We start from the raw sequence: 144,179 nt of genomic DNA, 5'->3' as shown, positions 1-144,179 counted from the left end.
GATGTTCCTGATTTGATCCCAGAATGTCCCACTTTTGCTTAGGATGCCCCTATTTTCATTGGAGAAATGTTGGAGGGTATGGAATTATCCGACCTCTGAGCCATCTGAAGGCAATCCTGTCTAGGGGAGGTTTTTTAAATAAATAAATAAATGTTTTATTATGTTTTTATATATGTTAGAAGCTGCCCAGAATGGCTGGGGCACACCAATAAGAGGTATAAATACAGTGGTACCTCGGGTTAAGAACTTAATTTGTTCTGGAGGTCCGTTCTTAACCTGAGTTACCACTTTAGCTAATGGGGCTTCCTACTGCTGCCGCGCTGCCGGCGCATGATTTCTGTTCTCGTCCTGAAGCAAAGTTCTTAACCCGAGGTACTACTTCTGGATTAGTGGAGTCTGTAACCTGAAGCGTCTGTAACCCAAGGTACCACTGTAGTAAAATTATCATTATGGGACATCCCTATTTTCATCAGAGAAATGTTGGAGGGTATGGATTCCTACTCCACTGGCACCATTGAAACTTCCAGTCTGGTTAGCTTCCGTATGTGGAATGGGGAAAAAACACCCCCTTCACCCTCATCTCAGGTAGGAAAATGCCTTGGGCCATCTCTGACTGGACTGATGGGCTTACAGCTATCCCAGCCTTTTTCTGACTGAAACATGTATTCTTGAAAATGTGATCACATCTATCCAGATCCAAAAGTCTTCCCTGTCCTCTATCAATAGTTGAATGCCCAGTGCTTTTTAAAATTAGGAACTGGACCTTTAAATTCTCTGGCTCTGTCCTTTGAGGTTTTAATAGCTTGAGGAGAGACAAATTGGAATATGTATAGCAGGAAAACTGCAAAACAGTTCTCAAAAATAGAGACTGCAGATAAGGTTTTTAATCCTGGAACAAACATGGTGTACTTTATATTAGATGACTCAATAAAACCAAACAAAACATAGCAGTAACCACAGAGCTTCATGACCATGTCCAAGTTGACAAAACAGAATAGAGATGTAAATAAATCATCAGTAGGCTCCCGAGACTGTTCAACATCCTAACAAGCTTCTTGAAAACATTTTTTCAAACATTATTGGGGAAAATGTGGCCTTCAAACTTCTGCATTTTCCAGCAAAGCTTGCCCATTTATGCTGTTGCCAAAGTTGCAAACGACACCTCTCTCACAAATCTAAAAATGCAAACGTACCGGTAATGCTTTGAAAGTATATTAACTATTTCACATACTGCATATAGAAAGAAGCACATCGCGCCTTTACTCCTGGTAAAATGCCAGCAACGGGTGATAAATGGAAAGGTCTAGTTTTGGGACCTGTATTCTCTATATATGTCAGTATATAAGGAAAGGTTTCTGTCAGTAGAGGTGTGTGTGGAGTGGGGGGTCATTGTTGGGTGAGACCACAGGAAGGGTGGTGTAGTGTGAATGAGCTGAAACTAAACATATTACCTAACCAAAATGATTCGGTTCTCTCAAAAACAAAACAAGAAAAGGGAAAAGAGAAAGAAGAGAGAAGAATCATAGAATCTTAGAGCTGGGAGGGGCCCAGGGGTCATCTAGTCCAGCCCCCTGCAATGCAGGAATCTCAGCTAAAGCATCCATGGCAGATGGCCATCCAACCTCTGCTTAAAACTCTCCAATGAAGGAGCATCCACAATCTCCTGAAGGAGACTGTTCCACTGTCAAACAGCTCTTACTGTCAGAAAGTTCCTCCTGACATTTCCTTGGAAACTCCTTTCTTGTAACTTGAAGCCATTGGTTTGAGTCCTACCTTCCAGTGCAGGAGAAAACAAGCATGTTCCCTCTTCCATGTGGCAACCCTTAAGATATTTGAAGATAGCTATCATATCTCCTCTTTTCCAAGCTCAACATACTCAGCTCCTTCAACCGTTCCTCATAAGGCTTAGTTTCCAGACCCTTGATCATCTTGGACGCCCTCCTCTGCACACGTTCCAGCTTGTCAACATCCTTCTTCAATTTTGGTGCCCAGAACTGGACACAGTATTCCAAGTGTGGTCTGACCAAGGTAGAATAGAGTGGTACTATTACTTGCCTTGATCTGGACACTAGACTTCTGTTGATGCAGCCTAGAATAGTGTGAGCTTTCTTTTTGCTTTTTGCTTTTTTTCTTGCTAAGAAAAGATTGCAACACAATAACGGACTATCCCGAAATCTGAATGTTGGCTGTTTACTTTGCATTTCCTCTTGTACAGTGGTACCTCGGGTTACAGACACTTCAGGTTACAGACGCTTCAGGTTACAGACTCCCCTAAGCCAGAAGTAGTACCTTGGGTTAAGAACTTTGCTTCAGCGGCGGTGCGGTGGCAGCAGGAGGCCCCACTAGCTAAAGTGGTGCTTCAGGTTAAGAACAGTTTCAGGTTAAGAATTGACCTCCGGAACGAATTAAGTTCTTAACCTGAGGTACCACTGTACTTAAAGTCAAGGTAGCTGTAACATTGGCCCATAAGGAAAAATCCTAAAATCCTCATCAGGGCATGAAACCTGCAAAAATGTTCCATGGAATGTTGGTTTGTAACTGGTGCCTTCGATGTGATTATTTATGACTAGACCGTTAGGATTTTAGTTGTAGGTTCTGACTGAGCAAAGCCTATCCAAACTACTGTTTAAAAGTATAGTGGTACCTTGGTTCTCGATCTTAATCCGTTCGGGGAGTCTGTTCATCGGACATTTGGCTTCCAAAAAATGTTCGCAAACCGGAACACTCACTTCTGGGTTTGCAGCGTTTGGGAGCCGATTTGTTTGGAAGCCAAGCCGTTTGAGTACTAAGGTACCACTGTACTCAAAGCAGATTATTAAACTATAACAAAGCAACCATTTGACTAAATAAGAAAACCTCTTAAACGAATATGAACAGCACTCCATGAAAATCCTCAAGAGCAATGACCCAATCTATTATAATAACTTTTATTTTCTTCTTTTTTCAGAACGGTCCATTTTCATGCATGCCGTTCCATAGCGCTGATGGGAAGCACATTATTTTGCTAGATGGGTATTCGTGGCCCCAGAGGGTGTTACTCAATTACAGGAATATCAGTGTGAAACTTAAATTAAAACTTAGGAATGTTCCTCTGTTATAAACAAAATATTCCCTTTGGCAATTAAAAGAATATTGTGATTTTAATTAAAAGGGCTTATGAGCTTATCAGAAAACTAACTGATTTTCAACCAGGCTAATTATTTTTGTACATTTGCTGTTTAGAGTTGCAAATTACTTGACAGTAAATTTAATTGCTTTTAAGGGATATGAATATTTAATTTGTGTACAGTGCTGGAAAAGCAGGATTTTCTTTTTCTTTTTCGGTCAGGAACAGTATAAAGAACTAAAGTAGTGGAGGAGCTTTATTGGAAGCTAGAGAAAGATAAATTGGTCTCCGTGTCCCAGAGAAGCAAGCTATGCAAAAGGGGCCTGGGTCAAAATTTACAATCAGAGTTGAATTAAGACCTAAATCAGTTTAAAGTTCACTTTAAAGCACAGATATATGAAGCATCTTGTTGACACCTGCTGCAATCCTCTATATGCTTACCTGGGAGTATGTCCCACTGAGCTGAAAGAGGCTTACTTCTGAGTAAACAGGCACAGAGTGGCACTGGCAACCTACTTAGTTTCTAATACTTGCACAAAGAAACTTAGCGAAATGTAAGCATGGTGGAATCTAGACACATATAGTGTGTGGAATCTAGACACATATAGGGTGGCGCTGTGGGTCGCGGGTGGCGCTGTGGGTCGTGGGTGGCGCTGTGGGTAAAACCTCAGCGCCTAGGACTTGCCGATCGTCAGGTCGGCGGTTCAAATCCCCGCGATGGGGTGCGCTCCCGTTGCTCGGTCCCAGCGCCTGCCAACCTAGCAGTTCGAAAGCACCCCCGGGTGCAAGTAGATAAATAGGGACCGCTTACTAGCGGGAAGGTAAACGGCGTTTCCGTGTGCTGCGCTGGCTCACCAGATGCAGCTTGTCACGCTGGCCACGTGACCCGGAAGTGTCTGCAGACGGCGCTGGCCCCCGGCCTCTAGAGTGAGATGAGCGCACAACCCTAGAGTCGGACACGACTGGCCCGTACGGGCAGGGGTACCTTTACCTTTAAGCATGGTGGAATCTAGACACATATTAAAAAATGCTGCTTAGCCAATCAGTGTTATACTGTAACAGAGCAGCTATATATATGCCTGTGTTCTTCTGAGAGAGTCTGGTGGCCTGTCTGTGGTGGTTAGAGAGTACGAGGGATTGTTTAATGGCAGTTTGCTGAGAGAGTGTACATGCTGTTAAGACTCTGTACTTGTATTTACTAATCTATGTCTTTATTACTGTTTACTACCATAAACACTAGTTGTAGCTTTCAAGACGTCTTTTCCTTCATTGTCCAGAAGGACAGCGTTCAGACTTCAATTGGCTTCCAACAACATTGCGTACTCTGCAAAGCTCACACTAGAGGAAGCGTGTGAGCACAAGATTTACAGTGGTACCTCGGGTTACAGACGCTTCAGGCTACAGACTCCGCTAACCCAGAAATAGTACCTCAGGTTAAGAACTTTACTTCAGGATGAGAACAGAAATTGCGTGGTGACAGTGCGGCAGCAGCAGCAGCGGGAGACCCCATTAGCTAAAGTGGTACCTCAGGTTAAGAACAGTTTCAGATTAAGAACGGACCTCCAGAACGAATTTAAGTTCTTAACCCGAGGTACCACTGTATTAGCAGACTTCGCTTGCAATAAATCTCTCAAACTTTTGCCCTCTAGCTTCTTCCTCGGGATTCATCCCAAGTGGCAAGGAGGTGGGCCCTTCCTGTCCGGTCCGTTGCTTAGTAACATGAAGGACTCTCCTGAAGCGGGGTGTGAGAGTTCCCTTCTAGAAGGACTGGGACTGCCCTGCTATTGGGTAGCAGGGGCAATCTCTGACTCCTCCCTGTCTGACTCTGCGCTGACAATGAGACTCTCAGCCTCCAGCCCTGTCCTGAAAGGACTTCCTTCTTCGGACCCCCCCCCCCTTGATCTTTCAAACCTCCTGTTTCAAGCACCTCCCAGCTCGTCCCTTCCCCAGACTGCTCCCCAGTGTCCCACCACCACGATCTGGGGTCTAAGTCATCTTCTGTGTCATCCCTGGGGGGCTCTAGGCCCACCACTCTTCCTCATCCAGCCCATCCCTCACAACCACTACATTATGTACCCCAGAGTGGCTGGGGCAACCCAGTCATCTATAATAATAATAATTATAATTTTAATACGCTCTATGTTGGGCTACCTTTGAAGGTGACCCGGAAACTGCAATTAATCCAGAATGCGGCAGCTAGACTGGTGACTGGGAGTGGCTGCCGAGACCACATAACACCGGTTCTGAGAGATCTGCATTGGACCCCAGTATGTTTCTGAGCACAATTCAAAGTGTTGGTGCTGACCTTTAAAGCCCTAAACGGCCTCGGTCCTGTATACCTGAAGGAGCGTCTCCACCCCCGTCGTTCAGCCCAGACACTGAGGTCCAGCGCCCAGGGCCTTCTGGTGGTTCCCTCACTGCGAGAGGTGAGGTTACAGGGAACCAGACAGAGGGCCTTCTCGGTAGTGGCGCCCACCCTGTGGAACACCCTCTCTTCAGATGTGAAGGAAATAAGCAGCTATCCTATCTTTAAAAGACATCTGAAGGCAGCCCTGTTCAGGGAAGTTTTTAATATTTAACGCTGTACTGTTTTTAACACTTGATTGGGAGCCGCCCAGAGTGGCTGGGGAAACTCAGCCAGATGGGCGGGGTATAAATAATAAATTATTATTATTATTATTATTATTATTATTATTATTATTATTATTATTATTATTATTATTATTACTGCAGCTCTTTGGCACATTCTGCATCCCTTGTGAGTGTGGCTTTAGCAGCTGTGTCACAATGAGCTCCTACACATCATAATTCACCACTGTTCCACTGCTAAGAGATCCCTTTGAAGAAAGAGGCCTTTAAATAACAGGACTGGCATTTGGCACCCTTCCAAGTAGAGGACAGACCTCCGTAAAGTGGGACACATGACTGTGTTGAACTCCCTGCTCCACTGAATTGGGAGGAGAAGCCTGCAGGCAGGGAATCTGTTGCCCCAAATGCACTATAAAGTAGTAAATATATCACAATTACAATCCTAATTAAAGAAATAATGTTTCTGGGTGTTGCACTTGATGGCATTCCTTCCTATGCATGCTTTTATTGTAATATTAAACGCGGTGCAGCTATTGCTATGCGGAAGACCTCTAATTTAGCCATTAGGAGAGCGGATGGGGGGTGGGAGCTAATTATATGGAGACTCTAATGTCTTTTCCCTGGTGCCAAACTTTAAAAGGGCTCACAGAATCTGGACGTTGTTTTGCTGTTCTCCAGACTAGGTTAATTAGAAAGCACATTAAACAAATGGGGAGCTTAATTAATTTCACTGAGTGTCGATGGCAAGACTGATTGTATCTGGGAATGATTTCGATAATCCCAACTGTGAAATAAAGCTGTTTCAACCCCAGGTTACTTTCAGTTGCAAACTGACCCGGCAGCAATGTGTGAATGCAGATATCCTTGTTTTGATTAGAATCGGCTAAGTAAATCGTGGGAAGTGAAAGATTTAAGAGCCTACTTCAGATGGAGGTGATAAGTGATTCTACAACCCAGACTTTAATAGAACCAAAGGAGATTAAAATACGATGTTACATTTAACCAGCCTGGAAGAGTAAACAGAGGTTCTGCATAGGGTCCTGTAACTTTTAGGCATAACTTGTCTGTGATATACTATCTAGCTTTATAAGGCTGTTAATGTTTTGCTTTTGTAGCACCCTGCTTGTGGTTAACGCTTAGCTGGAATGAAATATTCAACGCAGCAACAGAGAAATTAAAATAATAATTTATTTGTCAGACAAATAAATGTGAGGCACAGTGGTATATGATTACCAAGCTCTGGCCTGGCCTCCTGCCATTATGGCCAGCACTTATATTTCCTTAATCCAGCCCCCTTTGCTTCTCCTCTGGCTGCATCTGTCCAACCAGCCTGGTTGGAATTCCTATTGGCTGATTGGTATGACCAATCACAAAAATACACTCATTTCCTATTGCCTTTTATGGGAGACAAAGAGCTATATTTCCTTCCATTTATAATTGACAAACAAGTATTAATATATCTTTACATGTGTCTCAACAAGGAATCTTAATTACCAGCTCACCTCTTTGCCCTCCTTGCCCTATTGCCTTCTAAAACAAATGGTTAATCTTAAATTTTTATCTTGAACAGATGTCAGAGACCTTGGGTTCATATTCTCATGCATCATCAATGAAATATCTCCTTTTGGAGGTCTTTAAACAAATGTCTGACAACCATATATATCAGAACTGCTCGGATGGCGTCTCATTTCTGGCAGGGAGCTAGGCTCATCTGCCCCCCTGGTCTCCTACAGCAATATGACTCTATGAAATAAGAATTTAACATTTCTTTCTTTCTAGATCCTTTGCATAATTACATTTAAACCAATATATTTCATACATTATCATAGGTAACCTTTTAAAAGAATAAAGCTTCTCAAAGTAAAAAGGAAGGAACTCAGTAAAAAACAGCTTTTAAAAGGAACCTCTTCAGTTCACCCCCCCCTTTCACCCTCCTTTCCAGCCTCAAAATAAAATAGGAAGAAGCTTCTTCTTCCCCAGCCAAGCCAGTTGCCTTTCCCAACATTTATTGCTCTTTTTAACTCTCTCAGTTTAAGAAAGAAACAGTTTTAAAAGACTTCCCAAAAATGCTTTAAAAAGACTTCCCAAAAAGCCTCTCTTTCTGCCAGCTAGATGCTTCTCCATTTGGTCTTGGCCTTTTAACCTTAGAAAGAAGATCTGGCTCAAGTTTAAGGCACATGGTTTTATTTTCCGTAACCTTGCTCTTTAACCTGTAATTCCAGCTTTTATGACTTTGAGAATTGTTTTCTGCTATAAATCAAAGGGGGGCCCCTTGTCTTAGGAGAATGGCCAAGGTTTTCTCTATAAACAGTTGGCCTTCTTGCCTGGCATGAAACATTTGAAAATCTAAGCCCATTTAATTTAGGAACCTGATCAAATATAAGCCAATATATGCCTTGATTAAAAATGCAGTCTATATTCAGATGCCACATTCCCCCCTTTCAAGCTCAAGGACCTGGCTACAAAGCGTCCTTGATAGCTTGATCTTCCTAAGTTAAAGCTCTGTATAGGGCCATGATATGAGGTAGAGTTTCATTCGAAATCATCTTGCTAATTGTACGTCTAAAACATGAGATGATACATGGCATCATACATAAAACCATTATTACTACCGTCAAGAAAAACAAGCAAGACAATAGTATCCCTTTGAGTCCTGTGACATTAAGTAACCAATTGGTGAGCCATCCCATATCCCATCCTTCCCATGTTTATACTGGGACATGTGCTATATTCTCCATCTTTGTAGCCAACACACGGATTGCCTCACCATTATCAGAAATGTTAAAGCAACAGGCATTCCCTGTCAAGTTCAAGACTCCACATAGGCCTCCCTGCTTGGCAAGTCATCCAACTGTCGTGCAATAAATCTCAAACTCTGGGCCGTTGCATTGGTTACAAGTTCCACTACTGCTTGTAATTGAATTATTCTGTTTAGATTATAAATAGGATCCCATGCCCCTTGTATGAGCTCACCAGGATTCCAGGAGGCAGGATCATAATAGGCTATAATGCGCTCTGGTGGCCAATCATTAGTACCGCTCCAACTTTGGGTACTTCCTCCTGCTATACGAGAAATATCAGCATTCCTTCGTGTTCGCTTAGCTGAACTAGTGGGCAAATCCACATTGGTGGTAATACCCATCCCAGGAAACAAGTCCCACTCCATTTGGAAGGGAGTTTCTTGTATGCCCATTCTCCACATATCCACCACAACCATCGGGTCTGAGGTTTTTTTTTGGTATGTGGAGTGTATAAGGCGAAATATCAAAAGGGGTATAGAGTTCACAGTGCAGTATGTTAGATTGCCTTTCTCTGTCACAGTTATGTTCCATACCACTTTCCATACATGAATAAAAGGAGGTGCACAGGGCAAGGTATTCCGAGTTCGATAGGTAGTACCGTGTGCCCAGGTATGACTATTCTTAATATAATCCCAAGTATAGTGACAATGAGAAGAGCCTATCATGGTAGAATCAGCTGCATCTGATGATTTATGTACACAGAATTCCCCTTGTACAGGTATAGTTGAGTTCCATCCGGGGAAATTCTGTACTTCTGTTTGGTGTGGCATTTCGCTTACCATACCAATGGCATTTAATGGTATCAGTAATAAGGGCATACCTCCCTCTGAATCATCTGGCCCAAGAGAGCAAACAAGGCAATTGGTCCTATTTGCCACATTGCCTACCATTTCAGCTAAACCTACCCACATATTGTGGTCATAGCTGAATCCATATTTAGCAAATCTGGTCAGATTCAAGGACCCTTCCCCTTACCAAGGGATCAGGATTAATAATAAAATCATGTTGATGTCTAGCATATGCATTCCTTCCACAAAAGATTACCTTATTGTGATAGCATAAAACTATTAGTCCCAATATAATTCCCCCAGTGACAGAAATGGGGAACCACCAAGACCAAAACATATATCCCAAGGATCCCCAATGTGTAATATCTCTGATAATTGTTCCACAAGGGGGCAGTCAATCAATTGTATAAGAGAATCTTCCCTTTCACAATCGCTGGTTCAGATGCTCCTCAAGCTTCAGGCGTGCGCAGGTCAGCCAGCTTCCAAGTTGTGGCTGCAGCAGGCCGGTCGTCTAATGTTGCCCGTGACCTAGCCCGTTCCCCGTAGGGCTAGGTACAGGGGTTTTTGGAGAGAGTCAGTTTTAAAGGATTAGAGGGGTCACCTTTGCACGTCCAACTGCCTTCAGACTTCTTCAAACGAGAGTGATGAATCCAGGGGGTCACCTCAGCTACCTTCACCGCTGTTGGAGTAGAAAGCAAGACGGTGTAAGGTCTACGCCACTTAGGTGCAAGTGGATCACGTTTTCCACTCTTTCACCCATATGCTATGCCAGCCTGGAGCTGATGAATCGGCTTGGCAATGCTGCACGGCGTGTGCTTGAGGGCCCACCTGTTAAGAAAAAAACAACAACAAACAAACAAACACGGGAGAGAGACAAAAACACGGGAGAGAGATTGCACTTATCCCTGTGTCACATGGTCTCCTATTTGTTTGAGGTCAGTTGGAATATCCTGAACAAAGGAGGGCGGCCTCCCATACAGGAGCTCAAAAGGTGACAACTTAAGTCTTTTTGTGGGTGCGCACCGAACACGAAACAGTGTTATGGGTAACACATCTACCCTCCTGAGACTTTAGACATATTAGTGGGCTTCTGGCATGCCCTGCAAATACCTTGCACAAGCGTCTGGCGGTAGGTGGTAAGTCTGGCCAGGTGAATCGCATTGTTTGGATCCCAATTAGGATCTTCCAAGGGATAGTTGTCCTGGAGATGACGGTCAATATTATAAATATTTCCCACTCTGGCCTGCTCACGCAAATATATCTGTACCTTTTTAATTACGTCTCTCCTTTCCTCAGTGGTGAAGAGAGTATTCAGGAGCTGGCGACAATCTGTCCAAGTAGGACTATGAGTATTTTACTATTGAAGTCACCAAGTCCATCATAGCCTGAGGTTTTTCTGCGAAAGATGGGGCGTTTTCCAATTCATCAGACTGTAGTTGTGAATGGAATACATTGCAGGGTCGAAGTTCGAGGTGGCCGTGGTCCAGGTTGCCCATTAACCAGCACAGGCTCCTCAAGTGCATCAAATACTCTTCTAAGAGGGGCTACTACGTGACCTTTTTCTTCACTTTGCTCTAGGGGCCTCAAATCATAGGGGATGGTATCTGTCCCAAGGCGTTCTTTTGGCAGCTCTATACGCCTAGCTGTATTGCTTGCTGACCGATTAAGGTCTCCCTGTAACTTCTGTAATAATAGATGTACAGGGGTTTAGGGTAGGCAATCAGTTGTTCCACTAAAGGAGACTGTAGATGGAGTTCTACTGGGACTCACAGGTGGAATAACCACTTCTGCTTGGGCTTCATTATAGGACTCCAATGCCTCCTGAAGATATTTATCATAATCTATCAAGGAATCAAGTTCTATGACTCCACCCCCATTATTCATTCCACTTTCTTGCCTTGGGGTTACAACTGGTGGAGGGTTTGAATTTGTTTGGCAAGATTCCTTTCCTAGCTTTGGCTTTTACAGCCAATAATTTGCATCGTTGGACTTTGCATTCCCTTATCCATGGAGGATTTTTATTTAATGTGCTCAGCCAGGAATCTATATATGAAAATTGTTCTGGGCACCCTCCAGTTTCTTTGGTGATGTTAGACCAAAGTTTGCTTACTAAATTTATATCAAAGGTTCCTTGAAATGGCCATTCAGTATTTTGTTTTGGCCATTCTAGTTCACATAACGTTCTCAAGCGCCCTGGCGTCATTTTGACTCCATATGCCCCTGAGAAGGCTTTCTTAAAATTATTTAACATACATTCAAGAGGTGTATTTCCCCCTTTGAACCCCCAATTCCCATTGTATGGCCCTGTGAAGTATCCACTCAGTCACTCACACACACACCTTACTGGGAAACGAAGTAGCACTCACTCCACACTTAGGTCAGCTACACATTGTACTTTCTCACACATGCAATGCGCAAGATACTTCAACCACACTCTACCTCCCAATCTTCCCTTTTCCCTACACCAGATCACCATCTGATGTACCCAGCCACCTAGCGTACTCAGTTCCCCTTTACTGAGACGCAGAAGTTTGATCAGGACTTCTCTTCCTCCCAATTAATTGGAGGGCCAAAACCCTTTAGTGCACTTACCCTTAGCTGGTTCCGTTTCCCCCCGGTCCGTCGCCGTCGGTGGGCAGGGTATCAGACAGACGAGACTGCTGCGTTCCCCTGGAAAAAATTTTTCCATTGCGCGCTGAGTAGGCAGTGAGTGATCCTCTGTCTTGTACCCTGCTCAGTAGGTGAAGGGGCTGCGTTCCAGCAGACCACTTATCCGAGTCGCAGGCACCATAAAATGTAGCACCCTGCTTGTGGTTAACGCTTAGCTGGAATGAAATATTCAACGCAGCAACAGAGAAATTAAAATAATAATTTATTTGTCAGACAAATAAATGTGAGGCACAGTGGTATATGATTACCAAGCTCTGGCCTGGCCTCCTGCCATTATGGCCAGCACTTATATTTCCTTAATCCAGCCCCCTTTGCTTCTCCTCTGGCTGCATCTGTCCAACCAGCCTGGTTGGAATTCCTATTGGCTGATTGGTATGACCAATCACAAAAATACACTCATTTCCTATTGCCTTTTATGGGAGACAAAGAGCTATATTTCCTTCCATTTATAATTGACAAACAAGTATTAATATATCTTTACATGTGTCTCAACAAGGAATCTTAATTACCAGCTCACCTCTTTGCCCTCCTTGCCCTATTGCCTTCTAAAACAAATGGTTAATCTTAAATTTTTATCTTGAACAGATGTCAGAGACCTTGGGTTCATATTCTCATGCATCATCAATGAAATATCTCCTTTTGGAGGTCTTTAAACAAATGTCTGACAACCATATATATCAGAACTGCTCGGATGGCGTCTCATTTCTGGCAGGGAGCTAGGCTCATCTGCCCCCCTGGTCTCCTACAGCAATATGACTCTATGAAATAAGAATTTAACATTTCTTTCTTTCTAGATCCTTTGCATAATTACATTTAAACCAATATATTTCATACATTATCATAGGTAACCTTTTAAAAGAATAAAGCTTCTCAAAGTAAAAAGGAAGGAACTCAGTAAAAAACAGCTTTTAAAAGGAACCTCTTCAGTTCACCCCCCCCCTTTCACCCTCCTTTCCAGCCTCAAAATAAAATAGGAAGAAGCTTCTTCTTCCCCAGCCAAGCCAGTTGCCTTTCCCAACATTTATTGCTCTTTTTAACTCTCTCAGTTTAAGAAAGAAACAGTTTTAAAAGACTTCCCAAAAATGCTTTAAAAAGACTTCCCAAAAAGCCTCTCTTTCTGCCAGCTAGATGCTTCTCCATTTGGTCTTGGCCTTTTAACCTTAGAAAGAAGATCTGGCTCAAGTTTAAGGCACATGGTTTTATTTTCCGTAACCTTGCTCTTTAACCTGTAATTCCAGCTTTTATGACTTTGAGAATTGTTTTCTGCTATAAATCAAAGGGGGGCCCCTTGTCTTAGGAGAATGGCCAAGGTTTTCTCTATAAACAGTTGGCCTTCTTGCCTGGCATGAAACATTTGAAAATCTAAGCCCATTTAATTTAGGAACCTGATCAAATATAAGCCAATATATGCCTTGATTAAAAATGCAGTCTATATTCAGATGCCACACTTTTAGTAAAGGTAAAGGTAAAGGGACCCCTGACCATTAGGTCCAGTCGTGACCGACTCTGGGGTTGCGGCGCTCATCTCGCTTTATTGGCAGAGGGAGCCGGCGTACAGCTTCCGGGTCATGTGGCCAGCATGACTAAGCCGCTTCTGGCGAACCAGAACAGCGCACGGAAATGCCGTTTACCTTCTAGCTGGAGCGGTACCTATTTATCTACTTGCACTTTGATGTGCTTTCGAACTGCTAGGTTGGCAGGAGCAGGGACCGAACAACGGGAGCTCACCCCGTCGCAGGGATTCGAACCGCCAACCTTCTGATCAGCAAGTCCTAGGCTCTGTGGTACTTCTTGCTATATTGGCAAATCTTTTTGCTTTAGGCTTTAACTGAGTGATTTTGAGATTCTGTTATGATCTAGTAATTATAAGTTGGCCTGCTGTATGATTGATCTTGCTCAAAACATAGGAAACTTCCATATACTGACTCAGAACAATGGTCCAGCTAGTTCCAATATTGTCTACATTCACTGGCAGTGACTGTCCAGGGCAGGGAGCAGCAAACTTATTGTGCCTTGGGCCGGTGTCTCCAGCGCCGATTTTGCAGCGGGCCAGAGGGCGGGAGAGCGCGTGCCCATATGCGTGTGCACACGCTATTTCCGGCACACTTCAGGGTTGGAGGAGCACCGGAAATAGCTTGTGCGCATATGCACAGGCCTCCGCTGACCTGGATGTGCACCGGAAATAACGCTTGCGCATGCACACAAGCTATTTCCGGTGCTCCTCCGACCCGGAAGTGGGCAGCTGTGCAGTGCAGTGCCGGTAAGAGCGGACAGCAGTAGCGGGTGGCAGGGGTTGCCGCAGACTGGATAAATGTGTCCCTCGGGCCTTATCCGGCCCACAGACCTTAGTTTGGGGACCCCTAGTCCAGGGTTTCAGGTAGGTAGATTTCTCCAGCCCTACATAGAGATGGTGGGGATTGAACGTTAAGACCTTCTGCGTGCAAGATATGTGATTTATCACTGAGCTATGGCCCTTCGCTTATGGGTCTGATTGATTTTATGCTTAACTAGGCTTTGTTGAATCATTTAATGAGAATTTTTCATAAATATCGAAATGCTGTACTCTTTATTATGAAGTTTTATATTATTTGTATTGATATATTATAGAGGTGGGGAACCTGTAGCCCTTCAGAGATGGCTAGAATACAGTTTTCAGCATCCCTGACCATTGACAAGGCTGGCTGTGGATGAGGCAGTTAGTCCAACAACATTGGAAGTGTAGGTCACAGGTCTGCCATTCTTGTTGTATGCTGTAATCCTATAAACACTGACCTGAGAGTCCCTCCCATTGATTTCAGTGGGCCTTACTTTGGAGTTGACTCACACAGGATTGAGGTGAATTTAGTTTTGATTTTCCTACTCTTATATTTCTGTTTGTTGGGTATAAACCACTTTGAGTATACTATATGCAAGGTATAATATACACGAGTGAAATATACATATATAAATAAAATCAGCATTGACGTGAAATAAATTATGTTTTACGGGAGGGAGAAGTATGTTTTGGAAAGTCAAGACCTTGAGTCAAAGTCTTCCAAAATCTCTTAACGCTGTTACCACCATTTCAGATAATAATGGGGTTTGGGCAATGCATATGATTGAGAATAAACAAAAATGGAATTTTAAAGAGGCAGGGGGAACGTTGTTTCATACGTGCTAGACATGTAAAAGAGGATTGGGAAATGATCTATAATGAATTGAAAAAAATGTTTAAAGGTTCTTTCCTAAAATCCCCAGGGTCCTTTCTGTTGGGGATAATTCAGACTGAAATCCCCAGGTGTCAGAAAAGGTTATTTACGCAGCCCGTGTTTTGTTAGCCCCAAAATAGAAAATGAGCAAGGTCCTAACAAAGAAGAATGGCAACTTAAGTTGACATAATGTGCACAACTTGCAGACTTCACATATAGAATAAGAGAACAAGAAGAACACATGCTTAAAGAAGATTGGAAAACATTTGTTGAATATATGGAAAATAATTGTGTGCAGCTGAAAATGTTAGCAGCATTAAGATAAATTCAACAGTGCAAATGTTTTGATGGATGCAACAATGGAAAACCGATTGGTATAGTTTTTGTAAAATATGTGGGGATTTAAGATATGTAAAATGAACCACAGAAAGAGAAGGGAAGTCATTGATATCTTAAGAATGTAAAATGTGTATTTGAATTGTGAAACAGAAAATTTAATAAAAAATATTAAAATTATTAAAAAGAAGCCATGCTATTATTTTGCTTTTCTTCTCCCCCCCTTCTCTCTCTCTCTCTCTCTCTCCCCCCCCTAGGAGTTCAATTGTCACTCCCTGTGCGGATCAACCTGGAAGCCAATTAAAAATTGGTGAAATAAATTTTCCTCTGGGTGTTGTATACAGGGGGCAAATCAGCAGATAGTGTGTGATGTCCTCTACCTGATTGCATCCATATATACATTTACGATCCATATTGGGATTTCCCCTCTAATTATGCTGAGGGTATCTGTTGGAATCTTAGTTCTACAAAGGTCCTGCATAGTTGTGGGAAGGTCAGAGTCTCAAGGCAATGGGGCCTTGAGTGACAGGTCTTAATTTGGGGGTACCAAGTAGAGCAATGGGCAGCAGTGATGGATGCTCTGTCTTGGTTGGCATCTTGATCAAAAAATTCAATTTCTCAGGTCATGTGGGCCAAGGGCTAAGTAGTTCTCCATTTGGAGATTATAAACCCCAAACTTATCTTGGCAGTTTTGTGCCCAGCCCCCTTGTCCTTAGTTGCTCTAACCAGCAGGGCTTAGTTAAGAGTATGATCCCTGAAGGCTTTTAGCCTGTGCCAGTATCTCAGATAGGTTAGATCAATTCTGGCTGCTGGAGAGGGAAGGCCCAACTCAGCTTTGAGGTGGGCTGCTGGTGTCCCACAGGGAAGCCCCCAAATCTGCCTCATAAATTTAGTTTGTAGGACTTCTATTTCAAATTTAACACCAATTCCCCAAACATTAGTAAAGGTAAAGGTACCCCTGCCCGTACGGGCCAGTCTTGACAGACTCTAGGGTTGTGCGCTCATCTCTATAGGCCGGGAGCCAGCGCTGTCCACAGACACTTCCGGGTCACGTGGCCAGCGTGACAAGCTGCATCTGGCGAGCCAGCACAGCACACGGAAACGCCGTTTACCTTCCCGCTGGTAAGCGGTCCCTATTTATCTACTTGCGCCCGGGGGTGATTTCGAACTGCTAGGTTGGCAGGCGCTGGGACCAAACGACGGGAGCGCACCCTGCCGCAGGGATTCGAACCACCGACCATGCGATCGGCAAGTCCTAGGCGCTGAGGTTTTACCCACAGCGCCAGCCGCGTCCCCAAACATTACTCAAGTGATATTCCAGACTAGCTAGGGATGGTGGGAGTTCATCAACATCTGAAGGGCCATAGGTTCCCCAGTGTGAGCCAGTGTGGTGTAGTGGTTAAGAGCGGTGGACTCGTAATCTGGGGAACCGGGTTTGTGTCTCCGCTCCTCCACATGCAGCTGCTGGGTGACCTTGGGTCAGTCACACTTCTTTGAAGTCTCTCAGCCCCACTCACCTCACAGAGTGTTTGTTTTGGGGAGGAAGGGAAAGGAGAATGTTAGCTGCTTTGAGACTCCTTCGGATAGTGATAAAGCGGGATATCAAATCCAAACTCCTCCTCCTCCTCCTCCTCCTCCTCCTCCTCCTCCTCCTCCTCCTCCTCCTCCTCCTCCTCCTCCTCCTCCTCCTCTTCTTCTGCAGCATTACAGTTATAATCAATATCCGGTCCCTCTATTTTCAGACCTTTGCAGTCCCACCCTGCTAAAACCTAATATACTGCATCATCTCAGCTGTATACCACACATCTTCAAGTAAGATATAATGTAATTATTCTATCATCCCTGAAGCAACTGAACAACCAAAGCCTAACTAGGATTTCACTCAATATTGTCTCATAAATGTTTCCCGGTTGTGTCAAATCAAAGCATTTGCACTTCAAACATCGTCCTCTTATGTACAGTGAAGGGTCCTCAGCTGAATTGCTGATATCATCCTTAAGTGAAAACACACTTTGCTAGGAATTTCTGTGGTTTGATCAAGCAGCCAAAACATTCAACAGCCTCCCTTGAAATATCACAGACAATGCAGATCATTTTCTTCTTCAAACTAGACAAATTTATACCGGAGCTGAGGGGCAGGGAGAGAAGTAAAATACTTGTAGATCAGGGAGCTCCCATAATCCCTGAGCATAATAGCCATGCTGGCTAGGACTGATGGGATTTGGAGTCCGACAATAATTGGGCGGGGGGAGCACAGTTTCTCCATCACTTTTGTAGATGGCTGATTGGAGAAGACAACATATGGAGGCTGCTGTTCAGTGGGATTTGCTTCCAAGTTTTGCACTGAAAATAAAGCAACCGTGAAGCAGAAACAAAAACAAAATGACTGCTCTAAGGAGCCAAGAAAGGTGTTTCCAGGGATGGAATTTTGACTGTTGAACCACTGCGGTTTCACATAATTCATGTGTTTTCGTGTATTTATCTCTGTACATATCTATATAATAAACACATATACACACACACCTGCTTACAAAATCAAATTTCTCCTATAATTAGGAGTTGCAGATGCTGTGGTTCTGGTCATGTGTACCACAAGGATAAGGCCATCCCTCCATTTCTCACAAGAATGGCATATATAAAAATACACATACATCTTTGGTTTTGCATTCTCGGCTTTTCACAAAATCCGTGTCAGATGGAAACAGACAACTTGATTGATATCAGCTCTGTAGGAGCTGGGTTTGGGTGTTTCCCCCTCCATCTAACCATACCTGAAATGCGGTCCTAGGCTGTGGCTTTAGTCATCTGCTTTGTGAGGGCAAATGAATTGTGACAATCCCCCACAAATGGTGCCTTGCATCCGGCAGATGTCCCAGAAGCGAGCCTCTGGTATTCCACCACAAAAAACAGTTGCGTAAAATACCGGTACTATTTTCGCTCCCTGTCCTTCTCTCTCTCACTTGTCAATGGAACCACTTTTGACTTAGCTTTTTTTTTTTTTTTTACGGAAGCTTTCCAAATGATTTGTGACTTTCGTCCGCTAAATCTTCTCTATTTGTGGTACAGCAAAAAGTCTTTGTCGAAAAATATAATGATAAAAAGAGGATGTATTTTTCCTATGATTCGTTGTTAAGATTTGGATGCTATTGTTAATTCCAAATGCATTTGAGCATGTAAAGTCCTCTGCAGTCCTTCACTTGCTTGTAATCGCTCTCGAGGCCTAATGACTGGACTGAAGATAAAACACACAACTTGGCATGGGCAAATTATAGTTTCTCTTAGTTTCTCATTTTACCAGTCAGTTTAGTTCTATACACTCACACATCGGTTAGAGAATAATAATAATAATAATTATTATTATTATTATTATATTATTATTATTATTATTATTATTATTATTATTTTAAAAAGTCTGCTTGAAAATTCATCAGCATTTTGAGGTGAATTCTTCCTAATACAGTTGTACCTTGGATCCCAAACGCCCTGGAACTTGGGCGTTTTGGCTCCCGAACGCCGCAAACCCAGAAGTGATTGTTCTGGTTTGCCAACTTTTTTTGGAACCTGAACATCTGATGGGGCTTCCTGCAGCCAATCAGAAGCCGTGATTTTCAAAAGTTTTGGAAGTGGAATGGGTTCCGTTCCACTTCCAAGGTATGACCGTATACACATGTTTGTATGCAATTTGACGTAATATACATTTTTTTGGCAAAGCATTTTTCCATAATATAACACATTTTTGTATATTACTTCCCCTGATAGATGCATGTTTGCACACCTTACTTGGCTGCAGAACTGTACTGAAAAAAATTCAGAGAAGGGTGAACTTTGTCAGATGTCTGTGTTCCAATTCACATATTGTTTAGGAAAATGTAGGTTCCTTTTTAATGGAGAGCTGAACTGAGTTTCTCTCCCATCTTGCACTTGGCTCTCAAAGCAGGGTTGACCTTGTAAGCTGCCTGGGTGGGAAACCACCTGGGGGAATCATTCAAAAGCATCTTGGAGACTTTGGGAAGAATGGTAGGTTAATAAGCAAAAATATCCTACATTGTACTTGCATATTGTTTTCCTCCACTGGGTCAACTGGCTAATAGTAATTGCTGAAAACACGGCTAATTCATCATTCATGCCTTAGCTCAGCCTTTGGCATCTAATAACATAAGACAAACACTTCTGAATTGAATCAAAGGCCCAGTCAGGGCAGAATTTTGTATTCACAGTGGTCAGTCAGATTCCTCTGGAAAGGTCACAAGCATGGCATGACCACAGCAGCCCTTACCTGATTGTCTTCTCCTGTAGCTGGTATTGAGAGACTTCACACGTCTGAAGCTGGAGGCAGCAGATAGTAACCGTGACTAGCGCCTGGACAGACACAGTCTAAATTCTATCTTGTTTTCCCCAGTAGGTTTCCTCATTCCTGATATTAGGTAAAAGGTAAAGTTAAAGGACCCCTGGACGGTTAAGTCCAGTCAAAGGTGACTATGGAGTTGTGGTGCTCATCTCGCTTTCAGGCTGAGGGAGCCGGTGTTTATCCACAGACAGCTTTCTGGGTCATGTAGCCAGCATGACTAAACTGCTTCTGGCACATTGGGATACCATGACGGAAACCAGAGCGTACGGAAACGCCGCTTACCTTCCCACTGCAGCAGTACCTATTTATCTACTTGCTCTGGCGTGCTTTCAAACTGCTAGGTTGGCAGGAGCTAGGACAGAGCAACGGGAGCTCACCTCCTCACGGGGATCCGAACTGCTGACCTTCTGATCAGCAAGCCCAAGAGGCTCAGTGGTGTGTAGACCACACAATCACTGATAGGTCCACCCACCATTGTGAGGCTCAAAGCAATGAAAATGATGCCTCCTCAGCTGTTGCCATTGGCTGTGGGTTTCTTGTGATGTCACAAAAGCAACTGTTTATCTACTTGCTCTGGCGTGCTTTTGAACTGCTAGGTTGGCAGGAGCTAGGACAGAGCAACAGGAGCTCACCCTGTCGCTGGGATTTGAACCCCCGGCCTTCTGATCGGCAAGCCCAAGAGGCTCAGTGGTTTAGACCACAGCGCCACCCGTCTCCCACCTTTATCTTCCTGATATTAAGTTTGGCTTGCCAGCAACTGCATTTGAGTGGGACTTCATTTGAGGTTTTTCAGGGAGGTTGTAGCCTTTGCCTGCCCCTCCTCAGTAAGGGTATCCTGTTAAAGGGATCCAGGGTGTGAATCCTGCCTGAAGCCTGGGCGTAGGCTAGGGCCATGTCACAGCCCCTACAGGGACCCCTCCGGATGTTGCTATTTGATGTAACTCATAGGACACCCCCTATCAGGGGTTTATCCTTAAGTTGACTCCTTGCAGACAGGCAGGAGTCAAGGTATAGCCTGGCTTCACCCCAGTGCCTAAGCCATACTGCTCTCATCTGTAACCAATCAAGTTGTGGTCTTTTTGAACCCATAAACCAAAATACTTCATGTGCTTTATTGTTCTCCAGGGAACTTTGTGGCTCAGTTGCCTTGGCACACAACTGCATTTGAGTGGAATTCCTAGGTTTTTCACAGAATCATAGAAAAGGACCAGAATGGACCATTTCTGCAGCCCATTGCAGTGCCATTCAGTTAAGTCTGGCCCACGGTGTGCCGCACAACCCAAGAGAAGGCGCATGGCAGAAAGGGGGTTTGCAGAACATGTTGCTCCGCTTGCTGCAAGGGAGTTGAACGCCATTGTACAGATATGGTGATGTGGAATGTTATCGCTGCCTGGCAAACCTCATCAGTTGAAGTACCTAATGTAATAATAATAAAAAAATGTAAAGGTGAAGGAGGTTACTGAGTTGGTCCCACTGTGCTGGTCCCGAGGGGTTACCGTGCGATGTGGTCCGAGTCCAGTCCGAGGTCGAGGGTGTGGTATGGAGGCTGTGCATCAAGGCTGAAGCGGGATCCAAGGCAAGGAGTCGGGTGAGGTCAGGAACTCTGGCAGAAGAGCAGGACAGGGTGCAGGCAGGAACAGGCTACCAACATAGTTGCTCCGCAACCTGGGCCTGGGGCTGACTGGCTTTTATCTGCCCCGAGGCATAGGGTGGTCCACAGGTGACTTGCCTCTCCTGGCCTGGAGGTGAGCACTCATCCTGCAAGAACTTAGTTCCCTCCACCTCTCTGCCCTGAGCCGCTGCTCAGGAAAGGCTGGAGGGTTACTGGACCCAGAGGCAACCTCCTCTTCCCCTGATAGGGCTGAGAGTGGAGCACCTGCAGGCAATGGGTCCTCCATCCCCTCAGGAGCCAGAGCAGACTCAGCTGGTGCCTGCACCTGAGGATCTGGCACAGGTGAGGACCCTTCAGGCTCAAGCCCCAGCCCCGGCTCTGCTGGTTCTGGAGGCGGGGAATCCTGTGGAGGCTGGGATTCCTCAGGTTCAGCCTCTGAATCAGATTCCCAGGCCATCACACCCACCCTCCATATTCTCCTGATCCGGCCCCACTGGATTCCCCCCCCCCCCGCAACTGAAATCTGCAGTGAAAGGACACAGATTTCCCAACATTTCACACGTCCAAGCTGCTGTGACGAGGGAACTGAAAGCAGTACGAGAAGATGCCTTCTCCAGAAGATTGGATGGTTAAGTCCAATCAAAGGCGACTATGGGGTTGCAGCGCTCATCTCGCTTTCAGGCCAAGGGAGCTGGTGTTTGTCTGCAGACAGCTTTCCAGGTCATGTGGCAGCAGGACTAAACCGCTTCTGGCGCAACAGGACACCGTGACGGAAACCAGAGTGCACAGAAACGCCGTTTACCTTCCCACTGCAGTGGTACCTGTTTATCTACTTGCGCTGCTGTGCTTTCGAACTGCTAGGTTGGCAGGAGCTGGGCCAGAGCAATGGGAGCTCACCCCATCGCGGGGATTCAAACCGCCAATTTTCTGATCGGCAAGCCCAAGAGGCTCAGTGGTTTAGATCACAGCGCTACCCGTGTGTAATGTAGCAAGCTAAACAAATGACACCTGTTGGCTTTACACGCTAGCTTCCATTCTAAAAGCCCTCCCCATGCCCACTTCCAAGATATTGTTTCAGTGTTGTTGGATATAAATGGAACACGGTGAGATTGTCAGCATGAGAGCAGCATGAGCAAGTCTATTGCTAGCCTGTTGTGTTTCTGTGTGATGCTCCCTTAATAAAAGAGTTTGCTGGAGGGCTTTACAATTTGTTCTTTGAAGACTAAAGTGCTGTACAATACACAGATGGTGTGTTGTTCTGCTGGGGGAACATGCTGGCTTTTGCTTAAAGTTTCTGATTCATAGGAACCTAGAAAGCTGCTTTATACTGAGTCAGACTGTTGTGTTATCTACCCCGAATGCCTGTTGCTTTCTAGCATTTAAGGTGGGGATCTCGCCAGCCCTACATGGGGTTGTCAAGGATAGAATGTGGGACCTTTTCTATGGAACGTGAATGTTCTACCAATGAGCTAGAGCTCTTCCCCAAAGAATTATATTTTAATTAAATTTTTTAAATATAATTTTTATTATTTTTTTTGTTTTAAAATTTAAAATACTCATTTTACATCCTTCAGATATTTACGACTTCCCTTCTCTTTCCATGGTTCATTTTACATATAATAAATCCCTGCATATTTTATAAAAACTATACCATTCAGTATTCCATTATTGCATCCATCAGAGCTTGTTGACACTGTTGAATTTATCTTAATGCTGCCAGCCTTTTCAGCTGTACACAATGATTTCCCATATATTCAATAAACGTTTTCCAATCTTCTTTAAACGTATGTTCTTCTTGTTCTCTTATTCTATATGTGAAGCCTGCAAATCGTGCATATTCTGTCAACTTAAGTTGCCCTTCTTCTTTGGTTGGGACCTCACTCATTTTTCATTTTGGGGCTAACAAAACACGGGCCACAGTGGTTGCATACATAAATAACCTTTTCAGACTCCTGGGAATTTCAGTCTGAATTATCCTGAACAGAAAGGACTCTGGGTTTTTTTGGGGATAGTGCCTTTAAACAAAGAACAAAGTACCCCAAAGAATTCTAAAGGATGAGCACACCTGAGCCTCATTTCTAGGGCACCTGTAGTAAAGGTAAAGGGACCCCTGACTATTAGGTCCGGTCGTGATTGACTCTGGGGTTGCGGCACTCATCTCGCTTTATTGGCCGAGGGAGCCGGCGTACAGCTTCCGGGTCATGTGGCCAGCATGACTAAGCCGCTTCTGGCGAACCAGAGCAGCGCATGGAAACGCCGTTTACCTTCCTGCCGGAGTGGTACCTATTTATCTACTGGCAATTTGATGTGCTTTCGAACTGCTAGGTTGGCAGGAGCAGGGACTGAGCAACAGGAGCTCACCCCGTCGTGGGGATTCGAACTGCCAACCTTCTGATCGGCAAGTCCTAGGCTCTGTGGTTTAACCCACAGCGCCACCCATGTCGCAGGGCACCTCTACCTGTTCTTAATCCTACTTCCAAGGCAGCATGGAAATTTTATATAAGGGAATTGCAGATCACGTTTGGAGACCTATTAGAGATGGGCAGTGCGCTACTGAAGTCTCATCTAATAGTATGTTTGAAGGGTAATAAGGGCAGTCTTGCTTGGGGTTGGCAGTTCATATCTTACAGAATTACAGCTAACATGGGTTCCTTATTTATTAATTTATTGATTTGCTACCATAATTTCCACTGCATCCTTGGAATCAGACAACAGGAACAAGATAGGGACATAGGACCATTAGTCTGCATGGCTCCATGTTGACGATGGTTGACTCCCTATTGCTCTCCAGGTGTTTAGGCTGGACTGTTTCCAGATTGCACCATAAATGTTCTCCATCTTGTTTCCAATGTCTATCTGGGAGCTGATGTGAGCAATTTGATATGCAAAAAGTGGTCACAACAGGCCACTAATGGTTCTATCACTCCATTGCCTTGGCCAGATCGTTGAAGGTCTTTGAATACCTGGAAGAGCTCCACTGAACAACACTAAGCAGATGTAATAATATTAGAGAGGTCAGATACCTCTGCTGTTCTCCCCACCACAGAATAGGCCCTAAAGCCGTCTCAATGTGCTCGACCACATTCACCCTGAGTCACCATTGTTGGACTAGTCTATCTTCCCAGAAAGGTCTGTCTCTGCGATGGATCGTAGGTTATGCAACTCTCTCCGTATGAAGTTCAAAATGTCCCCCTCCCTGAAATCATCTTCCCTTTTATTGTTCAAAGAGATGGCGGAACTCCACATAGGCTTGAAGTCCTAAGTGGGAATTCAGCACTATTGAGATTAGTTCTCAGCTGCGGAAAAAACGTGTTCCCCTCTTTATTTTTGACTCTCTTGGGCGAAGGAATTTAACCTTAATTATTTACTATTTTTGTTTAACCTTCAATAAAGAAGGGCTTTTTCGCTGGCTAGGTTCAATTCTAACCCTTCTAACCTCCTTTGGGGTAGGTTTGTGGGTATGGCAGAAGGAGATAGGATCTGCCCATGCGATGCCCACCTGGTGGAAACTCTAGCTCACATGGTCCTTAAATGTAAAATGTATGATGATCTCCGCCAACAATTTCTAGACCATCTATGTATTCCAACATGGAAACCAGAGACGGAGGTTATGCACTTCTTATTACAGGGGAGAGACCAGGAGCTCACCAAGACAGTAGCTAAGTTCCTCTATTTGATTTTTTGTCGTCGAAGTACGCTACAGGATCCTGCCCTTGCTGGAGACCCATAGAGATGAAATAGGTTGCTTGCCTCTTCCCTTTGGCAAATGACTGTACTGTTGAAATGGCAACGAGATCGCACTGGACTGAATGTGAGGCCAATAAAGGTTTGATAATGATGATGATGATTGAGATTAGTATGGTCCACCCCCAGCAAATGTTCTTAATGTTAGTGTGTAAACACTGACTTCAGTTTCACAGTAAATTGATGGTCCAGAATGTGGCAGCTAGTTTGGTGACTGGGAGCGGCCGCCAAGACCATATAACACTGGTCCTGAAAGATCTATGTTGACTCCCAGTACATTTCTGAGCATAATTCAAAGTGTTGGTGCTGACCTTTAGAGCCCTAAACGGCCTCGGCCCAGTAGATCTGAAGGAGCATCTCCACCCTTATTGTTTAGCCCGGACACTGAGGTCCAGCACCAAGGGCCTTCTAGCAGTTCCTTCCCTGCGAGAAGCAAAGCTACAGGGAACCAGGCAGAGGGCCTTCTCAGTAGTAGTGCCCTCCCTGTGGAACACCCTCCCATCAGATGTCAAAGAGATAAACAACTACCTGACATTCAGAAGACATCTGAAGGCAGTCCTGTTCAGGGAAGTTTTTAATGTGTGACATCTTAGTGTATTTTTGGTCTTTGTTGGAAGCCGCCCAGAGTGGCTGGGGAAACCCTGCCAGATGGGCGGGGTACAAATAATAAATTGTTGTTGTTGTTGTTATTGCAGGAATCTCAACTAGATTGTGCATGGCAGATGGCCCAGGGTTCACCAAAGCTGGATCTGGGCATGCAAGAAATGCAAAACAATTATTGCATTTGAACTGAAATTGTTGGCGTGTGCACAGCTGCTCTTTCTTCCACTCGTCCCTCCCTCCCTCCACCTTTCATTGTTCTTCAGCCACTTTGCAGGCTGCAAATGTACCAGCTTTTGTCGCCGCTGAGCTTGCAGAGGATTGTCTGCATCAGACTGTGTTTAAACGTCACTGCACCAGGGCCGGATTTAGGTTTGATGAGGCCCTAAGCTACTGAAGGTAATGGGGCCCTTTATATGTCCAGCTGTCCTTTGTCAACAACAAATGGTTGCTGTTTCTTTGTGTTGAATATATGCTATATGGTAATTTATGGACCCAATAGGTATCTAAAGCCATTTGCCCATGTTGCCCTGCAACCGGTCCATGCAGAATGTAGGCACCCTATATATAGAAATGAGCAAACCAGTGATATTTTAGGGAGCAGGCTAGCAGGCAGGGTACATTACTTACATCACAGGAGCCTTCACAATACAAAACACTGTTGCTGTATGTAGTTTTTATTTTATTTGTGTTTTTTTTATCTTATATTTTGGAACTGTACATCCAGTTTTTTCCCCTTTACATTTTTGGGGGCCCCCTAAGCTATAGCTAGGGTCACAGGTGGCACTGTGGGTTAAACCACAGAGCCTAGGACTTGCTGATCAGAAGGTCGGCGGTTCGAATCCCTGTGACGGGGTGAGCTCCCGTGGCTCGGTCCCTGCTCCTGCCAACCTAGCAGTTCAAAAGCATGTCAAAGTGCAAGTAGATAAATAGGTACCGCTCCAGCGGGAAGGTAAATGGCGTTTCCGTGCGCTGCTCTGATTCGCCAGAAGCGGCTTAGTCATGCTGGCCACATGGCCCGGAAGCTGTACGCCGGCTCCCTTGGCCAATAAAGCGAGATGAGCGCCGCAACCCCAGAGTCGTCCGCGACTGGACCTAATGGTCAGGGGTTCCTTTACCTTTTACCTTTAAGCTATAGCTTGTTTAGCTTATACGTAAATCCGGCACTGTGCTGCACAACAGCAGCAAGGAAGAGAGAAAGAAAAGAGGAACAGATGGGGCAATAAAAAAGAAGACGAGAGATCTGCCTTGCACTTTATGGCTGAGCTCCTTGAGTAGGGAACGCAGAGCAGGCATTCTTAGAGCTGCTCGCTTCAGTACATGATGTGCTGCCTGCACAATACTTCAAGCAAAGCGCATGTAAATTAGAAAATAATAGGATATTGTCCAAAATAGCCATCACGCTAGATGAGACAATCAAGAGAGCGTTTTCTGAGAACTCTGCTTTCCACGTCAAATCCATGTGTTGTTTACGCACTCAGTGCCAAGCAAGCATAATATTTCATAGCTGCTAGTGGCCATGGACTCTGCTTCTAGCAATAGCTGCCTTTTCCTAGTCTCTCCCCCTCCATACTCACAGCAGGAACAAGAGCAAAAATGACTCACAAACCGGCATTTAAATGGTTGGAATTAATCCAGGGTCTGAGAACACACCGCTATGCGTGTGCCTTGATGTTCTTACGTTGCTGAGCTGAGAGCTTGCGGGCAAAATTATCCCTACAAGATAAAAAAAAGGCTTTGTTTTTTGTGTGCATATAGAACATCGCTTCATTTGCAGCCAATGCATCTGTGTTTGTCTTGATCCAGCCGGGAAGCCTCATATGCATGGAAGCAGCTTTGCAGAGGTCTTCCAACTGCATAAGGAAATTGCATGCACAAATAGCTGCTACTGGCAAGATCATACAGGCCAAGCCAGCGGCAGGGATTATGAGTGCACAGCCCTTTTATGGGAAACTGGAAATCCACCAATCAGCTTTCTTGGAAATAGCTGTTTGGCACAATTCTTTTCAAGAATGATGATGATGATGGTAATAATAATAATAACACTAATAATAATAATAATGTGGCTTTTTCTGATGTGCTCATATACTGTAGAACTGGCCTTTAGATTAAACTGTTTTTTTTATGAAATAATTTTTATTTGATTTTACAGATATAAACTTATCAATTACATATCATAGAAAGAGATTTCTCTGAATCTCAGGACTTCCTCCCATCCCCTCCATAGGTCCTATTGTCAGCGTTTTCAACTGCATATAATTCCATTATCCACATTTTTAATCCATCTGAATTTTCCATAGTCTTTGTTACAGGTGTGATTAAAATCCTGCTAATGTTTTCATCTGCTTACAGTGGTCTCCTAAATACCGTATTTTTCGTCCCATAGGATGCTCCGTCCCATAGGACGCACCTAGTTTTTTGGGGGGGAAATAATGGATTCCCTCCCTTTATTCCCCCCCCCCCAAAGCAGGTCGGGGAAACTGAACCAGGTTGAGGAACAGCAGGATGGCGGCGCTGCGCCTCCCTGCTGTCCCCCGAGCTTGTGGGGCTGGCCGATGTCTGCCCGGTGCGAGGGGCGCTCTGCTTCAGGGCGCCCCGCCCGCCGGGCAGCAGGCTGCTATCCGCAGCATGGGGAGCCCTGCGGGGAACTCCTGCAGGGCTGCCTAGGCTGCGGAGGTGTTCCCGAAGTGCCGGGCGCTCTGCTTTCAGGGCGCCCGGCGCTCCGGGAAGCAGGCTGCTATCCACAGCCTAGACATCCCTGCGGGACCTCCCGCAGGGCTGCCTAGGCTGCGGATGTGTTCCTGAAGCCTGGAGAGCGAGAGGGGTCGCTGCTCCAAGCTTCAGCGAAAGCCTGCATTCGCCCCATAGGACGCACCCAGATTTCCCCTTCATTTTTGGAGGGGAAAAATTGCGTCCTATAGGGCGAAAAATACGGTAAATAACAATTCCCCCCCATTCTTTTTAAAAGTTCTTGTCCTGATCCAAGAGCTTAAAATGGTTTTTATGCAGGTGGTAGGGCAGCCCAGTTACACATCACTCTGAAAGAAGATGTGCACTACTGAATAATAGGACAAACAAAATTTGCAAACATTTTGCTTCTGCTAACTTCCATTATAGATGTGCGCATAGAAATAATTGCTGGAAGACAGGCTGCCTTGGATTGCCTGCTTACAAACAAACATACCTCATGCACCCAGTGGCATGCAGTCATTGGACTAAGGGGATGTGGGTGGCGCTGTGGTCTAAACCACTGAGCCTCTTGGGCTTGCCGATCAGAAGGTTGGCTGTTCGAATCCCTACAACGGGGTGAGCTCCTGTTGCTCTGTCCCAGCTCCTGCCTACCTAGCATTTCGAAAGTACGCCAGTGCAAGTAGATAAATAGGTACCACTGTGGCAGGAAGGTAAACATTGTTTTTGTGCACTCTGGTTTCCGTCATAGTGTTCTGTTGTGACAGAAGCAGTTTAGTCCTGCTGGCCACATGACCTGGAGGAAGGAGGAAGGAGTCAGGAGGGCTCCATCAACCTGTCTGCGCCCTGGCACCTCTTCGCAAATCCCGGGAAGTTTCTGCCCGGCTTAGGGAGGCAGGCGCGATTCACACATGCGCGACGTCACACTCATGACATCAACCCCCACCCCTCGCAAGCTAGGGCCTCTGGCTCTAACTGTTCCCCTATGAAAAATTTCACTGCACGCGACTGCATCCCCCTTGTCAGAGTACATGCCAGCCTAATTGGTAGTATAAGGTAAAGGTAAAGGTAAAGGTACCCCTGCCCGTATGGACTAGTCTTGACAGACTCTAGGGTTGTGCGCCCATCTCACTTAAGAGGCCGAGGGCCAGCGCTGTCCGGAGACACTTCCGGGTCACGTGGCCAGCGTGACAAAGCTGCATCTGGCGAGCCAGCGCGGCACACGGAAACGCCGTTTACCTTCCCGCCAGTAAAAGGTCCCTATTTATCTACTTGCACCTGGGGGTGCTTTCGAACTGCTATGTTGGCAGGCGCTGGGACCGAGCAACGGGAGCGCACCCCGCCGCGGGGATTCGAACCGCCGACCTTTCCATCGGCAAGGACACATTCTACTCATGTAAAAACACACTGATTCCCGGACCATCTGTGGGCTGGATTGAGAAGGCGATTGGGCCGGATCTGGCCCCCGGGCCTTAGTTTGCCTCTCAACCTTTGGGTCCCCAGATGTTGTTGAACTACAGCTCCCAACACCCCTAGCTAGCAAGGCCAGAGCTCAGGGATGATGGGAGTTGTAGTCCAACAACATCTGGGGACCCACAGGTTGAGAACCGCTGCAACAGTTAAGGAAGTGTCAGAAAAACAGAATAAACTGCCATTAAAGCCCCATTATGCCTAGTGGGGTTTACTCCATTGGTGAGTGTGTAAGCCTGTGCATACTTACTTGGGAATTAGCCTCACTGATTTCAAAGAGTTTTTTTGGGGTTTTTTTACAAGTAAGCATGCATTAAACTGGTGTGTGTGTACATTTATTGATACAATAGTACTTTGGTTCTCAAATGCCCTGGTACGCCTTTATTCCTAAACACTGAAAACCTTTTTTTGAATTTTTTTCAGAAGCCGAACATCTGATGCAGTTGTCAGTTATTGTTTCCAGGGTGCCTGCACCAATCAGAAGCCGTGCCTTGGTTTTGGAACATTTCAGAGTCAAACGGACTTCCGGAATGGATTACGTTCCAGAACCAAGGTGCCACTGTATTTGTTTTTGCTAATTATTTTGCCTTTCTGTTTTTGAGGCTTACCAGTTAATTTTTGAGGCTTTTCCAGTTAATTTGTTTTTGTGAGTCAGTTCAGCTACTGATTGATTGATGTGTGACTGTAGAAATAGATTAAAAAAACCTATCCAAACAGTGACTATCATCAGTACAGGTGGGAAAAAATAATAATTTTAATTTTTATCATCGATAATACTGTCTTATTTATTTTATAGTACATTGGTTATTGCTTTCATTTTATGTATCAGTGGTCTCGTTAGATAGAAAAATTCATGTTAAAATGATGTTTTAGGGGTTGTTTTTAAAAGTCTGGAACGGATTAATCCATTTTCTATTACTTTCTATGGGAAAGCACACCTTGGTTTTGGAACAATGGACTTCCAGAATGGATTAAGTTTGAGAACCAAGGTATCACTATATTATTTATATTTATATTATTTATATTTACATTTATATATGGCTCTGGGAATCGGGGAAGCCCTTCAATACTGTTTCATAGACATTAAGTTACATATTCTTGTTTTGTGTATTTGAGCCTTCATTGCTTTTATAAAGCATTCATGGTTTGCTGAAAGTTTGTAGACCACTAACCAAAGGGAGCGATGGTGGTTCTTTTTTTAAAAAAAGCTAAAGTTGGAATTAAAAGCAGAGTAGAAACAATATACATTCAAAGGCTGCCATCTGTTGGTCAAATATATTTCTTACAGGTTACTTGGCACGGTGGAGACATTTTGCATAGGGGGGGTTCCACTTTTGCTTTTATTGTTCCATTTTTGTTAGATGAAGGGATGAGATGATGGGAGGGCAATGAGAAATAAATAAATAAATAAATAAAGGTAAAGGTAAAGGTAAAGGTAAAGGTAAAGGTAAAGGTAAAGGTAAAGGTACCCCTGCCCATACGGGCCAGTCTTGACAGACTCTGGGGTTGTGCGGCCATCTCACTCTATAGGCCGGGAGCCAGCGCTGTCCGGAGACACTTCCGGGTCACGTGGCCAGCGTGACAAGCTGCATCTGGCGAGCCAGAGCCGCACACGGAAACGCCGTTTACCTTCCCGCTGGTAAGTGGTCCCTATTTATCTACTTGCACTTTGAGGTGCTTTCGAACTGCTAGGTTGGCAGACGCTGGGACCGAACAACAGGAGCGCACCCCGCTGCGGGGATTCGAACCGCCGACCTTTCGATCGGCAAGCCCTAGGCGCTGAGGCTTTTACCCACAGCGCCACCCGCGTCCCCAAATAAATAACTAGGTGGATGCTAATAAAGAAGACTTTCTTCTTAACGGGAGGAAAGGGGGCGGTGGGGGAAAGATCTAGGCATTCCTTAGATTGTCAGGGCAATGCGTGTGTGTGAGAGGTGAAAAGTTTCATCAAACTCTTCATTACACAACTTCTTTGCTGTTGCTACAATCCTCACTTACCAGTGTTTTCACACCATACAGCTCCCTGTTTGTGATCTTTTCGAAACCCGGAGTTAAGAGGAAGTGTGTGGATTCTGGCAATGCAGTAATTAGGTACTTGGCAGTTCTTAATGTGTATTAATAATATTATATTATTAATGATAAGCCGGTAAGAAACTGAAATACAGAAACACACCAAAAGATTAAACAAAACACGTGGAAAAATCCAGCAGAGAAGGTGCCCCATCCATGGCAGCATTAAATGCTGGTTATTAACAGGCATAGATTTGAATTTGGGACTACTAATAATAGTAATAATAATTTATTATTTATACCCCGCCCATCTGGCTGGGCTTCCCCAGCCACTCTGAGCGGCTTCCAACAAAATATTAAAATACAGTAATGCATCAAACATTAAAAGCTTCCCTAAACAAGGCTGCCTTCAGATGTCCAAAAGGTTATTCTTGAGAATTTAGCATCACTACTTCAGATGTCTTCTAAAAGTCTGGTAGTTGTTTTTCTCTTTGACATCTAGTGGGAGGGTGTTCCACAGGGCAGGCACCACTATCGAGAAGGCCCTCTGCCTGGCTCCCTGGAACCTCACTTCTTGCAGTGAGGGAACCACCAGAAGACCCTCAGCGTTGGACCTCAGCGTCCGGGCAGAATGATGGGGGTGGAGACGCTCCTTCAGGTATACTGGACCGAGGCCATTTAGGGCTTTAAAGGTCAGCACCAACACTTTGAATTGTGCTCAGAAATGTACTGGGAGCCAATGTAGGTCTTTCAAGACTGGTGTTATGTGGTCTCGGCGGCCGCTCCGTCACCAGTCTAGCTGCCACATTCTGTATTAGTTGTAGTTTCTGGGTCACCTTCAAAGGTAGCCCCACACAGAGCGCATTGCAGTAGTCCAAGCGAGAGATAACCAGAGCATGCACCACTCTGGTGAGGCAGTCCGTGTGCAGGTAGGGTCTCAGCCTGCGTACCAGATGGAGCTGGTAAACAGCTGCCCTGGACACAGAATTGACCTGCGCCTCCATGGACAGCTGCGAGTCCAAAATGACTCCCAGGCTGCGCACCTGGTCCTTCAGGTGCACAGTTACCCCATTCAGGACCAGGGAGTCCTGCACATCTGCCCACCTCCTGTCCCCCCAAAACAGTACTTCTGTCTTGTCATGATTCAACCTCAATCTGTTAGCCGCCATCTATCCTCCAACTGCCTCCAGACACTCACACAGGACCTTCACTGCCTTCACTGGTTCTGATTTGAAAGAATCAGACTAGAAAATGTGCTTGCTATTTCTTCTACTGAATTTTAGGGTTTAAGGGGAACCTTTTTCTGGAGAGGCAGACAGACAGTCAGAGAACAAGTCAATATGGAATAATGGTCAAATTAAGGGTTGGTTTGGTTCCCACAAGATGCTCACGATAGCAATTTCATGCCAGTCCTGGAGTTTTGAGGCAGTCCAAGCTCCTGCATATAGAGCAGGAAGGGGCTGCAAACTATTTCTCACCTTCTTCACATGCTCTTCTAGATTGGGAAAGTTTTGGAGGTGTTTAATAAGAACTGGATTTTGTTTTTGTTTTTTGCTGGTATAATTATGTACCCTTGGAGGCTCAAGATAATGGGCATTGCTATTGACCTTATTCTAATTTTGTATGACGTGTACCATCTTACTGTTGTTTTAATGAAAGTGCAATCTAGAAATACAGTGGTACCTCGGGTTACAAACACCTCGGTTTACAAAGACTTTGGGTTACAGACTCCGCTAACCCGGAAGTAGTACCTCGGGTTAAGAACTGTACCTCAGGATGAGAACAGAAATCGCGCGGCAGCGGGAGGCCCCGTTAACTAAAGTGGTACCTTAGGTTAAGAACGGACCTCCAGAACGAATTAAGTTCATAACCAGAGGTGCCACTGTATTCCAATAAATAAACAAACAATGCCAGGGCACAGATCTCATGTGCTTTCCCGTTAGGATCCTTTTTATTCTCTTCCTTTCACCTGATCTAATCTATTTTAAGTTGCAGTATTTACAAAGCCCCCCCCCCCCCCTTATCATGCTCACTTTCAGAGTAAACTGTTGTGAAGACACTGCCATTTCATCATCTGCTCACTAGATGGCACTGGCCTTTGGATGGAGTCAGGAGTTTACTCCTGCTGTTTTGCTTTTCTTTAAGACTCTGTACACATTGCTGGTTTAAAATGCAGCGCAGTTGTTCCCCTCCTCCCCCCCCCCCGCGTTTCAAGGTGTATTTGCACCTTTCTGTCCACATCAGTATGCTTTTATGTCTTTCCACCTCGCTAGCAGTCTGTCCACATCAATGGGCAGAGAGCAGGCAGGGATGAAAAATGTCTGGTTAGTTTCCTGCTACAGTCAGTGCTGGATTTGGGAAACCACATCAAACCACAACATTTCCAGAAAACTACAGGATAGCTCTGCATCCCAGGTAACACTGTGTGTACACAGATTCAAAAACCACCAGTGGGAGAGAGGGCAATTTTTTTGTCTAGCTTTCTGAGAGGTGTGTCTCCTAGCCTTCTATAAAATTTCTCAAACGCTATGAGTAACTTAAAAGGACTAATGGCATGCAAAATGTAAGGACATTGCACACCTTATAGGAACAATACAACCACATCTCTAGATGGATTCACCGCCAGTTTGAAACTGCCGTCAGCACCCCGCTAAATGGACCAATGGTGTCACTTAGGCTTGTACTGTGCCTATAAGGCACAGGTCTGAGCTGTTTTGCCCTTGTCCTTCCGCTTTCCCTGGAAAACCTGCTCTTTAGTGCTAAATCGGAACAAATGGCAATCCACGGGAAATCTGAAAGCAGCGGGGCAAATGGAAGTGTGAATGAGCCCTTCGTTTCAGGCATCTATCAAGGTTCCCAGTCCTATCTTCAGCTACTGAGTTTACAGCAAGCATTGCCTGTACCCTCTCAAGCACATCTTTGCAGCTACAAAAGCTTAGAAACATTAAAACATAAACTGAAATGTGTAAGCAGCTGAATTTTGCACCTAATACGACAGCTTGAGTGTATCAGCATTCCCACAGAACAATAGATATAAATCAGGCATAGGCAAACTCGGCCCTCCAGATGTTTTGGGACTACAATTCCCACCATCCCTGATCACTGGTCCTGTTAGCTAGGGATGATGGGAGTTGTAGTCCCAAAACATCTGGAGGGCCAAGTTTGCCTGTTCCTAATATAGATGTCCCTGGGCAAATGAAAGTGACATTTCCTGATGACTGGACTTCCAGTTACCTTGCCCGCACTCCCCAATCTACATCACTCACAGATTTCTATGAGCCACAGGCTGGGCTTGTATGAACCACAAAATTCATACAAGGAAGGGCTATCACCACAGTCCTAATGCAACTCCCACCACCATCCGTGGAATTTCTCGTGCTATAAACTGGCCCTGAACAAAGGGACTGAGAAACCAGACCAAGGAAAACAAACAGCCAGAAAAAATGGAATAAACAGATGTTTGTTTTTCAAAATCACAATGTAGACCATATGAAATAATACAAGAGAAGCGTTTTCTGTACATAAATAGGCAATGAAAATAGAAGTTCATTTTTTAAAAAACTGTTTCAAAAAAGTCATTTTGCATTCATAGGACCTAGTGCTAAGATTTCTGAATCTGATTGTTTGGCATTAGTTTACATTCTGCAGCATTGCTTGATTACAAAGAGATATTCCATTTTTTAAATGCCATGATCCTTTCTATTTGTTGCATTTGAGGTGCTGAAAAGACTCAACTGTTGTACCGTTGCTCATAGGGGAGTTCCTGCAGTCCCATGATCATTTGGGTTGCTGGTCTTCAGGGACACAATTAAGGCAACAAAACCACTTCAGAAAGCTCAGTGGAAGGCTGTGGAATGGATCCAGGACTGTTTAGGAGCAGTGCTTATGCTCAAAACAGTAAATCTAGGGGCCCTTCAGGGTGGTAGGGGATGGAAATTCAGGGGTGCGCCTTCCGCCAGCCAGCTTCTTGTAGCAATAATGCAGGCTATGAGGGCTTCTTTAAAGTGCGACAAACTATGCATGGGGACCAGTGAAAGGATTCCTGCATAGTGGGTGCTAAATCTGAAGGCTCTTGCTGCATTCCTTGGTTCAGTCACATCTAAGCTTCTCCATGCAAGCAAATCCTGAGATGTGCAGTGCTCACCTGGAGATTCTGAGGGGCAGCAGAAGTCTTTCAAAAGGTGATGCCCATCAACTCCTGTGTCTTCCCATGGAAGTACTTTTCAGCAGCCTACAAGATGGGACAGTCACACTGGATTGGTGGCTACAGCCTGCAGATACCAGTTAAGATTAGTTGCACTGTTGGTGGCTAGTTCGTGTATTTTATTTACAGTGGTACCTCAGGTTACATACGCTTCAGGTTACATACGCTTCAGGTTACAGACTCCGCTAACCCAGAAATAGTACCTCGGGTTAAGAACTTTGCTTCAGGATGAGAACAGAAATCGTGCAGTAGCGGCGCAGGAGGCCCCATTAGCTAAAGTGGTGCTTCAGGTTAAGAACAGTTTCAGGTTAAGAACAGACCTCCAGAACGAATTAAGTTTTTAACCCGAGGTTCCACTGTATTTCGTTACTGTGAAAATTATAGTTCATTTTTAAAAATGTATACTCAGAAGTCAATCAACAAGAATCACTGCTCAAGTATTTCCTTAGGTATTGCAGCCTTAAGTTATATAGATCAAGAAAGAGGGCGTGATTAGGCTGCTGTTGTGGAACATAGCCTACAGAATAATTAGATTTCTGTGTTCAATAGGACTTAACAGTGAGGAAGAAGTACTAGCAGAGGCCAAAGCAAGGCTCTTGTTTAGCACATGAACAACACACTTCTTCTGCATTTTACATTGGCAAACACAGTTTTAAGGCTGAAATCGGCTACTTGAAGCAGGGTCAGGACTCAGTTCCGGTCCAAAATCAATCCCTGTGTTGACTATCCCAAGGAAAGGTTATGAAAGTGGCAGTATCAAATAAGGCACTGAATATCTCTTAATAGCATTACGGGTATTCTACTGAGAGCAGGAAAAGTGCGTGGGGACAGTCTGCTCGGTTCTCCAGCATTCTTACCAGTCCAACAGCATCAATAGGTTAAAAGCATAATTAATATCCAAAGAACAAACGCAACCCCACTTGGAAAACAATTCCTGCAGAAATGCTCTGAAAAGCTGCAAAGGCATTTGTACAGCAGAACTCTTTTCACCGGAGAGCATCTTCATTCTTCATATTTGCCTCCTGCATGGTGTCTCCATTTACAGCCATTCAGTACACAGTGCTCTTATTGTGCCATGTCATAGTAGAAATTGCGCAGCCTGAACTCCACCGCAGAAAATCCTGGCCGATCATCGACGCTGTAAAAGAAAGACATTTCGTTTTTATTATAGGCACACACATCCTTTGCTCTCTTTTTCATTTAAGTCCAGATGGGCAATTTCCAGCCATCATAAGCGGAGATGGGTTTTGACCACATGTGCAGGTAATGCCAGAAAATGTTGCTCCCCAGCAGTGTCAAGAAGGTCCTGAGAGACACTAGGTGGAAGTTTGTAAGGGCAATACAGACATTTAGCCCCTAGTTCCGACAGCAATAAACAGCAAGCTGCTTTATACCAGATGAAGCAAGGGAATAATGGCTATGAGAAGAAATGCAGGTAGTTGAAGTAAAACTGCAATTCCTGGCTGCAGTGTAAATACAGAGTCTATCCCCTCCACAAAGGGGGTGGGAGCTCTCAAGGAGAACCTGTGAGGCTGGGAAGAATAAGCTATTTCTTGACCCTTCCTTGAAGACCACAAGCAGAACTGGATCAGCAGCCAATAATGCTCCTTTGTCTTATACAACTTATCTCAGAGATCTAGATAGGCGTTTCGCAGAAAAGTACTTAAAGGGGCCCCTAGAACACCATCCCCTGGGATTAGTTTGTTCTGGGTTCCCATGTGACCGAGAACATGTGCTGAGTGATCATCATCTAAGTACTCTACTGCAATAATTTAGGGCACCCTCATCACTGAAGGAAGGGTCTTCTGTTTGTGAGATGTGCCGAGAACATCACTGTACTTTTGAGGTTTTTTTTTTTTTAAAAAAATACACCCCTATGTATATTTTTAATCAATTTTTTCATGTTGCACAGCTCTTGTAGCCCAGTGTTCTGCTCAACAAGCTTTTGTCAGTCCGTTTCTGGAAAATGCTGTACCAGAAACAATCTGTTGCTATGTAGCTGTGCACAGTGGTTATAAGAAAGTTATCTCGTCTAAAAGCTATATTGCAATTTGGCTTGCAGGGCATTACTTCTCATTTTCATTACTGTGTTAAGTAGGGCAACGATTATTGTTAATTCACATTTTATTCCTTTGGCTTGAAATGTTCCTTCAAGGGCAGTTTGCATCTTTTTATTTCATGGTTTAAAATGCAGAAAAAGCGAAGACAGAGTGGGGAGTGAAAAGCACAAGAAATCCAATGTTTTTATCAGAAGAAACACAAATATGATGATGCTCACTCATATGTCCAGCATAATTTCATCAACTCATAGACCTCAGGTGGGCAGTTTTCTGGACATTCCATTCGCTCTCCTCTTTCAATCATCTGAGCAACCTCCCCACCTTTCATACCCTGCAACAGAATGAGAAAGGATTTACTTATTTTTGTCAAACTCAATTATTTAGGGACAAGTGATGGTCTGCAACAACATGGAGGGTAGAGTGCTCCTCTTCCTGGTTCCAGCATCTTTATTCTGCTCGTGCCCACACAACACAGATCTGTTTCCTACCCGCCACAAGTCCATCAGCACTCTGTGCCCACTGAGCATCCTGAATCTGCATTTTGGGTTTTGAGTTGGGTAGGCATATTTGTGCTGAATCCCAGCTATACTAAATTCTGCGCTCAAGTCTAGAGCAGCTTTCTCTTCTATCCCTGGGGACATTTAAAAATAGATTGTTAGTGGGAACCAGGAAGAGACTGATCCAGACGAGATAGTTCTTTTTACATTCAGATATAGCTACATATATTTCTCTGTCCTCCTGTTCCAGCCACGCCATTCACCCTTCCCCTCACTTATCCCTTTATTTCTCCTCTCAATCTATCACTAGTCCATGTCACTGAGTTATTATAGGGCTGTTTGGGGTATTCCTCCCCCATTTGTTTCCACAATTTTTTAATACTTGAGCATGCATTTAGCCTGGAGAAGAGGAGGTTAAGGGGTGATATGATAGCCATGTTCAAATATATAAAAGGATGTCATATGGAGGAGGGAGAAAGGTTGTTTTCTGCTGCTCCAGAGAAGCGGACACGGAGCAATGGATCTAAACTACAAGAAAGAAGATTCCACCTAAACATTAGGAAGAACTTCCTGACAGTAAGAGCTGTTCGACAGTGGAATTTGCTGCCAAGGAGTGTGGTGGAGTCTCCTTCTTTGGAGGTCTTTAAGCAGAGGCTTGACAACCATATGTCAGGAGTGCTCTGATGGTGTTTCCTGCTTGGCAGGGGGTTGGACTCGATGGCCCTTGTGGTCTATTCCAACTCTATGATTCTATGACTCTGAGTCTCCTAGTAGTAACATCTTGCGTTCCAGTGGTATGGGGTTTTGGCTACATAAGCACAAGCACAGAAAGACCTGAATCTGTATTAAAATATGGATGTTTAATGAAGGAAAGCAACATATAAAATGTACCTTGTATGGCTTTTGCCCATAGGAAAAAGCCTCCCACATTAAAACACCAAAACTCCAAACATCGCTCTTGCTCGAAAATTTGAAGAAGTTCATGCATTCTGGAGCATACCACTTGACCGGCCATTTCCCATAATGTTCTGCCTACAGTGGTGCCACACATAAAAGAGAATATTAGACTAATAATTATTAGACTAATAATTATTATTTATTATTTATACCCCGCCCATCTGGCTGGGTTTCCCCAGCCACTCTGGGCGGCTTCCAACAGAACACTAAAATACAATATAACACAGCATACAGCAATAAGAGGAAGCAATTACGGTTTTGCAGAGTTTCTAAAGTCCACCCTCTTCTGACACCATCAGAGGGGGAAGGTTAGTCACTGGTGGATCTAGTTTTCCCAGTACTGCATCATGTTGTGAGCCAATTATGTCATCAGTGTGTGTGTGTGTGTGTATGTGTACACTGAGGTGTGGGCAACCTGCTAGAATCTACTGAGCACATATAACATAGCTGCACCTGCAGCCCCCAGGCCCCTGCCTTGCTCAGCTCCCAGCAGTGATGGCTTGCATGTTGTAAATAAAAGTAGTTTCGAGAGTGTGTGTAGCAAAGGAAAGATTCCTTGCAGAGGCATGCCTGCTGCCCTGATCATGTTTTGTGCTGAAGGACAGCTAACAAATTTTAAACTACAATGACGGTGCATGCACATCACAGGAAGCCACAGTGACATCATGAGAAGAAATCACAGTCGAGACAAGTTACAGGGTGAAATTGTACCTTGTAATAATCATTAGAACCAAGGGCTTTGGAAAGTCCAAAGTCACTGATTTTGGCATAATGTTGTGTGACCAGCAGTACGTTTCTCGCAGCTAAATCTCTGTGCACAAAGTTGTTTTCTTCCAAATATTTCATCCCCATGGAAACTTGATGAACCAGCTCAATGATATTCTTTTCTGCGACATCTCTGAAAAACCAGAACTAGTTTACTACTTTAGCAATTTGTAGTAAATTTTCATTCCTCATTCTTCCATTCCACTTATTTTGCTGGTAATTAACTAGTTGTTCCTGGATTTTGCTTGTGTGGAATCCAATGTTACACAAGTAGACCTGCTCTTCTTTTCCTGTCCCTTAAAGTCCGCCCCCCCCCCCCATGAGCTAAAAATCTGTTTCCAAGGGTTAGCAAACTATCCAGAAAATATTTTGACGGCATGTGTCCTTCTGCTTCCAGTCAGAATCAGACCCTTTGCTTTCATGTGAGGGAAATGTGGAGGGGAAACAAATATCTCATAACTAACTAAATACTTATGTTACCAATCCATTATGTGCTTACACTTTTCAAGAAGGAAGAGATCCCACCACAAAGGGATCCATACTGGAGAACAAACAGTAATGGCGCACTCAACTCTTTTAGAGCACATCTTCACCTTTTGACTGAATTTCACAAATGTGGTGGGAAAGTAGAACTTTTTTTACAAACCAGTAGTAAATATGCTCTTGGAGAAAATAAAGCTTTGGAAAACAACTCAGCTAGTGATTATACATCAGTTTTGCCTATTAACACACAATAATTCAATAAATAATACGGACGGCCAATTTACCTGTGTTTTATCAGATATTTATTCAAGGGGCCAAGTTCAGCCATTTCCATTACCAACATCCAGGACTCGGCCTCACATATGCCTATCATTCGGACAATATATGGGTTATCCAGCTGTTGCATAACATTTGCTTCTCTCAGCAGTTCATCTTTTAGGGAGGGGTCGTTGCTTTCGTTCTTGAGAATTTTCACAGCCACTGTCTTCTTTCCCCTGAAAAGAAACCACCAGGAAACCTACATTATATGCAGTGCTCAAAGTATTCTTGTCTGTTTGCCGTGTGCTCAATCTATCCAGTTTCTGCTTCCAAATGTGGCTGCGTGCAACACCTCAGAGGAGGAACAGGCAACATTGCATAATTCATGCACTATAAGTCCTTCTAAAGCAAAAGCTATGAAGCAAAATATACGGGCAGAAATATGAATGAAGGTTAATTGATTTCTTTCCCACTGATGGGAAAAAGGGAGCATTCTTGGGGGTGGATCGTTGGTGGGGTATAAGCAGTTAAAATTGATATATTCTGGTCAAAGGCACAAGTTCTTATTAAAGAAGAAAAGGAAAGCTTTGCTGTTTGGTGCTTATGTATCAAAACAGGTCAAAGACCCAAAGTTATGAAAACATACTGTATTGTATTCAAGAAGCGTATTTAAAAGGGAATAAACATGACATGCATAGGGCAATGAGCAATGCACACACAATGGAACACTGTTTGTTAGTCTGTTTCGACAAGTGAATCTTTTGAAAACACATCCCAATGGTGTTAGGGCTTCTATTGATTGAGGCAAAGGAAGTCTGGTCCAGGGCTTAAGAACAGCAGTATCATCAAAGGAATATGACAAATAAAATAACAGTCAAGAGGGAAGGATGGTAAGATGACAGCATTTCAAAACTTACTTTTTCATTTCATAGGTGCCTTTTTTCACAGTGCCAAAATTACCAGAACCGAGTTCGTGGTCTTCCAGGACCAGCAGACTTCGGTCCAGGGTGACATTTTTAGTTTTTATCTCTTCTGGGTCTGCATAAGGACTCTCGTAGACCTCTGTGTCCATGGGCAACCTCTGATCACCTGGGTGTTGAACAGCAGAACAGGTTTAGCTTTTTCTGGCACACAAATGTTTCTGTGCTCCCTGCCTGTCAAATGTTAGTACTCTGCCTGCTTTCTCATCCATTTCACCTCCTATGCGGTGCAATATGCTAGCAACAATCCCTACCACTATTTGGCAAGCCATTTCCGGACTTCCCTCATTGATATCCAGTTCTGCAGCAAAGACTTTTATGTCAAGTCCTCCTCCCAGGCTCAATTTAGCTGCACTTCCATTGCCGACGAACTCCTACCTTATCCCATCTTCAGTTCCCATTTGTCAGCTCTTCTCTCCACTCTCCTCCTGCTGTGCTGCTTAACAGGCCCCTGTTTGGCTTTCATCTGAATAATGGCTTTCCTAAAATTTCACACTGGCATCATGGGGTTTTGTACTTTTCTCAACAGAAGGGGTTCTGAGAGGAGCTGGGTTTCACTCAAAATGCTGTGTACCTTTTCAAGCAGCATACTCTCTCACACACCCTTGCTAAACATTGCTAAACTGGAATTTATTTACAGTTTAGAAGAGAAAAGAAATGCATTTCCACGGGTGCCAGCCCTCACAGTGCCGTACCAAACTGAAACAGGACATTTCTCTCTGAATTACAGGGGCAATTACATGAATTTCTAGTCGCCGTTATTTCTCTCCAGCAATATCAGCATCCGAAAGTAGTGTACTAAGAATCACCTTACAAATCTTACAATTTCAATTTGTAAACCGCTTGGAGATCCTTTTGATGAAGTCGTTTATGAATTTTCTAAGTCAGTAAGTAAGTATAGATAGCTGGAAAGATATAGATTGGTGACAAAATACCATATTTTTCTGTGTATAAGACTAGGTTTTTCCCCTGGGTTAAATCTGAGTCCCCCAAAATAGGGGGCATCTTATAGACGGAAAAATACGGTACTTGTTCTAAATAGGCAAAGGGTTTCCAGGATTTCTCCTTTCTTTCAAAAAAAGGTTTCTGCATTATGAATGGTCACAATTACTCAGGGTTCTATCACTCTCCATGTTTAGTGCCTCAAATATTCTACAGAAAAGTCTGTCCAGTGCAAAATAAGACAGAAACTTGGGGAACAACTATTATCAAAAGAGAACTGGTTTCAATTGCCTACCTTGCTTTACACGTGGTGGCCCATAAGGGTTATCTGGGAAAGCGGCCGATGGTAATGATGTCGTTGATGTTGTAAAAAGTAATCCAGAATCATCATTCCGGACAGGTAAAGGTGGCTGTGGCACACAAACAGATTTTTCCATTAGTACATTTTTGGGGTACTAAAGAGAGCATGATAAGAAAAACTAAGCAACGAAAGATGTAGGCAATGAAAGCATGAGTAAAGAAAGCGAGCAAAGCTTACCTAAATCTTCAGATTGTTTCTTGCATATCTGTGTCAGCAAGGTAAGAGACATGCTGCTAAAGCAGAAAAGGATTCTGGCAAGTATTTCGGAGCACTTCCTGATGAGGGAATTACCTAATGCAGGCATAGGCAAACTCGGCCCTCCAGATGTTTTGGGACTACAACTCCCATCACCCCTGACCACTGGTCCTCTTAGCTAGGGATGATGGGAGTTGTAGTCCCAAAACATTTGGAGGGCCGAGTTTGCCTATGACTGAACTAATGGCTTTGTGTTCAAATGAGAACTCAATAGCAAATAAAGTTGGTCTTTTCCAAAAAAACCTACATCTGCTTAATCTGGAGCTGCTCAGTCTTATTCTTCCAATCAGTACTATGCTTTTCATGGATTCCCTTTGATGGCATATGCAGCATATAAACAGGTCTCCCGCAAACTCTGAATTGGTAAGCTTGAGAGTGAGCCCAGGTTGACACATTTACGAACATTTGAAATGAAAGTGGCAGACATAGGTTCATCCCACAGACCATTTCCACCCTCTCCAGATGTTTGCTTTTGTGCTGAGAACTCACTCATCTATGTCTCTGGCCCTTTTCAGCATAAGTCAACAAAAGGGCAATACTAAATGACTGAAACGCACCTTACATTTTATTCTGTCTGCAACTAGTGCTGACAGTTGGAGGGCACTGGGGTCAAAGAGGTGAAATTCCCAGAGTTCTGGTGTCTGGAAAAGTTCTGCCACCTGTATCTGTGTTTACCTAGTTTTCTCCCGTTAAAGGTCAATGCATTCTTGAGCCAGGAATACCTGTGGGTAGATTGTGTACAGCAAGCACACTTTGCCAACCTGGTACCCTCCAGATGTTTTGGTCCACAACTGTCATCAGCCCAGCCAGCATGGGAAGTGTAGTCCAAAACATCTGGAAGTTACCAGGTTGCCAAAGGCTGGTGTATAGGGAAAAAATGCATTGTGGGACCCAGCGCCATGTCTATGTTTAAAAGCAACATGTACACCCTGGGCCTTTCTGCTGTTAAGGTTGTTGAGCTGATCTTTTAAATATTTACTCTGTAAATTTTGATGGGATTGCAGCGGAATGAGTCCAGGGCTTGTGTCACTCAGTGTAACTTGCAAAGAAACAGAGATCCTGAAAAGAATTTTGGTGTTGTCTATCAGCCTTACTCTTGTTTAGATTCCTGCATCTCTACCAATCAGTAACACTATTAAAGATGCCTGGGTGAAGAAAAAATGCAGTGTTTAAGATAAGACTGATTTAAAGGGAAGTCATGTCATCAGACACTGGGACGCGGGTGGCGCTGTGGGTAAAAGCCTCAGCGCCTAGGGCTTGCCGATCGAAAGGTCGGTGGTTCGAATCCCCACAGCGGGGTGCGCTCCCGTTGCTCGGTCCCAGCGCCTGCCAACCTAGCAGTTCGAAAGCACCCCCGGGTGCAAGTAGATAAATAGGGACCGCTTACTGGCGGGAAGGTAAACAGCGTTTCCGTGTGCGGCTCTGGCTCGCCAGATGCAGCTTTGTCACGCTGGCCACGTGACCCGGAAGTGTCTCCGGACAGCGCTGGCCCCCGGCCTCTTGAGTGAGATGGGCGCACAACCCCCGAGTCTGTCAAGACTGGCCCATATGGGCAGGGGTACCTTTACCTTTACATGTCATCAGACAAATCAACTCTATTCTCTCCGCAAAGCAAGCAATTGTATCCTAAACATTTGTACTCAGAAGTAAGTCTCTAGACACTATGGTACAAGTGCACATCTTCTGGAATAACTATAAAAAGTGGATGCATATATTATTTCTTGTGTATCCTGTTAATATAAGTGGGAAATTATTTCTGAGTCACTGGAGCAATATATTTAAAGGGGATAAGTAGTGAGCAAAACATAGATATGAGGTTCCCTACTGACACATATGTTTCATACTTTGCACCTGCTAGGGAAGATGCAAACTCTTGACTTTCAACAAAACAGAGAAACACCAAGACAGGAACTATGGAATACCTGTGCTTCCTGCCCTCTCAATATTTTTAAATTTTGTCCTAAGCCACTGGTCTTTTTGCCAGCTAAGTAGGGCTAAACCAGTTTAAATGTTTGGAGATTTACTTTTAAATACGAGGTTTGTTCATATCAGAATTCATTAGGACTAGCATGAAGGAGACAAGACGTGAAAATTCACACAGAGAACTGATCTGGCTCAGCGTTACGGGAAAGAAGCAGGCATGTGCCCATCTGCTCCACAAATTAGGAAGTATTTTTATTAATATTTTATTTGTAATGTAACATACAAACGGGCACCATTCATCCATTTGTCCTCAAATAAACCTTTTTGCAGGAGAAATAAGGATTAATTTCTGCTTGCAGCCACTCTGATTGGCTTTGGCTTTTTCCAGCAATCGTTGTGTCTAAAATGCATAGGTCTTGGAATTGGGTAGGGTGGGATGGGGGCAGGAGAGTACATATGCTCAGTGCTAGCTTTCATGTTATTAGCTGGTACAATAGTGGCACTAGCCCCCAAACCTGGGGTGGAGATAGAAGAAGAGAGGGGTGGAATATCTTCTCTAAAGAAGCAGGGGCAGTTGTTTCCCACATTTCCCATGTTTCAGAGAGAGATAACTCACACAAAAACGAAGATTTAAAACGAAACTATAAATATTGTTTCACTGAAACATAAACACAGTTTTCAAAGATGCGAACACACATGTGATACTAGCTTATTTTCAACTCCATTCTACCAAACTGATCTCACTATTATTACAGTTATGAATATTATGGCACAGCATGTTGGCAACAAATAAAATGCAATCACTTCTTTTACATAGCTAAATTTGAGCCATGGGTTAATTATATTAGGCCAGAAGTAGAAGCTGAAGAAAGTTGCCAAATGTGCGCAGAGCGTTAGCAGCAAGGCATGGAGCCAAATCATTGAAAAGAGCTGTAAGTGAGCTTCATGAGGGTAAGTCCTTCCACACATTTGCAAATTTACAAAACACCATGTTTATGCACCTTTTTGCTTCCCGGCTTTGGGAAAGTGTATGACTTGATTCTGGTGAAAATTCCACCTGTTGACCAAGTCTAGAAACCGTAAAGGATATCAAAAGGATAAATAAGTGTATCAGAAAAAGTAAGAAATATTTCACACACATTTATTTTCTTTAGTCATCTACAATAGTGGTTTCCAAACTTTCTACTGAGAATAGGACTTGGTTGTGAACTTTTCCATTTTTAGCCAGGATTCACATACAAGGACCTTCACTTTTGCCCTGTACACATCCTTTATAATATGCACCGCCGCACTGTAAACCAAATATTTCTTTTTTTAAAAAAATGAAAAACACCTTCATTCTCTTCAGCCCAGTTCATCCATGTAAGCATGTCAGTGGTTGCTTCAAACCCAACTCAAAAGAGACTGCTCCACTTTGCAATCTGTTTGTACAATGTATTTGTCCTCCTGCATGCATCCAGGAGTTAGCACCGTATCGTGCTAAACTGCAACAAGTGAGGGTTTGTATTGTAAAAGATGCTAGAAGCACAGCTGTGTTTCAAGCAACCACCCATGGATTGGGTGTAAAGGAGAGAGAAGGGGTGTGGCAATTTGAATAAGTGAACAAACTTTTAAAATGCATCTCCATTCAGTCTGAAGTCAATGCCTTGCCTCCCTCAGCACTGAGACGAACGTTGACGAGAAAAGCTTTATCATACAAGACAGAGCAGGAATTTTCAAAAGGGCTCAGTGCTTGAGACCATGAGTTTTCATTTCTCGTGTTCTGGTTCCTGTCACTCACTCTCCAAATGGCTTTTATGGCCCTCTGTAATGTCCTTGCTTCTATACCATTTAACAAATGTTCCCGTTTTTTCTCTACCCAGTTCTCCTATCTTGCTTTCTCTCACTATCTACTCTAGTCCTTGTCAACACATTCAAATCCCTTGTGTAATTGAATTTTTGGAAGAACAATGATTGCAGAGCAAGCAAATACACGCAGAACATCTTAATTTAAATTATTGTGATTTTATAATTGTATTTTCCTCATATCCAAATTTGGACTGTTGTGGCAGAGAATACATCATACACTGTACAAAGTGAAACAACAGTAGAAGCCAATTGGTGACACTCCATGGATGCAAGATACGGCTCAGTCAACAACACAGGAAAGAAGATTTATCTTGGTGATTCTTCCCAATGCCCTCCCCTAACCTGCTCTGGAAGTTTGGAGTAATTCCCATACTTTCTACTGTGGAACAACACCAACTGGAGTCCACCCACTGCAGACTGGAATACATTATATTTTCACCCCAAAATACTTCTTATGAAGAATTAAAAGCCGGAGCAAAAAAATTAATCCACATAATGTCTAATGCTATTGCATGTAAAACACACAAATATATCTGAAAATTATAGCAAATGTTCATATATTAAGAAACTCAAAAAGTGAAAATTAACTATCCTTGAACTTTATTTCATTATTAAAAACCACCATAAATGCTTTTCATCAGTACAATTTTCTTACCTTGCTGAAATTAGGCCTATGATCCGGTGGGGTGAATACGCCTAAGATAATGAGGTACACTAATTACTATTGCTGCTTTTATCAAAATACATTGGGGGGGGGGAGAGGAGAAGAACACTCTCAAGGGAATAAATATGCAAACATCAGTGTAGCTGTGGCATAAGAAATGAAATTACTGAACTAACAAGAAATGAACACAGGAATCAGCCTTATACAGACTCAGAGAACAGCTGCACCCAGCTCAGGGTCATCTTGCATCAATTAGCTGTGGCTCCCCAGTGTTTCAGAGAAGGGTCTCTCCCTGGACTGAACTTGCCAGGGACTGAACAAGTAACCTTCTGCATGCTCTACCACTGGGCTATGGCCCTTCCCCAGAGAAGATGGCAAAATACGGGTCTTCCCTGGGGAAAGTGACGGGACATGGAGCTTTAAAGCACAGACCAGTACCAGCATGACGCAAAAGGAATTTTGGATGAGCCCCAAGTGACTCTGAGGTTGCAGCAACCTGATAAATATAGTTGTACTCGAAGAAAAGGCTAAGGAGTAAACCATACACAAATTCAGAGTGGAGTCCCTAAGGCAATTGGATGACACCTTGTATGCCTTCTTTTGGCAACTCCTGCAGCCAAGCTGGTATCAAACGTATTGCTCTGCTTTCCTTTGGACTATATCAGCAAGGCTGAGAGGGCGGTCTTGCCATCTGGGAAGCCCGGGACCTCCAGACACACTGCCCAGGCTTGTGCCACCAGGAGGTCCCTTCCGTGCTACAAACACAGCAGTTTGACTTCATTCATGGAGACCGATGGATGCCAGCAACTATCCATGCTCTGCTCTGCTGTTATTAAGCTCCAAGACTTGAAAGGGTGTCCCTGATGCAAGGCACAGCACTAAAAGGGAATTTGGAAGAGATTCCGAGAAAGCCCTGGCCCACTTGCTTAACACAGGGTGTTGCTGCTTTACACATTTGCACTGCTACAGGTAATCTAAGATTGGGCAACCTATGGCTGCAAATCTGTTTGAAACTCTGGAGAGCCACTGCGGACAACAATGAGCTAGACTGACCAATGGCCTGACCTCCTTGTCCCTTATACACAGATCAATCATTGTGCCAATAAAGGCTAAATGAATGAGTATACACGGATCAATCACTGCAATCATATGGAGAAGTCCTCCTGACAGTCCCACAGTTCTTACATTCTTTCAGCTTCCGCATTTACTAAGACTTTTTGTGTAGCGGCACCAGTAATTTGGGACTCTGTTCCTACTGGAATCATACAGATACCCACAATTCCAATAACCTATCAACCTGCTGAAACCATTTTTTGATTTACCAAGTGTTTTTAGAAAATTTCTTGGATTCAGTTATGTATTTTACGCTCTTATAATTTTATGGATGATTTCCATGTACACCACCATGGGGACTCAAATTCTACATTTTAAAAATAAACCCAGTCACTCACCATTTTTCAAGTTAGGATTTGGAACTGGATCTGTGATGATTCTTAGAAGTCCATCTGCTTTGTAGGAATAATGTTCCACTAGCTATCATGAGAAGAAAACAAATAAGAAAGAATAGACTAGAAGGAAGGAAAAATAACAAGCTACTGAACTGCTACAGTGGCTTAGGGCCAGACACTTAGCTAATCATTTCTAGTTAATATGTAAAATCCAGCCACCTGTCCTGGTGCCCTCTATGGGTTCTCTGGTCCTCAGGTTCAAACATTTCATTTTGTTTCCCCACTTCTGAAGCCAGTAATTTTATCCCCAGGCAGCTCCACTTTCTCATTAGCCATTAGTCATTAAGTTACCGTAGGCACCTGCTCCCCTTAGGTCAATTTTGTGGTGAGCAAAATACTGTAGCATAGGGGTGGCCAGGAGATTTTACCATGAGCCACAGAAGAATTTATGTGAATGGAGACCTTTGTGAAGAGATTCTAGCTGTGCCCCCTGGAAAAGAGTTCATTTTGCAGGAAGTACACAATCGGGTCACTGATTAGCACTCATTAGCTAAGGATCCCATGCCATACTTCAAACATGACAATGTCCACATGCAGGCAACGTTCACACGTTGCCTGCATGTAGACCATACCTGTTTTGATGATGGTGTGTGGCAGCAATTTTAGCCAAGCCCCCAGGTCTTTTTCCTGCAACAAATCTATCTTGTGTGCACTGCCTGCTGAAAAATTCAAATGCATGACCACTATTCACTTGCAGGGCTTTCCATGTTTGGGGCCCCTGTGCAACTGGGTATCCCGACTTCATGTAGTCCCTATATGAGTAGTGTCTTGTGCACTGAAATGGTTGTTGCAGAATAAGATCAGACGAGAAGGGTGATACTGAAGCCTGGCCCTGCTCTGCAAACACAGATATATCCTACATGTGAGGTACTGAGTATCTCCACTCAAGAAATGTCACATTTAACTTCCAAACACATATGTTACGTCTTGCTTACAGTGATGCAAAAGCAAGTGGTATGTACTTTGGATTCAAAATTCAGTCCTTATCATGCCTGTGCCACTTCAGAAATTCAAACCCCACCCTCTCCCTCTCTTTCATAAAGACAGCCCAATAACAGAGAACAATAGAGTAATATGCAGTATCTCATATGTGCTAGGACTCATTAGGTCTCAACCATGTCTTCAAATACCCTCAGCCCTATAACTTATGAAAGTTCCTCTGGACATGTGCAGAGCTCATTTCTCTCACTATTTCACAACACTTTATCCATCCTCTCCAACCACATTAGAATTAAAGAACCAGGTTTACAGAGCAAAAGATCTGACAATTTCCCCTGCTTTTTACCACAGTTGGTAGGACCACTATTATTTGCAAAGTGCAATACTGAACATTTCATTAATGAATACTACTATTATTCATAATAACTGGGAGCCAAGACCGAGGGTGGTTTCTTCAATTAAAAAGAAGTGGTAATGGAAAATGTTCAACTAACTTGTACATCCTCTTTTGGTGCTTGTATATTAACATGTAAGGAACAACTTGCACACCTCCCCAGCAGAAAGATGTGTATGCTCAAAAAAAGGTCCAAAGTTCACACATTCCCTTAGGGCAGTGATGGCCAAACTTGTTTTGGGACTACAACTCCCACCATCCCTAGCTAACAGGACCAGTGGTCAGGGATGATGGGAACTGTAGTCCCAAAACAGCTGGAGGGCCAAGTTTGGCCATCACTGCCATAGGGAAACAGGCACCATTTTGCCTTTCCCATGATACACTAGAATTATGAAAACTGAGTGTACAAATCACTCGTGCATTTGCTGTTGCTACTCCTTTGTAGAAAACTCACCTGAAAATAATGGCAGACCCTACACACTGACTCAAGCATCATGGATCCAAGCCCAATGTACACTGAACTAATACCAAGTACACGTAGAACATCCTGAAAATCTTGAATTCATACTTGTTAACAAAACTGCATTCAAAAAGCGCACATTTCTGCCAATTTGAGAGTCTTTTGTTATTTGTATTGACTCAAAACAGGGGGGGGGGGGGGAATAAAGGCAACAACAGATGTCTCATAATGCAATCCTAAATTTATATTCCATTATGGCACATAGTGTTTCAGAGAGGGCATAACAAAAATGGAATTTCACTGTCTTTCTATAACTCTGAAATTTTCATGAATAAATTAGATGATTTGGGATTTCCTGCAATTTGCTCAACAACAACTGTAGCCCAAATTAACCTAGTTTTTTCTAAGGAAGATCTAAACAGCTCATATTAACCAAAGTAAGCATTATCCTCCCATACTTTTGCCCACAATGGAAAACAGGAAAATATGTGATTTTGCATAACACATTTAATCTCTAGACCCACAGCAAAGCAAAACTCCTGTTGTCTATGCTGTCAATATGCAGACATAACAGACAGCTCAGCGAGTGACACTTGACAAACCTGGCAGAGTGTATCAAATTTCTTTCCATCTGGGATTGAGAGTTTCCCCCTCTTGTCCTTCTCTATACGATAATGTACCACCTTTCCTTCATTGAGCAGACAGAGAGCATAGGATCCCTGATTCTCCTTTTCCCTGATTCTGCAAAGAAAATAAATAAACAAAGGAACAATTTTCAAACTGCAGAGAGTCATTTTTACGTAAACAAATATGAGGCTAATTCTTCTCCACTGTTATCAGCTGTGTAAAGCTCTCATCATGTTTTCTACGGTTTTCAGTTACTTTTGTCACCCACAACTTGTCTAATAGCTGCTGGAGACAATAGTGGCGTACTATCCACCCACCCCCAGACCGCAAACTACGGTAGTAGCCAAAGTACAGCTGTTTTCCCAACTGAGATTTGACAGACTGAGCAGTATCCAGCCGCGTGAATTGACTGGTGCAGTTACCCAGTCCATTTAGTAAGGATTATTGGGCTCCTTAATTCTCATAATAATCCCTATTATTATAAAATAATAATTACTTCAGAATATTAAAGGTAAAGGTAAAGGTACCCCTGCCCGTACGGGCCAGTCTTGCCAGACTCTGGGGTTGTGCGCCCATCTCACTTAAGAGGCCGGGGGCCAGCGCTGTCCGGAGACACTTCCGGGTCACGTGGCCAGCGTGACAAAGCTGCATCTGGCGAGCCAGCGCGGCACACGGAAACGCCGTTTACCTTCCCGCCAGTAAGCGGTCCCTATTTATCTACTTGCACCTGGGGGTGCTTTCGAACTGCTAGGTTGGCAGGCGCTGGGACCGAGCAACGGGAGCGCACCCTGCCGCGGGGATTCGAACCGCCGACCTTTTGATCGGCAAGCCCTAGGCGCTGAGGCTTTTACCCACAGCGCCACCCGCGTCCCTAGTTCAGAATATTACTCTGTCATAAAACAAATACCTTCCTAGCTCCTTAATATTCCTTGAGAAGTTTTAAATGTTTGATGTTTTATCGTGTTTTTAATATTCGGTTGGGAGCCGCCCAGAGTGGCGGGGTATAAATAATAAATTATTATTATTATTATTATTATTATTATTATTATTATTATTATTATTAACAGGCACTAACATCTACAAGTTCTCACTTCCCTGCAAGTTACACAAAGGTCCCCCCAAGTGTGGCTTGATTTTATTTTTTTTACAGAAAACATCACACCCTTAAAATTTAGGATTTCCATTTTTGTCTACTACAGTAGTCCTTCATTTTAAAAACAACTGGCTTCCAAAGTGAAGGACAGATGTAATGTGGTAGGAAGAGCAAATCTATTGGCTTATCATACTTCTTTTATGCCACAGCCTAGGGTGGTAATGGGGAGAGAGGCAGAACAACTAATGTGATTTTGCCTAGTCCAAGCTACATGGGTGAGTTGGATTTTCCAGTTCCTGAATCACTAGAACACTGTGCACTTCTAGGCCTATCTATAAATAGGTTATGTAGCTGTTAACAGAAATAAAGGCAACCATGCATTACAAATGTTGTTATTACAGGACATAGTCAGATAAAAGAGGAGAGAACCCCCAAAATATAAAACGTGAATGAAATATGGGACGGGGATTCACTTAATTTGTTCCACCACAAAGAAATTCAGGGCCTTTAATGCCTGTCATGAGCAACAGTGTGGTAGTGACCAAACAGTATTTTCCAGAGCAGTAAATTCTGCTTTTTGAGTAGACTTAGGTAAGTTATCTCTGTCTTTATAAAATTTATCTTTATAGAGTAAAGATAAATGAAAGAGGGTAAGGATTTGCTGAAATGTTTTTGTAAATGGGAATACAAAAAGGGGAGGTGTGTGGAAGTCAAGGAAATAAGTAAACGAGCCTAAAGATATTGAAAAATGGATTTATTTTTTAATTTTTTTCTTTCTAGCTATTTGTTTTTTGCATTTTGCATCTTTCTTCTTCTTTTTTTCTATGTGTGCTTTTTAGTGTGTTAATCTTTGTTTTAATTTTCTTTATTCTGTAAACCTATGTTTTTTGTAAAACCCTAATAAATATTTCTTTTAAAAATATATATAAAATTTGGGTTTGCACACAGTCAAATCAACAATCTTACCCCAAGATCACTGGGTTTGAATATACTCAACTACCAACAGGGATTAGTACTTGAGATAATAAAACAGTGGAATGTGCTTGGAACAATTAATGTTTCCGGTATACTGAAGAACACATCACCATTGCCTCTCATAGAAAAATAGTTATAAAGTTGGTTAATAACAGTTAAAGTATAATCCACTGTTAGCTTAACAATGCTGTCTTGAAAAACACTATCCCATATCCATAACAAGGAAAAAGGGGAGTCAATTCAATATTTCATAAATAACTTACGATGTCTTGGCAAATAAGCCACATATGCTGCTTCCAGGAAGGCAAGGCCAGATGGAAATATAGATGAGTAAAGATAAACATACTTGGCAAACTTTGGTATTGTTAGAAATAATGACTCTACTACTTAGTCTTCCTACTGCAGTTCAGGTTGTCGGCATTAAGCCTCTAGAAATTGCAAGAAAAACATGTTTACTTACAAAAATTTCCCATTGGTCCTTGTGCCCAGAAGAACACGCTGTTCTGATTCCTCCCGAGTTATTATCCCATGGAACCAAGGCATTCTCAAATGTGCTGTTGTAGCAATCAATTTCTCTAGCTGTGGTTTCTGACTAATAATCGCTTGCTCAAGGGCATGGCCCTGCACAGTAGGGGAAAATGGGGGAAAGTTGTAAGAATACAAAATAAGCAGTTCCAGAAGTTGAGCTAGGTGCTGGGCATATCCAGAGTATTTTGCCAGTGTGTGTGTGTGTGTTTGGCAGGTAGGCATGTTTAGCCCAACAACATTTTGGTGAGAGCCAGTGTGGTTTAGTGGTTAAGAGCAGTAGTCTCTTAATCTGGGGAACCGGGTTCGCGTCTCCACTCCTCCACATGCAGCTGCTGGGTGACCTTGGGCCAGTCACACTTCTTTGAAGTCTCTCAGCCCCACTAACCTCACAGAGTGTTTGTTGTGGGGGAGGAAGGGAAAGGAGAATGTTAGCCGCTTTGAGACTCCTTAAAGGGAGTGAAAGGCGGGATATCAAATCCAAACTCTTCTTCTTCTTCTTCTTCTTCTTCTTCTTCTTCTTCTTCTTCTTCTTCTTCTTCTTCTTCTTTAAGCTATATTAAGCAAAGCACTTTTTTTCTGTATATCTCATGGGTAGGCAAACTAAGGCCCGTGGGCCAGATCCAGCCCAATCACCTTCTAAATCTGGCCCGCGGAGGGTCCAGGAATCAGCGTGTTTTACATGAGTAGAATGTGTGCTTTTTTAAAAAAATGCATCTCTGGGTCATTTGCATCTATGCATCTGTGGGGCATAGGAATTCATTCATTTTCTTTCTCCAAAATATAGTCGTCGTCCCCCGCAAGGTTTGAGGGACAGTCGACCGGCCCCCTGCTGAAAAAGTTTGCTAACCCCCTGGTATATCTGTTTATTTAAAAACTGTACAATTAGTAGTAGAATAGGCTACAATACTTCAAAAGGCACATTTTAGAAGGCAAAAATAAAATGTCAAATAATCCAACAGATTTCATAAAAGACTGACCCATGCAAGAAAACACAGCACCCTAAAATCTACCCTGTGCTTTTGTGACAGTAAATTTGATTGCTACATGGATTTTGAAACTGGAAAACTTACAAGTAGTCTCCACCCCAACGCCAACCCCCGCCTGAATAGTGCTGGCAAGAATGGTATTTTTCTTTAGCTGGGGAATTTTGCCATTTATGCTCACAGTGCTTGGGTGCCATTGCAAAAGTGTGAGGTTTCACTTCTTTTCTTAATCTCCTTCACACATCTCCATACTCACCAGGTGTCAAATGCAAAACAGAAAAACACAGGAGAACTAAACTTACATGCAAGTTCCACGTTCGTTTCACATAATCCCTAATTAGATTTTCCTTCAAGTCCTCAAACTGACTTGTTTTTGGTTCCACTCCTGGTGGTCGATGACACGGTTTCTTGAGCAGGCAAACAAGACCATCAACTTCATCCGAGTGGTAGTTAATGAGTTCTATAGGACTCCTGTGGGATTTTCCTCCTGTAATGGCGTAAGAACCACTCATTTCCCTCTCAATGGTGTAATGATAAACTTTGCCACCGTGAACCATGGACAAAGCAAAGCTACCCAGATAGTTGCGGCTCTGTCGCAGGAGATACAGTCCATTGCTCAGCCCGCCTTGCATCAGGTAGTCTTCAGCTTCTTCACGTGTGATGTTGCCAAAGAAAAAGCCGAGGTGACTAACAGGATTAGCACTTGCCATTTTTTCCTTTCACTTCTTAGTTCCTTATAGTGATTATTTTGTACCTGTAAGGAAAGAAGAAATTGTCTGAAGAAATGTGACCTCATATTAAAGTATATCACCTGGAGGGCCACATTTGGGATGCACACAACACAACGAGAGCCCCATATGTAGCCAAAAGGATGCAATGCTAAACTACAGAGAATCTATATTTTTGTGATTCTTTTACCCTTCATTCTGTGAATTGTGTCCATGAAGATGAAGAGCCATGGTTCTGACTATTGTCCTACAAATCTGTTTGCCCCTACTGCCATGAACTCAACTAGACCAGAATCATTTCCCTATTAATAGGTGGGAGAGAATGGGGGGAAATACAGTGGTACCTCGGGTCACAGACGCTTCAGGTTACAGACTCTGCTAACCCAGAAATAGTACCTCATGTTAAGAACTTTGCTTCAGGATGAGAACAGAAATCGTGCTCCAGCGGTGTGGCGGCAGTGGGAGGCCCCATTAGCTAAAGTGGTACCTCAGGTTAAGAACAGTTTCACTTTAAGAACGGACCTCCAGAACGAGTTAAGTTCTTAACCCGAGGTACCACTGTACAACCTTCAAATTACCTTTATTGTTTTCTTCTCTTGAGATACCCTTGGTTGTAGGTGAGATTTAATCCTGAAAACACACAAGTTAACTTGGCTAATTCAACACAGGTGGAAGTGATGCTTGGATTATATGGGTGGCATATGAAGAAGTATTCCAGTGAACTAAAGATATTATCATATTGCAGATGTATGGCTGAGATGAGAGCTTGTGGCTCTTCTAAGGCCATGTTCATAGTTGAGGAGATTTGAATCAGGGATTTCCTGGCTCACACGCTTACCCATTGCTCTGCCCATTTCAACAGAAATGAGACTTTTTGCCTATACCACTATATACTTACAGCTCAAACATACATGCTAGGTTTGCTACCACAAGTGCAACTGCCTTTTAAATCTTTCTAACTGCTGCTGAATTACAGGAAAGTCCATGTTTGCTTATCATACTGCAGCCCTGGTCTATGGTTAGACCAAAAAAACCATCTTATAAGCTTTGTTGCTTGTGTTATTCTCCACCCACTACTCTAGGTTTTTTTCTAGACTGCAATGCACTTCGATTATGCTTTTAAAAATTATGTTCATGTTACACAGGAAGCCACAAATGCTCAGCTCCTCAGCATTTAGGTATTTGTATCTCTCTAGCCGAAAACGTCTAACCTGCCTTTCTGTTTCCTTCTGTGGCTAGTGGACATTCAAAAGTTGCCTACTTTAACCAAAAGACACTTTTTAATCAGTGTGCAAGAAAATGAGTGGAAGACAAGAGAGACAAGCACAGAACTATTGATCAATGAAACACCTTTCCCTCAGCAAAAACCAAGATATATAAACACGATATATATATATATATATATATATATGGGAAGTAACTGAGAATGAGACATATAAAACAAGTGCCTAGCTTCCAGTCTCTAGTGAAACTGAGAATGAAAGGTACAACGGACCCTCCCTGTTTCCAAAATCAGAACTGTTTCAATGACTGACAGATCAAGAAAGGGTCTGATAATAAAGTGTCAAACATTTAAAAATTCCCAATACAAGGCTGCCTTCAGATGTCTTCTAAAAGTTGTGTAGTTCTGTATCTCCTTGATATCTGAAGGGAGGGCGTTCCTCAGGGAGGGCACCACTACCAAGAAGGCCCTCTGCCTGGTTCCCTGTAGCTTCACTTCTCACAGTGAGGGAACCACCAGAAGGCCCTTGGAGCTGGACCTCAGTGTCCGTGCTGAACAACAGGGGTGGAGACGCTCCTTCAGGTATACTCTCTCAAGGCCATTTAGGGCTTTAAAGATTAGGTGGCTGGCAAGTGATTTCTTTCTTTCTTTCTTTCTTTCCTTTCTTCTCACCTGGCAGGTGAGTTGCCACTGCTACCTTGCTGATGTTCTGTGAGCTGAAATCTCAAATACCTCTGAGATATGATGCTGTTTCCTTTCCATGTGTATTATGCAGAAAAAGAAATGGGAGCCATTTCTTTTCCTGTAGAAGGTTCCTGGAAAGGAAGCTGATTTCATTCTTTCCCAACAAGCGGCATTTGAAGCTTCGTTCTGCAGTGCAGGCATGAGCTGGCAGTGGGAGCTCAGCTTTTGGCTTTCCTCTGGCTTAATTAGGCAAAAAAAGCAGGAAGGTAAATTTGTCTTTGCCTGCCTCATCCCATATGTCCAGTATTGGGTGTATGGAAAGAGGGTACCATCCCAGGAAGCCCTTGAAATACAGGACCCCTGGCCAAATGACAATCTTCTTTTTAATTCAATAGAAAAAGTTAAATGTTTCTCCAGGAATGTTAGCGCCCCTGAGAATTTCAACGGTACCTCTTTGAATCCCAAGTTGTATAAAATGATGGAATTTTGGGGGCACATTTTCCATATTACTTAGGTCCAGACAACAAAAGGATCTGCTGGGAGGAATTATGAGACTTGTTGTTGGCACACCATGGAGTGGTAACAAGGATGGGTGTCAAAAAGCTCTATGGGTGCTGCTACCTTGTTGGAAATGGATGCAAGTTTGGATGCTGACAGCACTGTATTATGAGTTCCTGGGCTCTGTTTATGTGTGTGGAGACTCTGCTTTCTACATGCTGCTCAAAAACTAAGGCGTCTCTCATTTTCAAGCGACATTTCAGTTTACCAGCCACTCACTTAACTGAACTGTACAAAAGAAGAAAAACCCCCAACCCCAACCCATGATTTAGCATGATGCAAGGGAAGAAAGCTGAATAGTTATACATCTACAAGTGTGTGAAAATGTAAAGCTGGTATCTCTAGGAAGTGGTAAAAGGTAAAGGTACAGGTACCCCTGCCCGTACGGGCCAGTCGTGTCCGACTCTAGGGTTGTGCGCCCATCTCACTTAAGAGGCCGGGGGCCAGCGCTGTCCGCAGACACTTCCGGGTCACGTGGCCAGTGTGACAAGCTGCATCTGGCGAGCCAGCGCAGCACACGGAAACGCTGTTTACCTTCCCGCTAGTAAGCGGTCCCTATTTATCTACTTGCACCTGGGGGTGCTTTTGAACTGCTAGGTTGGCAGGCGCTGGGACCGAGCAACGGGAGCACACCCCGCCGCGGGGATTCGAACCGCCGACCTTTTGATCGGCAAGTCCTAGGCACTGAGGCTTTTACCCACAGCGCCACCCGCGTGGTGGTACATGTACATAAAAAAAGGCACTAGAGTCAGAGCTACTACAGTAATGATATGCAAAAATGAAAAGCTCAGCTGTGTAATAAAAAAGTTAAATAGCAATAAGTTGCCCTAAAAATAACTGTCAATCCAATGCCCCGAATGTTTATGTTCAGCATAAATGAGGGGAAAAATATTTAGTATGCCAACATAGCACTTTTCCAGATGGATTTTAACTTTTAGACAAGAGGAGGAATGCAGTTTTCTAAGACAGCTTAGATAGGAATCAAGCTAATCTTTCACACAAAACATGAACTGAATAACACTCAAGTTGATACCTAACAACAAGTGTTGTTAATTAGGAAAAGTCAAATTATCTTCCAAATTTAGGTTCTCTCATCTCCACAAGAGAAGCAACGGGGAAATATATATGAAGGACTTGCACAATAAAATTAAATATCCCAGAAATATCCCATTGTTTTACAACTTGTAAAAAATACAAAACTAGGGCAAGATTGGCAATGTGTTAGTCTGAGATGCTAAGATGGGGAAATGCCAGAGCCCCACTATAGATAAACAAAGGCCCAAATTGCATGAGCCAGTGCACTGAAAAACTTCAAGCAGGGGCAGCACATCCCAGAACTTGATTCTGTCACCCGCCATGTACATCAGTTTATGCTGTATTGCTGCTTACACCAGTGTTTCCCAACCTTTTTTGGGCAAAGGCACACTTGTTTCATGAAAAAAATCTCGAGGCACACCACCATGCCAGATGGGGAAAGGTCACTTTTTACTTATGTAAAAAAATAATAAAAAAATAGTAACAGCATAGAAGGTAATGGTAGATGACTGTTAGGGTCTCCCCCCAAATGCAGAATTCTATTAATATCTTCCTTAGCGAGCCGCGTTAACCCCTGTAATGCTTTCTATAGAGTAAGCATAGGGGACACTGGGGGATGTGGAACCAAGGGGGCAGTGGGCCAAAAGAGTTCAGGATCTATTGCTTTAAACAGAAATAAGAGCCAGTGGGTTCTTCCTTTTTTAAAGTATCGTTTCAGCGGGGACAGCAGTCCGGATTTCCAAAAAGCGGCGCTTTTTTGCGTCTGAGCAAAGAAGAGAGAGAGGGGAAAAAAGAGAGAGAGATTGATTTGTGGCTGCGCAAAGGGGGGAGGAGCCCAGGAGTAAAAGTAGGAAGGACGAAAGGAGGGGAAAGGAAAGTTAATAGAAGGAAAGGCGGGTGGGAGAGAAAGAGAAAGAAAGAGGGAAGGAAGGGGGGAAGAGAAGTGGAAAGGAGGGAGACCGAGGCGGGGGAGAAGCGTCTGGAGAGTTGCTCCGAAGTTTGGGGGGCCGCGGGGGTGGGCGCGCATCCCAGGAGGCGGAGGCCAGCCCGGGCTGGGAGCCGCGCCGCGGCCCGGGGGCGGTAGGTGGACCGCGGCTCCTAGGATGTGGAAAGGGGACGGCGGCGCAGGGGGAGGAGACCCGCACGGCTAGGGCAGCGCGCAGGGGGAGGGGAGCGGGCCGGAGGCGGGCGAGGGGGGCCGCGATCCCGCGCGCCGCGAACATGGCCTCCTTCCCCGCGGGCCCCGCCGAGCCCCCCGGCCGGGGAGAGCAGAGGCAGGAGGAGGAGGACGAAGGCGCTGCCGAGGAGGCGCGCCAACTTCTGCCAACTTCGGCGCCCGCCCCGTCGCCGCAGGCTCCTCCCGGCCGAGAGCCAGAGGACGGCGGCGGAGCAGGAGGAGGAGGATCGGGTTTGGCGACGGCTGCTGCGTCCTCTCCAAGCGCGGGGCTGGCCTCCGCCGCGCCCGATCCTCCGCGCTCGCCGCGCTTCTCGGCGGAGCAGGTCTCGTGCGGGTGCGAGGCGCTGCTGCAGGCGGGCGACCCCGGCCGGCTGGGCCGCTTCCTGGGCTCACTGCCGCCCGACGCCGAGGCGCCGTGCCTGGAGGCGCAGGCGGGCGATAGCCTGGCCAAGGCGCGCGCGCTGCTGGCCTTCCAGCGCGGCAACTTCGCCGAGCTCTACCGCCTGGTGCAGAGCCGGTGATGGGATGTGGGAGCTCGCTCGCTCGCCGCCCCGCGTGTGCCTATGTGGGGCACGTTACAGCCCCGTGACGTCAGCGCCACGCAGGCAGCCAGGCAGGCAGACGGCGAGAGCCCCGCGCTGGGCGGCCTCTCCTCGCCGCCGCCGCCCCGCCTCTCGCCGCCCGACTCGCCCGCCTCCCTCCCACGGCACACCAGGCAACGTCTCGCGGCACACTAGTGTGCTGCGGAACACCGGTTGGGAAACACTGGCTTACACCCCAACCTCTGTACAGGAATGCATGGCTGAAGAGTCATTATACTTGCTTAGTCTAGTAAAGAAAATAGAGGGACCACCCTCTTGCCTGGCATCCTATAGTCTTTTGGGGGGCACAGAAGCTAAGGGGACAGATGCAGAGCTACAATGAAAGAGGAATAGCAAGGAAACAGAAGTCTTTTTTCAGTATACGTATGTCACCTGCCACTAATTGCACATCCGTAATTTGCAGCGACCCACAGCAGTAATGTACCTGAAAAGTCAGTATGGTAGCATTCGCTTTATTTTTATGTTCATAAAGAAGCAAAGCAATAAATGAGAACATAAGAAGAGCATGCTGGATCAGGCCAGTAGCCCATCTAGTCCAGCATCCTGGGCTGCATACACACCATTATTATTATTTTATCATTTACTGCATTTATATAGCGCTGGAGATCCGGAGGTCTCAGGGCAGTTCACAGAACAAAATCAAAATATAAAACCACAAAATATATAATCAAAATAAAAACAACAACCCAATAACGCCCCTCCCCCCAAAAAACACATTTAAAAAGGGCATAGGATGTCAATCAAATCAACCAAAAGCCTGGTTAAAAAATAATGTTTTTTCCTGGCGCCTAAAGGTGTATAATGAAGGTACCAGGTGAACTTCTGGGGGGGGGGGGGAGTTCCATTTAAAGCACATTTAAACCCAGGACTCTGCTCCCCTACAAGAATCCTGGAAATTGTAGTGCTAGTAATAGTAGTTCTGAAAGGAGGTAACGCCAGGTTCTGGGAGTCTTGGGAGAAGTTATGTGGCTCAAATGTATGGTTTGCATGCAGCCCTGTTCTCACATTGGCCAGCAAAATGCCCATCAGCAGGAGCTGAGAACAGTATTCTTCCCCAGTTGCTATTCCCAGCGACTGGAATTCAGAAACATACCGTCTCCAGCAGTGGAGGTAGAACAAAGGGACTGGCTTGTATCCATTGAATTTGTCTAATCTTTAAAAATCCATCCAAGTGGATGACCATCGCTACCTCGTGGGAGTGAATTCCATGGTTTAACTACGTACTACTGCCTATTCTGAATATTCCAACATTCAGCCTTACTGAATGCCTTGAAGTTAAAGTAATTTTTCAAAAGGTAAAAACTTTTCTCTACCCAATTTCTCCATACCATGCTTAATTCTACACACCTCTATCACGTTTGCTCTTACTTGCCGTTTCTCTAAACAAAAAGCCCCAATTGTTGTAACCTGTCCTCATAATGGAACTGCTCTGCCCCTGTGATCTTTTTGGTTGCCTGCCCTTTTCTGAACCTTTCCCAGCTCTATGATGTCCTTTCTGAGTGAGGTGGCCAGAACTGTACACTGTACTCCAATTCAGATTGCACCATAGATGTGTAACATTGCTTCAGTGATGTTGGGCTGGCAGAGGTCACTACAAAGGAAGGACATACGCTTGCTGTGTCAAGTGAAAGTAACTCACTAGCAACATTCAGAAAATTATCCTCTTAGAGGTAGCTATGCAAAGACGCTTCTCACCCTGTCCAGATTACAGGTCGATAAATTTACATAAAAGTTAATGATAGATCTAGAAGCCACTGAACTTTTTACCAAATGTTTGAGCTGCAGCTCATAGGCAGGAATTACGCCAATCCAGTACATATCAGAGCAGAGTACAGATTGTGAGAAAATATGCCTTTAAAACAGGCAGAACTGAAACCTGTTTTTGTCTTCCCCTTTTTTCACTTTACCTCCGGTTAATCACAGGCAGAATGACCAGTGGTGAGGGCCACTGAGGCCTGTGGTCCAAAACAACTGGAGGACATCAAACGTGGGAAGGCTGTGCTGTAGAAGAGTTGGAGAAGGCCTTCTGGTCACCTATTCCAATCCTCTGCTCAGCGTAGAGAATCTAGAGCTTAAGGCACCCCCAAAAGATGTCTAAGTCTAGTCTCAGCTTTAAGACCTCCAGCATGGGAGAGCCCACCATTCCTCCAGCTAATTGATTTCATTACTGAGCTATTATTTCTGTGAAGATGCCTCTCCTAACATTCAGGCACAACTCTAACCCTCTCGTAACTTAAGCCCATTCAATCTAGTCATGCCCTTTGTCTTCTTCTGGGTCACTAAGAGCCAAAACTATTTGAAAACGTTCTCTCTTGCTCATACTTCACCTGCTTCGTCTTCTCTGGGCTAAACATACCCAACTTCTTCACTCTTTCCTCCTAGGATTTGTTTTACATATCACTCATTTCTTGCCCTCCTCTACCCCGGTTCTGCTCTGTCTATATTCTTAAAACTGCAGAGCACTCATTTTTGTAAGTCACTCTGAGATTCATTTTTCTGAGGGGAAGAGACTAATAAATATAACAGTCACAGTAACAATAGCAACAGCTTGATACAACACTCAAAGCTGACTATGCTCAATGCAAACAAAAAGTTAGATTCGAGCCTTTATTGGCTTTAGTCTGCCTCTGCTAATTATACTCTGGTCTTACAAGAATCACACTCTTTTTGTCAGGTTTTCGAGAAACGCTTCCTGTGCTTCTCTGAAAATGTGTCCCCATGACCATACACATTTTTGCTCAAAGTGCTTCACACAAGTCTAATACAACCACCAAAACTCATAATAAAAATTAGATCTACAACATAAACACTAAGAATTAACTGCTAATATATCAAAAACTGAACACTTCATATAGAATGTCCCAGGTTCAATCCCCAGCTCTCCAGATGGGATTCTGAATGCCCCCTGCCTGAAATCCTGAAGAGCTTCTGCCTGTCTACTCCGACAATAATCAGCCAGATGGACTGATGGTATGACTCAGTGTAAGGCAGCTCCCTATATCCCTACAAAGCTTACCAACAGTTCCAATTAACAGTATACAATACCTTCACATCCCAAAGTAGCCACAAAGTTGGTGGCATTAGTGCCTAGCACCTGCCATAACATTTATATCTTGACCTTAATGTCCAGAAAGCCCCTTCGGAGTTTTTCTTGCAGCAACTTCCTTGTGAAAACTGTAGAGCAGGACAAGGCAGGTGGAAAGGCAAACACTGTTGTGGTTAAACAAACTTGGGCTAAGTTTTACCACACATGAAAAACTTAAAACAAATCCTTATTTCCTGATGAATAGCCTTTGGACTATAATGTAACTTAAATAAAAAACTATCTTTAGAAAGATTTTTCCTCCAAAAGCATTTTATTTTAAAAATCCGATTTAAATGAAAAAAAAAGTCTTTTATTTATATATATATATAAATATATATATAAATATATATAAATATATATATATATTTATCCACCCTGATATGCAGCATCGGCAGAGGTGTACCTAGGCTCCCTTCCACCCTTGACAAGGAGATGTATCAGCACCCGTCCACCCATCTCCAGGAAAAAAAAACCATGATGTAATTCAGTCATCACAAATGACTTTTGAACTGGGCATTTAACAGCATTCTACTCAAAAGTAAATCCAACCAAGTTCAGTGGGGCTTACTCCTATGAAAGTAGGTACACAGGACTGCAGCCTAAATCTGGCAAGTCAGAGGCAGGAACTTCTGACAATACCTCACTTGCCTTTTCATTACTTCGGTCAAGAAGCCAGCAGAAAGGCAATAACTTGGAGGTTGTGCCCCAGTGCATCCTTTACTCAGAAGTAAGCCCTGCTTAAGTCAATGGCCCTTGCTCTCTGGGGTAAACTTGCAGTGGTGCACGTGCTGGAAATTGGTCAAGCCGGGAAAGAAACCAGGAAAAAGCGACTTGGCTATCGTAAATTAAGAGCCTCGCCTGATGTTTCTCAGTTACAACATCAGCTGAAAGACTGCTCTTGGGGCAAGCAGGGGGATCAGAGGGTGGGGAGAAGGCCTCACAGGGACAGGTAAGGGAACCCTGCAGCTGCTGAGACAGCCCAAACCGGCATCCAGATTCCTCAGCTGAAGTTCCAAGAGAGGCACAATTTTTGCACCTTCCTCCTGGCCTGCACCCTTGGCAAAGACCAACCTTACCAACCCCTAAGTACTACTCTGAGCATTGCACACCCAAACTTTGGCCTTGTTCAGAACTTGGATGAATGCATGAGGCTCAAAGTAAGACTGTGTGTGCTCGGCCTTCACGTGTTCAGTATAAGGTTTGAAACAGCCCCATGTGTACGACTGTAAAAGCAGCAGGCTCTTTCTGTGCAGTCGGGAAACCTGTGTGCACAGCACAGGAATGTTTTGCATGCACAGGTGCTCTTTTTAATCCTGTGCAATGAATGTATGGTCAAGCATATGCGATCCCACTTCCACATCCTTGACTACTATCTGAAAGGGGTTCCTATCACTGGCACTCACTTCAAGATCTGTTGTATTTAAATTCTTTTTTACTGTAAGCTGCCCAGGGAATTGTAAATAAATAAAATGTCCTCCACTCAGTGAAGTGGCTTTAATTCTCAGATTTCCTCTGCTGCCATATAATCTCTTCAGCTGCTAGCACAGTTCATTGAACTTATTCTTTACAGTGTTTTGACAAGGTCCATACACTAGGAATGCAATAGGATGTGGGGCAATGATAGGAAAATCTGGCAAAAGTTGAGCAGAACTGTTAATACTATTCCGTGCAACCCCAATCTCTGAACAGCAAGAGACTCCAGGGGTTCCAATGTTTACTCAATTTCAATGTTGAATCAATTTCAAACAAAAAGTCTAGATTGGACATTTCAAAGCTATTGCTCACTGTAGAGGCCAGAGCGGGGTTTCCTAGTTCCATCTTCCATGGTTACTGTTGATCATCCAGATCTTTGTGTATCTGTATCTGGGGGAAGGCCTAATACTACCAGTGAGGATGGGTTAAACATGCCTTCAGTCAAATTCAGAATCTCCTGTTTTAAAGTTTAAAACCCACAATATCAAGAGATCTGGTCACAGATCTCTTATGTCAGGTGTGTGGTCTGGTCCTCAGATCCACGGAGGAAAGTGTTTTCTCCTAGATGGAAAGCTGTAGGTTCTACAAACCAAAGGTAAACCATATTTATAGCAATGGAATTGAATGAAGTCATATTGACAGCAGTGGAGGTGAACTTTACTTAAGCTCCATATATTTCAATAGGGTTTACCTGCTAATAATTTTTGCTGGATTTGTGCCAGCTGTTCTGTTCCCCTGTCTTTCTGCTTTCAAACTGTACCTTTCTTGTCAATGCTAGTAGACAACCATGTGGAATATTATGTAGAAAGGTGCTGCATCTCCCTAACGCCCAAATCAATTATTAAATGAGACATCTCTGGTTGAGTACCAGCCACATAACTATCAGATTTGTTCATCTGTGGATCTATAATGTAACATATCTGAAATTTGCTGTGCTATATTTCACTCATGCTTGTGTCTAGACCTCTAGGAAATTTTGTTTAGGGGAGTATTTACTGTAGAGCCCTATAGTACAGTGGACCCTCCAGATGCGAACTTAATTCGTCCCGGGGGTCCATACTTACCCCGAAAAGTCCATATCCGGAGGCGCCGATTCTGCACGCGTGTGGCATGATAGAGTGCTTCAGCGCATGCATGTGCAGCAAAACCTGGAAGTATACACTTCCAGGGTTGCTGCGTTCGTACCTCGAAATTACTTTACCCAAAGGTAACATAACCCGAGGTACAACTGTATATAGTTAGCAATCCTACTAGAAAGTATGCTAAATACCTTTATTAAGGTTTGTAAATGCAGTGTTTAAAATGTTTATGTACTTACTGTTTTAAATTGTGTAATTTTATAATAAGTATCTTCCTAGTACAATGTTAATTCTATCCCTTCCTTACAACATTGTTCCCTTTATCTCTGGGATTCATGCCAGCTTAAACTAAATAGCTGTCTCATTATTTTTTTTCTAACGTGGCGCTGGATAAATTTTACAATACTTCTATCACAATGGAACAAAAGTCATTCTGTTTTGCAAAAAACACAAGTGAAAGCTTATTAATTTTTTGCCAGTCTTTTTTCTTTAACAATCAGTATTAAAGGTTCCCCTCCTCCTTTCTTTCTGCCGTTCCTGCTGTTCTTGTAACTTGTTACGTGCATTACGGCCACTCTTTATATTGCAACTTTTACAGATGGAGAAGTGAATCCTGTAACTGGCCCTTTCGGTTTTGAAAAGCAGATTACAATAAATACAAGAAAGCCCATTAGAACAGAACTAGGCACCTCCTGTTGAAGTGACTATCTATCTATCTAATCTCCAATGATGTTATTTACCTGTTTATTATGCTTGTATCTCAAACGCCCTCTGGAAAGCTCAGAAGAGTTCACTCGGGTTTCCTGGTAAGTAACTTGTCCAGGTTCTGGCCAAGCTAAGACTGACTTGGGAGGGGCAAATAACCTCCGTTGTTAAATGCAGAATACTTGCTCCTCCCATCAAAAGTGTTCTAATTCTTGAGCTCAGTTTTTATTTTGACAAGGAATAAAATTATACTGTTTAAACATATTCACCATCACTCAACAAGAAAGATCTACATGCAGAAACAAGATTTCTGCACACTGATTTCTATCTTTTCAGACTGAAAATCATAAACAGGATAATGCACATATGCACTGTACTGTTCAGGCAAGACTTAATTGCTAGATGTCTCTCTTGGTGTAAATTGGGATTTACAACCCTATCTGGGACGTCTAGCTACATTCTATCTTTTATTCGTTTGTTGAAGACATTTATATAGCACTTAATTGTTTGCATTTCATGGCAGTGTACATAAAAACAATCTACAGAAAACAAACATGCAGTGTATATAAAAACAATCTACAGGACAAATACAGGATAATAAAACATTAAAACTTTATCATAAAACCTGGTCTGCTGGAAGAAGATAGACTTCGTCATGCACCTGAAGCTAGGAAGGAGTGTGCCCGTCTAATTTCAGCTGGGAGGGAGTGCCACAGGCTTGGACACAGCACACTGAATGCACATCTAGTAGTTATGAGCTGTGCCTCTAAATCATTGGAAACCACCAACAGAGATTCCTGCATAGATCTTGGTAATTGGGCCAGAATATAAAAGATCAGGCAGTCCTTAAGATCTACTGGACCCATACTGTGGAGGGCCTTGTAAATTAATACGAGAACTTTGAATTTGGCTACCAGTAATGCATGAGCAGCTAGTGCAAGCTTTTAAGCACTGGAGCTGTGTGCTGGCCATGGTCTGTCTCCGCCAGCAGGCTAGCTGCTGCATTTTGCACCAGTTGTAGCTTCTGTACTGGGTGCAAGGGTAACCCTGTAGAGAGCACATTGCAACCATCAAGTCCTAAGGTTTACTTATATATTTTATTATTGTATTTATAAAAAGCAGCCCAGTAATATCACCGTATTTTTCCGTGTATAAGACGAGGTTTTTTGCTCTAAAAAAAGGGGGTCGTCTTGTACACGGAACATGGGCACCTGGGGGAATTTTAAAAAATATTTAAGCATATGTCTGGGATTTTGGCTTGGGCAGACTGAGGCGGTCCCTCCTGCTACCATCCCACCTTCCCCCCCCCCCCGGGGGCTGCATGCTGCCAACTGGCTCGCCTCCTGAAGCCCCCACTGGCTCGACCACCGGATCGAGAGCAGCCGCCGCTGCCGCCACTGAGAGCTGCTTCAGCTACTTCTCCTTGCCCTTCTTTCCTTTTTTTCCTCTTCCCCTCTCAAACTCCCGCCCTGCCCCCAGCCCGCTCATCACCTTCCTCAGCTCAGTTTGCTCAACGGCATGGCCTGACGCAGAGCGGCCGCTGCCTTCCCCCGGCTCTTCCTTGGCATCTTGCTTGGGAGCCTGCTTCCCCACAGCAGCAGCTACCACCAAGGGGCAGCATGTGGAGCCCCAGTCGCTGCCTTTGCTTCTGCACCACGGTGTACTGCATGCACCTCGTGCTGGAAACTTTGAGGGCAATTGCCCCCCAAAAGATCAACAACTTGCTGCCACCAATCATTCAGATTTTCACTTCTATTTTAGGGTTTCATTTTCTTAATTTTGGGTTTAAAAAATAGGAGTCGTCTTATACATGGGGGCATCTTATACATGGGAAAATATGGTATTCTATGGGTGGCTTACATGATACTATTATCTTAAAACACCCCAACTTCCAGAATAAAAGCTGCTAGCAAAGAGAAAAACAAAACCAGTAGTTCAGAACACTAAACATAGTTTGTAAAAAAAAAAGGATTGGCAGACTAAACCTGGCATCCAAATGGCCTTGAAGAAAATACAGTGGTACCTTGGGTTACATACGCTTCAGGTTACAGACTCTGCTAACCCAGAAATAGTACCTCGGGTTAAGAACTTTGCTTCAGGATGAGCACAGAAATTGTGCGGTGGTGGCGCGGCGGCAGCGGGAGGCCCCATTAGCTAAAGTTAAGAACAGTTTCAGGTTAAGAACGGACCTCCAGAACGAATTAAGTTCTTAACCCAAGGTACCACTGTACTATATAAGGTCTGGGAGTATATATGGGAGTAGATGATCTTTCAGATATCCTGGTCCCAGCCTGTTAAGCGCTTTAAATGTTAAAACCAAGACAATGAATTTGGTCCAGAAAGACTGGGAGCCTGTTTAGCTGTTAAAACACTGTTGTGATATGTTGAAATTGCCAGCTCCCAGTTAACAATTTTACAACACTGATTTGAACCAATTGGACCAAGGCAGTTCCATGATGCTATATTTTAGTTGCATTAGACTAAATAATTGTAGGTCACTTTGAGTTTACATATTGTTTTTAAAAAGTGACCAATATGTCCAATAAATAAAAACATACAGAAATAAGGGCATGGCTGAATTAGATTGTTTATTTCTTCACACAAGAAGCACAAAGGAGTGGGGGGGAGTCAGCCCTGAAAATATTTCCCTGTTTATCACACTGACTGCATGTAGCAGTTGAAAGTTTCATAATGGAGTGTGGCTAACCCAAATGCACCTTCTAAAAATGATGCATTTGATGTTTCATTTCAAGCGAACTTCTACAATGTAGAAACAAACATGATGTTCCTTTGCCCCAGTAGTGAAACCTGAATTCTGTTTTGCATTCAACAGTCTTAACCAAATTAAAGCCTGCACAAGTGTGTTACAAAATACAAGCTTGGGTCCCCCCCCTCCATGTCCAGCTCCCCTTCCCTTTCCCCCCAAACTTTACCATACTGTTATTAAAATAAAAAATATTCATGCTTCTTTCAAAATGAATAAACTGCAATATTGCTGAGACCGAAACCAAGTGAAGAAATTATGAAATCCTTCCAAGCATTTAGTTTTGTTTTTTTTTGCTCAGATTTTGCTATAGGGAACTACAAGGAGGAACAACCAAAAAAGGAATGACCACAGACTTGCACAGAGAAAAAGGAATGGCTGCAAGAGGGGTTTTTTTTGCTTTGTTTTTTGTAGCATGTGTCCTTATTGCTTTTATTTATTTACTTATTGAATTTACATACCACCCTATACCCAGAGGTCTCAGGGCAGTTCACAGAACAAAATAAAAATATAAAACTACAATACATATAATCAAAATAACAACCCAATAACACTCCCCACAAAAGAACATTTTAAAAGGGCATAGGATGTAAATCGGATCAACTAAAGGCCTGGTTAAAAAGGTTTGGGTAGGTAGCCGTGTTGGTCTGACGCAGTCAAAATAATTAATAAATTGTCCAGTAGCACCTTAGAGACCAACTAAGTTTGTTCTTGGTATAAGCTTTCGTGTACATGCACACTTCTTCAGATGTTTTTGCCTGGCGCCTAAAGGTGTATAATGAACACGCCAGGTGAACTTCCCTGGGGAGAGCATTCAACAGACGGGGAGCCACTGCAGAGAAGGCCCTTTTTCATGTTGCCACCCTCCGGACCTCTCGAAGAAGCACACGAAGAAGGGCCTCAGAAGATGATCTCAGAGTCTGGGTAGGTTCATAAGGAAAGAGGCGGTTCTTGAGGTATTGCAGTCCTGAGCAGTTTAAGGCCTTATAGGTCAAAACCAGCACTTTGAATCGGGCCCAGAAACTAAATGGTATCCAGCGCAGTCGGACCAGGATCGGTGTAATATGCTCAAACCGTCTTGATCCAGTGAGCAACCTGGCAGCTGAATTCCGCAGTTTCTGAACTGTCTTCAGAGGCAGCCCTTTGCAATAATCTGACCTTGAGGTTACCAGAGCATAGTCAACAGTAGTTAGGCTATCCCTGTCCAGATAGGGGCTACCGATCGGAAGGTTGGCGGTTCGAATCCCTGCGATGGGGTGAGTTCCCATTGCTCTGTCCGAGCTCCTGCCAACCTAGCACACCAATGCAGGCAGATAAATAGGTCCTGCCGTGGCGGGAAGGTAAAACACGTTTCCGTGCACTCTGGTTTCCGTCACGGTGTCCCGTTGCACCAGAAGTGGTTTAGTCATGTCCACATGACCTGGAAAGCTGTCTGTGGACAAATGCCGCTGAAGCGAGATGACCCCTGCAACCCCATAGTCGCCTCTGACTGGACTTTGCTGTTCAGGGGTTCTTTACCTTTTTTCACCCTGGTCCAATGTAATGCTGGCGTGCAAATCACCCTGCCATTCATGCACTGCCCCTTGTAGCTTTCTTTCTGGCCTGATTAATGCCTGCTGGGTATGGACTCTTGCGCCCAGGGGTCCTTTACCTTTTTACCAGTACGTTTCCAAGCACAATTCAAAGTGTTGGTGCTGACCTTTCAAGCCCTAAATGGCCTCGGCCCAGTATACCTGAAGGAGCGTCTCCACCCCCATCATTCAGCCCGGATGCTGAGATCCAGCACCAAAGGCCTTCTGGCATTTCCCTCCCTGTGAGGAGTGAGGTTACAGGGAACCAGGCAGAGGGCCTTCTCGGTAGTGGCCCCCACCCTGTGGAACGCTCTCCCATCAGATGTCAAGGAAATAAACAACTATCTGACTTTTAGAAGACATCTGAAGGCAGCTCTGTTTAGTGAAGCTTTTAATGTTTGATGTTTTATTGTGTTTTTAATATTCTGTTGGGAGCTGCCCAGAGTACCTGGGGAAACCCAGCCAGATGGGCAGAGTATAAATAAATAAATAAATATTATTACTTTTACTTATGGCGGTGGGGGGGGGGGAGATGTACCACTTCACTCTTGCCCCCCTTCCCCACCCCAGCTCTTTCCCACGTGAATTTCTTCAGCCAAGCGACCCCCTCACCCCAGGGCCGGATTGAGGTTTGATGAGGCCCTAAGCTACTGAAGGTAATGGGGCTCTTTATATGTCCAGCTGTCCTTTCTCAACAACAAATTGTCGCTTTTTGTGTGTGTTGAATATATGGTGATTTATGGACCTCGTAGGTATCTAAAGCTATTTGCACATGCAGAATGTAGGCACCCTATACAGTGGTACCTCGGGTTACAGACGCTTCAGGTTACAGACTCCGCTAACCCAGAAATATTACCTCGGGTTAAGAACTTTGCTTCAGGATGAGAACAGAAATCGTGAGGTGGCAGCGCGGCGGCAGCGGAAGGCCCTATTAGCTAAAGTGGTACCTCAGGTTAAGAACAGTTTCAGGTTAAGAACGGACCTCAGGAACGAATTAAGTACTTAACCCGAGGTACCACTATATCTAGAAATGAGCAAACCATTGATGTTCTAGGCTAGGAGGCAGGGCCCATTACTTACATCACAAGAGCCTACACAACACAAAACACTGTTGCTGTGTGTAGGTTTTATTTTATTTATTTTTTATCTTATATTTTGGAAATGTACATCCAGGGTTTTAAATTTTATTGGGGCCTCAGCTATAGCTAGCTTAGCTTATACCCGGCACTGCCCTCAGGCCCCAAGCCGTGGCTCCCTTCGTTCCCATACCCTTCCCCCCCGTCAACTGAGGGAGAAGAAGCGTCTCTTACCTGAGGGGAATGGGCGGGAAAACTGACGTGACGTCTCTCCTCAGGAGACGCGGCCTTCCCAGGGGTGAGAGGATAGAAGAGACCCGGGGGCTTGGAGACCGGCCGCCGGCCACCTGCCCGGGCGAGGCTCGACCCGCAAGCCGCCGAGCCTTCCTCCTCGCTTGCCGCGCCCTTTCGGCGAAGCAGCAGCCCGAGTGTCCGCGGCGAAGAAGGCCGGCCTGGGCTCGGCGGTCTCTCTCGGGCCACGCCTGCCGGGCCCCGCCGAAGGAGCCCCGGGTCCGTTCAGGATGACTGGAGCGCCCGCTTCCTCATTTTCGAGTTTCCTCAGCGGCTGGGTTTCGGCAGAGCGGCACTTCCTCGTCGGCGCCAAGGCCAGCTGCCTTCATTTGCTTAAGAGCGGTTTAACGGGGGGGGGGGGGACGCGGTGTTTGGGGCTTTCGGTACCCCGAGTGGGACGGAGGCGCTGGGGAAGATGGGGCCCGACCCGGTTGCCGCTTCCCCGGCGCCTCTGGGCTCGGCAGGAATCTCCCCTTCCCTGCCCTCGCTTTTTATTTCCATGCCAAGTAAAAGCGCAGCTTCTGCTTTTTCTGCGCCCGCCGCAGCGATTGGCTCCTGCCTGGCGGCGGGGGTTGGGCTAGATGACCCCTGGGGTCCCCTTCCTAACTGTATGATTCTATGATTTCTCCTGAAATCTGGTGCTTCTTAACGTTGAAGTCATGGGGTGGCTTGAGGCGTGCAGCTGCACCTCCCCCCCAAATCAAGTGAATAAATAAAAATACTTAACTAAAAGTAGATACATATTTTAAAAATATTTATGCTTTTCAAATTCATAAGGTAAAGGTAAAGGTACCCCTGCCCGTAGGGGCCAGTCTTGCCAGACTCTAGGGTTGTGCGCTCATCTCACTCTATGGGCCGGGGGCCAGCGCTGTCCGGAGACACTTCCGGGTCACGTGGCCAGCGTGACAAGCTGCATCTGGCGAGCCAGCGCAGCACACGGAAACGCCGTTTACCTTCCCGCTAGTAAGCGGTCCCTATTTAACTACTTGCACCCGGGAGTGCTTTCGAACTGCTAGGTGGGCAGGCGCTGGGACCAAACAACGGGAGCGCACCCCGCCGCGGGGATTCGAACCGCCGACCTTTCGATCGGCAAGCCCTAGGCGCTGAGGCTTTTACCCACAGCGCCACCCGCGTCCCCTTTCAAATTTATACATTTCACTTATTTTACAATTTTATTTTCCTTCGTTAAAATAACAGGCGATCCCCCAAAGCCTTTCCCCCTACTTCCTGCTACACAAAATAATTCTGTAAGGAAACAGGGTGGATTGCCCTGCCATTTTCATGGATCGCTCCAGAAAAATATATGGGTCTCCCCAAGGCTGGGCAGATCTCGACATGACAGCGAGGCACTGTATTTATCTGGTGTTGTGTCTTCTAGTAAATGTTGGAAGTCTTTTATAAAAAATGATGGCACTGCAGGATGGCCGGAGCAAGTAGGTAAAATCAACACTTCACCTGGCCAAGAGAATGGTGAATAGTAAAAGCAATATAACAAAACATCTAATTTTACAATCATTTTAACATTTAAACTTGACTCCCCTCCCCCTCTTTCTGCAGTTCCTTGAATTCATTTTGTTCATATGCAGCCTGTAGAACATTCTCCTTCTGGTGATAGTCACTAGTATATGCCCTGGAGCATACCAGGAGAGTTTTAGAATTAAAAAAAAATATGTGTTCTTTTTTCAAAAGGGATGTCTGTCAGTTAGACTGAGTATGCCTAAGCCCTTTGGTGGGCCAAAAGCAGCACTCTTGCATGTGACCCAGTGACATCACTGTGGATTTCCAGGCCTGTAACATGTGAACATCCTTGGGTCTTATCTGCTCGGATACCCATATCTGAATGGAGGAAGTAGGCAGATGAGTTGGAAGTATATACATATGCACTTGTTCCCGACAATACTGGGATGCGGGTGATCCTGTGGTCTAAACCACTGAGCCTAGGGCTTACCAATCAGAAGGTCGGCGGTTCGAATCCCTGCGACGGCGTGAGCTCCCGTTGCTCGGTCCCTGCTCCTGCCAACCTAGCAGTTTGAAAGCACATCGAAGTGCAAGTAGATAAATAGGTACCGCTCTGGCGGGAAGGTAAACGATGTTTCCATGTGCTGCTCTGGTTCGCCAGAAGCAGCTTAGTCATGCTGGCCACATGATCCAGAAGCTGTACGCTGCTCTCTCGGCCAATAAAGCGAGATGAGCGCCGCAACCTCAGAGTCGCCCGCGACTGGACCTAATGGTCAGGGGTCCCTTTACCTTTACATATGCAGTTGCTCCTGACAATACTGGGTTGACCTATCACACTGTGAGACCACCTCACACTCCTCATGTTGTTGTACTCAGCACTTGCCATCAGTCCCAGCCCGTCACGGATGATGGGAGTTAGAGTCGTACATCCCTGATCTGGAAATTAGGAACACACACACACACACACACACACACACACCTTTGGATGAGTATATTAGATTGTTTATAGTTAAAATGTGCCTGCCAAAGCATTATATCTTCATGAGTGGCCTCATCCATTTTGCTATCTATGTGGCAGTTTCCTTTGCCTGCATGATAGATAATTGAGGATAGCACAGCCTTTCAGATTTTCAAGAAAGTAATGGGGGACGGGGATGGGGACTGTGTTGTTAATTTGGCAATTGTCCTTACATATATACTGTATGTGCTTTCTAGCTAACCTCAGCCACAACAGCAAAGAACATTGCTCCACGCTTCAGCTACTCTTGGAAATTAAGTTTTAGTAGATTTGCTACCCCAGCTGCAGTGATTTCCCATAATGCCAGGGCATTCCCAGCCACTCCTTCTTTGCAAAGGTGTGAGTGAGGGAAAAGGTGGATTAGGTTGTGCAAGAACTAAGGACCTGCCTTTTCCAAATTTCCCAATAGGCAGAATTCCCATCCAGCAGGTTGAGCTGCTTTCTTTCTCCCTTGGATATTGTGTAATAATTAGTAATTTGAAAAGTTAAGAGTGCCACAAGCAGGATAAATCTACAGTGCTGGAAATGAACTGTTTGTGATGAAGAGACTGAGGCTGTATCCCTATGGGGGTATTATCTTACACAATGAGTAGCTCAGATCTGTTTTTTCCATGTGCACACAGGTGCAAGTATGTCCACAGATGAGTGTTTTAAATGTTCTGCATCTGAATTGTAAGCCAATATTTCCCATATACACTAGTGGGTGGTTCTTGATGGGATGTATCTATGTGGCATATGCATGTCCCTTCCCTTCAATTACATACCTACCCTCCATTACCATTAAAAATACAGCAGGCATGCGTTCAGGTATTCTTTACCAATGTGTACACACTTTCACATCCCCAGGAATTGTGCAAGAGCAGGGTTGTGCGGCGGGGGCGATGATCTGTCATATGCATGCATACTGGAGCTGTTGATCCCTGGTCATTTAAAAATAAATAAATTATGGAGGTTTTGCACAAACCTGCTGTTTACATTAAACTATTGTGTGAACAACCCCTAAATTAATGAAATGCTCATTATGTCCGGAAACAATTGTCTCCAGCTATTAAGACGGTTTTGACATTGAGGCTATATCATTTAATTGCTACAGAAATGTATTTCTGAAATGCATTCCCTCTCTACTTCTTCAAAGACACTGAAAGGTATGTTTGCCTATTTCTCTGCTATGCAGAGATTTCATTGACAGCCCACAAACAGATGTTTCCCTTCTGTACTTCTGAGCTAATTCTGAGACCTCACCTTGCTTAGCATGAGTAATTTGGGTGATGCCCTTCAGTGTGCACACAGTGTTAAATTTACTGCCATCTGCCATCATACCATCCTCTTATTGAAATGTTTGTGCTCCCTCAAGTCATGCAGTCTTAACTCAAGTCAAGAAACACAGCCTTTATAAACAGGAGCTCCTTTGGTATAAGTATATAGAATCAGAGCTGAAAGGGATGCATTGGGTCAGACTTTTTAAAAAATTAAGAAATTCTTCCCAAGACAAACTGCCCATACAGAGGGGGCTAGGCAGTGGTAAGATCGGTCAAGCCTTGCTGTTGCCATATCAGAAAATAAGCAAGCATTATAAAACATGTGTGCAAATAACAAAATACACGTTTTTACAAATTTTGTGCAGATAACATCTACCGGTATTTTGCGTGCAGAATGATATTGCTTGAGGTAATTTGTTTTGGGGCAGGTTAAGAACAGCCCTGACCACAGAATGCAATTCTACCATAAAATATGGCAAAATGCCATTGCTGAAAAGTAGGAAAGACTTGCAGAATCGTAAGTTCATTATTTATTATTTTCTCTCAGTGTATCATGCCACCCATGGCTGCTTTGCATTATATGAAGCGTTCTGCAGCTCACCTGTGTCCTTCAAATCTAAAACGGGGCAGGGCAAAATATTCTAGTAAAGCAGAACAGGGAATTTCCCTAAAAATATGATCAACATTGGTAGTAATAGCAGGGTGGAAACTCTTGATGTCTAAATGACAGGTGTCTTATTTTGTTTATAACTGTAGTATTTTTTAAAATTCCAAAAAAAGCACCTGTTCAGTTTGAAATGGGCAGGATAATTTTAGATTTTCAACAATATCACATCTGGGATTATTAAAATACTTGAGAGATTTGGGGACATGGTTAAATGGAGATCAATAGGGGACTGTGGGGATGGCACAGGGTGTTTGGCTGGAGAAAATGAAGGCTGAAGATGACAACATTCAGCTCCTACTAGTGTTTTCTCAGGATGCTGTGGGCATAATTTCAAATATATATATTTCAGCTGCAATGCTCTTTGCATGGGATTGTCTGTGCACATTGCTCTAAAGTTCCTCTGGTGCAGAATACAGTTTGCTGCTTCATAGTTAGAACAGGAAGGTGAAGCACATAATGCTAATGCCTATATCTGATACTGAACTGGTTTATTATTTTGGGACATATTTCAAGTTGCTAGTCATGATCAGTATACATTCCTAAATGGGTTGAGCACAGCCTAACTTCGGAAATGCCTTTGTCCAAATGAACTCCACAGTTCCTTGAGATCTTCAGGGGACTGTGCATCAGATTCAAGATTCTGCATATACATGGTATGGTTAGAACATATATGAGTTTTCTTCATTTCTCAAATATAGAGAAAACGAGAGCAGTAATGTGCATGCTAGAGAAAACATCGAGAACACCTGTATTGTTATCAGACATTATACTGCTTAAAAGGGCTGGTGATGAGAACGGAAACTGCAAGTCTACAGAGTGTCCAGCTAGCTTAACCACATGTGAATAATAACCCCTGCTGTGGGCTTGCTTTCCTCCCTACCCTGAGCCTAAGTGGTTACAGACAAATATGCTGTCGTGCTATTTCCCCCCCTAATTAAGTGATGGCTAAAATTGCATGCACAGTACAAATGAAAATTAAAACGCTGAAATGCACAGGTTACGGACATTCTGGCAACTATCCCTGACACAGTTTGCAATATTCTGATAAACGTCTATTAGTGTTAGATAAAAACAACAAAGAATCTCTGGTGAGATCTTGGAAGCCGACAAATGTATCATGGCACAAACTTTCATGGAGTACAGGCCACTCTATCAGATATGTGAAGTGTTATTCTGCGCCATGGAAATGTAGACACATCATGGGGGAATTATTTATTCTGCGAACCACCCTGAGACCTGTGGGTATGGGGTGGTATATAAATTCAAAAAATAAAAATTCACAAAGAGACACAAAGAGATGAAACACAGAAAGTTCTGAGGGTGGTATTTATATAAACAGTGGCCGTTTTATTTATTTTTTAAAATCCTTGGGAAATCCTAGTCCAGATTATTTTGTGTTCTGACCTGCAGTCTTGCTATGTTTATATTCAAAAGTCCCCTACCAAATTTCAGTAGCAAGAGGAGCATGGCTTCTATGTTATGTTAACTGAGTGTGCTGGTTGCCTGTTCATTTCTATGCTCAATACAGTTTGCTGGTTTTTTACCTAATTGGCTTAGCACTTGAGTTGCCAAAGTATTGCCTTCTTTAGTATTTTCCCAAATTCCACACCAGATGCCCTCGCCAACTAAAGTTTGATGGTCATTATTTTTTCTTGACCCTCTCCCGCCATTGCTTCTGTTCTGTTCTTCTGCTATATATTTTGCTGTCTTACTGGTTTTCTTCAAATTTCTGCATGTCATCTTTTATAGGGTTTGGATAGCTTTTCTGCTCTGAGTTTACGTCGAGATCAAATAAATAATAAAACCGTGGACATTTCGTGCCACGTCCAAATTCTCCCTCTACTACCCTTCACCATGCAGCTTTCTGAATACTCATTCATTCCACCAGCAGGATGCCTGTATTTTTATCATCTCACTCATCATTCAAAGATGGATCTGCCAGCAGGCCTTTTCCCTTGAGATGAGGGAGGCTATTGGGGATGTGTACTAAGTTAACTGGTCAGTTCAGATTCTGAGGGTTCATAACTGTGGGGCACAAATGGGTTTGTGCAGTTTAAAGCTGCATTGTAAATTGGCGGTACGTCACTCTGTATTATATTCAGTCATGCAGATATCCTGAGGCTTTCAGACAAACCAAGCGGAGAGCACGTTAAATACCACTTCTCTGGACTGGGCAGGCTACATGAAAAGGGATTTGTGAAACTGGAGGTAAAGGAGAAGTTGAAAATCAGGACTGTGAGAATAAGATGCATGCAACATGAAATAGCAACATTATCTTGCATTTCTCCTTCACTGAAGGCACAAGGGATTTTTGTGGCTAGGAGTGCTTTTCAGCAGCTCCAGCTAGTACTCCACTCCTGAACCGTGACAGCCTGACCACAGTGGTCCATGCATTGCTAACCTCAAGTCTTCATTACCTTAATGAGATTGCATCTGATCTGGATGCTGAAATTAGTGCAGAATACAGAGGCCAGACTGTTCACAGGAGCAGATTCCCAGCAAAATGATGCGCCGATGCTGAGAGCTGCATTGGTTGCTGGTTTGCTATTGGGTCAGGTTCAAAGTATTTGCAGTAATTCATAAGCCATAAGCAATTGAGGTTCAACACTAGGGGCCACCTGGTTCCTTATGCTCCACCTTGGTCACTGAGATCCTCTGAAGGGGTACTTCTGGTGGTCCTCCACACCCCTTAAGGCTAGCTTGACCTTCAATAGGAAGGAAGCTTTTAGTCTAGCAGGCCCTGCTCTGTGCAACTCTCTACCAGAAACCATCCCTTCTTTCTTTCAGACATCTTTTAAAAACATTTTGTTTAGGTTTACAACATGATTTTGTTTTCTTTTAACCAGTCAGCATTTATTATTTTTGTGTGGAGGTTTTATTAATGTTTTGATGGATCTTTTGTTGATTGTATCCTTACATGTTGTACTATGCCTTGCCAATTTTTTTTAAATGAAAGTTGCAAATAAATAAATAAATATGAATAAAAGACTGTATGCTCAGGTTTCTTAGATCCAGCCTGTCTTTTTCCAGCAACTGAGACAGACGGTGGTTTGCATCTGCTTGTGAAGGGAAGAGTCCTCTGCTGGCCACAGGTTTGTTGTGAAGACAATATGAGATCATGTCCACTGCAGTGAAGCTCTTGGATGCAGGCCACTATAAAATAAAATAAAATAAATAAATAAATAAAATAAAATAAACAATATATAGCGCTGAAAGTAAACTCTGAAGTGCTCCCAAGGAAGCTCTTCAAACTAATTGGGCAATGTGAGATCCAGTGTTACTAGATGCTCAGTAGTAGCTGCCATTGTCAGGAAACAGAATGCTGTTAGCTTGGCTATGGGTGTAAGTCCCTGAGGCAGTTCTTACATTTCTTGAATAAGGATGGAGATGGTGGTCTACTGCTGCAGCTAAGCATAGAGATCAAATAATAAATAAAGGCTACATTTTTTCAAGAGAGGAGGGAGCTGATAATAAGCCAAAGGATTTGTGTGACATTGACATCTTCAGAGATAAAGCTAGTAAGGTGGCATCTAATAATTTTGCTTAGCTTATGCAAAAATAAATATTTTTGCATTGCTCAGAAGGAAAGCTCTCCCTTCTTCACTGGCAACTTGCAAGTAGCATTCATGCCACGTTTCTGAGCACTGTATTGACACCACCCTCATTTACAGTAAGTAAAGTGCCGTATAACTTCCTTTTTTTCCTGCATGCATTGCTCTGAATTGGGCCTCTTAATTAGCAAATCAGGTTTGACGTTTGATGGTGGCTTTGCTGTACAAATGCACTAGTATTGCTGCACATCACACTATATTTCTATACTGGAAACCGCTTGGTAAAAATGTTGTGCCTTATAGCAGTGGTTTTCAACCAAGGGAGTCCACGGCTCTCTTGATCAACCACATTCTTTCAGCTTGGTGCTTTCATAAACTTGTGCACATCGCATTTGCTTGCCTGGGTTCTTAAGGCTTCTTGATTGCCTACTGCAACTGCTGCTGCTCAAAATTATCCAATGTGAAGTTCTCCTGATACTGCAATGAAGTTCCCAGCCAAGAAAAGGGTACACAAATGCATATAAATGCAACTTGAAATGGTGGAGACAGTGTCAGGTGTGCCTGGATGAAAACTGATTTTATAGACCCATTTCAGTGTGCCTTTAGGCCACATTTTGGGACTGAAATACAATGTTTGGTCAGTCACATTTGTTGGGAAAGGCAGTGCTCCACGGTTTTTGATAATACTGACCATGTTACCCTCTTGGGCTGTCCGAAGGAGTTGGGAGTTGGGCTTTTCTGTGGTTCCACTCCTCTCTCCAAGTCTGGTTTCGCCAAAAATGTGTGACTTTTGCTCCATGCCATGGGAGATTTCCTGAAGGGTCCTGTAGGATTCAGTCTTGTCGGCCATGTTACTTAACATCTCCATGAAGCCGCCAGGAGCGGATTTTTAGTGAGGTGTCACCAGTATGCAGATGACACTCAGCTCTATTTTTCTGTTCCATTGTTTCCAGGAAGTGCTGGGAGTCCAGAAAGGCTGGATGTGCTCTGAGTGGGTGGTTCCCATGTATGGGGCTTGGCAGAATCAATGGGGTTGTGTTTCCCTCAAAGGAACAAGTGTGTAGTTTGCAGGATGCTTCTGGAATCAGCTTTGTCACTTAAGGCTGACCTCTGTGGATATGAGCACCTGTGTCCAGCTTTGGCTGGTGTGCCAACCACAGCCATATTGTGGTAGGGATAGCCTGGCCAGAGTTAGGCATGCTCTAGTAACCTCCAATCTAGATTGCTGTAATGTGCTCTACATGGTGAATGTCCTTGAAGGGACGCGGGCAGCGCTGTGATCTAAACCATGGAGTCTCTTGGGCTTGCCGATTGGAAGGTCGGTGGTTCGAATCCCTGCGGCGGGGTGAGCTCCCATTGCTCTGTCCCAGCTCCTGCCAACCTAGTAGTTTGAAAGCAAATGATTCAGCAGAGGAAACACAGCCCAGAATAACTAAGGAGATAGTACAAGAATACTTGGCTAGTCTAGATGTATTCAAGTCTCCAGGGCCAGATGAACTGCATCCAAGAGTATTAAAAGAACTGGCAGATGTGATTTCAGAACCACTGGCAGTCATCTTTGAGAATTCCTGGAGAACAGGAGAAGTCCCGGCAGACTGGAGGAGGGCAAATGTTGTCCCTATTTTCAAAAACGGGAAAAGAGAGGACCCAAATAATTATCGCCCAGTCAGTCTGACATCAATACCAGGGAAGATTCTGGAGCAGATCATTAAGCAAACAGTCTGTGAGCACCTAGAAAGGAATGCTGTGATCACCAATAGTCAGCATGGATTTCTGAAAAATAAGTCATGTCAGACTAACCTGATCTCGTTTTTTGACAGAATTACAAGCCTGGTAGATGAAGGGAACGCAGTGGATGTAGCCTACCTTGATTTCAGCAAGGCATTCGACAAGGTGCCCCATGATATTCTTGTAAAGAAGCTGGTAAAATGCGGACTTGACTATGCTACCACTCAGTGGATTTGTAACTGGCTGACTGACCGAACCCAAAGGGTGCTCATCAATGGTTCCTCTTCATCCTGGAGAAGAGTGACTAGTGGGGTGCCACAGGGTTCTGTCTTGGGCCCGGTCTTATTCAACATCTTTATCAATGACTTGGATGATGGACTCAAGGGCATCCTGATCAAATTTGCAGATGACACCAAACTGGGAGGGGTGGCTAACACCCCAGAGGACAGGATCACACTTCAAAACGACCTTGACAGATTAGAGAACTGGGCCAAAACAAACAAGATGAACTTTAACAGGGAGAAATGTAAAGTATTGCACTTGGGCAAAAAAAATGAGAGGCACAAATACAAGATGGGGGACACCTGGCTTGAGAGCAGTACATGTGAAAAGGATCTAGGAGTCTTGGTTGACCACAAACTTGACATGAGCCAACAGTGTGACGCGGCAGCTAAAAAAGCCAATGCAATTCTGGGCTGCATCAATAGGAGTATAGCATCTAGATCAAGGGAAGTAATAGTGCCACTGTATTCTGCTCTGGTCAGACCTCACCTGGAGTACTGTGTCCAGTTCTGGGCACCACAGTTCAAGAAGGACACTGACAAACTGGAACGTGTCCAGAGGAGGGCAACCAAAATGGTCAAAGGCCTGGAAACAATGCCTTATGAGGAACGGCTAAGGGAGCTGGGCATGTTTAGCCTGGAGAAGAGGAGGTTAAGGGGTGATATGATAGCCATGTTCAAATATATAAAAGGATGTCACATAGAGGAGGGAGAAAGGTTGTTTTCTGCTGCTTCAGAGAAGCGGACACGGAGCAATGGATCCAAACTACAAGAAAGAAGATTCCACCTAAACATTAGGAAGAACTTCCTGACAGTAAGAGCTATTCGACAGTGGAATTTGCTGCCAAGGAGTGTGGTGGAGTCTCCGTCTTTGGAGGTCTTTAAGCAGAGGTTTGACAACCATGTCAGGAGTGCTCTGATGGTGTTTCCTGCTTGGCAGGGGGTTGGACTTGATGGCCCTTGTGGTCTCTTCCAACTCTATGATTCTATGAAAGCATGCCAGTGCAAGTAGATAAATAGGTACCACTGCTGCGGAAAGGTAAACGGCATTTCCATGCGCTCTGGATTCCGTCATGGTGTCCCGTTGCCCCAGAAGCCGTTTAGTCATGCTGGCCACATGACACGGAAAGCCGTATGTGGACAAATGCTGGCTCCCTTGGCCTGAAAGCAATATGAGTGCCGCAACCCCATAGTCGCTTTTGACTGGACTTAACCGTTCAGGGGTCCTTTTCCTTTACCTTACCTTGAAGACTTTCTGGGAAGTGCAACTAGTTGTCCTGAGCACAGCCAGCAGAAGGAGGTCAAACAAACGGTATTTTAATTCTGTGTTGACAAAGCATTACTTACAGGAGCTCCTAAGGGGCACAGTGTTGGGATGTGAATACAGTGGTGCCTCGCAAGACGAAATTAATTTGTTCTGCGAGTTTTTTTGTCTTGTGAATTTTTCATCTTGCGAAGCACCACTGTATTAAGTCTGCAGTAATTTTAAGAAATGGCCCCAACATTCTCCAGCAGGCTACCACACCACGTGCTATGAGTTGCTCCTCGAAGTCAAGTCGCAACTGCACCTCTAATGCACCCTGGGTATTAACGGTTTTAAGAAAAAGGAAACAAACTTGCAAGACGTTTTCGACTTGCGAAGCAAGCCCATAGGGAAATTCGTCTTGCGAAGCAACTCAAAAAACCAAAAACCCTTTCGTCTTGCAAGTTTTTCGTCTTGCGAGGCATTCGTCTTGCGAGGTACCACTGTAGATGCTAGGAGAGGATATATTTGTTAGATATTATCCTTCCTTCCTCTTCCACATTTGTGAGTTTGGCAGAGTACCACCCCCTTGCAACTTAAAAGGTAAGCTTAGATAGGCTGGTTTTAGCCTTTTAGTTTAAATAATCCAGGATGCTTTAAGGCAGACTAGATTCGCTTGGTATTTCCCTCTTTTCTCCCCCTTAAAACAATAATCACACAAACAGTCTTGTAGAAGGTAAAAAAAAAAAAATTAAACACTAAGAATACTTGCGGTTGCTGCCTCAAAACTGAGAAGGATAACCTGGTGGACTGTAAAGATCCAATTGTCAATGAAATATAGAAACTCAGTGCTTTTTTAATGATGATGATGATAATAATAATAATAATAATAATAATAATAATAATAATAATGATGATGATGATGATGTTTAGGGGTACTCTCATTTTGACTCAAGAAAATCACCATTTTATAGTTCAAATTGGGAAAAATAAATACAGTAAATGGACAAAAATACAAAAATTCACAAAATGTTTAGAGGTATACGTACCCCTGCCTCCCCTCAGAAAAAAGTACTGTAGAAACTCATGTGTTTTTGTTTGTATTTTAGCATATATATGTGTGTATAATTTGGCTAACAGGGTATTTTAATGGTGTATCTATGCGCATTCTGTATAGTATATATGCCCACCCCCACCCCCGCCTCTACCACAAACTCCTTGGAGTTCTGCCAGTCCCTGGTGGAATATACACACAAATTAAAAAAAGTTGTGGAAATGCTTTCTTAAAAACCGTTTCGAAAAAATTATATTGAATTTGCCATAGCTCACCATCTCCATCTAGTGTCACATGTGTATAATGCACTTTTACAACACACTTAAAGCGTTTTATTTGTAACCGTATATTTGATTCCTCTGACACTACTGCAAAAGACAAGAATGCTGGTAAGGGCAGCAGGCCATGAACATATTAAGGTAAAGGTAAAGGTACCCCTGCCCGTACAGGCCAGTCTTGACAGACTCTAGGGTTGTGCGCCCATCTCACTCAAGAGGCCGGGGGCCAGCGCTGTCTGCAGACACTTCCGGGTCACGTGGCCAGCGTGACATCGCTGCTCTGGCGAGCCAGAGCCGCACACGGAAACACCGTTTACCTTCCCACTAGTAAGCGGTCCCTATTTATCTACTTGCACCCAGGGGTGCTTTCGAACTGCTAGGTTGGCAGGCGCTGGGACCGAGCAACGGGAGCGCATCCCGCCGCGGGGATTAGAACCGCTGACCTTTTGATCGGCAAGCCCTAGGCGCTGAGGCTTTTACCCACAGCGCCACCCGCGTCCATGAACATATTAAAACATGTTAAAAGCATATTGAAGCAGCTGCCTGGGGTAGCAGTTGTTTTCTGGGCAAGTATAAGGTATGTGATGGAGAGGGGGCAGGCAAGAGCCTTTTCAGAGATGTCTCCTCATGTATGGCACGCCTTCCCTGCTGAGTCCCCTCTCTCTATACTTGTCTCTTCATTAGGGAACATCTTTTTCAGCAGCTTGTTGGAGTAGAGACAGTTGATTGCAGCTGCTGTTTGTAATTGATCTTTAAGTGATTTCCTATGTGTTTCAAAGGGATTGCATGATTTACCGGTATTTATTTTTTAAAAAATCTATTTCCTTGCTGTAAACCACCCTGCGGCTTGAGCAAAGGGCGGTATCAAAATCATCTGAATAAATACAGAGATAGGTGATAGATACATATTTCAGTGTGGGTTCTGCACAAGGCAAGTATTCAGTATTTCCCAGGTGGGAAATGTACTGTTAACTGTTATAATTGCTAGACATTGGCGTTTTAATGTATTCTCTGGATCCTGTAGAGAGGGTAGTGAAGTTTCTGTGTTGGATTGTTTCCTTTTTCCAGCAGATGGCACAATGCATTGCAGGAACTCAGATTAGTGGCATGGTTACAACTGTATTTCACTGGTGGTTTCAAAAGAGCAGATCTGCCTTCTCAGTCATTCTCTGCAGTACATATTAAACACTATTTTGTAATAGCAGCCTGCAAAGCTGAGTTGTCTTATACATTTCCTCATAAAAGAAGGCAATCTTACATTAACAAATAGGCTATACAACTTCAGTGAGTGGCTTGTAGTCACACTCAAAGCTTTAGAATTATTAACCAGAGGGCTGCCATGGGGGACTTTGGATAAGACCCAGACAGAGAGAGCTGGTTCAAACTTGATATGGCATGATCTGAATCCTGAGCCTGCTTAAAAACAAGTTCCAGCATCTGGATCACACCTACATGGCCACCCCTAGCCTGGGAGATCTGGACTTTAGCATGCTGCTTTTGTTACAGTTACTTAGGAATATAACTAACTGGAGAGCTTTTTGCAAGACATATGATAAAGATCTGGCAGCCTCAGTTAGCACAGCAGGCACTGATCTAAGCCCACGCAACCCTTCCCATGGTCACCGACACATAAGCTTAATCCCGTCCCTTTGTGTAGGATATTAATGAGTCTGCCTTATTTTAGCTATGGTGATGATGTTATCTGACACTTCCCCATAACATCCCGGAGCAGATTGCATAATGCTGAAAAACAACAACCCAACAACATCACATCAATTTAACACTGCGTGGTTTCCATCCCTAACATGAACTCCCATTACCCACGCTGTGTTTTGGAGATAGTCAGATAGTCGTTTATCGGACTGTAATTTGCAAAATAAAATTATAACTTAAAAAACAGGAATATAGGGTGGGTCCTAAAATATTGCTACTGGCCACCCCAATCGCTGCCAGGCCACGCACAGGGTTCCAGAGGTCTTGACCCTCAGCCAGGGTCTGGGCTGCTTTGGAGAATTGAAGACGCAGTGGACGCTGTCGTAGCTTTAAGAAATAAGTTTTATTCACATATTTGCACCTGCATTTAGATGGAGGGAATCCAGATTCGACAGCACAGCCATCTGAAGAGGGGCTTGTACATCACAGCAGTGCAGCACTGGAGTCAAAGCGTCTCTCTCTGCCTGCCAGCCAACCCCAAACTCTCTCTGTGACATCATGCCCAGTTGCCCTGGCAACCTCTCAAACCCCCAGTCTCTGTTCATACTTCCGGGCAAGGGGAGAGGACAGTTCTCTTTCATTGCCAATGGCTCTCAATAGCCCTGTATTTCTTAATGGCCCTAGCTTGGCCTGTTCGTTTTTGCGGAGGCTACTCCAGGAACTCCTCTGCAGCTTGTATATCCTAAATAATCAAAATCTGTCCATTTATTAAATTCTATGGTTGGGGTGGTGGTCCCCCTCCAAAAGACCTGTCTGTCTATCTATCTATCTATCTATCTATCTATCTATCTATCTATCTATCTAAATATCTATCACAGGGGTAAAAAGTCAGTGAACAACATGCCCAACAAATGAAGTTCATCTCTGCATTGCTCAGCATCTCTGCTTCAAAGCTGCAATAGACACAATCATTTTCAGATGTTTTAGATAGATTCAGGAATAGACTTGAGGATGAAATATTCATCTAAGCCTGTATCAAAGGCACAAGCTAGCTGCCTCTGAGAATGTTCCCTTTTGAACCCCAAAAGTTAGGACTTTCTGAGAAAGTGAGCTACACTTAAATAATATTACAACAGAGGCCAGGATAATGAGATGAAGGTAAGGAACACCATTGAAAACATTCCCCCCCCCCCCCCATGAAATGTGTATTACCATGCTATGCATTTATTCATTAAGCCCCCCTATGTTCATTGGGGCTTACTTTCAGGTAAATGCGAATAGGATTACTCACTAAGGATCCATTTCTGTGTTCGAAACTATAGAATCGGGGTATTGTCACAAATAAGGTTTGAAGTAGTTTTCTTGCTGCACCGGATCATTTTGCAGTGTGAATGTGAAACCCATGTTGTTGACCAGAAAGCTCGTTCACATGACTAGTGCCTCTCCCCTGTAGTCACTTCTGGAATGCAGCAATGAGACATTAATGTCACAGCTGAGCTTAAAGCTGAATTTAAGTTTCACATATCAAAAAGCTCTAAATCATTTCCCTGTAGCATCCAGATACTGCAGAACGAGAATGGACCTCAAGTTTGTAATAGTGGTCTCAGTGTAACATTAGAAAGTGTTTTAAAATTTCTTTAATTTTTATTTTTTAAAAAAATGTTCTGTGACTTCTGGCTCCCAGAATATGACATTTTACCTCTCAAGAGCCTGTCTGCTAATGAGAAGTCACTGGCATTCTCTCTGGTGTCTGGTTTATAGAAGTGATAGGGATTAAAGGGTGCAGAAGATCCCTCAGTTCAATTCCATGTCTCATTACATCACTTTTAGCCTTCCATGAGTGACAGCCGGGGCTTTTTCCTCAGTAACCTTTCAAACAGCCTGCCTTGCAGATGACCATCCCATTGCTGCGCTCAGTAAAAGTGGGGGATGGATCTGGCTGCAAATTTAATGCATGTATTAAGGCACGCTGACTGCTCACACCAACAAAAAGCATTGACTCCATCCCTCTGGCATTTAGAAGTTACCTATCACACTGTTTCCATTTAGAGGACTGCTCCTTTTAGCTCTCCTTTCTGTCAATCAGGCTAGGGGATGGGACTGTTCAATTGCATAGGAACTGCAGGCAGTTCTTTTTCACAGTTCCCAAGAAGGTACTTTAAGCATCAAGGCAAAATTGGCCAGCTTTTCCTCATGCTTCTAAACAGGTGACAATTGACCTTTCTGTAAAAATAGAACCAAAAGTGGTCTGCGAAAGCTGCTCTTGAATGGTTATAAATATGGCTGCATGTGACACCTCGGCAGCTTAGAGTCCTATTTTGTCTCTGCGTGCATTTCTCAAAGAGGCTCTTTATAGAAGTGCTAATTTTTCATGCCCCAATTTCGGCTTTCAGCACTTTGTCATTCAGTTCAAGGATGACCTCCTGCCCATCAGATTCAGTCTGCAAAGATAATTTCACCAAGGGCGAACAATCATTAAAACGCTTATTTAAAAGCTGAAAACAGCCTTTTGGCTTTCTGCCTTCCCTGTATTGGGAAAATGGAGAGCCAATTAGTTGTTAAAGCCATAATAAGGTATTTCATTTTAGTGCAGTTCTGTCCTTGTGCAACAAAACTGGCCATGACAGATTGATCTGGCTGAGCTACCACCGGTATGGATGAGTTGATTCAAAAGAAGATGAAGAGGGTATGCCTATTTATCCTAGTTGAATGGGTTTCTATTTTTACTCCATTTATAATAGATTCCCAATTTTCCTTATATTTAATTTTAAAGTCTCATTATGCTGGGGACATTGATGTCATTAAAAAGAGATGTACAAGGCACTGGACTCTACTAGACTTGAGAGGACAGGCTCTTGGCATCAAAACATCTCATTTTATCTAATTGGATTTCGGGAAACATTTTGAAGCTGAAATTCACAAGCATGCTTCCGATTCCGGTTGAGCCTGGGGGAAAGTTTCCATGTTCCTTTGGGCCAGGGTGTCTGTCATTCAGACATGAAACAAGAGCCCCAGAGCAACCCTCTGAATTTGATGGATGAGTTGTCATGATTACTACGTTGCCATTCCTGATAGGTGAAGTGGCCTATAACAGAAGCAAACAGAAAAGTAAATGAATGTAAACTTCCAATCCAGGAAGACCACAGAGTCTTCTGATCCTGAATACATTAACCCATTAGAGTGCTCTCTCTCTGAGAGCCAGTGTGGTGTAGTGGTTAAGAGCGGTAGTCTCGTAATCTGGTGAACCGGGTTCGCGTCTCCACTCCTCCACATGCAGCTGCTGGGTGACCTTGGGCCAGTCACACTTCTCTGAAGTCTCTCAGCCCCACTCACCTCACAGAGTGTTTGTTGTGGGGGAGGAAGGGAAAGGAGAATGTTAGCCGCTTTGAGACTCCTTCGGGTAGTGATAAAGCGGGATATCAAATCCAAACTCTTCTTCTCCTTCTCCGGTGGATCTTAACCCTCCTCCCAAACTTACATTGTCCTCTCCCTCCCATATCTGCCTTATTCCTCCCAACGCTCCCTCCACCTATTTCCCCAAACCACAAATTCTCCTGCTTTCCAGCTTTTTTCCGCTGTGTCGCCAGAGCGCTAGAATGGTCTCCGTCACACGCTTAAATTCTTCCGACCCTCCCATTTTCCCCCTCATTCCTCCACCCAGTTCTGCCTGCCCCTTCCCCAATTTCTCCTTTCTCCCCCACCCTGCCACCAGAGGACTGCCACATGCAGAGACCCTGCAATTCCCCCTTGTTCCCTGCAATCAGCCTTCTCGCTAGAAAGTAAAGTACCAAACTTTTAAGAAGGAGCCAGCCGAAATCCAGCTTAGTTACAGACCTAGATGTATACCAGTCTAATATAATGAGTTGAAAAAAAATGTTTTAAACAACCTTTGTTAAAAAGCCTGAAGCCTTCCTTTTAGGAATTCTAGGTGCCAAATCCCAAAGGAGCAGAAAAGACTGTTTATGTATGTGACCACGGCTGCATGGTTGTTACTGGCCCAGAGATGGAAAGAGGATAAAGTCCCTACCAGAGAAGAATGGCAGTTGAAGTTAATGGACTATGCTAAAATGGCTAAAATGACTGGAAGAGTCAGAAATCAGGAAGACCAACATTTTAATAAGGAATGGGGAAATTTTATAACTTATCTTAAAGACCATTGTAAAAATCATTAGTAGGATCGGAATATCACTTGTAGTTTAATGCTGAATTCTGGACGCAATGGAAGAGGTAAAGGATTTGGAGTATCATAAAAGATGCGGGAGGAAATGATTGATAATAGGACCCACAAAGGGGAGGGTGGAAGTCCAGGAGATTCCTTGCCATCTTGTTTTTATGTTGTATGTTGCACATGTGACTGTAAAATTTTAATCTGAAAAACCAAATAAATTTGTAAAAAGAAAAGAAAAAAAGATGTATGACAGTCTAGCATCTTGTTGTTGTTGTTTAGTCGTGTCCTACTCTTTGTGACCCCATGGACCAGAGCACGCCAGGCACTCCTGTCTTTCACTGCCTCCCGCAGTTTGGTCAAACTCATGCTGGTAGCTTCGAGAACACTGTCCAGTCATCTCGTCCTCTGTCGTCCCCTTTTCCTTGTGCCCTCCATCTTTCCCAACATCAGGTTCTTTTCTAGGGAGTCTTCTCTTCTCATGAGGTGGCCAAAGTCTTGGAGCCTCAGCTTCACGATCTGTCCTTCCAGTGAGCACTCAGGGCTGATAACATCTATCCTAGATAAAACTGGTTGGGAAAGCATCATTAAGGCTTGAATTATCAATCATATAGAAGAAGAAGACAATCTATGAGGGAAATACCATTGCCAAACAAACCTCTTTTTAATTGGGCCATTGTGGGAGATACAACTGTACAGAGCTTGCTGTGCTCTTTGCCCTCCCAGAGACCTTCCTGTTTTGCCATTTTATCCACAGCCTCTTTTCTTCCTCTCAGCGTGCTTCTTTCACTTCCTAGTTATGTTGGTGTCATCGAGAGTGCAGGGGTTAGGGTTAAATGTTAGAAGATGCATAAAATGTTAAATCCCCCCCAAAACCTTAGCAGTCCATTCTGCATCCTGTTTTCCTTCCCCACTCTTCACTCCTAAATGAGCCACCAAGGTTGACATTTGTGACTCTGGCTTCTCCCTTGCTAACATCCTGATGCAGTGCAGGCCAGCAAAAGATCTTTAAGTGATAGCCAAGCCTTATCCTCAATCTGGAGTTACCAGAAATCCACACTGGTCATTTTCCAGGAGGCAAGAAGAAAAGCTGGGTGATTTTAGGCTGGTCTAGGCCCATAGCCTGTAAGAGAAGCTACTTGCCAAGTATGTTAGTAACAAGCTGGAAGCAACTGAAACACAGCCACCCTTTGAAATTTGCACTGTCTGAATGTTGCAATGCAGTTCTCCGGTGTATGTATAAACTGTGTGCAATAATGTATTTGCTAGGGTACAGAGACCATTGAAATGCAGGTCCAGGTCATTGAACCACCATTGGCAGGATTGGTGGCGGCAGCAGTGGCAGCAGCAGCAGCAGCAGCTAGGTTCTATGCTTGTGATAATGTTTCATTAAAGGTAAAGGGACCCCTGACCATTAGGTCCAGTCATGGCTGACTCTGTGGTTGCGGCGCTCATCTCGCTTTACTGGCCGAGGGAGCCGGAGTACAGCTTCCGGGTCATGTGGCCAGCATGACTAAGCCGCTTCTGGCGAACCAGAGCAGCGCACGGAAACGCCGTTTACCTTCCCGCTGGAGCGGTACCTATTTATCTACTTGCACTTTGACATGCTTTCGAACTGCTAGGTTGGCAGGAGCAGGGACCGAGCAATGGGAGCTCACCCCGTCACGGGGATTTGAACCGCCAGCCTTCTGATTGGCAAGTCCTAGGCTCTGTGGTTTAACCCACAGCGCCACCCATGTCCTGCTTATTATTCTGTTTCAAATGTGCATTTTATATTTGACTTCATTTAGTAATGTCATCTTTTGAAATCTTCAAGGTTTTTTGTTAGCTGTGCTATGTGAAATGTGTGTTCTGTAGTTTATCTCCTTTGTAATGTTTTATTTTGAAATATTTAAGATAATATTTGAGTTTCCTGCTAATGATGTTGCTTTGAGTGTGTACTCCATATTTGACTTTCTTCAGTAATGCTTTTTCTGGATTGTTTTATTTGATGTTTTAATGTGTTGTAAATCATTTTGAGGTATTTTCTTTAAAAATATAAAGCAACATAGAAATGAAAAATGAAATCCATATTTTAGTGACAAATGCGTTATTTTAGGAGAAATAGCTTTGCAACATGTGTACATTAGAGAAAGTTGCATATAAATGTAAGTATGGGAGAGAAAATTCTCAGTGAAATGCTGATGATTTTCATGAATTTATATGATTCACAAACCGATATGAAAATGTGGAGAACTGAATTTAAGATTAGAACAGTGAGAAATGAAGAGAAACTGAAATTGATAGGTTTTACTACCCCTAGCTGTAGACCACACTACATTGGGAGGTAGAAAGGTAAAAAAGGTAAAGGACCCCTGGACGGTTCAGTCAAAGCTGACTATGGGGTTGCAGCACTCATCATGCTTTTAGTCCGAGGGAGCTGGCGTTGGTCCACAAACAGCTTTTCAGGTCATGTGGCCAGCATGACTAATCCACTTCTGGTGCAACAGAACACTGTGATGGAAACCAGAGCGCACAGAAACACCATTTACCTTCCCGCCGCAGTGCTACCTATTTATCTACTTGCACTGATGTGCTTTCGAACTGCTAGGTTTGCAGGAGCTGGGACAGAGCAATGAGAGCTTATCCCATCACAGGGATTTGAACTGTCGACCTTCTGATCAGCAAGCCCAAGAGGCTCAGTGGTTTAGACCACAGCGCCACCTGCACGATGGGAGGGCACCATGCTGATCCTCTCTGTGCTAGACACATCTGCTATAAGAGGTGGCAAAAAGCATGAGATAAGAATTTGTGAGAAGGGAAATAAAAGTAGGGATGGGGGAAGAACTGGCACAGAAGCAGATTTTTTTTCTTGTCAGCTTTGATATCATAGATATTGTGCATTCCTTCTTTTCTCCCCCACTGTATAGCCTGTGAAATATTTCCGGGCCAGAAAATTCTTAACAGAATGCTTCCTAGTCATTACATTCAATTCAATAAAACTCTAGCCTGCTTTTCAAAAAATGTTTTATACATCAACAGAGTTCTTAGTGGCATCTGCATTTATAAGGAGAGCATTTCATGAAAGGAAACATTTAGCAGCCGTACCAAAATGGATTGTGCCTGTCAGTTTTATCTGTGAAACTTCAGCAAATTGAGGAGAGGAAGAACATTTGCTACACTTTGTGATATCATGTTACTCACAGGATGAGGAAGTGGCAGCAGTTAATGAAAGTTCAGCCTCTCTGTCTCTGCCAACACAATTGATTCAAGTAGCAAATACCAGCGTTCATTCTCGTTACTGGATTTCAACAGGGTTACTGGATGGAGAAATCTCATGCTAAACTGTTAATGCTGTGCGCAAAACACACTGAATGCAGCTAATGACAGAAAAGAAAACATTTCTTCAAATGTTATCACTGCAAATGTGATTGAATGGAATACAAAGGAATAAATTAGGAAGATAAAGAGTGCTTGGAAATGCTGGCCTGTCAGTCATGGAGCTAATGGTTGCTAAGGCAACCAAGGACCATATGCAAACCCAGAAGATGCATGGAGGCATGGACTGAGGCCGCCGAGAGCTGTACCTTGGCAGATAGCATTTCAAATGAAACCACAGACAAACCACCTCAAAATTATGAATTTTCCATCAACGGTCATTTTCAGGTTAACCTAGAAATTATTAGAGTACTGCAGTCAATAAATGCAGAAATAATGTGTGCACTTTAGGGTATAAAACTCTGCTTAAGAATGGTGGTCTCAGGGGCAAAGGTGTCAGCAACCCAAACTGTGTTGTAGTTTCCAGCTAGGAAGCTGCTCTATATTGATCACTAGTCCCTCTGTCTCAGTAATATATACATTTCCTGGCAGTGGTTCTCCAGGGTTTCAGGCAGCCATCTTTCCTGGTTCTACTTGGAAATGCCAGGAATTGAACGTGGGGACTTTTGAATGCAAAACAGGCACTCCAGCCCTGAGGCCCAGCCCCCAGCATGCTGAGAAGTCAAATGGTTTATAAGAGCAGGGTTTATAAGAGCATTCAACCATATGCTCTGGGAAGCCCTCTTCAGTCTTTCCCACTCAATATGGGAAGGTTGGGGACGGAGCGGACAGGAATGAGAACAGAATGGTGGCTGGGGTGTTGTGTCAACATCAGCCCATGACTGCCACACCCTTGATTTGATTTAGCATTTGCATTCCACTTTTACAGCACAGTAATCACAACAGCGGGGCGCAGGTGGCGCTGTGGGTTAAACCACAGAGCCTAGGACTTGCCGATCAGAAGGTCGGCGGTTCAAATCCCCATGACAGGGTGAGCTCCCATTGCTCGGTCCCTGCTCCTGCCAACCTAGCAGTTCAAAAGCACATCAAAGTGCAAGTAGATAAATAGGTAAAGCTCCGGCGGGAAGATAAACGGCGTTTCCGTGTGCTGCTCTAGTTCGCCAGAAGCAGCTTAGTCATGCTGGCAACATGACCCAGAAGCTGTATGCCGGCTCCCTTGGCCAATAAAGTGAGATGAGCGCCGCAACCCCAGAGTCGGCGACGACTGGACCTAATGGTCAGGGGTCCCTTTATCTTTACCTTAATCACAACAGCAATAAAAATCAGCAATAAAGAACACGATGGCACGTGAATGATGCAACAGCAAACCAATTCAGCAAACAGTTGTTTGCTGTGTCCAGTTTGGGGCACCACAATTTAAGAAGGATGTTGACAAGCCGGAACATGTGTGGAGGAGGGCAACCAAGATGATCAAGGGTCTGGAAACCAGGACTTGTGAGGAGACTGAGAGGAGATAGCTATCTTCAAATATCTCAAGGGCTGTCACATGGAAGAGGGAAAAAGCTTGTTTTCTCCTGCTCTGGAGGGTAGGACTTGAACCGATAGCTTCAAGTTACAAGGAAGGAGATTCCAACTAAGCATCAGAAAAAGCTTTCTGATGATAAGAGATGTTTGACAGTGGAACAGTCTCCCTTGGGAGGTTGTGGACTCCTTCCTTGGAGGTTTCTAAGCAGAGGTTGGATAGCCATCTGTCATGGATGCTTGAGGAGATCCCTGCATTGCAGGGAATTGGACCAGATGACACTCAAAGTCCCTTCCAACTCCACAATTCTATAATTATATGATAATTTAATACATTTCAATGCATATTTGTAACGATTCAAAAATAGCAGAAATAGCGGCTGAACTGCAGCCCGGTGCCAGTTGACATAGGTAAAAAAAAAGGAGCTCAATCCGTCGCGGGGATTCGAACTGCCGACCTTCCAATTTGCAAGCCCAAGAGGATCAGTGGTTTAGACCACAGCACCACCCAAATACCTTCTCTGAAAGGGGCTTTTTTCACCCTGTGCAGCAGCGCAATCCCAGGCTGCAAGTTTTTCCATTGTTTTGATTCCCAACTTCTTTCTTGCCCTCAAAAATGTTGATATATTCTAAACTGTTTCCAGAGGGGCAGGGCAACAATTTTCTTAAAAAGAACCAGATTGCCCATGATGTCATTTCTCCACATGGCATATTTAAGATGGCTCCTTTTCATAGTTCCTTTGGAGGGGTGTACTGAGCTCTTTCTCTGCTCATAGGCACAAGGGCTCCAGGTTGAGAGTTTTCCGCCAGTGTCTCACACCTCTGGCAAGGTGCCCAGCTTGAAAAGATATGCCCACACATTTCCCTTAGAAAACACAAAGAGGGCTGTGGAATCTAACTTTATTCAGGTTTAGTAACTGCAAAGCCAGCATAAAATGATATCAACTCACACCTTATTTTTTGCTGCGGTTTCACAACGATGCAAGGGTCTAGTCACGTAGAATCCTAAGGCATAAATTTACAAAATGCTGAACTGCACTAGTTAGCCATTAATGCACTGACCACATGCTTGAACTGAAGCACTGAATTAACTGCACAGCAAAATTAGATCCAACTCAGAGACAGTGAGGCCTGACGGGGAGCAAAAGGTATCTGTGAAGGAATCCTGGCTTTGTACTGGACTGTAATGGATCACCCAGACTATTAAAGAGTGATGTCACTATGGCTGCAATCTTATACACACTTACTTGACAATAAGTGTGACAGTATGTTTTTAATAGAATCTATCAACATATATTTTTAATTCCACTAATGTATAATTTTTTAAAAAAATGATTTCCACCCTACATTTTTAACTGTTCTAATTTTATTTGTAAGCTGCATTAAGTCCCTGTCAGGGGGGAAATATGAAGTAGAAATAAACCAAAGCAATATCCTGCCCCTGAAACTGCAAAAGGTAAAGGACCCCTGGATGGTTAAGTCTAGTCAAAGGGTTGCAGCGCTCATCTCGCTTTCAGGCGGAGGGAGCCAATGTTTGTCCACAGACAGCTTTCTGAGTCATGTGGCCAGCATGACTAAACCGCTTCTGGCGCAACGGGACACTGTGACGGAAACCAGAGTGCACGGAAATGCCGTTTACCTTCCCGCAACAGTGGTACCTATTTATCTACTTGCACTGGCATGCTTTTGAACTGCTAGGTTGCCAAGAGCTCGGACAGAGCATTGGGAGCTCACCCCGTCACGGGGATTTGAGCCGCCGAACTTCTGATTGGCAAGTCCAAGAGGCTCAGTGGTTTACACCACAGCTCCACCCATGTCCCAAATAAACAAGCACACAATCACTGATAGGTCCACCTGCCACTGTGAGGCTCAAAACAATAAAGATGATGCCTCCCCAGCTGTTGTCATTGGCTGTGGGTTTCTTGTGATGTCACAAAAGCACTTGGCAACTGAGTGGATATAAAGGCAGGGCAGGGGGAAAGCCCTTTTCTATTTCCAGCAGGACACACCTGGCAATAGATGTGACATTCAGCACTGCCCAGGTTTCTTCCACTTGGAGGAGGCAAACTGGTGAATGGAATGAGGCAATCCTCTGGCAGTGGGATGCTAGGGAGTGATAATAAGGCAAGTTTGCTTGCTTGAAGGCTGCTGGTATCCGTGGTTGGAAGCTGACAGACGTCTCATGATGGACCTAACAGTAGCTTCTGGCACAACAGAACACTGTGACGGAAACCAAAGCACATGGAAACGCCGTTGACCTTCCCGCCGCAGCAGTATCTATTTATCTACTTGCACTGGTATACTTTTGAACTGCTAGGTTGGCAGGAGCTGGGACAGAGCAATGGGAGCTCACTCTGTTGCGGGGATTCGAATCACCAACCTTCCGATCAGCAAGCCCAAGAGGCTCAGTGGTTTAGACCACAGCGGCACCCGTGTCCCTCCCTGCAACTGTAATGAAGAGTGAATGGCAAAAAGGGAACTTGCTTAAGTTTAAACAGCAAAACAAACAAAATACAAACAAAAAAACTCTGGCTCAAATGGTTCAAATGGCTCATCAATGACTTCATAATCAGTTCTCAGAAAAATATTGCTTGTGTGATTATATAACCTCAATGATCATCATCTTGAATGCACTGTATTATAATAATTGAACTTTATTGCATGGTAAAATAGTGGATTATCAAAGCTTCTTGGTGGTTTTCAATATTGAGCCCATTTTAAAAATCCACAGGTGATATAAACCCAAAGTCCAACATCAACACAAGTAGCTATAAATAGTGGCAAAGGTGGTTTTAAAAAGGAAGTTTCATCCATGCATGCTGAGAAACTAGAAACTTTCTTTGACCAGAAACACCTGTTGCCGTTCTACCCATAATTCTCTACCCGTATTCTACCACTTGTTGGATACATATCCAGGTTACATTTAACAATTCAAATAATATTTTTAAACTTCATATTCGTATGGACTATTTAGGTAGAATTCAGGAAGTTTCTTGTGCATAAATATTTGCAAATTGTCCATTGAAAAGGCACATTTTTCAAAAGTGGTGTGAGGCTAATTGATAACATTTTACACCACAGACATTCCTGTTTCTCTTGTGAAGACATTGTTAGTACAAGTCATTTGTCATATTCAAGTTGGGATTCGGAACACACACACACACACACACACACACACACACACACACACACACACACTGAGTGGGGCAGTCTCCAAATCATCACACTGTTTTCTTTTTCTTTTTCTAAATTTATTTTTATTAAAGATTTTCTTGGTTTACAAAAGTACATGTCTTGTCTCTTTTTCCAGGTTCACAGCAACCTTTCCCTGCCCGTGCCTTTGGAACCTTGAGAAACTGCCAATGAAAACAATACGATAACAGACTAGTGCAAATTCTATATATTAAAATTTCTGCAAACTCATTGTGCAGGTTGCACAACTGGAGGACAACAAGCCTCTGAAATGCTGGATGGAGAGAGTCTGGGTTAACCAGATGATTCATCACCAAGAACAGTTTTGCAGAAAGATACTAGACATACTGTGCTAGTCATGCAGAAAGCATAGGTGCATTTCCACCACGCAGTTTAAATTCGTTATGTGCTTCACTGCAACTTTGCATAATGCAAACACTTGACTCTTTTGCTTTTATTTGTTACGAAGAATTCAAAACTTTAAACTTCCAGAAATCTTATGAAGAGGTATAATCTACCCTACCTGCACACAAGTACCATGATAAGCCTATCTGAACCCCTCTGAGGGGTCATTCGTGTCCAGTTTGGTTGCATACAGCCAATGTACAGTGCAGGGGTATTTGAAAGCCCTTTTGCGAACCGTCCCATCTTGCTCTTTGAACCTCCAGTTTTCAGAGGTTCAAAGTGGGGCTGTTGTACTAGGCTTTCAAACTGCCTAGTACTGTTCTTTGAACCTCTGAAAACTGGAATTTCAAAGAGCGGGGCAGGTTGTTTCAAAGCAGTTGTTAAAGAGCTACATGGGGTTGTTTGCAAAAAGGCTTTCAAGCAGCTCATTGCTTCTTTTTGAAGTCCAAACAAGGGTTTCAGAGCTCAGCATCACCCACTGTCACTATGAGGTCAGGTGGTTGCTGCTCACCTGCCAAATTTGGTCCTCCATGGGTGGAGAGAAATAAGGCTCCATCTCACTGTCCAGAAGAGGTTCTCTACCCCTGATACACAGTGTTAGGCTTGGGGAAGGTCAGGGGTCAGCAAACATTTTCAGCAGGGGGCCTGTCCGCTGTCCCTCAGACCTTGGGGGAGCGGAGTATATTTGAAAAAAATATATGAATGAATTCCTATGCCCCACAAATAACCCAGAGATGCATTTTAAATCAAAGCACACATTCTACTCATGTAAAAACACCAGGCAGGCCCCACAAATAACCCAGAGGTGCATTTTAAATTAAAGGACACATTCTACTCCTGTAAAAACACGCTGATTCCTGGACCATCCACCGGCTGGATTTAGAAGGCAATTGGGCCGGATCCGGCCCCCGGGACTTAGTTTGCCTACCCATGGGAAGGTAAAGATCTGGCTGAAGCTAAAAGGGGACATCTGATCACTGAGTCCCCTAAAGGTAAAGGTAAAGGTACCCCTGCCCGTACGGGCCAGTCTTGCCAGACTCTGGGGTTGTGCGCTCATCTCACTCAAGAGGCCGGGGGCCAGCGCTGTCCGCAGACACTTCCGGGTCACGTGGCCAGCGTGACATCGCTGCTCTGGCGAGCCAGAGCCGCACACGGAAACGCCGTTTACCTTCCCGCCAGTAAGCGGTCCCTATTTATCTACTTGCACCCAGGGGTGCTTTCGAACTGCTAGGTTGGCAGGCGCTGGGACCGAGCAACGGGAGCGCACCCCGCCGCGGGGATTCGAACCGCCGACCTTTCGATCGGCAAGCCCTAGGCACTGAGGCTTTTACCCACAGCGCCACCCACGTCCCCTAAAGTCGCTCGCAAAGGACTCTGCAAAGTGGGTCCTTCTATGCAGACCAGGCAAATTGGGTTGCAGACCTGACAAGTCACTAATTTTTAGCACACAAAAGAGTCGTCATGAGGATCAGCAAAGAAGGTTTGTGAAGCCTTCCATAAACGGAAAGTAAAGAAATAAGAGTTGATTGTTAATTGGGCACCTACACCCAGTTGCAGTCCACTATGCCAGCATTTTCCTCCCTCTCTTCATATCTTTTATTAGCATTTTTACAGTTATACGTTCTTCACACCCTGGAAATATTTTAAGAAGTGCAATGAATAACCAAGGATTTAACACTCCCCCCCTTTTCCCATGAAGATTTTTAAAAAGCTCATTAGCACTTCATCTCTGTCTTTGCAAAGAAGGTTTAAATGGCAGAAGAGAATGCATTAGCTATCCACAAGCACTCCAGGCATTTTAGGCTGAGTTTGTCTTGCAAATAAACAAATCACACTCTAGTGAAAAGTCTCCCCGCCCCCCTCAATTTCAGCAGCCTTTGGGTTGGGGGAGAGAACATGAGACCATTATTGACAATGTTAATCTTCTTAAAAATGGCAACTGTAATTTGCAGCACAGTCCCACCCTCCCTTAGCAAATGCTTTGGCAGTTGGGGAGGAAATATCACAACGCCTCTAGTGATGGTGATTGCCATCTCTAACTCCACAGCAGTCTGCAGAAATATCTGCCTGGGGCTCCTCACTTTCTGTTTGCAAAGAGTAGAGAAGATAACGTTGCAGATTGCCTCCTTTAAAGGTCTGTCCAGTCACTTTAAAGGAGAAGGAGGTAGTCAAGAGTGTAACACGCAGCACAATCTTCCTGCTCAATGCCAGATCCAGGATTTTGGGCAGTTTGTGTGGAGGGCTTCCACAAAATGGCAGCGGTAGCTCCCTGGGTAGCAGCAGCTGCTACAGATGGCCTGAGGGCTCAGTGATGGTGGCAGAGGGAAAGGGGGGACAGACCAGAATACAATGGAAACAATGTCTAACATTGTCACCATCATTTAATTTGTTGTTGTTGTTTAGTCATTTAGTCGTGTCCGACTCTTCGTGACCCCATGGACCAGGGCACGCCAGGCACTCCTGTATTCCACTGCCTCCTGCAGTTTGGTCAAACTCATGCTGGTAGCTTCGAGAACACTGTCCAACCTTCTCGTCCTCTGTCGTCCCCTTCTCCTTGTGCCCTCCATCTTTCCCAACATCAGGGTCTTTTCCAGGGAGTCTTCTCTTCTCATGAGGTGGCCAAAGTCTTGGAGCCTCAGCTTCACGACCTGTCCTTCCAGTGAGCTCATTTAATTTAGGAACCATATTTTACATATCTTGCAAAGTGATTTACAGACATACCATGAAAGCAGCTAAAATAGTTTTTAGAACATTACAAAACTACTGAAGATAGGTTAAACATGCAGAATGAACACCAAAGGCAGGGACCTTTTCATCCAGCTGGGAAAATGTGTCAAAACTAAAATGACTTCAGTAGTTTATGAACAGTATGTCCTGGTTGTATCTCAGCAGGAGTGCTTCTGTACAAAACCAGGAGTCTCGAAAACAGTGCTCCAAGTGTGCAGAACCAAAGGTGAACTGTTCTGGAAGCTTTCCTGATGCCATCTCTGTAGTCAAGATACAATTAATTTGTAGTTGTTGCAGCAATATTCACTTGCTCTGATAGAAACCAATTGGCTTGCTTTGAGGTTATCCTTATCTTTGCATGAGGGGCGCTGGGCTCTGAGCCCAGAAAAGGGAACTATCAGTAAGATTTTGGTATTTTCCACCTATGCCCTCATCAAAGCAGGTTGAGCGATGGGAACTCCTAGGCAGTGTGATGTATGCTGCTTTGTGTATAAAGAATAGGGACAAGCCATCTGGTGGTTGCGGTGTACATCCTGCATCTTTGTAAGATAATTCTAGGAGACCTGGCACGCTGGACCTTTCTTAATAGAGCACTAGAACTGATCCCTCTGCCGTCTTTGGCATCCTTCTTTGGTGGAGTGATCCTTCTTTGGTAGGTAAAAAAGGTAAAGCACCTGTGGACGGTTAAGGCGACTATGGGGTTGTGGTGCTCATCTCACTTTCGGACCAAGGGAGCCGACGTTTGTCCACAGACTGCTTTCCGGGTCATGTGGCTAGCATGACTAAACTGCTTCTGGCACAATGGAACACCGTGACGGAAACCAGAGTGCATGGAAATGCCGTTTAGCTTCCTGCCTCAGCAGTACCTACTTATCTACTTGCACTGGTGTGCTTTCGAATTGCTAGGTTGGCAGGAGCTGGGACAGAGCAACGGGAGCTCATCCCGTCACAGGGATTTGAACCTTCTGATTGGCAAGCCCAAGAGGCTCAGTGCTTTAGACCACGGTGCCACCCGCATCCTAACCACTCCCACTACCCCACTGTTGGGTCTATGGTACAGAACACCAAGTTACTGTGAAGTGGGCATTTGATATTTGTGGGAACTTTAAGCAGAGATTATCCTGCAGAACACAGTGACCTACTAGATATTTAGAGGATGTTCTCTGGCATGCACAAATTTACCTCAAGTTATCTTCCCCTGAAGTGTGGGTGCCCAGCAAGAATGCAGACCACTGGTGAGATTGTTTATAGAATGAAAGAAATGACACTCACAAACACCCCTTGACCACCTCCAAAACAAGGTGAGTGCAAAGCAAACACTTGAGATGTACTTTCCCCTTCGATAATTTTTGAACACCCTTACTTTACTAATTAACTGGTGGAGAATGGATGGGAGGAAAGGGGGAGAAATTTTCTCCACAACAGCACTAGTCATAACCAGTTTGTCCACATTTGTTAATCAGCTGGCTTCACACTTCCATGCAATGAATACACCAAGTGGTTATTTTGAAGACAGGGCCGCAAAGTCTGATGCCATTCTCACATTGCATCAGATAAGGGGCCTTTTCCACCTCTTCTAGTAGCACAGGCAAAGCACAAACGACACAAAGAATCCTAGAAACTGGAGATCATTACAGGTGCTGAGAATTGAAGTTCTGTGAAGGGTAAACTACTGTTACCAGGATTATTGTTTTTGGTCGAAGGGGGGTTGCACTTTAAATGTGCTTTAAATGTGGTGTCTGTATGAAGCCACTTTCTACTTTCTGATCCCTTGTGGTGTCCCTTAGTTATGTAATTGCATTTCAAATTTGTGTTAATTTTGCAACAGAAGATGACTGGGATGGCAGCCCGTGTGTCAAATATTTGTCTGCTGGGAACTCAGGGCACACTGTAGTGGGATCTAGTCCACATTAGCCCAGCAATTACTAACTTTGAATGCTTCACCTGTAGGTGAGTAAATCATTTAATGTGTTAATACAAATGGAAGTCATTAAAACTGCAGTTGCGATATAAGGGATTGGTATTTTGACTGGAGCGTAATGGAAATTTATATGATTTTGGAAGGCAAAAATAAAGTAAATCATCAAACCATTAATTCTAGCACACGGGGGGGTGGGGGTGGCGACCACCTAAATTGTATAATTTGGCATCTTAATGATTGGTATTATTAATTGTATTATAATTTGGTATTGTTATAATGAGGCTATTATTGGATTGTTGTAATTGAAAATTAATAAAAATCATTATTTTTTAAAAAAGAATTCCCAAGTTGAATTTGAGGGCGTGAAGTTGAAAACTGTGAAGGTGTCCCAACAAGTTCTCCCACCCACCTGGCAAACTTTATAGTCAAGATGGGGCATATGCCTTACTTATGAGAATTAGCCTTGTGAGAAGGTCTAGTCAGCAGGTACGTGCTCAGTTGGGACAGATTTCTTCTTCCCATGGGCAGAGGCATTGCTTGGGCCTGGGATAAAATATTGTACCCACCTCCTCCTCTGAATCCTGTTTGGCCAAGGTGCATAGCTATCAACTTACAGATTTGAAAATAAGGGACCAGCAGCCTCGAAAATAAGGGATCAGCAGCCAAAATAAGGGATTTTCCCAGCACAGGTATGTTCAACTTCTGAGCCCCTCTGAGCCAAAGGCAGAAAGCCTAGCCAGCAGCCAAATGAAGCCTTAAGCGGTGGTTCCCACAGCGCAGCAACCCAGCAAAGGGGATGCAGCAAGGAAAAGCACCGTCACCTCTCCGCTGGGAAGCGCTGAGCAAAGGTGAGTCCCCAGGCAACGCAGCCAATTTGATCAGCACAAGGCATGCAAACTCCACCCCCAGTTGTTCTTAGACTCCTTATTGGGTGAGCAACGCAGCCAAGCAACACAGTTGGAGCCTCCCTCCTCCCTGGCCGGCAGGCAGGGAGGGAGAGGAGCTGCTTCCTTTGAAACCCAGGAAATTTAAGGGACATCATCAATAAGGGACAGCAGTGGGACACGGTGCTGGGATAAGGGACTTTCCCGCCAAATAAGGGACAGTTGACAGCTATGCCGACGTGTCTCCCCAGCCTCCAACAGCACTACCTTCCTCAGAGAGTGAAGAAGCAGATGGGTATCTTGCTTCAGCATTACTGTGTGATAGAGAAGAGCTTTCCTCAGACCGGTTTCATTCTGCTGCCTCAGCCTCCCCTCCCCATTCTTGCCTGTGTTTATGTACTCCAAAAGCAACCGACTTCCACTAATTTAAAACAGAGAATGTTAGTTCCCTTTAAAACAATATGCTAGGGACAAATGTCCTGAAATACGCTACCAGCAGTTCGAAGCACACCTCAGGAACGGCAGGAAATGAAATTCTAGGCTGAGTGCTGCTTTCTCCTTTCGTGTTCACACACAGGCATTGACAGAGATGTGTGCTAAAGGAAAGATGTGTCCATTTGCCCCTGAAGGGATTTACAGAGCAATTGGGAAGGGGGAGAGTTGTGGCCCTTTGGATGTTACTGGGCTCCATCTCTCTTCATCCCTAACAAACGGCCATGATGGCTGAGCCCAAGGAGAATTGATGTGTAATAATATCTAGTAGGCCACAGCTACCCCTTTCCTGAGGGAGCTGAATTCTAAAGAACTGCACAAACAACACACTCTAAGGCATTTTTAACAAGGCAACTGGAAGCAGCAAGAGAAAGGGAGAGAATTTACTGGGGAGACTGACCTGAAAAGAGAAAGGAAAAATATCTCTTACTTTCAGCAAGATGCTGACAACACAGAGCATTGCTTTATGTGCTGGGCTTTTGCCAGATGGCGCACCATCACCCTCACTTCCAAGCCCTCTTGCAAAACAAAGACATGTTGAGATATATATATATATTTAAAGATTTCACTCAAATAGAGTTTGCTGCCTTTTAGGAGTGTGCCACAAAACTAGGTCAGCGCCACCCAAAGCCGTGAAGCGTGGCTTTTTAAAAACACACAGTTTTAGCTTGAAGATGACAGATGTTCGTTGCAAGAGCCATGCTGTCACGATAAACCAAAATCATTTCTAAAGAAGCATTAAAACCCAGTTTCCTGACTTCTGTAACCCTAAAAAATGGCCTCTCTGGCAAGGCAGGACCCCCCCCCCCCGAATGCTTATAAACAGCAAAAGGAGCAGTTAAACTACATCAAGGGCTGGGGAGACAAATTCAATTTAGTTCTTATTTAAAAGCAAACTTGCCTAATTCCCAACATCCAAGGCAAGATCTAAACCACAACACAGCCACCCTTTGAAATTCTCACTTCTCCCAATGCTGCCTTGTGTGGGTGTGATAGATCTGGCAATGGAGCTCATGGCAGAATATCGCCTCCTTCCATTCACCTGTTTGCCTCCTCCAAGTGTAAGAAACCTGGGCAGTGCTGAATGTCACATCCGTTGCCAGGTGTGTCCTGTTGGAAACAGAAAAGGCCTTTCCCCTTGGCCTGCCTTTATATCCACTCAGTTGCCAAGTGCTTTTGTGACATCACAAGAAACCCACAGCCAATGGCAACAGCTGGGGAGGCATCATCTTCATTGCTTTGAGCCTCACAATGGCAGGTGCCTCTACCAGTGATTGTGTGCTTGTTTATTTGGGACACGGGTGGACACGGGTCTAAACCAGTGAGCCTCTTGGGCTTCTCAGTCAGAAGATTGGCGGTTTGAATCCCTGTGACCGTGTGAGCTCCTGTTGCTCTGTCCCAGCTCCTGCCAACCTAGCAGTTCGATAGCACATCAGTGCAAGAAGATAAATAGGTACCGCTGTGGCAGGAAGGTAAATGGCATTTTCGTGCACTCTGGTTTCTGTCCCAGTGTCCCATTGTGCCAGAAGCTACTGTTAGATCCATCATGAGACGTCTGACAGCTTCTAATCACAGATACCAGCAGCCTTCAAGCAAGCAAACTTGCCTTATTATCGCTCCCTAGCATCCCACTGCCAGAGGATTGCCTCCTTCCATTCACCACTTTGCCTCCTCCAAGTGGAAGAAACCTGGGCAGTGCTGAATGTCACATCCATTGCCAGGTGTCTCCTGCTGGAAACAGAAAAGGGCTTTCCCCTTGGCCTGCCTGTATATCCACTCATCTGCCAAGTGCTTTTGTGACATCATAAGAAACTCACAGCCAATGGCAACAGGTGGGGAAGCATCATCTTCATTGCTTTGAGCCTCACAATGGCAGGTGCACCTATCAGTGATTGTGTGCTTGTTTATCCAGGACATGGGTGGTGCTTTGGTCTAAACCCCTGATCCTTTTGGGCTTGCCAATCAGAAGGCTGGTGGTTCGAATCCCTGTGACCATGTGAGCTCCCGTTACTCTGTCCCAGCTCCTGCCAATCTAGCAGTTGGAAAGCGCACCAGTGCAAGTAGATAAATAGCTTCCGCTGTGGCGGGAAAGTAAATGGTGTTTCTGTCCACTCTAGTTTCCGTCACGGTGTCCCGTTGCGCTAGAAGTGGTTTAGCCATGCTAGCCACATGACCCAGAAAGCTGTCTGTGGACAAACGCTGGCTCCCTCGGCCTGAAAAGCAAGACACAACCCCATAGCCACCTTTGACTGGACTTAACCATCCAGGGGTCTTTAACCTTTTTTTTTTACCTTTGTGTCCCCCAGACACGGCACATGATTGTTGGCGTGAGGTTTTCTCCACTCCAGGGTACTTCATGAGCCGCTTGACAAGAAGAAGATGTCTATTGTCAGTGCATGAGAAGGACGCAAGGGCTTTGAAGGTTTTTGGACAGTTGTCTTGTGTCACCAACCATAGAATGAAGAAAAGGGCTTCTTAGACTGGGGAAGAATCAAACCATGAATGATGAGTATTTTTAAAAAGTATTTATTTATACTTTTCAAGTTTATACTTTTCATTAGTTTTACAATCAATGGAACATTTCAAAATTTACTTCTTTCGCCCTCTTTCTGCAGTTCCTTAAATTTATTTTTTAATATCTTCTGCATATCAAAATTCATTTAATTATCTACTTTCAATATATACTCTTATGAAACTGCAGGTTATTGCAATAATCCTGCTAATGTTTTTATCTGTTTGCAATTTATCTGTAAATATTCAATAAACTACTTCCATTCTTTTATAGAAAGTTTGTTATCTTGATTTCTTATTCTTCCGGTAAGTTTCACCATTTCTGCATATTCCGTAAGTTTTTATATCCATTCTTCCTTTACTTTTGCTGCTGTAGTAGTATACTTAAATAAGTTTCTATACAGTTTGGGTAGTTCTGTCCCTATAATTTCTGAAAGAAAAGATTCTGGGTTGTTGTTTGTTTTACAAAGGTAATTTTGAACATCCTTTTCAATTCATTGTATATCATTTCCCAGTAAGCTTTAACCTTACTACAAGACCACCCAAACAATGAATGATGGTAAAAGAAAAATCTCCTGTCCTCAGGGAAGCTCGCCTGGTGCCTTCCTTACATATGTTTAAGTCAGTGACGTGTGGTGAACTTTTTCATAGGGAAACAGTTAGGACCAGAGGAACCAGCTTGCAAGGACCATGGTGGGGGGTGATGTTGTGCCTGTGAGACCATGTCTTCTTCCCTAAGCTGGGCTGAAGCTTCCTGGGCTTGGGGAAGGAGGCACCAGGCTTCTGTCAGAATGGCAGAGTCCTTCTGCCTCCTTCCTAAAGCTAAGTGGGTTTTGGGAAGGTCACAGGAGGGCTATTGGACCTATTGGAGCATCATTCCTCTCTTCCTAAGTGAGGCAGAAGCTTCCTGGGGTTTGAGAAGGAGATGCCAGAGGAACGTTTAGGGGACTAGCCCCGTCCCCCTGGTCCAATGACCACACAGTACTGCTTTAAGTGCCAGGGGCGAACTTTGGTGCCCTGAGTGAGGACAAAATTTACCTCCTCCCCAATAGTTTTTATTTCCACAATAATTCCTTTTGTTACAGTTGCTTTTTAAATGGATCTTCTCAGTTGGTACCCATATAAATCTAAATATAGGTTGTTGTTGTTGTTCCCCTCAGCTTTGAACCCTGTGCAGGAGAACTGCCCACAACGCCCTAAATCCAGCACTGCTGTAATCCTTGGATGAAGAGCGGCATATAAATTTATATAGGGACGCAGGTGGCACTGTGGTCTAAACCACTGAGCCTCTTGGGCTTGCCAATCGGAAGGTTGGCGGTTCAAATCCCCACAATGGGGTGAGCTCCCATTGCTCTGTCCCAGCTTCTGCCAACCTAGCAGTTCGAAACCACACCAGGGCAACTAGATAAAGAGGTACCGCTGCAGCGGGAAGGTAACCGGCATTTCTGTGAGCTCTGGTTTCCATCATGGTGTCCCGTTGCGCCCAAAGGGGTTTAGTCATGCTGGCCACATGACCTGGAAAGCTGTCTGTGGAAAAACGCCAGCTCCCTCAGTCTGAAAGCAAGATGAGTGCTACAACCCCACAGTCGCCTTTGACTGGACTTAACCGTCCAGGGGTCATTTACCTTCACCTTTTTAAAAAATTAATATAATATAATAATAATATAATATAATATAATATAATATAATATAATAATTATATAAATAAACAAATAATAAATAAATATATTCGTGTAAAGTGCATTGGATATGGGCAAAAGTGCATATAAAAATGTGTCTATTTAGAGAAATTTACTCAAAAACACTGATGAACTTTCACAAGGATTTATTATTATTATTATTTGCATGCATTACTCAGTGTTGCAAAATGGGGAGAAACGCCCATTTCAAAGGATGTTTGTGTATCATTTTGAAAAGTGTGACTTTGATAAGTTCACATTTGAATGCCAGCCTATTCCTATCCATAGAGCAGCCGAGCGCTTTGAACAATGCAAACTCAGATGCTAAACCGGGTCATCGTTAATTTTGGCAACATCGCCATTCTGAAGAGAATCTGAATGAAAGGGGAGAGATTATTTTACAGAGTTCTCTAGGGTGGCAACAGCATGAGACCAGAGCTGTTAAAGGAATGACATGGCGCTGTGAAGAAAGAGAGAGAAGGAGATGTTTTTGCCAATCGTTTGCCTGAGCCGACTACAGAACAGGGATTTAAATATCTGATGGCATCTTGGCCGAATCACAGTTTGAGCCAAGTTCCTGAGTTGAAATCACCACTCTGATTTGAATCTACTACACCTGGCTCTGTCTTCCACAAGACCTTTGCTGAGAAAGCTTCCCCATGGGACCATCCCTCCTCTCCATATCTGAAGGTTGCTGAGGAGCAAGTCCCATGTGCTGGTCCAACTGCATCCTGCCAAAAGCAACACTCACAGCTTGGAGGCCAGCCCAGAAATGAGGCGGGTAGGACATTTGGCAGCAACTGTGCCCAGGAGAACGAGGAGTAGATCTCAAAGTCATCCGTTATCAATGATGAATCGAAAACTTTGAGGGCAAAACTTCCTCAGAGTTGAGAGGTGCCATTGCTTATGTCTGACAAAGCAGCCAGTTGTTGTTTTTTGCAAATACGTAATGTATTTTTCGCTCTATAAGACGCACCAGACCACAAGACGCACCTAGTTTTTGGAGGAGGAAAACAAGAAAAAAAATATTCTGAATCTCAGAAGCCAGAACAGCAAGAGGGATCACTGTGCAGTGAAAGCAGCGATCCCTCTTGCTGTTCTGGCTTCTGGGATAGGTGTGCAGCCTGCATTCGCTCCATAAGACGCACACACATTTCCCCTTACTTTTTAGGAGGGAAAAAGTGAGTCTTATAGAGCAAAAAATACGGTAATTTGTACTTGAGTAATAAGTATACAGTGGTACCTCGGGTTACACACGATTCAGGTTACAGACTTCGCTAACCCAGAAATAGTGTTTCAGGTTAAGAACTTTGCTTCAGGATAAGAACAGAAATCGGGCTCCGGTGGCGCGGCGGCAGCAGGAGGCCCCATTAGCTAAAGTGGTACCTCAGGTTAAGAACAGTTTCAGGTTAAGAACGGATCTCCGGAACGCATTAAGTACTTAACCCGAGGTACTCATTTGGTAGCATTTTGTGTGTGAGTGGGAAGGCACTTGCTCAGAGAGAGATGTTTGTTTGTGTATGTGTGTTTGTGTGTGTGTCCCAGGTTTCTCAGATGGGGGCATTACCTAGAAAGGTAACCAGAAATAAGGCAACATCTACACACCTGAACACAACCCTTAGTTCGAACACTTCACTATAGCAATGGCAGCGTGTGTCTTTTGGATGAAATGTAATAACAAAACAGGCTATCCTTAAGCATATACAGAGTGTTTTTCCTCAGGCGAGTGGAGTCAGGCTCCATACACCTGTCGTTAGGGAGATGGATTTCCAGGTCAGAGTGTATCCTTTCAACGCAGGCTGCAGCTCTAGCTGACTCTGTCACTCATTTTTAAGACCTGGATAACAGATAATTACTTTTTAAAAAATTTATTTAAAACATTTCTTACCCACACTTCACTGCACAGTAATTCCGGAACTATTTAAAAAAATAGTACACCTTTGGGCGCCAGGCAAAAACGTTCCTTTATAACCAGGCCTTTGGTTGATTTGATTTATACCCTATGCCCTTTTAAAAAATTGGGGGGGGGGAGTTATTGGGTTGTCGTTTTAATTTTTATTATGTATTTTGTGGTTTTATATCTTGATTTTATTTTGTGAACTGCCCTGGGTAAAGGGCAGTATATAAATTCAATTAATAGTAATAATAATAATAATCTTTCTTCTGATCCACTAAATGTATTTATTTATTAAATTTAAAAGGTCTGAAAGGTAGGGAGTTGACAGCAGCATTCCTTCAACACAGTATCGACCACAGTCACGTTCTATGTAATCTCTAGAGGAATTGAGCCAAAAGTTATATTTTTTTCTGATTAAAATGTTGAGATATTCACTCTCTCTCTCCCGCACACACTGGGAAAAGACTACATTGCAGCATTTTCTCCAAATTTTTTCCATTGCTATGTCTGTACATGGGGGCACGTATTGTTTTCTTTCCCACAGTGGCCTGGAACTGTACAGTGGTACCTCGGGTTACATACGCTTCAGGTTACATACGCTTCAGGTTACAGGCTCTGCTAACCCAGAAATATTACCTTGGGTTAAGAACTTGGCTTCAGGATGAGAACAGAAATTGTGCTCCGGCGATGCGGCGGCAGCAGGAGGCCCCATTAGCTAAAGTGGTACTTCAGGTTAAGAACAGTTTCTTTCTTTTTTCCCCAACTTAAATTTTTATTAGTATGTTTGTTTGATGAAAACTAATAAAACAGGTTAAGAACAGTTTCAGGTTAAGAACGGACCTCCGGAATGGCATGGAAGGGAAAGCAATTCAGTGCTCTGGTTATGGCACATGCTATTTGTCCTGCAGTAAGGTGTTTCCTGCTTGGCAGGGGGTTGGACTCGATGGCCCTTGTGGTCTATTCCAACTCTATGATTCTATGATTCTATGATTCTATGAATAAATTAAGTACGTAACCAGAGGTACCACTGTATAAGATCAAGGGCAGCATGGAGGATGCAAAATGGCGGCCAGTTTTCTGCTACAGCTCCTACTGGTGCCACTTGCAGTGGCAGCAATAACAAACAAACAAACAAACAAACAAACAAACAAACAACCCATTCCAAAACCTTTCTGAAACAAGAAAGCTGCTCCACTGGAACTAAAACTTGGGGGGGAAATACTTCTCTCCATGAAAAAACTCTGCGAAATAGTTCCCACCAATTTGTGTGCTCGCAGATGAAGAGGAGAATATTGCGAGGCCGTTCTGTGCACAACTTCAGCCATGAAATTGCCTGTGTGAGCTCTGTCAGGCTCAAGGAGCAGGGCTGTTGCTGCTGCATTTGGAGAGGCGAACAAAACAAAACAAATAAAATGCAATTTTGAAGGATGGGAGCCCAATTGTACGACAGAGATGACCGCCTTTGCCCGAGTGGTGAATTTCTTTTTTTTTTTAATAAGACCAAACCCAGCCCATCCCAAAGATGTGAATTCCACGTTTATTCAGTAGGTGGCAGTTAGAAGCTTAGATGAGATTTGCAGGCGCCATTTAGGTACTAATAGCAGCTGATGCAGCAGCCGGAGCCAGAGCTGCTCTGTCACAGAGAGGAGAGGGAGTAACTGGAGGGACACAAGCATTAACCACGGCCCAGGCACCCGGAGAGGAAGAGAGGGAGCTGGCATCTCAGTGACTAAAGCACAAGAAACGCCAGGAGCACCAAAGAACAGCCACCACTTGGACATAAAGCGGAAGAGGGAAGGAGGAGGGATACAGATTGGGAGAACTAAAAAACAGCCAGCTCCCAGCCTCAGCAGAAAGCCTCTACCTCAGCTACTATGACAGGCAAAAACTGAAGCATATTTATCGGACTTCTTCTTCTCAGGTAAGTCTCCTTATTTTTTATTTTTTAATAAACTCTCTCTAGAATGTTGCATAATGGTCAGGATGCACATTACAAGACTGGCTTTAGGCTACAATTTTCACCCGAATGAAATGTGAGGAATGTTTTGACCCATCTGCCTGCTGGAAAAGGGGTGGAAGTAATACAAGATTATTTTCTTTAAAAACAAAAACCAGAGGGGAAACTTAGTGAATGGAAACATTTCGAAATGCAAAAGGGAGGAATCCTAGTGAGGGAGAAGTTCATAGCTCCGCATCTTTCAAAATGTGCAGGTGATACATTTCGGGGTTAGATTCTCGTGGACCTTTTCTGTTTCTGAAAAAAGAGATAGCGAGCCCTGGCAAATGGATCTGAATATTTTCGAAGCCGAAGAGTAAGGCAGTGCAGGTTGGTAAGTTTTAAACAAATAGTCCCTGAGATGTTTTGAACAGAGATGGGTTGGTTCGCCTGCTTTGAACAGCTTGATCAATCATTAGCCCCGAAAGAAATCAAAACAAAGAACTGTTTAAGAAAATCAGTTATTTTATCTAGACTTCCTGCATTATCTTATAGCAAAATACGTTAAGGTGTGAAGATTCACACAGTGTTTTCTTTATACTTTTGCATGCCTATGTAGTTATTTTTAATAGGAATGCACATGCTTATGCAAATGTGCATTTATGCTTGTTTCCCATATAACCATATAGTTTGCAAGGTTGGGTTTTTTTTTTTTTTTTGGAATTAAGCTTGCTTTATTTTATTTTATTTTTAAAGAATAGAATCATAGACTTGTAGGGTTTGAAGGAACCCTGTGGGTCATCTAGTCTAACCCCCTGCAATGCAGGCTTCTCTGAATTCAAAGATACTTAGTCCCAAGTTTGTACAGAACTGCAGCCAAAATTTAGTTATGTGCGTGGAGTATGGATTCCTGGTGTTGTACAGGGGCCATGTTATAGCCCTATAAAACATATGAAAAAATGTTCCCACTGGAAGTATTGCAGTTCTAGAGAGTGCTTCACCATTATCCAGCTGAATTTAGCACATACTGGCACCTTTTCTTGTAACATTTAGCCCCACACAACTTGTGAATAATTATTAAATAGATTTGCCCGGAAAGCTGTGCTTGTTGTGGTTCAAGAAACTGCAGCTGTAAGGCAAGTAAGGGAGAAATGAGAGAATGATGCACGGTTCATAGATTCCATAGATTTGGAGCCTTGGAAGGGACCCAGAGGGTCATCTAGTCCAACCCCTGCAATGCAGGGATCTTTTTGCCCAACGTGGGGCTCAAACCCATGATCTGGAGATCAAGAGCTGCATGCTCTACAAACTGAGCCACGGATGGTGTAGAGAAAGTGGCCAGAAATACTCCCCACCCCCTTTCATAATACCAGAAACCTGCGGTCATTCGATGAAGATAACTTCTGGAAGCTTAATGACCGATAAAAGGAAGTATTTATTTCCACAGTGCATCGTTAACCTATGAAATTACTTCCCACTGACATGGACAGCTTTAAAAAGGGGTTAGTCAATTTAATAGAAATTAAGGCTAGTCTAAATGTCTCTAAATGGATACTAGACTAAATTCCAGCTACAGAATCCTAGCAATTTCCCTCATGTCCTGCTTAGTTGGCTTCCCGTGGGAATCTCCTTGACCATTGGGAAACAGGAATTAGATGGGTTGATCTAGTGGGAATCCTCTTAGGTTCTTATGCTCATTTAAGAAAGGAAATCTTTCCCAGATTATTTTTTTTAAATCCAGCCCAACCGAACTGAAACACAATTATCTGTGGACATTTAATCAGATGGATTTCATCACCTGACACCGCAGATTTAGTCTGCAGAACTCTTCTAATTCCCATGACAGCCGTTGCTACTTCTTAATTGAAGGTGGAGTCAATATTTAGTTTTCAAATGAAGTCAGAAAAAAGAACAGGGAAAATTGGTTCACTCAATCGCCGTCAGATTAGTTAGAAAAACTTCCGAAATACAAGAGCATTCCAGCAATGGAATAGACTTGGGGTGGTTGTAACATCTTCTTTCATGGAAACTTTCACAAAAGCAATGTAAGTAAGGTGGGTCAGGCCAGCTGTGCTCAGAATATGACATTAGTGGCTTTCCTGTGTTGTGTATATCCAGCATTTGGCGTTGAGATGTATTTAAAAATGGGAGAACTCTCTCTTCTGGTTTGTGGAAGGATCTTCTTGCAGGGTACTAGGCTGGAGAAGCCATGGGAGATCCATCCAACTTTGTGATTCTGTACACGTGAGGATGAAAGATCTTGGCGCATGTTTGGCCTTAGCAACATTTGAGTTCTTTCTGTGCATCACGTGCTCAGATACGTCATATTTTGTTGTTGGCATCTGCCTCAGGAGACAATGGAGGAGTGTGCCTTTGTGGGTGAAGTCAAGCCATTGGAGAGTTACAGCACCTGCTGTGGCTGTAGAGACCGATAAGGTGTTAAAGGTTTCACAACTGCATTTATTGACAGAAGGTATTTAGCTCAGGGGTAAAGCGCTGTGGGTTAAACCACAGAGCCTAGGACTTGCCGATCAGAAGGTCGGCGGTTCGAATCCCCGCGATGGGGTGAGCTCCCGTTGCTCGGTCTCTGCTCCTGCCAACCTAGCAGTTCAAAAGTACGTCAGAGTGCAAGTAGATAAATAGGTACCACTCTGGCGGGAAGGTAAACGGCGTTTCCGTGCGCTGCTCTGGTTTGCCAGAAGCGGCTTAGTCCTGCTGGCCACATGACCCGGAAGCTGTACGCCGGCTCCCTCAGCCAGTAAAGTGAGATGAGCGCCGCAACCCCAGAGTCGGCCACAACTGGACCTAATGGTCAGGGGTCCCTTTACCTTTACCTTAAAGCACCTGATCTGCATGGGGAACACCCCAGGCTCATTCCCTGGAACCCCCAGTTTAAATTATCAGGTAATAGGTGATGTGAAAGTCCTCTGTTGATGTTAGGATACTGTCAGCAGCTCCCGGCTGGTTGCCCAGGGAAGTATAAAGACAAGGGAAAGTTTCTTACCGTCCATTTTTATTTCAAACTTTACAGAGAGAGGCTATAGACCCCAGCCTTTTGTATAATGGCATTGTCCTGAGTTAATCTCCACCCCCTTCTTTCCCACTCCCTCATTCGTCATCACCATCTCCTCTACGGGTGCTGCTATGTGCCCTCTGTCTTTGAGCTCTTTTTGCTCTCCTACTTTTTAGGCTCGCCAGGTTCTGGGAGATGTTGGGTCTAGAATGCTTTCTAGTGACAAAATGTCAGCCAGCTGCCGGTCCGGTTCTGCCTCCTCTTCTCCCATTATTTCTTTTTCTTTTTGCCTAATCTGCCTCTGAGCTGTGACCTCCCTCAAATCTCTGTTGCAAATCTATACAGTGGTACCTCGGGTTAAGTACTTAATTCGTTCAGGAGGTCCGTTCTTAACATGAAACTGTTCTTAACCTGAAGCACCATTTTAGCTAATGGGGCCTCCCGCTGGCGCTGCACTGCCGGAGCACGATTTCTGTTCTCATCCTGAAGCAAAGTTCTTAACCTGAAGCACTATTTCTGGGTTAGCAGAGTCTGTAACCTGAAGCGTATGTAACCTGAAGTGCCACTGTATTGTCTTCCTCTTCCTCCTCCCTGGAAGGGTCAGGATGGGGAGGCGGTTTCCGCCACTCCTCCTCCTCTGCTCAGTCCCTGACAGTTGAAGACTCTGGAGCCCACTGCATAAATGGGCAAACAATATGACCTGCTCTTAAACAGTTTCCTAGCTTCCTATTGCATCCCCCTCTCCAGCACTGGTAGGTCATAAGGTATGAAACCTGCTTTCCACTGGAAGTCTGTTTATTTTATTCTATTCCCTAAAGCATTTTTTTCCCCTCCTGGTTCAGGCAGGTGTGTTGCAGAAATATCATTTATGACATGTAATTTCCATTTCTGGAATTCTATTTGTTTTCTTTTAAACCATGCCTCAGAGAACACTCTATTTTTTTCCTGTGTGTTGCAAAAGAAAATAAAACCATGTATATTTCCTGTACAATTCTTTATTGCACGGGTAGTGCTTGGACAACAGTTCATAATGCAAACCCACTATGGCCATTGAATTCAATGCAGAATTTCTTGATGGCATGAAAAATATGTGGGGCAGTTTGATAGGCAGTGCAAGATGCTGTGGTCTTGTTCCAGTGGTGAAATGAGTCGCAGTCACACTAATAGTGTCTACTTGGATGCCCAAACCATTTCCCTAGCTTCCAAAATACACATTTCAGCTAAAGATGCCCATTATAAAATCTATGGCAGTCAACTGAGTCACCAAGGCAATTTAAAATAATTTGGAAAAACAACTAGATACTTTCTAGCACCACAGTATAGTTTCCTCTGGTGCAAGGCTGACTGAAATTATTTTATTCTGATGGCTAGAAACAGTGAACGTTTCATCTAAATTGAGCCCTCCAACATATAACAATAAATTTAACCTGGAAACGAGAATGTCATAATTTAAACGAGGATACTGTTTTTCATTTACTTGCTGATACGCATCAGCCAGGAGCCAAGGAATATAAAGAGTTAGTGAAATGTGGAAAAAAAGGAAGCCAGATTCCATCTTCTACATTCCTTAACTGAGATGCTGTCAGCACATTCTGGAAACCCCGGTAATCCAATCAACGTTGCATTAAAGCAGCAGGGAGAGAGATTTTGTGTCAGAATGACTAGTGAATACTACAGAGCTAGCATCCTTCCCTCTTTTTAAGATGGATGTTCCATAAAGCTGCAGCATGGGTGAAAGCACATCAATTTCCAGGTTGCATAAGGTTCTTTCCACTAATGCTCAGCGGCTCTGACTGAAAATCAATGCTAGGCAGTAATGAGACTCGCCGAATCGCACGATTGTTTCTTTACTTTCCCCCTTTTGAATTGAACTTAAATCTTGTCACTGGAAAATGATGATAATTTCAGGGATTAAACCTCATAGCATCAGCCCTGTTCTGAATTCTTCAGGCGACTCCATTGCTATTAACAGGCACTAGCCAGGACATTAACTTTCACAAGTTATCATAAAAAGGACAAAAGACGCCCAAGATTAATTTTGAACATTAGGGTGACTATATTATAATTGCAATTTGTAAAATATTTTTTTATAAATTGACTTTTATAAATACCTGACTTTTAGAAGACATCTGAAGGCAGCCCTGTTTAGGGAAGTTTTTAATGTTCAATGTTTTATCATGTTTTTAATATTCTGATGGGAGCCGCCCAGAGTGGCTGGGGAGACCCATAATATATACATAATAAATGATGATGGCCTATTTGAACCCATAAAGCAAAATACTCGTGTCCGTGTGTTTATTATCCATTTGGGAACTGCGGGTCATGAGGCCTTGGCACACAATAGATCTTGCCGTTTGCGGAGAGGAGATTCCTGAAGGTCCTGGTGGGGGGCACCTGCTTGAGATCCTGCAAAATTCCTTCTTGTCCTCTCTACTAGTTTGATTGATTGATGAGTATTTATAAACCACTCAGTATTTAGGACAATCAGGGACGCAGGTGGCGCTGTGGGTAAAACCTCAGTGCCTAGGACTTGCTGATCGCATGGTTGGCGGTTCGAATCCCCGCGGCGGGGTGCGCTCCTGCTGCTCGGTCCCAGCGCCTGCCAACCTAGCAGTTCGAAAGCACCCCCGGGTGCAAGTAGATAAATAGGGACCGCTTACTAGCGGGAAGGTAAACGTCGTTTCCGTGTGCGGCGCTGGTGCTGGCTCGCCAGAGCAGCTTCGTCACGCTGGCCACGTGACCCGGAAGTGTCTCCGGACAGCGCTGGTTCCCGGCCTCTTGAGCGAGATGAGCGCGCAACCCTAGAGTCGGACACGACTGGCCCGTACAGGCAGGGGTACCTTTACCTTTACCTTTATTTAGCATAATGATAAAGCAGCATCTAAAAGAAACCACTAAGGGGGATGGGATTGTCTGGAGATTTGGAGTTGGTTGTCAGCAACATGCAGGTGACATGTAGATCCATAATCTCCCTTTCTTCTCAGCTCATAGAGGCTGTGGAAGTTCTCAAACATTCTCTGAAACCATTGATGGGCTGGATGGGGGGTGAACATGCAGAAACTTACCGTAAGTGTCCTTGGTTATGAAGACAGCTGGTCCAGTGATAGAATATCCGCTTGTTCTGGAAAAGATTCCACTCTTCTTGAAATATGAAGTTTACATTTTGGGAGTGTACTGAACTGGCGCTGTTCCTAGATGGTCGAGACAAGTGGTGGCTGAGATTACGAGAACTTTTGCTCAGCTTAGGCCGGTGTGGCAACTGGGTCCATTTCTAGAGAGAGCAGACTTGGCTACAGTCAACACATGCCTTGGTTACATCTAGACTAGATTCCTGTAGTGTGCTGTATGTTGACACAAATTCTGCATATATATTAAAGGTGCAAGAGCCCTGAATGCTTTTTGCACCTGACTGTCCTAGTTCAATCTGGCACTGAAAGTAAAGAGTGTAATACTCTGTACCAGTCAAAGTGAGAATTCTAAGGCTGGGTGCCACCACCACAAAGGCCCTGTCTGTCAGGCTTCAGGGAACTGGCTTCCTTCCTGGTAGCAGTAAATAAGAAGAGATCAAATGAAAGGAACGTCTTACCAGTTAGATTCTTTCATAATCATAGGGAGAGAGAAAAAAGAACATGTCTACTAGAAATGGTGGTGCTCCCAATTAAGGCTCACTCCCCCCCCCCATTCCATCCCTATTAATCTACATCACTCCTACGTTTTGTAATCTGAGCTTGTACCCTTTGCGCTTTCTGTTCTAACACTTTCTGAGCTCTCCGTCTCTTTGGAGAAGGGGGGTGAATGCTGTCCAGAGACTGTGAATCTGTTAACTCTCTCTCTTCTAGTGTTTCTCCTGCTAGCTGTTCCCCATCCAGTATTTCCCAGCTTCTGCCTTCTGAACTATGCCCCTCTGCAAACCATTGTTCCAAATCTATACCGTCCTCCTGCTCCTGGGAAGATTCAGGATCAGGATCGGGGTAGGGGTTGGGGGTGGCTCCCACCATTCCTCCTTAGTGCACCCCTCATCAGCATGGTCTCTGACTCTGTCTGACATAATCACCTGTTTCTTTTCTGTTGGTGGATGAAATATACTGAGAGTCGAGAGTGGATTTCATGCTCTTTATTCAGCTTGTAGTGGTGAGGAGGAATGGAAGTTCCCCCAGAATGTCTGCTTTATATACATTATTTACACAATGGGCCCCACGCGATTGGCTAATTCCGGGATTCTCCTGTAGGCCAATCAGGTTGCGGATTCACTTCTACCTGGAGCTGGATTGGGTGGCTCCTGTGGACCAATCAGACTGCTGCATTCTGGATCCTATTGTTCTAGGACCAATTAGACTGTTGCATTCTGAATCCTATTGTTCTAGGACCAATCAGACTGCTGCATTCTGAATCCTGTTGTTCTAGGACCAATCAGACTGCTGCATTCTGAATCCTATTGTTCTAGGACCAATCAGACTGCTGCATTTTGGATCCTGTTCAACTCAGTACATAACAGTGGAGGTATCCAGAGAATTGTCTCTGAGGAGTATCTTAATATCTTGGTTGATCATGGTGTGACAAATTGGTATGATAGACCGAAGGGCTGTCTAGTCTTGAAGTGTGTGAGGAGACTAAAGAAAATTAATATAAACCATGTAATAGCTGCAGATGCCCCACCCACATTTAATGGATGCATCTCAAACTCTGAACATGGTTCAAGAGGAGCTCCATAGACTTCCCAAAATGTACTTCATAACAACTGGTACTGAATTTATAGTATTTTGGTTTTGATCTGTTGACCACAGTATTGAAATGATTGACAAATACAGCAAGCATTTTTCTCTGGATGTGGCTTCCTTGCAACGGAATTTTCAGCTTGTTTCAGGAAGAGAAAAGGGCATCTAGTTTGTAACTAGACTATATTTTATTGCAAATGCAACATCTAAATTATACCAAAATTTACTTGATACATTTTAAGCATCAAATGCATTTTCCCTGTATGCCCACACAGAATTCATATGGTTTTTAGAAGATAGTTTGGCTGGATGTTGTCAGCTACTGGTATGAATACTTCATCCTCTGTGATTAAACTTAGCTCAGCTGGAAATATAGAACACCAGAACTGATTGTTCTCTTGCTACTTAGGCCTTCAAAATACCAGTATTAATGACTGCTCATTGAAAACATGCCAGCTGCTTTGCTTAATCAGAAATGAAGCCCTGTGATCAATGAATGATGGACTGGTTGCGCTATTCCTCTCTGCCATTTGTGTGTGAAGACACAATGTAGAGTTGTTTGGCCTCTGAGAATGCTGCTGTCAGTACTTACTGGCACAATTGTGATATATTTCACAGCATCTAATAAGTGGCCCTGGAAACGCGGGTGGCGCTGTGGGTAAAAACCTCAGTGCCTAGGACTTGCCAATCGTATGGTCGGCGGTTCGAATCCCCGTGGCGGGGTGAGCTCCCGTCGTTCGGTCCCAGCTCCTGCCTACCTAGCAGTTCGAAAGCACTCTTAAGTGCAAGTAGATAAATAGGTATTGCTTTATAGCGGGAAGGTAAACGGCGTTTCCGTGAGCTGCGCTTGTGCTGGCTCGCCAGCTGCAGCTTCTTCACGCTGGCCACGTGACCCGGAAGTGTCTTCGGACGGCACCGGCTCACGGCCTCTAGAGCGAGATGAGCACGCAACCCTAGAGTCGGACACGACTGGCCCATACGGGCAGGGGTACCTTTACCTTTACCTTTACTAAGTGGCCCTAAACAGATAATCAGATTCTTTGCATCAGGATATCCTTTTATCTCAGCGCCCCCCGCCCAACAGATGCCTGTCCAGATCCTCTTCAGAAGCCCCCAATGGCTTCTGAAATTAATCGTGTGAATGCATTCAACATTGATGTGCCTTTAAGGTATGTGTGAGATTCTTTAAAACTGACCAGTTGGACAAGGGTATAACCTTGCCTCTCCCAGGCCTAGACCCTGCCCAGTGGTGGACTCCAGAAAGTTCTCCTGGCCACGGTCCCCTCCTCATTCATGCCAATGGAGCCTGAAAGCACAGAAGTATCCCCAAACCCAGAGGGGTGCTTCATGTCCAGACACCCAACTCAGGAGCTGGCAGATCTTAGAGCCCTCTGCCAATTATCACATGAGGTTCCTGGATATGATGAATGTTGTAGGGTGACCCTTAACCTTGGTCATCCCCTACCAACCATTAATCTGCATATGCCGACAAGTTCTGGCATTTGTAATCAATAAAGTTGTGGCCCAGTTTAATCCCAATATTGCTACTCTGTGACTTAGTCTAGGATTGTCTGTGCTTCATTGCACCTGGGTGCGCAAAACAAAAACCACAGAACTATATTCATGTGCTTAACATCACATCTAGCTTGACCCTGTGGCAGGAGATCCCACAAGGTCTCTAAGTGCTTAGTTGCACTGTCAAACCATCCCCTTATACTTCAATGTTCCTTGTAATCTTAAATCTCTATCCCTCCTGTTTAAATGTCCTTGACCTATTCTTCAAGGACACTACAAACAGTTCAGAGGCAGAACAGACAGTCAGAACAGGCAACCACTGAGTGCCAGAACATGCAGTAAGCTAAAATAATCTGATTTAAGCCCCACTGCAAGGGAGAAGAAAATAAATGCAGGAATTGGTTCTGAACTGGTATGGGAGGACTATTAAAAAATTTAGCAGCCCTAGCAAGGTGGCACTACTGTATAATTTTACTTCGAAATGCTTTCTCTTATGAAACCTTGACTTTTTATGAAAACATGTTTATGTCCTGATCTCATAACCAGCCACAAGTGATCATCATAGCATCTGAAGATTGTGGTTGAAGTTGAATTCTGAAGAGACAGAAGGATGGTTTTTGGGGGACAGGGGGCGGACAGGTGTGGAGGATTCCCTGGTCCTGAATGGAATAACTGTGCCCCTGAAGGACCAGGTGTGCAGCCTGGGAGTCATTTTGGACTCACAGCTGTCCATGGAAGTGCAGGTCAATTCTGTGTCCAGGGCAGCTGTCTACCAGCTCCATCTGGTATACAGGCTGAGACCCTACCTGCCCATATAACACCTGTCCTGAAAGACCTACATTGGCTCCCAGTATATTTCTGAGCACAAGCCAAAGTGTTGGTGCTGACCTTTAAATCCCTAAACGGCCTCGGCCCAGTATACCTAGAGGAGCATCTCCACCCCATTGTTCTGTCCAGACACTGAGGTCCAGCGCCGAGGGCCTTCTGGCGGTTTCCTCCCTGCGAAAAGTGAGGTTACAGGGAACCAGGCAGAGGGCCTTCTCTGCAGTGGTGCCTGCCCTGTGGATTGCCCTCCCATCAGATGTCAGGGAAATAAACAACTATCTGACTTTTAGAAGACATCTGAAGGCAACCCTGTATGGGGAATTTTTAATGTCTAATGTTTACAATTTGTTATGTGCTGTAAGCCACCCAGAGTGGCTGGGGTATTCCAGCCAAATGGGTGGGGTATAAATATATCATCATCATCATCATCATCATCATCATACATTGGTCCAAAGCCATGTCTTTAATTAACATACCACTTTGGGCACAATTGCATGCATCTGTCTTGCACTCTCAGGGTTTCTGAATGAGGTCTCGTGGGTTTGGTTCTTTATTCTGAAATGATACATGAAACACTAACATCTCCTAACGTGCAGCATTTCTGCAGGGACTCTTAAGTGCATTTCCAGACAATTCTAATTTTGAACAGAAGCTTAATGGTGCCCACCCCTAAATGCAGGAAGCTACTGTTTAGACACACCTTTAGGAAAGCAAACTATTAACGATGACCTTCTTCTTTATGGCACTTGAGGGTAGTCTGTAATGAGTTCCCATCAACTTATTGAGATTACTTAGCAAGGCTCCTAAAATTCAAAAGCAAAGACTGGCCTGATTATTGTGCCACTACAATAATGGCACCACTGATGCACTAAGAAGTGGGAATGTGTGTTCTCTTAAGCAACAGTGTGCAAAATCCATTAGGAGCTGTCCATAGAAATATCAAATAAACTTACTATTTAGCACCACTTCAATGATTGCGGAAGCAGAAGAATCCTGTTGTTTTAAGAACCCTTATCTGAGTATGTGATGCAACAGATGTTTCTATTCTCCGTGCTACAAGGCATGAGATCATCACTTCTGCCGTATTATAATCACTCGTATTCTCTAGTGTCAATTGTCCATCAGTTCAGGGTACTTAGAAAACTTGGAGAAGATTGGTAAACGCTGATGTTCATTAAATTGCTTACGAAATCATATCTACCAGCAGACAACTAGCAAAAAAAATCCTCTCTGAAGAAACTAGTTCTAGGATCTTATCGAGGATGCCGCAGTGTTGGACAGAAAGGGAGTACCAATTTTTGTTTGCTCAGGGAAAAACCCTCAAATGGAGACTTTTCATTACATCAGTCATCTTGTGCTTTACAGCTAAATTCGGTGTGACTTGGCTTGGTCTGCAGTCCTGTACTTAAAATGCTTCACAAAATTCTTTGTGAATTATTAATCGTTCCAATTGAAATTCTGCATGAACACTCAGAGCCCATCCTCCAGATGAAAAGGCCCGCAAGGCAGAATATCCCACACTTACAGAATATATACACTTACTTAGAAAAAAACTATGCTTTGCTTTTTTATTTTCCAACCCTCACCCTCTATATTTTATCCTTGGTGTGGGCAACTATTTGAAGTCCACCCAGAGGTGACTGTACCCTCGATACATGTCCTTTATTCTTGGCTTCTGAAAACCTAGGACAGTGTGCAAATTCTCTTGAGTGGGGATGGGGAACTTCAGATCTGGAGACTGAAGGCAGCCTGGCTCCAGTGCACATGTCCCCAGGCCACAGCCCTTGATGGCTGTACTTCCTGTCATCCCAGTGTTTTTGCCTGGCTGGAATGTTTCCTTGATAGTGGATCTTATTTTCCCAGATAGACAAATGTGTGCCGGGGGGGGGGGGGCGTAGAAACCTCTGTGTTAAGTCGTGGGTGGACCTATCAGACAACACAGCAATTCTTCAAACAGCTCTTGTTTATTCACAGGCCAGAACAGAACTGAACTGAACTGAAGGGTTCAGCCAGCCTGCTTATATAGAGCTCCACTAGAACGCAACAGTAACTATTTTCTGTAACTATCCAATCACTGAACGTCACTTTCAATCCCTTATTTGCATATGTGGACCTGAGTGAAAACTATCTACAGTATCCCCCTGCTGGCCCAGGGTGAGAACTTCAGTACTGTACATAACACTCTGCCTTTTGTATGGCTAGAATGTAGCCTACTGTATGGTAGGGGAGCAGGTGGCGCTATGGTCTAAACCACTGAGCCTCTTGGGCTTGCTGATAAGAAGGTCGGCAGTTCGAATCCCCGCAACGGGTGAGCTCCTGTTGCTCTGTCCCAGCTCCTGCCAGCCTAGCAGTTCGAAAGCACACCAGTGCAAGTAGATAAATAGGTACCGCTGTGGGGTAGGGATAATACTTATCTAGGGATGTGGGTGGTGTTGTGGTCTAAACCACTGAGCCTCTTGGGCTTGCCGATTAGCAGGTTGGTGGTTCAAATCCCTGCGACGAGGGGACCTCCCGTTACTCTGTCCCAGCTCCTGGCAACCTAGCAGCTGCCAGTGCAAGTAGATAAATAGGTACCACTGTGGCGGGAAGGTAAACAGCATTTCTGTGCACTCTGGATTCCATCACAGTGTCCCATTGTGCCAGGAGCGGTTTAGTCCTGCTGGCCACATGACTCAGAAAGCTGTCTGTGGACAAACGCCGGTTCCCTTGGCCTGAAAGCGAGATGAGCGTCGCAACCCCATAGTCGCCTTTGACCGGACGTAATTATCCAGGGGTCCTTTACCTTTTTTACTACTATACAAAGGTAAGGGTTGCATCCATTGCTTGGGCAACCTTTGCCTCTGGCCCTGCACACCCCCCCCCCCCCGCATCCCCCTGCAAGGGAATGTGGGTCTTGGACTGGGAAAGCTTCTAAACCCCTGCCCTACAGAGAACATTTGGGGCTTTTTGGGGAGTCCAAAATAAAAGACATAACTTTTTAGTCCTAGTTCCCTGGTCCTTGCATTTCTTCCCGCACTATTTTTACAGTCAATCGGCCTTTTTCTTCTTCCTAATAAGTGCAATCAGAAGATTCCATGGCAGTGTATAAAAGTGTGAAAAACAGGCCATACACCATATAACTAAACCAGTGTTTCCCAAACGTTTTTGGGCAACGGCACACCTGTTTACCGGAAAAAAATCTCGCGGCACACCACCATTAAAGCCCCGCCCCGTGACGTCAGCGCGCAGCGTCACGCCGGGAGGGACGCACAAAAGTGAAAGTTTTTTCCCTCCCCCTTGCCGGGGTGGGAGGAGGCAGCAGAGCGAGGGACTGAGGGACGGCGGCAGCTGAGGCGGCCACCCCTCGACGCCGTCCCAAAAGCCGCCAAAAAGCCCTAAAAAAAGAGGAGCAGCACAAAAAACACACCACACACGGGGGGCGTGTTCTAATTTGCTTCTAACTCCGGGTTAGAGCGCAGCACGTGGAGGATGGGTGGGGAAAGAGAGAGGAGGCGCACTGATAGAACGCCAGGCACGGGGGCCGCCAGGGAGAGCCAGCGCGCGCCCCACCCCGGACGCTCGCGGCCACCGCCATCCCTCCCTCCCAGGGAAGGCGGGATTAGAGCAAGCGCCCGGGCAGCAAGAAGCGCGCGCGCGCCGGCCCTGCCCTGGATCCCTCAGAACCGCCAGTCTCTGGGAAAGTGGGCTTGGCTTCAGAACTCTCAGGCAGCAGCACCCGCCGCCCGGCAAGGCTTCCCATTGGGAGGCGCGAATGCTTTAGTGGGCGGGGATTGGTGCAAATATAGGCAGGGCGGGCTGAGAGGAGGAGCCGCCGCCGAGGAGCAGCGACACCAGCAGCGTTTCCTCTCCCCCCTCCCCTCCCGTGTCAACAAGCGGGGCGCCTGCGCCGGGGGTTTGCGCGTCAGGCAGGCAGACGGCGAGAGCCCCGCGCTGGGCAGCCGCTGCTCGCCGCCGCCGCCCCGCGTCTCGCCGCCCGACTCGCCCGCCTCCCTCCCACGGCACACCAGCCGATGTCTCACGGCACAGTAGTGTGCCGCGGAACACCGGTTGGGAAACACTGAACTAAACGATGGGTGATAGCCATACTCAGGTCCACGGAAAAGTATCGACTTCAGTAATGGTCCTGCTCTTAGTATGACCGAATTGGATATTGCCTTGTTGTCTCTACTAGCCATAAAGGAAGGGATAAACTGATCCTACAGAGTTTCCCAAGTGTTTTTGTAGGTTGATCATGCTCCCAAAATCTGATGCTCTGCAGTTACCTCTTGCATGAAAAAAAAGAGCATAAGTCAGTGAGAGGAATGCAATGATTTCTTTTAAATCAGCCTGCTCAGGGGCTGTAATTAAACATTTTGTTAGAGAGATTCTTTAATCATTACTTATGCTCACTTACGATAATTTTATATTATAGTGATTTTTTTTAAAAAAGAGAAACCTAGCTAATAAATTAGGACTTTCTCTATCAGAGCCAGTTAATGTGAAAAGAGTTCCTAAGTAGCAGAGGCTATATATACACCATGAGTCTTAATCCACATTACACGTCAAGTCAAGAGTATATATTAGATTAAACTAAAAGTGACTCTTTCATGGAACAAATGCAAAACCTTATGAATGCACAAGCTTACCAGCAACTAGGATATTCATTGAGAGACATGCATAGTTGTCAACGTTTCCTTTTTTTAAAGGGAAATTCCCTTATTCCGAATAGGATTCCTCGCAAGAAAAGGGAAAAGTTGACAGCTATGGACATGGCATGTAACAATATAGCCCAAAGGAATCATCTTTCTGCTTTTTCACAAGGAAATTGTTATTAACTTGAAATTTTAAAAAAACCCCAAAATATTTCTTCATGCAACATCCGGTTAATTTATGGAGTTGCTACTCAGACTGAAATTCCCAGGTGTCAGAAAAGGTTATTTATGTATGCAACAACTGTGGCCCATGTTTTGTTAGCCCCAAAATGAAAAATGAGTGAGGTCCCAACCAAAGAAGGATGACAAATTAAGTTGACAGAATATGCACAGCTTGCAGTCTTAACACAGGAAAATAAGAGAACAAGAAGAACATACATTTAGAGAAGATTGGAAAACGTTTATTAGATATATGGGAAATAATTGTGTACAGCTGAAAATGCTGGCAGCATTAAGGTAAATTCAACTGTGTAAATAAGTTCTGATGGTTGTAATAATGGAATACTGAATGGTATAGTTTTTGTAAAATATGCAGAGATTGATGATATGCAAAATGAACCAGGGAAAGTGAAGAAGGGAAATCATTGATAGTTTAAGGATGTAAAAATTTAAATTGTAAAACAGAACATTTAATTAAAAAAACACCATACACACGAATTTCTAGAGTTGCAGCAGTATGTCCTGATGCTGATAACTAGCTGATAAATTTCATAAAGGATTAGACAGAGTTGAAGACAGTTAAGTCTAATTAGGCATAAGAACAAAAAATATAAATATAAATGGCACTATCTTAATGTTAACACTAGATCCTTGGGCACAGGGAATGCCTGTTTCAGTCCTGTCGATCCTGGGCATATTGCTGACCAGTGGCCACAAACAAGAAGCAGCAAATCTTCAATCCAGTCATACTGAGGCAAAGAGGAAGTCAGTGCAGCAAGCTTACCCCACCCAGGTTTGAACTCCTTTCTAAAATGCTCTGCCAATTTCAATTCAACACATCTTCTGTTAACCACTCTTAAGGAAGCTTCTTGGTGCAGTAGTAATTGATAGGGGCAAAATGCTGAACAAGGTGGACCTATGGTCTGATGGCACCAAGGGTTTTTATGTTCTTCTTATGGCTTCCACCCAATTAAAGAAATCTTAGTTGTTTAATCACATTCAACGAAACATTAGGAAGAACATTCTGAAGATACAAGCTGATTGACAGTGGAACAGATTGTCTCATGTGGTAGTGGAGTTCGCTGGAGGTTTTTTTACAGCGATCACCTGTCAAGGATGTTGTAGTTGAGTATTTCCTGCATCAGCAGGGGGTTGAACACGGGTGGCGCTGTGGTCTAAACCACGGAGCCTCTTTGGCTTGCCGATCAGAAGGTCGGCCGTTTGAATCCGCATGACGAATGAGCTCCTGTTGCTCTGGCCCAGCTCTTGCCAACCTAACAGTTTGAAAGCACACCAGCGCAAGTAGATAAATAGATACTACTGCGGCAGGAAGGTAAATGGCATTTCCGTGCACTCTGGTTTCCGTCCCGGTGTCCCGGTGCCCCAGAAGCTACTGTTAGGACCATTGTAAGACGTCCGCCAGCTTCCAACCATGGAAATCAGCAGCCTTCAAGCAAGCCAACTTGCCTTATTATCGCTCCCTAGCATCCCACTGCCAGAGGATTGCCTCCTTCCATTCACCACTTTGCCTCCTCCAAGTGGAAGAAACCTGGGCAGTGCTGAATGTCACATCCATTGCCAGGTGTGTGTCCTGCTAGAAACAGAAAAGGGCTTTCCCCTTGGCCTGCCTGTATATCCACTCAGTTGCCAAGTGCTTTTGTGACATCAGAAGAAACCAGAAGCAGTTTAGTCATGCTGGCCACATGACCTAGAAAGCTGTCTGTGGACAAACACTCAGCCTGAAAGCGAGATGAGCGCCACATCAACCCCACACCTCACAGTCACCTTTGACTGGACTTAACCATGCAGGGGTTTACTTTGAACTAAAGGATCTTTGAGTTTCCTTCCAACTGTGTGATTCTGTGAGTCTGAAAATATCAATTGTATCTGCATCTATTTGGATGCAAAAAAGGAGTATATTATGAGTGCAATTCAACTTTCCTATTACAAATGTTTCATCTCCACAAGTATTGTAGCTTGCCAGATAGATATGTCTTATTCTTTCCAGACAAACTGTTCTGGGGAGTTGTTGTTGTTGTTGTTTAGTCGTTTAGTCGTGTCCGACTCTTCGTGACCCCATGGACCAGAGCACGCCAGGCACTCCTGTCTTCCACTGCCTCCTGCAGTTTGGTCAAACTCATGCTGGTAGCTTCGAGAACACCGTCCAACCATCTCATCCTCTGTTGTCCCCTTCTTCTTGTGCCCTCCATCTTTCCCAACATCAGGGTCTTTTCCAGGGAGTCTTCTCTTCTCACGAGGTGGCCAGAGTATTGGAGTCTCAGCTTCAGGATCTGTCCTTCCAGTGAGCACTCAGGGCTGATTTCCTTCAGAATGGATAGGTTTGATCTTCTTGCAGTCCATGGGACTCTTAAGAGTCTCCTCCAGCACCATAATTCAAAAGCATCAATTCTTTGGCAATCAGCCTTCTTTATGGTCCAGCTTTCGCTTCCATACATCACTACTGGGAAAACCATGGCTTTCACCATACAGACCTTTGTTGGCAAGGTGATGTCTCTGATTTTTAAGATGCTGTCTAGGTTTGTCATTGCTTTTCTCCCAAGAAGCAGGCGTCTTTTAGTTTCGTGACTGCTGTCACCATCTGCAGTGATCATGGTGCCCAAGAAAGTAAAATCTCTCACTGCCTCCATTTCTTCCCCTTCTATTTACCAGGAGGTGATGGGACCAGTGGCCATGATCTTCGTTTTTTTGATGTTGAGCTTCAGACCATATTTTGCACTCTCCTCTTTCGCCCTCATTAAAAGGTTCTTTAATTCCTCCTCACTTTCTGCCATCAATGTTGTGTCATCTGCATACCTGAGGTTGTTGATATTTCTTCCGGCGATCTTAATTCCGGCTTGGGATTCATCCAGCCCAGCCTTTCGCATGATGAATTCTGCATATAAGTTAAATAAGCAGGGAGACAATATACAGCCTTGTCGTACTCCTTTCCCAATTTTGAACCTACCAGTTGTTCCATATCCAGTTCTAACTGTAGTTTCATGTCCCACATAGAGATATTGACCTCCAAAGTAGGGTTGTCATATGTCCAGAATTTCCCAGACATATCCGGAATACTGCAGTTGGAAGCAGTGTCCGGTTGGAAATCACTGGGGAAATTTGGATGTATGGCAACCCATGCTGACAGTATCGTTTTTGGTGTTTTTCCTCAACAACTTTGCCAGAAAAAGCTTAACAACCTTTCTGTTCAGACTTTCATTGTGTGAAAAATGGCAACCCTACTCCAGAGCCAATCTTGGGGGAGCATCAGGGGGAACCGCATTGTGACCCTCTGTCTTTGTGCAGGGCTTCTGCTGACGGACTTCACTAGGTGAACCCCATCCTCTGTTTTTAGATGATGCATGTACTGTATGTCACTGTTTCCCAACGTTGGGTCTTCATCTGTTTTTGGATTACAACTCCCATCATCCCTAGCTAGCAAGACCAGTGGTCAGGGATGACGGGAATTGTGGTCCGAAAACAGTTGGAGACCCAGGGTTGGGAAACACTGATGTATGTAGTTCACCAGTAGCACTCTAAATGGGGTGTTAGAGAGAAGGTACAATGTCTCTCCAAAAATGGCACTTGCTACCTGTGGCTTGTATAAATAGTTAAATTTAAATATATATATAGTTAAATTCATTTTTAATGAATTCATGTAATCAATTAATTGACAAATCTTGCAGCCTCACTTCCATTATTTAACTTTTTTTTCCAGGCAAAAATATCAGTGATTAAGATGGCTACCAGAATCAATTTTCTCTTCCAACACTTGCCAATTAAAATAAATGGTCAACAATTAAATAAATGACAGAATGTTGCTCTTAAGTTTATTTGGAATAATAAAAAGCCAAGGATCAAAGCAAAACTCTTACATGAGAGTAAACCGGGGGTGAAGGAGGGATTTCAAATTCCAAATGGAATAGCTTCCTCAGAGAGGTTCGTCTGATGCCTTTATTATATATTTTCAGGGGTCAGGTGAAAACATTCCTCTTCAACCAGGCCTTTGGCTGATTAATATTCTACAGCCTTTTGAATGTGTCTGTGGGAAGGGGGGGTATTGTTTTGTTTTGTTTTTGTTCTATTTATTTGTGTTTTTACCTTACATTTTCATCATGTCGGCTGCCCTGAGATCTTTGGATGAAGGGTGGCATATAAATTTAATTACATTACATTTAATTAATTTATTAATGGCAATAATAAGTTTCCTGTTGACTTGGAAGACATCATTGCATAATTGCACCCCCCCCCCTTTTAAGGCAAGGGCAGATCGACCAGCAAAAATGCTCAACACAGAGAACCATAGCTGTCAACGTTTCCCTTTTTTTAAAGGGAAATTCCCTTATCCCAAATAGGATTCCTCGCAAGAAAAGGGAAAGGTTGACAGCTATGCAGAGAACCTTTAGTTACATGACCGACCTGGACAACAGACCTGGTCCGCATGTTCATTTCCATTTTTTAAAAATTACTTCAGGCTAAGACCCTACCTGCCCGCAGACTGTCTTGCCAGAGTGGTGCATGCTCTAGTTATCTCCCGCTTGGACTACTGCAACGCGCTCTACGTGGGGCTACCTTTGAAGGTGACCCGGAAACTGCAATTAATCCAGAATGCGGCCGCTAGACTGGTGACTGGGAGTGGCCGCTGGGACCACATAACACCAGTTCTGAGAGATCTGCATTGGCTCCCAGTACGTTTCCGAGCACAATTCAAAGTGTTGGTGCTGACCTTTAAAGCCCTAAACGGCCTCGGTCCAGTATACCTGAAGGAGCGTCTCCACCCCCATCGTTCAGCCCGGACACTGAGATCCAGCGCCGAGGGCCTTCTGGCGGTTCCCTCATTGCGAGAAGTAAGGTTACAGGGAACCAGGCAGAGGGCCTTCTCGGTAGTGGCTCCTGCCCTGTGGAACGCCCTCCCAGCAGATGTCAAAGCAATAAACAACTATTTTACTTTTAAAAGTCATCTGAAGGCAGCCCTCTTTAGGGAAGTTTTTAATGTTTGATGCTGTACTGTTTTTAATATTCAGTTGGAAGCCGCCCAGAGTGGCTGGGGAAACCCAGCCAGATGGGCGGGGTATAAATAATAAATTATTATTATTATTATTATTACTTCACCTCAACACCGTCATCCCCTTGGCTCTGTGCTATTCGTACCCAGCTTTGGCAAGCTCTGAAGATGCATTGTCCCTTCTGCCTTGTCCTTTTAGCTGTAATCACGATTGCGACATTATTCGTCGTCATGGCTCTTCTTTACTGCTCTGCCTAAGCCATAGCCCTAGTTAGCAGCTGTCTCATAGATTTAGTCAGTGTTATCCTCTGGGGGGGGGGGGGATTCCTTCTAACTGCCTCCGCTCTTGTTTCTTCCTGTAGGCTGGATTGTGACACGAACTAGACGCCTACTTTCTCTTTGCCTTCTAGAGCCTTTTCTTATCCTTTCTCTTAGCATTTTCTCAGCCCACTTGTCTTTAACATTATACTCTGGGGAGTTCACACTTCGATTGGAGCTGTAATGCCATCCCTGTTTCTCCATATTGTGCTGAGATATAGTCCCATTCTAATGGCTCAACGAGGCAGAATCTTGGCATTTACTATACATTTTGAATCAGGCCCAGAATGCTTCCAGCTTTTCTGCATTAGGCTAGAGACAGAGGGAAATATTTTAATTTGGAAACTGGGGTGAAAGAGTTTTTCTCCTTTCGTTACTTAGTTCCTCCGTGGCTTCCCTCTGATTTTACTTTCTAAAATTAATTACAGTGGTACCTCGGGTTAAGTACTTAATTCATTCCAGAAGTCTGTTCTTAACCTAAGGTACCACTTTAGCTAATGGGGCCTCCGCTGCCGCCACACGATTTCTGTTCTCATCCTGAAGCAAAGTTCTTTTTTTTTAAAAAAAAAAAATTATTCAAAATTATAACAAGACATATTATCCAAAAACATATCATCCCCCATTTTTCCTCCCTCCCTTCCTCCCACACAAAACCCACCCCCCACCGCCACCTTCCCTCAGTTCCAGTCTTTGGTTTCTCTAAGAATGCTGTTTTCTGCATGTTACAAAGTTGTATAGATCCCAGTGGCGTAGCGTGGGGGGTGCAGGGGGGGCCGGCCGCACCGGGCGCAACATCCGGGGTTAGGGCAAATCCACAGTTTAGGGGGCACAAATCCACGGGTTAGGGGGTGCAAATCCACGGGTTAGGGGGCGCAAATTACTTGCCTTGCCCCGGGTGCTGACAACCCACGCTACGCCACTGATAGATCCTCAAACTATTTAGCTGATTATTATCAATAAAAGGTTTGTGAATGTTTATTCAAAACCTGCCAAGGAGTCCAGCTGAAGCAAAGTTCTTAACCTGAGGTACTATTTCTGGGTTAGCGGAGTCTGTAACCTGAAGTGTATGTAACCCGAGGTACCACTGTACAGGGTTGGAGCATGTGCAACCTGCAAGGACTTCCTGCTCCTTCATTTTATTTGCATGTTCTCTGCCCCACTCTTTCTGTACTCATCTGCAAGCGTGTGTGGATAAAATGCTGCACGCGCACAAAAGGCGTGCCCATATATAATAATGATAATAATAATAAATTTTTATTTATACCCCGCCCTCCCCGGCCAAAGCTGGGCTCAGGGTGGCTAACACCAGTAAAATTACAATAAAAACATAATGGGGGGGGGGGGAGAAAAGAAAGGAAGAAACCCAATTTAAAATACGGGTTAAAATACAATTTAAAATGTAGCTTCATTTTAATAGTAGCCCATAGATCAAAACCATAAGGGGAGGGAAACATAAGGGTCAGACTGAATCCAAACCAAAGGCCAGGCGGAACAGCTCTGTCTTGCAGGCCCTGCGGAAAGGTGTCAAGTCCCGCAGGGCCCTAGTCCCTTGTGACAGAGCATTCCACCAAGTCGGGGCCAGTACTGAAAAGGCCCTGGCCCTAGTTGAGACCAATCTAACTGCCTTGCGACTTGGGATCTCCAAACTGTTGTCATTTGTGGACCTTAAGGTCCTCCGCGGGGCATACCAGGAGAGGCGGTCCTGTAGGTACGTGGGTCCTAGGCCGTATCTCATTTTGCGTGGCGATGATTTACTGAGGCATACTTGTGTTCTTGTGCATTGGCTTAACACTACAAAATAATATTGATACAACTGTAAATGCAACCCTATCAAATGTGCGTTTTGGTTGTGGATGCACAGAGGCTTTTTTGCAGTGCTTTTTGGGTGGGTGGGGGGCAGAGGATTAGCAGGACAAGGCACCCAATCCACTTCAGCACTCTAAAACCCATATTTACAGGCCTAGGAATGGACACGAATGAATCCTATCTGCAGAAACCCTGTGCAAATACAACAGGGCTCTCTGCTCCCCTTGTCTCCCTGATCCCTTCCCCAAAACTGGCTTGGGTGTGTGTGTCAGGAGAACCCGTCCCCCCAGAATAGCACACAGGGGTACAATAGGGGCAATCATTTCAATGGGAATCATGGCATTGAATTCTCCCTTACACATAGAAAAGTAGTCATTTTAGCAGGAGCTGGCTGGCTTCTCTTGGAGAACTTCTACAGTGGTACTTTGGGTTACAGACACTTCAGGTTACAGACTCCAGTAACCCAGAAATAGTACCTCGGGTTAAGAACTTTGCTTCAGGATGAGAACAGAAATCGTGCAGCGGCGGCGCAGTGGCAGCAGGAGGCCCCATTAGCTAAAGTGGTGCTTCAGGTTAAGAATGGACCTCTGGAATGAATTAAGTACTTAACCCAAGGTACCACTGTATATGTAATTAGAAGGCTCACTCTTATTTATGACCCCCCCTGCATTTCAGCATTTCAGCAAACACAAATATGTGTGGTTGGTGTAAAGAGATAGAAGTTGGTGGGGTGGCGTTGCTCAGCACTGAGTGCTGCTGCCTGCTACCAACATGGGGAGGCAATGGGGAGCTTAGTGCCATGTCTCTACCTACCCCACACCTGATGTCACAAATGATGCCAGACATGAGGCAGGTGGGTGTGGTTTGGGGGAAACTGCTTGGCAGGCCAAATTTGGGGCAGAGTTCCCCCATTTCCGTTTGAAAAGGTAGAGCGAGTGTTATCCTTCAATGTTTGGAATGTCTCTGCTCCTCTCTGTGGGAATTTACCAATAACAAACACTTCCTCTTTGCACAAGTCTCAAAATCATAGAAAGACAGTAAGTTATATAAATTTATGGATCTGCTTTGTACTGAAAGATGGACATCTAAAATTGAGAAGAATGAGCCTCATCCTTCACACTGTGTGATAAAATAGCTCATGTTCCCCATTTCTAGCGTCCTAGGTTTATTTTGAACTATCCCCTCCACAAATTAATAGATGATTCTTATTTCTTCCCACATGCAGGTTTCTTTTCCTCGTTGAGCAGCGCAAAGCTTGAAAAACCATGCCTGAACAAAGCAATGATTACAGGGTGGTGGTGTTTGGAGCAGGAGGAGTTGGCAAGAGTTCCTTGGTCCTGAGATTTGTTAAAGGCACCTTCAGAGACAGTTACATCCCTACAATTGAAGACACCTACCGGCAGGTGATCAGCTGCGATAAGAGCATATGCACTTTGCAGATCACTGACACAACGGGGAGCCATCAGTTTCCTGCCATGCAGCGTTTGTCTATTTCCAAAGGACACGCTTTCATTTTGGTCTACTCAGTCACCAGCCGGCAGTCCTTGGAGGAACTCAAGCCTATCTACGAACAGATCTGCCAAATCAAAGGGGATATAGACAGCATCCCAATCATGCTGGTGGGGAACAAGAACGACGAGGACCACAACCGAGAGGTACAGACCAACGATGGAGAAGCCCTGGCCAAAAAGTGGAAGTGTGCCTTCATGGAGACCTCTGCCAAGATGAACCACAACGTGAAGGAGTTGTTCCAGGAGCTGCTGAACTTGGAGAAACGCAGGACTGTGAGCTTACAGATTGACGGCAAAAAAAGCAAGCAACAGAAAAGGAAAGAGAAGCTGAAAGGCAAATGTGTCATTATGTGAAAATAGCATTGTCCCGGAGCTGCCATCTAGACTCCTTCTTCTGACTGTACCATGTTTCAGACCTGTACACAATGGAAAACAAACAAACATGTGAGACTGTTTTATTAATAGCTGTTTTGAAAATACCCCAGAAGTAAACAGTTGTGTGAAGTGAAAGCGCTACCAACCTCTCAACCCTTTTATAAATTAGACATTGAACAGCAGCGGCAGCAAAACAGTTACCAGAAGAAGAGCGATATCTCTTTTCGAGAGAATAGAAAATGAAATATCCACAACTAAGTACTCCCGCCGGTATCGTTGCCACTATGTAAAGATGAGGAGTTGTTAGTTTAAAATTTTATGCTAATGCTATATGTAGAATTAATGAAAGATGTATTTATCTACAAAAATATATATTTGGAAGTAGAACTAAATTTAGGGTTAAGTTAACATAGCTTTCCTGGATTGCAAGTTTATTCTCTTACACTGAATTGTGCTCTATTCTTCTTCACATGCTTTATGATACTGATGAACACTGAACTAAGAAGTCCCCCCCCCTCACCTTTGTAATTTTCCTAGTGCCCCTGATTAAATATCAAGGCCTCAGTGACATCAGGCAGCACCAAATATTATTCTCTCCCATGGGATGCATAATCTGACCACCTCCCCTTTGCAAATAGATCTAACATTGCCGATTAGCTGTTCTGGGTAGCATGACAATTATCTGCTATGAGGATGCAAGGGGAGAGGAATTGTTTTTGACCCAGGGGTGAAATCTATAACACTCAACTTGCCAGATATTTCTTTATTTTTATCTTATAATACTGAAGTAGACCCATTACATTTGACTCTCCAAAGGATTCATAGTTGATATGGGTATCAGTTGAATTAGTCGCATGCACCTGTAAACATCCCCCCCCCCATTTTTTATTCTCACCAAACATCAGATTGGCTAGGAGAAATCAGGTATTTTCTGTGAGGACAGAAAAATTGATCTCAGTACTCATCCCTGCTCCTTTAAGCTGGAGGGCTGGGGACAGTCCCTGAGGGGTGGGGATATATGATAAGACACAGGTTTCCAAATCCAGCCTTCCCACATGTCAGTTGTGGCATCAAGGAGTAGCACAGGATTACCTGCATCTCATACACAGACAGGTGCGGGTCAGGATGGGCAACTGATGGACTTAGTATGGTTTGCGAATCTTGAATGGACAGGGCAAAACCTCTGTGCCAAATGACATTTTCATTACAGTACAGTGGTACCTCGGGTTACAAACACTTCGGGTTACAGACTCCGCTAATCTGGAAGTAGTACCTCAGGTTAAGAACTTTACCTCAGAATGAGAACAGAAATCGCATGCTGGCAGCAGCAGGAAGCCCCATTAGCTAAAGTGGTACCTCAGGTTAAGAACGGTTTCAGGTTAAGAACAGACCTCCAGAACAAATTAAGTTCATAACCAGAGGTACCACTGTACATGCGTCAAAGCAAGATGTTGCTGCTGTTGTTTTTTAAACTAAAAGCTGCATCGTGAAGAGAATGAGCTACTTTGAAGCAGAACATATTAACATTTTGGCAAGTGTGTGTATCAAAAGCTGGAAAATGCAATTAAGTGTCTATAAAAATAGCACGCACGTTACATTTCAAATGTCACCCAAAAGCTACTTAAAGGCATCCTTCGCAATGGAATATGCATTGCTCACAAATACTTTAATGCTGTGAACCCTTTAATCCTTGCATCCCGTTTCCTGAATACAAAGAAAATTGCCTGCAATATGAGACCACAGTTTATGCCAGTTTATCTTCCATGGTCCAAGGAGAAATAGGTAGGAGAGACTTAATAAGACCTGATGCACCAAGGGTGAATACAGAATCCATTTATGGACATTTGACCCTTATGGGACAAATGTGCATTTAGAGGGTGTGGCATTACATCAGCAGGCCCCACCCCTGACTACCACACATCCATTTGAACTAGAGCTGTGCCCAAAAATTTAGAAATTTATTTTTTATCATTTGTTGGGTGGCAATGGAATCAATTTTAAACCAAAAAAGACCCCAACCCTGTGCCACTCACAGAAGTGCAGTTTCTCTCTGCAGTTTCCCAGAATGCCTTGGGAACAAGGCCATGTCACAACCTGTCGCTCCCAGGGTATTTCTCCACAATATCTTGCCGGGAAGGGAAGGGGCAGCTATCTCTTAAAAGCTTTGGAGGAAATCCTCCTTTTTCCCCCACTTCCCCCCTGGACAGTGTTAGAAAATCAGCCCCTGTTTTAATGGCAGGAATATTTTCCGGAATCTGGGAGAAATGTCAGCTCAGTCTTAATCTGAACATCCGTCGAGAGTATACACATGTAGGCGCGCAGCCTCTTTGCTGATGTTCACATAAACACAAAGTACATTGTGCATTTGCTCCAGATTAAATGTCTACAGGAGATTAATTTTAGGTTCTGAAGAGTTATGCAAATGGTTTTGACACCCATTCAGTGGGATCTGAAGCATTTGTTTTCAAAGGAGCAAAGTCTATTGAAATGGCTTCCTTCACATGTAGAATAGATGGGTTGTAGCCAACAAGTTTCCTTCTCCAGAGGAAGCAAACCACTGGATCCATTTGGGTGTCTTCACCCAAAGAATGTACCCAAAAGCAAGTTTCTTTCCCCTCCCCCCCTCTTGATTTCACAGAACTGGGATTGCTCCTAGAAGCAGGCATTTCAAAACCATTTCTAATTGCATGCAAGACGTTTGTCTCATTTTCTGCTGAGTGAGTCCTCTTTCTAGCTGTCAGAAAATCCAACAGCATTGAGCCAGGCAATAATTCAATACGTAACCACATAATTGGTCTGTTCTGCCTGCAAGCCAGCGCTTTGGCAAAGGTTTTCATCTTTTCCGTTTGGGATTCGATTAAGAAAAGTGACAAACCAAAAGAAAGACGTATTATGTGAGACATCATGTAGGTGGATGTTAAAAAATAACAGGCTATATACAGCCTTTGAAGTGAATGGGCATCTTGTTTTTTTTTTTTTTTTAAATAATTTTTATTAGTTTTCCAAGCATATAATAAAAACAAACAATCAAACAAAACAAAACAAAACAAAACATACAAACATATAAACATGTATACTTTCATAATCTTATCTTCCTACACCTTGCTTCCTGGACTTCCCCATACCTCCCCTTTTCTGCATCCTTGTTTTTACCTTTCTTCAGCAACCCTCCAACTGATTAATTAATTCACTTTCATTCTAATTTCCTTAACTTATTGTTTACAGCTGCAATTCTCTATTTCTTAACACCTTAACATCTCATTACACTTCAATTTTACAACAATTTTTAAGATAAATTTTGAATTTCTTCCAGTCTTCTTCCACTGTCTCTTTCTCCTGATCACGGATTCTGCCAGTCATCTCTACCAGTCCCATGTAGTCGATCACCTTCGCTTGCCATTCTTCCAGAGTGGGTAGTGAATGGGCATCTTGAATAGGAAACTCAGGCTAATTTATGAAAAGCATCAAAACTCCAGGGAGATTGACTTGTGGCTGGCTGTGGCCATCCACTCGGAGCTGATATGTTTCTTAACTGAGGTCCATGGAAGCCAAATAGTCCAGCTCCAACCCATTTGAGGCCTTTCCTTGCTGGCATTTACTTTCTCCATCCCAAGCAATAGAAAATCATGAAAATCTCTACAGAGAGGCAGCTAGCTAGTTGGATAAAGTATTCCATCTTTGGAAACTGCATGGGCTCCAAAGTCTCCCATGGTAAATCAATGCCCCTCTTTGCAATTTAGAGGCTGCCTTTAGCATGAATTGCTCTCCTGGTCCTCTTCTAGGTTTCAGCTCCTTTCCCAGGGTCTCTGTTTTATTTCTTTGCTATTTATTTTAAAGCCTTCTACCCATTTAAATTGCCTAAGAAAGCCGGAGGCACCAACAGACCCTCCAGGTGTCCCTATTTTCCAGGGACAGTCCCGGTTTCTGATTGATCCCAGAATGTTCCACTTTTCCTTATGATGTCCTTATTTTCACGGAAGAAATACTAAAGGGTATGGTAGGACATCCCTATTTTTTTTGAGAAATGTTGGAGGGTATGGAGTTATGTGAACCCCGAGCCAAGGAGATAAGTAACTACACAACCTTCAGAAGACATCTGAAGGCAGCCCGGTGTAGGGAAGTTTTTAAAGGTTTTATTATGTTTTTATATATGTTGAAAGTGCCCAGCGTGGCTGGGGCAAACCAGACAGATGGCTGGGGTATAAATTATTATTATTATTGCTATTATTATTATTTGCATTTTCTTGGGAGTTTTGTTCTTAGCTGGTTGGGTTTCATATAGAGCAAGCCTGCAGGATACCATTGTCCCAGAACAGCCAGTAATATATACCTTTTACAAATGCACAGAATCCCCAAAGAGAAAGCTGTTACAAAGCCTTCTTAACTTCATTGCAGCTTATATTATATAATGTGAAGGAAGGTTTGCCTAATCCCTAAATGCAGCCAGTGATTGCAGTCCTAATCCATTTGCACCAATGAAACCTAAAGAATCAAATTTAGACATCTAACTTGCCTAGTAAAAATCTATTTCAGACACATAAGGCTCTGGCAAACAATTCATTGTTACATGTAAAGATATCTTTTTGTTCCTTGTTGACCCCACTCTCCAAATAATATAATAAGCCATGACTATGTTTTATTGCCTTGCATTTATCTGTGCAGGGCTAGTATAGAAGCAATATTTATTCCTGGACCAGTAATTCTAAGGTGGATATATTTTATATTGTACCCTTCTGTTGTCCTTGTAATTTATAATAGATTTTACATACATGTGAGTTTATCAAAATATTTGTTTTGCTATAACTGGTATAAGATGGGGTGGGCTTTTTCTTTTTGATAGATGGAAGAAACTCTTAGTGGGGGGAATTAGTTGTACAGCTTTATTCCAGTTTGTGGTTTATTTCCAAGTGTGATGCTAATAGACATGAGATATTTGAAAATGTAGACACACACACACACTGACATGTTTAAAACTTTCAAGGAATTTCAGCATCATGAAAACATAATATGGACACGTATGCTATTCACAAAGCATGGATTTTATATAAGTGCATAAGCTAAGCTATATAGTTATCATTCAGATGTATTTATTGTTGCAGTTTCATTATATCTAATATTTTATTCAGCCACAGTTAACATGTAATTTGTGCCTACAAGTTTCTATGTTTCCCGTGATATTCTGTATATAAGGTATACAAAATAAACGTTTTAAGTTACAAATATTAGCCTTTGTCGTTTGAATTGTTTGAACATTTGGAGTAGTTGGGGACATGGGCATCGAAATAATCAGCAGCTCCTACCAGTATTGCCCCTTTGTTGAGAGCATCAAGAGAGGCCAATCCCCAGGTATCCTCATATATGAAGTGGCAGAGTTGATGGCTGGGGAAAGGGCTTCCTGGACAGGTCCGCTGACCTTCACTGGGCAGGTTTGGCCACGGCCCACGTCCTTGATCCTTGCAGTATTTCTGGATGTGACCATTGTTTGGTCCAATTTGCTTGAGAGGCAGAAATGGCATAAGAGTCCATACCCAGCAGCCATTAATCGGGCCACAAAGAAAGCAGTGCATGAATGGCAGGGTGATTTGGCACCCCGGCATTACATTTGACCAGGTGAAAAAAAAAGGTAAAGGACCCCTGGATGGTTAAGTCCAGTCAAAGGCGACTATGGGGTGTGGCGCTCATCTCGCTTTCAGGCCAAGGGAGCCAGTGTTTGTCCACAGACAGCTTTCCAGGTCATGTGGCCAGCAGGACTAAACTGCTTCTGGCA

At 44.1% G+C, this 144,179-nt stretch overlaps 2 protein-coding genes and 1 long non-coding RNA gene across 5 annotated transcripts; 1 reads left to right on the top strand and 2 right to left on the bottom strand.

The window, feature by feature from the left end:
• Positions 1-6,862: 6,862 nt before the first annotated feature.
• On the bottom strand, positions 6,863-13,396 carry LOC144329191 (uncharacterized). Its single transcript, XR_013394619.1, has 2 exons — positions 11,877-13,396; positions 6,863-9,963 (listed from the first exon to the last, which is right to left on the bottom strand). It is a non-coding gene; the product is annotated as an uncharacterized LOC144329191 (long non-coding RNA).
• A 21,998-nt stretch (positions 13,397-35,394) lies between these two features.
• Positions 35,395-74,210, bottom strand: SYK (spleen associated tyrosine kinase). 3 transcript variants are annotated; one of them, XM_028748932.2, is made up of 14 exons: positions 73,648-74,210; positions 55,957-56,408; positions 54,604-54,764; positions 52,051-52,189; positions 49,599-49,680; positions 48,139-48,179; positions 46,637-46,705; positions 43,392-43,506; positions 42,092-42,263; positions 41,201-41,410; positions 40,380-40,566; positions 39,603-39,743; positions 38,433-38,545; positions 35,395-37,292 (listed from the first exon to the last, which is right to left on the bottom strand). In XM_028748932.2, exons 2-14 carry the CDS (start codon positions 56,362-56,364, stop codon positions 37,220-37,222), a joined length of 1,911 nt encoding a protein of 636 aa, XP_028604765.1. In that variant the 5' UTR covers positions 56,365-56,408; positions 73,648-74,210; the 3' UTR covers positions 35,395-37,219. The 3 variants fall into 3 exon arrangements, with proteins under 3 accessions (XP_028604765.1, XP_028604766.1, XP_028604767.1); XM_028748933.2 differs by lacking the exon at positions 73,648-74,210 and adding an exon at positions 68,038-68,125; XM_028748934.2 differs by lacking the exon at positions 46,637-46,705.
• A 39,927-nt stretch (positions 74,211-114,137) lies between these two features.
• Positions 114,138-143,637, top strand: DIRAS2 (DIRAS family GTPase 2). The gene is made up of 2 exons (XM_028749087.2): positions 114,138-114,467; positions 137,752-143,637. The coding sequence occupies exon 2, from the start codon at positions 137,792-137,794 to the stop codon at positions 138,389-138,391; it is 600 nt and encodes a 199-aa protein (XP_028604920.1). The 5' UTR covers positions 114,138-114,467; positions 137,752-137,791; the 3' UTR covers positions 138,392-143,637.
• Positions 143,638-144,179: the final 542 nt, after the last annotated feature.

This window comes from Podarcis muralis, chromosome 11 (genome assembly GCF_964188315.1).
Source record: "Podarcis muralis chromosome 11, rPodMur119.hap1.1, whole genome shotgun sequence".
Lineage (NCBI taxonomy): Eukaryota > Metazoa > Chordata > Lepidosauria > Squamata > Lacertidae > Podarcis > Podarcis muralis.
Note: the sequence above shows the minus strand (reverse complement) of the source record. Positions and strands in the feature narration are given on the sequence as shown.

Excerpts from the sequence above, each read along its gene's own strand:
- DIRAS2 (XM_028749087.2), top strand. The coding sequence starts at position 137,792 with ATGCCTGAACAAAGCAATGATTACAGGGTGGTGGTGTTTGGAGCAGGA.
- SYK (XM_028748932.2), bottom strand. The coding sequence starts at position 56,364 with ATGGCAAGTGCTAATCCTGTTAGTCACCTCGGCTTTTTCTTTGGCAAC. Across the intron at positions 43,507-46,636 it reads CAAAGCCGGGAAGCAAAAAG|CCACCTTTACCTGTCCGGAA; the intron begins GTGCATAAACAT and ends TGTGTGCCACAG. Across the intron at positions 41,411-42,091 it reads GGCACCTATGAAATGAAAAA|GGGAAAGAAGACAGTGGCTG; the intron begins GTAAGTTTTGAA and ends GTTTCTTTTCAG.